Source organism: Canis lupus, chromosome 16 (assembly GCF_011100685.1).
Source record: "Canis lupus familiaris isolate Mischka breed German Shepherd chromosome 16, alternate assembly UU_Cfam_GSD_1.0, whole genome shotgun sequence".
In the NCBI taxonomy this organism is placed as follows: domain Eukaryota; kingdom Metazoa; phylum Chordata; class Mammalia; order Carnivora; family Canidae; genus Canis; species Canis lupus.
Window position 1 is genome coordinate 11,637,071 of NC_049237.1, and position 144,179 is coordinate 11,781,249.

Here is a 144,179-nt window from a genome sequence, read left to right on the forward strand (position 1 = left end):
CTAGTCTCTTCCTCCTCTTATAAGGAAGCCACCCGCCCAATGGGACTAGGGCCCTGCCCCTGTGCTCTCACTTAACATTTACCAACTCCTCACAGGCCCCATCTACAACCTATGGATGGAGACTGGGCAGCGGCAGGGGGAGGAAGGGACAAAATTCCTTCCAAAACAAGGGGTTGTGGTGGAATCTAGGCAAGCTATAAGTCAATGATGATTGCTAAAATCTGATTGTATCTCAAAGTACATAAAAACAATACTGATTACTTATCAAAGTCTACCAGGTGGCAGGGGTTGCACACCTAACACAAGACCCTTATTATAGCTTGTATCATTAAGTGAACAGATAGAGACAAGCAGAACAGTACAGAGAAAGCTTCTGGAAGCTCATAATAACTGAGAAAAGGGGTTTCCCATTCCCGGTAAGAGCTGCTTGTATCCAAATCAACTTACCACAGTATCAGCATCCCACACCCCCCATGTCCTGAACTCAGTTTCTCAGAAAGTCACCAGGTACCTGCAGCTGGATCTCAGATACTTCCTTGCAGCTATTGTTCAAACCCTAATAGTCTATTTGAAACCTAAGCTCATATTTGCACTATAAAAAGGTAGCCAAGGAGGCAGGATGTCTCCCCTGGAACAAGCCCATCTATATAGCCTGCAGCTTCTCCCAGCTGCCTGTAGGCATCTCTGTGATAGGGAACAGTTCCTCTTACTAAACTTTGGCTGGTCAGCTTCTCAAGAACAACATTTTCCATGTAAAGCCAGTTTCCTAACCCAGTGCTTCTCAAATTTGTATAGGCATACAGAACACTTGGAAGATTTTGTTAAAAGGCAGATACTGAGTCATTCGCATTGGGGAGGATCTGAGTTTCTACATTTCTACCAAGCTCCAGGTGATGACAATGCTGCTGAAAGAGGAACCATATTGGAGTGATGAGTTTGTTTTGAGCAACATACTTTGAGGTGTGGTGGTATTCCCATTTCCCATCTCTCCATGTTGATATTGCTGATCCTGACATCGATCTCCCTTCTGAAGTTTTCCTGTGTGTACTTGTGTTCATCATTTTGTGTATTAGAAAAGTAAGGCTCAAAGAAGCCATGGAATCACAGAGAAGGATCCTGGGGGCAGTTAAGGTTTAGGTTGGTTGTGCTTTTTTTTAAAAGTAACAATGTCTCTCTTCTCTCTTTACAAATTCTTTGATTTTATTCTGAAGGATTATAACTCTGTATGATCATGCAAGCTAACTCTGGGAAAATATTTAGAGGGATCCTGGATTTTGCTAAGAATCACAACTCACCAGTCAATACCCTGTGTTTCCTATACCCAAGTAGCTATAATTTAGGGGGGTGGCAACTAGTGCCAACTTCAGAAGCAGCTTGGAAGGCACCAGCCTGGCACTGTTCTAACTTGTAATGCTCTTCTTTCTTCTTATTTTCATAAATCCCTTGGCACCCAGTGTATAAAATAATGGATAGAAAGAAATTAATAAATAGACACATAATATATGAGATTGCCATATGTTAGATCTAAAGTTGAATAATAGTTTTCCTCTACGAAAACCAGGGGAAAGATGGATTGGATAGAGAGGGAGGTAGGTAGGCAGGCAGATAGATAGGTAAATAAATGGACAAATAGATAATACAAATATATATACATACATATGCATCTATATATACATAGATGCAAATATGTTTGCTTTTCAGTATTACATATATAGTTAAATATCAATTAACATAAAATGGACATTAAAAAGTATATGTGTATATATATCTATATATATATCTATATATACACATAGAGATATATACACATATTATACATATATATATATTTATATATCTCACAGGAAATAAGCATAAAGAAGCATTTTCATCCCTCATGCATGTCCTTAGAATGCACTAATCAGAAGCACTTCGGGATGCCTGGGTAGCTCAGCGGTAGAGCATCTGCCTTTGGCTCAGGGTATGATCCCGGGGTCCTGGGATCGAGTCTCACATCGGGCTCCCTGTGAGGAGTTTGCTTCTCCCTCTATGTCTCTGCCTCTTCTCCATGTCTCTCATGAATAAATAAATAAAATATTAAAAAAAAGAAGCTCTTCAAAATGATACCAAAATCACATGATTCCAAAAAAAAAAAAAAAAAAAAAAGAGAAACTCCTGAACTGGTCTGAATTCTACCCATTAAAATAATTTAACCTGGGTTTCCAAGTGATACTAGAACCAGGTTCACTTCACTGAACCTATTTGCATATTCATCTGAATGCAAAGCACAAGATTAAAGTGAATTACTGTTTAGCTTTCTTTCCTGGGTTCACTGCAGGACCCACCTCTCACTGACAAGCATGCTGAAGCCCCTGGGGAAGCATTTACAAAATGAGCTTACAAATTTGTTTATGTGTGGAAGCCTCGTCACCCAAACAATAAAAGTCACCATGATCATGCCACTAAAGCAACTCCTTCCATTAATCAGGCCCTTCCACTCATTTCCCCCACTACCATGTGTCGTACAGTTTTAATTTCAAACTGTATCATTATCCTATTTAACATTTTAGAAGTTATTTCACATGCAGAGCAAGATATCAAATATTCATTAAGTACCTCTTATCCGCCTAGCTCTATGTCAGGCACTGGATAGACATAGATAAAAGTTTCCATGGTTTGCTTTATTATTATAAGAATAAAACATTGCACATATTAAAATTTCAAATAATATAGAAGAATATTAAGTTGACTCAGTTCACTCCATTTTCAGTATCCCTTCTACTTTAACCACTTTTAATTATTTCTTCCGTTTTCTCCCAGAAAGTGTATGTTTGTATGTGTGTGGCTGAGCATATGCAGTACACGCTTAAGCTATATACACAGCTTTCTATATTTCCCGAGTAAATTTAATCCTTCCAAAACGAAAAATATAACTTCTCCTTTCGTGGTGTTATCCTCAAAATAGCATATAACATTGACTCTTGAGTATACTAAGTGTCTGGTACTGTACTTGGTAACTGGCCAGCCTGTGATATTATATTCCCACTAATCCACTCTAGCTTGGAAAGTTAACCTTGTGTATGACCCTTCTCCCCTACGCCTACTACATTACACAGCATCTGGTCAAGTTCCAATAAAAACATATTGAATCAACTTCTTTCTGAGACATTAGGCCCCTCTTGAAAAGGATCATTCTGTAATTTGTTTTATACTTTGTTGTTTTACTAGGTTTGTTTAAAGGAAAAGCAATTGTTCTTGCCATTTGCAATGACATGGATGGAACTAGAGGGCATTATGCTAACCAAATTTCATATGGAAAGACAGATTTCATATGATTTCACTGCAGAATTTAAGAAGCAAAGACAAATTTCATGTGATTTTACTCATATGCAGAATTTAAGAAGCAAAACAGATGGACATAGTGGAAGAGAAGGAAAAATAAGAGGAAATCAGAGAGGGAAACAAACCACAAGAGACTGAACTATAGGAAGCAAACTGAGGGTTGCAAGAGGGGAGAGGGGTAAGGGATGGGGTGACTGGGTGATGGGATGCCCTTAAGGAGGGAATGTGCTGTAATGAGCACTGGGTGTTACATGCAACTGATGAATCACTAAATTCTACCTCTGAAACTAATAATATGCTTTATGTTAATTAAATTGAATTTGAATTTTTTTAAAAAATTTTAGGAATTAAAGGAAAGCCTAATAATAAATAAATAAAATAAATAAAGGAAAGGCCATTGTTAGAACTAGACTAGGTCTAACCACTGATTTTAATATTGGACCTGAAATGCGAGTAATATTTCTAAAATCCCATTTATACCTCATATATTCCTCAATTTATTTATTGGAAAATAGCTGCAGAATATGCTCCATACCCAGAGAGCCATGATCATGGAATAATGCTTGCTTTAAGAAAGCAAACAAAGGAAAGGAGGGCCAGAGCTTGGAGCAGAGTTCTTGAAGCAGGGCTGGGCAGGAAGCAGACACACTTAGAAAACTTGGAAAGTGAGAGCATGGGCACAGAAAGCAAGGGGCGAGAAAACCCAGAGGCAGCCACTTGGGAATCAAGGGCCACCTGGCAGGTCACTTAAGTGCACCCAGGAGAGAGGCTGCTGCTTGAGTGGGATTCAGATGTGAAGAGAAAGAAGGCTATTTGGAAGTTACTTTAGAGAATGTGTATCTCTTTTCTATGGTTGATGGTATTAAAATTATTGCACCCTGACATTATCCCATAGTAGATGCAGAAGAGTTTTAAGATCATAACACTCATGTTATTGCTAACAATCAGAGGACAGAATAAACCTGGAAAATGTTTGTAACTAACTCTATTTGTCCCTAGTGTATATTGCACTAAATAGATGTTTCTAAAGCCACTTAAAATAATTCATTCTCTCTGTGGTTACCACCACCGACTTGCTATATATTTAACTGCATTCATTTTGGTTTTTTAATTTGTAGGGCTTACTCTAGTGTATGCTTTCGATTTGATTTAATTTTAAAAATGTAAATTATTTCTAAGTTTCAAAAGTCAACATTATTTAACAAGGTATTTTCAGAAAGATTTTGCTTTTATATCTGTTCCCCTTTTTGAGTGTAATGTTTTATTATATACATGCACAGATGCATATGCACATGGCTGTGTAGTAAATATAATCTTCTCAACCTTGGTTTTTTCACTTAAGAAGACATCATGGAGATCATTCCCTATCAGCTGATAGAAAGTGTCCTCATTCCTTTTTATGGTAGCACAATATTCCACTGCGTGACTGGACTATTTGATTTCAGCCAGAACTCTATTAATCTATATCTACAATGTCTCTAAATTTTTTGGTTAAATCATCATTTTTAGTGGGTAAATCATATGGATGTAACACAGGCAGTTTAGCTAACACTGTATTTTCAAACATTATTTCCAATATTTTGCCATTACAAAAAAAAAATACTCTGGCAATAGTCTGTTGGCACAATCTAGAAACAAGATCTTAATTATTTTCTTAGAACAAACTTCTAGAAGTGGAATTTCTGGGGAAAAATCTTGGCACTTATTTAATATTTTACCTCCATTGATTTGAGTCCTATTGACTAGCGACCACTATCGAAAAAACAGCACTGGGTTTTGTACCTGTAATATGGAGTTCAGTTCAGTCTATCAAACTTACTGAACAAATAAAAGCTTTGATTGAAGGTATCATATAAATGAATTTTATCCTCATAAATCCCTTCTATTTAAGTAGGTACTAGAGTATAAGCTGAATATTTACTTTGGGTTTTATGGATAAGTCTTTTTTTTATTTTATAAACTCCCTATTGCACATGGCACAAAGGTAGAAAACCTTGAAACTATTGCCAGGTTCCTTAGAAACCTGAAGTTTGACTTTGCTGAAAAAAAGGAACGTGTTCTACACTATTCTCATTAAGAAGCCACCAATAGGGATAAAGTTAAATGACTCTGAGTCAAGAATAAATTTAAGAAGATAAGAGAGCTGGGATTGCCTTCTTTCCTCTAAACAATTGTAGACCTTGAATAACTTCCTCTGGACTGGTATCTCCAGAAAACTACATAGCATAGAGGAATTAACTCTGGAGGATTCCATGGAAGGCCATTTGTACAGAAAGCCATGGAGAAAATAGAAATGACAAGCCAATGCTTTGATTCTGAACAGGGAAGCAAATAATGAACCTAGCATATATCTAGAGAGCTACATACCCAGTGACAGATTATGAACATATCAACCAGTGCCAGTAAGGACAGCTGGTAAAAAGATAAAAGAGCTACTCGTTACCGAAAACAGATTCAACAAAATAGTTTCCTGACCAACAGAAATGACTGGTCCTCGGGATCCCAGAAAATGACCTAAGGAACCATCATACAGAAGGTTAAGATAAGGAAACGATGGTACTAGGGATCCCATCTGAGCTTTATAGCATGTGGAATTTAAAAGATAAGAGATGGGAGGGGTCCAGAAGACAGACACCCTAAGAAAACAGGCTGTGTTGAGCTTCACTGAGTGGAGAGGGTAATTCTGGTAGATGGAGACTCTGGAGTTAAAGATTCTATGCAATAAGTACGTTCAGTTATGTTACAGGACCTGACGCATAATGTCAATGACTTGAGGCTAACTAGAGGATAGGGAGCAAGGGGTAAGACGGGCACAACAAAGTGCTCTCCCGCTTCCAGACAGCTGTGGCCACTCTGGCTCATCTATGGTTGCCACTAAGGAATCTGGGCCCAGTATCACCATATCGTCTGATTTTTCAAGAAAAGTTGGAAAAATTTTTGTGTGAAAAAGATCAGATTATTCTGTTGGCAACAATTTTTTTTTTAATTTTTAAAATTGTATATAGGCCAATCAAAACATGTCCGCAGGCTCCCGGTTTGTTATCTTTACAATTTGTCCTCAGGCTCCTGGGCCTGAGGAAGCTGCTTACTCCTACTGGGTCTTACCATCCCCTTCTCCCTAGAGGAATGAAAGATGTGACCATGAGAGAGCAGTGACCATCACAAGGCAAAGCAATCTATTTTTTAGGGGTAAAAAATTCATTTACCTTGAATTGCACAGGCCTTGCCACCTCCTAAGTTAATGATGTTAGCTCAAAATATACTTCAAGTTTCTTTTACTTTTTAAAAAATGTAAAGCTAAAATAGGACTATAATTTGCCAAATTTCAAACCGGTTCATAATGGCGCAATTCAAGCTTTTTGCATCATGCTAATGAAAATGGCATACTGACTGGGCATTTCACGCATTCAAAGATGCTGATGCAGCCGTCTAAAAATAAATGAAAAGGAAAGACCCAACCCCCCCCCAATAATCAGTTGATTAATCTTCCCACTGAGATGACCAGATATTTTGGTGCCTTGTAGATAGAGACAAGACACCACTTGCAAGGTCAGTCCAGTGAGTTTTGAGAGCGCAGATTGGAGTTGATATTTTATAGCTCCCAGTATAGTGTTAAATGCATTTCTATCTCTTTTCGGAGGCAATAGTTGCTTTTAATCTGAGAAAACTTTTTCTTCTATAGGAAAAATCACTCTGCCTCTTACCACCCTATTTCCACAAATGCAGTTGTTTGTTTTTTTCTTACAGTTAGGGAATTTCTAGCTGGAAAACACATTGGAGGTCGTCCTGGTCAAATCTCTCATTCGGTAGGAAATTCATGCTACAGAGCCCTCCAAAAAATGAGCAGCTGGTCTCTGCTGAAACAACTGGTGAATTCTAACCAGTGCCCAAGAATTGTGGCTAGGATGGAGAATGGTAAACACGTGACTTGGAATCCTTCCCTCATCCTTCCCCCATCTCAGGTCTGCACATAAGACAAGGAAAAATCTTTGCTGTTAAATCTCACTTATCGTGCTCTGCTCTCTCCTTAGTAATCCTCAGCACCAACAAACACCCAACAGGCTGGCGTCCCAAGCACCATTCGTGACTCACAAGTATCTGATTATTTAAAGCAGTGAAATATCACATTTGGCAGCTCTCCTGAGAGGCAGCTGCTGTGTTTAGCTAGTGTGTGAGCAGTTGGTGGGTCCTGCCCACTGGCAGGCCAAGTCAAAAATAGTTAGTGCCCACGTCAACAGTCAAAACTGCAAGGTTTAACTGAAATCCCAGAATTTGTGGGGCTAACTTGGCCAAAATTAGGAGTAGAAACCTGTATGAAATTCAGGCACATAACCTTCCTAGTTTGGTGGCCTTTCTGTCCTCTGAAGGAAGAACAAATCACTGTTTTTACAGAATTGGTCTGAATTGTTTGAATCTGTGACGATGATACAATCCCATAATAAATCAGGTGAATTTATTAGGGACAAATAGTTTCAAAGTCAAAGTCATAAATTATTTCAATATTTTCATAGAAAAAATAGATTTGCTGTGGAAATTAGGTGCATTTTTAAATATTTAATTAAATGTGGTATGGGATCTCAAATAGTAAGGGTGCCTGTGGCTTCTATAGCTCTTTAAGTAATGTTCTGGAAGCTAGCTATCCTTATTTTCCCTGTATGGGTCCATAACACAGCTCTTAATCCTTGGCCAGTTACATATTATTAAAATATCTGCCAATTAATGTCAACTTTTCACTTTCTTTCCTGGTAAATTTACATCAAAAAGAAGTGCTTAATTTGGGATGCCTGGGTGGCTCAGTGGTTGAGCATTTGTCATTGGCTCAGGGTGTGATCCTGGGGTCCTGGGATCGAGTCCTGCCTTGCACTCTCTGCAAGGGGCCTGCTTCTTCCTCCAACTATGTCTCTGCCTCTCTCTTTGTGTCTCTCATGAATAAATAAATAAAATCTTTTTTAAAAGTATTTAATTTGATGCAGTTTCATTAATCTTTCCTTGTACATTTTGCTTATATGTATTTTAAGAAATATTTCCCATCAAAAAGTTTTAAAAAATCATCTATATTTTTTCCTACAAGGTTTACAGGGTTTTTTTTTTTTTCCTTTGAGAAATAAGTCAAAATAGTTTTATGTGTATGGTGTGAGGTAAGATTCAAATTTTATCTTTTCTCAACATGATAAATTGTTAGCATTTATTTTCCACTGATTTAGAAAGCTACCTCTATTGCAAATCAAACTGTCACAAATGTAGGTTCTGTTTCTAGGATCTTGAGCCTTTATTCATGAGTCATATGTGTTACCAAGCATAAACACCACTGCAAACGCTGCAAATACAGAGTAAGTTAACACATACTGAGCAGATTTCCACACCAGGTTCTTCTTAGGAAAGTTCTGGCCATTGAACTTCCCCTTAAACATTTGGAAACAGTATGTCAAGTTTCTCAAAATTATCTGCTGGTATTTTTACTAAATTTGCATTGAATCTCTAGCTTAACTTGCAGAGAATAGGTATCTCATGATGTGAAATTTTCTGATTAATTAATTGGATTCATTCGTTTATTCATTTATTCAGTTCTTCCTTAATGTCTTTCAAAAAGTGTTATAGTTTTCTGTATAAAAGTCTTATGCAATATTTGTTAGATTTAATCTTATGCACCCATATAATTTTGTGCTATTATGAAGACGGCCATTTTCGGATTACATTTTTGTTTGTAGGTGGTGTACAGAAATTCAGTTAACTTTTGTATGGCATATAGCCAGACATGTTGTTAAAATCACTTATTAATTATAATAAATTTGAAGACATTTTGGATGTGTCTATCTGGGCAACTAGCTTCTGCATATAATGGCAATTTTTTCTTCCTTCTTTATATCTTTTATTATTTTTCTTTTGTATTATTTTGGTTATACTTAATACACATATAATAGAAAATAATATTGAATAGAGGCAGTTTTGTTGGTCATTCTTGTCTTCTTAATTTTAGAGAGAGTGCTTCTCTACTAATAATGATGTTTTAAAAAATTTTAATACATGGCTTTTTTCAGGTTAAGAAAGTTTTCTTCTATTCCTAATTTGAGAAATATTTATAATAAATGAGTGTTGAATTTTATCAATTTTTTCCAGCTTTTGAAAAAATCATATACTTGTTGAATTTTATCAATTTTTTCCAGTTTTTGGAAAAATCATATACTTGTTTCTCTTTTGATCTGTTGGTGTAGTGAATTTAATTTATAGAATGTATAAGAAAATAAAATACTCCTATTTCTGGGGAAATAACACTAGTTATTAAGGATATATGATCTTGCTATACATAGTTTGATTTAGTGTTCCAATGTTTTGCTGAAGATTTATATACACCCATATTCCTAAGTAAGAGGGCCTATTATTTTCTCTTCTCATGATGTTCTTGTGTGGTTTTAGAAACAAGATTATTTTAGCTTCCTAAAGTGTGTTGAGAGAATATTCTTTTATTTTTTCTATTATTTGGCAGGGTTTTTTTTTTTTTTTTTTTTTTTTTGTCAAGTATTAGAACTATCCCTTGAAAGTTTAGTAGAATTCTTTTGTGATATACTCTGCAACTAGTTTTTTTCTTTGTGGGAAAATTAAGATTACTCGGTTTATTTAATAGTTATAGAAATTTTCATGCTTTCTATTTCTTCTATAGTCAGTTTAGGTAAAATATATGTTTCTAAGAATTTGTATATTTCATTAGCTTTTAAACCTATTCACATAAGCCAAAACTTGGGATTTTCTTATTACTTTTTGATACAGATATTTTCTATATCTGTAATTATAACACTTTCCTATATTTAATATTAGATATTTTTGTCTTCTTTAATTTTGATTGGTCTCATAAGATATATCTTCCAGTAATTTTTTCAAAAAACAACTTTTGGTTTTGTCATTCTCACTTCTTTATCTTTGATTTCTTTTTTATTAATTATGTTTCTAATGTTTCTAATGTAATTTTAGTCTTTTTCATATATTCTCTTGAATATATTATGCTTTTATATTCTCTTCTTAAGATGAATAATTATCTCACTAATTTTAATTTCTTTCACAGTAGTAAAAAAAGCCAAAAGCATTTGCAACAAATATTTTCATATTATATTTCTATAGTTTCAGAATCTCAAAATTTATAAGTACTTTAAAAGGATAGTTATTAGGACCACCACTAGATATTATTATTTAACAAATGAATAAGGGAGCACATATATTACTAAATCACAGATTTTTAAAAAATACTTTGATAATTTTATTTTTAGGCAATTGGTTTTCTTCATACTTTTACGTGTTTTATTTTATGCATTACAAGTCACTATTATATGAAGAAAACTATGGGTCTGATCAGATTTCCATAAAGAAAAAAAAGTTAAAAAAAAATTTTTAAAGCTCTTTGGTAAAGCTTAATGCAGGATTCTCAGGTTTAGCTTCCTCACCTTGCCAGGGGCTGACTTCTAATGCCTTTATAGGTGTTTCCCTTCATGTAACCACACTTTACCTCCCTGCTTGCTTTCTTTTTTACAAATTACTTCCCTTTTCAGCTCACTGGATTTTATTTTTGTTAGTTTAATTTTTCTTTTAGATTTTTTTCTTAATTTGTAGCAAATTTCATAATGAATTAAATATTATACTTTGGGAAGTTTATCAAATATCTCACTATATTTTAGTAAACGGATCCCTCAGACTATGTAGCCCAGGATCCTACTAAAAATGGGAGTCTTATCCAAGATTTCCTAACTCTTACCTAACTTGGGAAAAAGATCTATCATCATTCATTAAAAATTCTGACCTTCACGTTTATGTTCAAGAAGGATTGTATCCCTTGAAGAACAGTTTTCCTCAGAGAGACATCATACCTCTTACACATATAGCCCTGAAGCATTCTTTCCTAATTGCAAAATTCAACATTTCATGTGGAAAACTAGTCCTTGGGTTTTAAACATCCACTGCTGCCACCTGTTTTGATAGGGACATACATTCTTCTCTTTGGTAATATGCAGTGTGCATGAGCATCACAGACAATTCTGGAGGGCTCCACCCTCCATCAGGGTTCAGGGGCCATCATCCTTCCATGCACCCCTCACAAAGCTTCCTAGTGTCAGCTCCCAGGCTGAAACTGCCATCTCTCAATCCCAATTTTCCCTTAGAATTCATCCAATGACCAGGAATCAGAATTCCCTCTTTTTTTTTCCCATAAATCCTATAGTAGTCATACTAATTAATTATGCTTACTGTATCTTTTAAGTTTCTGAATCTCAGTGTAATTTTGTTTAGACTCCTACCTAAAAGTGTAAACGCAAGAAAGCTAGGTACTAGTAGAGGCATAAGTCTCTTAAACTATATCATCTCATATATATTTGTGTGTGTGTGTGTGTATACACACATACATACACACATGGACAATGGATTCTACATACATATGTGAAGGCCACCACCTCTTTCATTGATTTATACCAAGGCTGTTCTCTGAATACTATTGAGGCTAATGAGGATGGCAATACTTGAGCCACTATTTTTCTTTGCTTCCAAGTAATTCTGCATTTGGCTGCTCTAACTTGTATTTCATCACTCACTAAACCTTTCTCAGCATTTGCTATTATGTGCTACTTAGGCTTTCCAAATCTCATAAGCAAAACATTTTCTTGTTTTAACTTACATTTCCATGACTGGTGATATTGAGTATTTTATCTTGACTGAGTTATTTTAATATGAACTTGTTCTCCTTTCAAAATATACCTTATTTTTCCAATTTAGGCCAGATTGTGCTCCTGCAATAATTATGTTTTCATAGTCTTTTTGGATTGAACTCTAGGAAGTGATAAATTTCCAAGGTGATCAGATCTAATTCCTTTTTTTTTTTAATTTATTTATGATAGAGAGAGAGAGAGAGAGGCAGAGACATAGGCAGAGGGAGAAGCAGGCTCCATGCACCGGGAGCCGGATGTGGGATTCGAATCCGGGTCCCCAGGATCGCGCCCTGGGCCAAAGGCAGGCGCCAAACCACTGCGCCACCCAGGGATCCCCAGATCTAATTCCTATTGCCTCACTGCTCAAATTCTTTTATTGTTTCTGACTCACTTGTTTTAATTATCTAGGGATTAAACTAAATAAACTGAATGATTTGAAGTACCTAAATAATGGCATCAGCTCTTTCAGGGGTTGACTGCAGCCTTAGGATATTTTTATAAGACTTCAAAACAATCATTTGATTTGGTTGTAGCTGCAAACATTTATAGATATTTGGAGGAAAGGTCCTTGAGGAGAGTCAATTTTAGCCCTATTATTTTGTAAATCTGGCAACTCATATCCAGAAATGTAGGCTGATTTACCAATATTACAGAGGAAGTTACTGGTAAATCTTGGTTTACAACCCAGATGTCCCAGATCTTTTTCTACTTTTAATGACCATTTTGCCACCGTACATATTTTTCCAAGTTGGAAAAAAAAATTATGACAAATAATACATTTCATATATTCAGATAGATATTGATATATTGACTCCAGGAAATATCAATTTTTCTCTGATCAAGGATATCAGCCTTTGAGGTGGGAAGAATCTATTTAATACACATTCAGGGATCCCTGGGTGGCGCAGCGGTTTGGCACCTGCCTTTGGCCCAGGGTGCGATCCTGGAGACCCGGAATCGAATCCCACGTCGGGCTCCCAGTGCATGGAGCCTGCTTCTCTCTCTCTCTGCCTGTGTCTCTGCCTCTCTCTCTCTCTGTGACTATCATAAATAAATAAAAATTTAAAAAAATACACATTCACCTTGGTTTTTGCTTGATAATTTTAAACTGTTAAAAACAAGTAGACTATCACCGGTTTAGGAAGTGTGTCAGATAGGCAGCTATGGATTGGGCTTGATATAATGATGTTTCTAGTATCTTTTTTAAATAAACACATTTCAGGGCTGGTTCAAGGAAAAAATAGCTTGACTGCAGTTAGTGACTTAATGAGTGAGTTTTTCCTGCACAGCATCACACTAAATATGGAACTTTGCTACTATATCACATGCCCCAAACCCAACCCACACAAATAATTTGGGAATATAGATCAAAAAACAAAAAAACAAAACAAAAAACCAAGTCTATTGCAGCTTCAAATTTCTACATAGGAGGAGATTATAAACAGCAATCCAGTTGGAAGAAGAGGTGGGTTGGCGACATAGTTTGAAGATGTTTTTGTGTACAAGTTCACTGTTTTGGCTTAGCTTGTGGGATTTTTTGTTTGTTTGTTTGCTTTTGCTTTTGTTTTGTTTTGTTTTGTTTTGTTTTGCAGGACCAGGAAGACATTTGAGTCTAAGAAATTTCTTTACCCAAAAGAACTTTCTGGTCAACCTGATAGCAAATGTGTCTGCTGGTCCTTTTTGAGACACAGCATCCAGTACACATCACACTATGCCTTTATTTCTCTTCCATCTTTCTCTTCTCTCTGCCCCCTCACCTTTCTTCTCACTGCATGAAGAGGAAAAAATATTTTCCACTCACATATATGGCCTTCTTTCTGATGCCTTGGCACCAAAATGCCCTCTGCAAAAATTTAAATAAAATTCCAGCCAAGGACAGTTCCCTCTATAAGAGTAGTTCTAATGCCAGCTGTTGAAGTAAATAATATCTCTTGACCATATTATACAATAAGCAAAGAGTCAGCTACGAGGGTTTAATGGAGATGTAGAGTTTACCATAGTACTTAACAACCACTAACCTCTGAATAGTCTCTAAACCAAAGCACTAAACAATCTTTAAACTCTGCTTATCTTTCTCTACTTGCCTAAATTCATTCCATTCCTGATCAAGTACTTCTCTCTCTATGAATAAAGTGAACATTCTCTTGCTAGTTCTACCAGATTCTTATCTTGTTCTCATTTTTGAAAATTTAAATTCTATTAGCCAACATACAGTGCATCCTTAGTTTCAGATGTAGTGTTCGATAATTTATCGGTTGCGTATAACATCCAGGGCTCATCACATCTTCATCTTGTTCTTAGGCAAAGTTTTTCTCAGCCTTCCTCTGCACTAAAGAGACTCTTTTTGCCAGTTTCCCATCTGGCCCCAAATGGCTGTCACCCCTTATCTAGTTTTCTATATAAAGGAATAATGAATAATCCCCAACTTTTACAGAATTCTGAAAACATATTCTTCTCTTCCTTTATTCGTTGTTTGCAATTTTCAACCCAAGCAAATATCCATTATTGTTCTGTTCTAGAGCCTTACAGTGAGAATGGTGGATGCCCATTCACATGCTTCCATTAGCACATACTGGCAATAATTTAAAACTCTTACACTGATAACACTCCTGGTGAAAGTTTTTTCACCAAAAAGATGCCAAGCAATGAGAATACAGAATTTTCCTCAAAAATGTCCATGTCTTTGTAATGGTTCTATACAGTTATTTCTAAAATCAAGGTAAAAGATTTCTTTACCCTTTCAGATCTATTTATTTATTTATTTATTTATTTATTTATTTATTTATTTTTTATTTCACAGAGAGCTAGATAATGTGCACAGAAAGAGAATGTGAGCAGGGGAAGGGAGAATCTCAAGCAGACTCTGCGATGAGTTCAGAGCCTGTGGGGAGAGGGGAGCCTCAATTCCACGACCCTGAGATCATGACCTGAGCTGAAATCAAGAATTGGATGCTTAACCAACAGAGCCACACAGGTGCTCCCAGATCATCTTTAAAAAGAAATATTTAATATTCATTTTACATATGACATCAGATTCAAATCTCATTCCCCCTGGCTTTCAGCCTCTGACAGAAGAATCCATATGTAAAACCATGTTGTGCCAAGAGAATTTAACATCACCAGGAGAATGATCTCTATTGGGTTCAGTTGCATAGCGTGGTAAGCAAGGCCACATCTGTATAGCTCTTACAGGGTTGAAGGGTTCCTGCTTCAGTATTCCCAAATAAATTGCTTCAGGACTCTTGAGATCCATAATTTGATTGTGACCCTCAGTTCCAAAATAAGTTTCAATAGCAGATATCTTAAAGCAGACAGTGTTCTCACAAAATATTCTTTCTCTGTTTTCTGTTTCTTCTCTCTGCCTTTTAATACAAACATTTGGCTAGCCAAAGAAGTAATTTAGTTCAAAGGAAAGGGGAAGGCAGGCAGCCAGGAGAGAGGATGGACAATAGATCAGAAGTGCATAGACTTAATTCTGCAAGCATCGTACAGGAGGCAACATTATGCTTGATAGATGGGCGTTTTCTAGGAAATACCACTTCGGTTTTGATAAGGCTTCAACTACCAGCTGGTGGAGACAGGCACAATATAGATGGTCAGTGACTCCTAAGGTATGGCTGGGTGCAAAAGAACTTTACGTATTGGCCATCTCATGGGATTCTCTAGGTAAGAGTTTTCTTTCTTCTCTAGGCCTCAAATTATTGAAAATAACATTGGCCCTCTCCTTCTAAAGAAAAGATGTGATTTCTTACTAAGAAAATACTGGGAAACACTTTTTGGCCATTTAATTATTTTTCATAGCTGACCTCAATTTCTTCAGAATAACCTATAACTTCAAACTTCAAATAAACACCTAATACCTCGTCCTTGCAAGCTGCAGTGTTTTAGCTCAATATAGGCTTAATATGACTAAGTTTGCCGCTACAGATAATTTTTGTTGTTTTTTAGTTTTAGGATCACTTATTAGCCAGCGGCTAAGAAGGAAAAAAACAGATGCATTATCTTGAAAAGACAAGAACATGATTGACAAGCAAGAAGTGGCCCCCAAGCTAGTTCCAGTCAATTTTCTGAACAAAAGATTCATTCTCAATCTCTCTTCCTGCATGAAACAGGCCTAACTGAGGGATTCTTACATAATCCAAAATCTGTAGGATAATTATAAACAGGAACTGAGTTTCACTCCATCAGGTAAGAGACGAGGCTAAAAGTTTTCCATTTGGGTTATAGAAGAAACTACTGATTTATTTTTTTTAAAGATTTTATTTATTTATTCATGAGAGACACAGAGAGAGAGAGAGGCAGAGGGAGAAGCAGGCTCCATGCAAGGAACCTGACGTGGGACTTGATCCCGGGTCTCCAGGATCACCCCGCAGGCTGCAGGTGGCGCTAAACCGCTGCGCCACCGGGGCTGCCCAAAACTACTGATTTAAAAGAAAATCTTGAAGGTACCAATTCTGACATTTTATCATTCTTAGTTAATTAGTGTGTTAACAGTTCCTAAGCTTCTTTAGGTCTTTAGGAATTCTTACTTTGGGGTGGGGGTGGGGCCTTTATTATCAATATTCCTTTTCCACCCTTTAGTGTATGTATAGATATATGTATGGTATACATGATAGATAGTATATGTAGCATGTGTGCATATGACCTTAAAATAAAATCTTTTTTATTAAGGATTTTATTTATTTATTCGTGAGAGACACACACAGAGAGAGGCAGAGACACAGGCAGAGGGAGAAGCAGATTCCAAGCAGGGAGCCTGATGCAGCACTCAATTCTGGGACCCCAGGATCATGCCCCGAGCTGAAGGAAGGCACTAAACCACTGAGCCACCCAGGCGTCCCCTTAAATTAAAATCTTAATGTGCATGATATTTCAATCTTATCAAGTAACTAGAAACAACCATATCAATCTTCAGACATTGAAAAAATCTGTAGGTTAAATAATCCCCATCCCAAAAGTCTTTTCACATAAAATATTACTTTCAAACTAAATCCTTGGTTAGTTTCTTAGAGAATCTTAAAAAATATCTATACATATCTAAGCTACTAGAATCCAAAATAAGATTCTAACCAGTCTCTGACTAATAGTGAATATTAATGTAAGTCATGCAACTTACTCTCCTAAACATTTGGATGTAGAATGTGCAGTTGGAAGAGTCTTCTCTCCAAGTGATTCCCTTAGTACACTACAAGTACAAAAGTAGGCTGGTAGCAACCCTACTGTGAATTTCAACCATGTGGGGAAGAAACCATAACCTCCCACAACTACCACCCTCCATCTCTGTGGGAACAAAGCTCACAAGCCCTTCCTGTTCCCCATTCCATGAGTTACCAAGGCAACTGTGTGTCACATAAATATACTTGGTATATGAGAGGTATTCCCTGAATACCTACTCTTCCATTTGTTTTTAACTATGTCTTTTTACTAACACACAGCTAAGGAACACAGAAAACTCTAATCAATGGTTCCCTGAATTTATATGATCCATTTAGTCCCAGAATGTACAATGTCAACAACATGGGAAAATCTGGTACAAACAGTGGTCTCTTCTAGCAGGTAACTTAGTGTTCAGAAATACCTGAGACTGTCCAGGAGTTAGGTCATGTCTATATGCAGAAAATCTTAGAAGGCTCCTAAGAGTTAAATCATCCTGAGAAAAATGGAGCCAGGGAAACAGTCATCCTCCAATAACAAATATTCTGTGTTCTCCTCTACCCTCATGGGCCTTCTCCCCTCCTCTCCTCACTCTCCTCTATTTCCTCTCATGCCAAAGTCCCAACTCCTTTGAAGCACATCCTTCTATATGGAGTATCCACCATTCATGCTTCCATTTGCTTCCACACTGTACAGAGGGAGGGGGAGTTTTAGATCCTGAAATCTGAGTAGAGAACAGATAGAAGAAAGTCTCATGGCTGTCTGCGCTTCAAGTTGGTTATCTGAAGACCAGTATGAGTTTATATACTGCAAAGGTGAATCTACTACCAATGCATCTCCTATATCTTACATTAAAACAGTATCTGTATCTTTCCTAGCTTAAATCTCATTTAAAAAACACCTCTACAGGCAAATGGTAGACAATGGAGGTAGAGGTGGGCATGGAGAAAACTGTTACAGCTTAAGTTAAAAAGTAAATTTATAATATTCATTTATCTATATCCAAAAACATTTTTATTTTATTGTAGTCAATTTTAACATATACAAAAGTTGAGAAAATAGTACAATAATCCCCACATACCAACATCAAGCTTCAACAATCATCAAGCTCAAATTGTTTTGAAGCAAATTCCAATTGTCATATCATTTTGTCCATAAATCTGTCAGTATGAACCTCTAAGAGCATCATCACCCTTTCTTTATAAAACATAGTGATAATGAGATCATCCAAAAAATTAGCAATAATTTTTCAGTACCATCAAATATCCAATTAGCCTTCAAATTTCCCCAATTGTCTCATAATTTGGTAATATATGCACTCAAATCAGGATCAAATGTACTGTACTTGGTTGATAAATCTCTTATGTCTTCTCTCCATCTTTTTTTTTCATGATAGTTTATTTCTTGAAAAAAATGAGACTATTTGTCCTGTGTACTTGAACCAGTCTAGATTTTGCTGATTTCAGCCTCGTCTGCTGTCCTATATATATATTGATAGTCTAGCTGGAGGCTTGATTAGATTTGGGGTCTTTTTTTTCTCCTTTGGCAAGATTACCACAGAGGTGGTCCGTGTTCCTTTATTAGAAGGAGCCTACAGACTGAATGTCTCTATTTTATGATTTATAACCCATTAAATAATTGCCTAAATTCATTTATCAGGAGAAATTCAAAAAGATTTTGGCAAGTCATGTGTATACACTAGAAATAAGAACTGAGGACTCAAAGATGAGTAAGAATAACACACGGTCTTGCTCAGAAACATCTTATAGCTTAAGATGTAGGAAACAAGAAACAGGCACAGAAACAACTGTCTTGATGCCAGGCTGACTGTCAATATCATGTAAGTCCATAGTGAGCTGTCTTATAGAACAAAAGAGATAAGCTAAGCAGCAAAAGAAGGCATTCCGGTAAAATAAACATCAGGAAGAAGCACTTGTATAGATTACTAGGTTTATATGGGGAAGCCCAGCAACTAAGACCACCAATTTTCTTTTTCAGCTATACAATAAGAAGGATGATCTGAACATTCTATAAATCCCTTTTGCTCCTAAAGTTCTAGATATCCATATACTTAGGCCTTATTATAAGACAGTCAAAATTCCTGCATATTCTTAAAAAATATTATTAGCAAATCAAATGATAACCAAATTCAATATGAAGTAGTTTCTTACTCCCTCTTGAATTCAGCTTCTTCAATAAAAGTTTTAATCTGGGAGGATAAATCAGCAGTTAAGATATTTGAGACACTTCCACAAAAGATTTCTGTCTCATTCAGAGGACTTCAGAGTGTGATCACTCCAGTTCTTCACTGAGTTAAGTTTAATGTCAAAACATGATTTTGCAGGCATTCAGTAGATTGTGGGCAGGAGTACAAATTAGAATAATAACTTTTTGAGGGGAAATTTGGAAATAACTGGTAACTGGTAAATTTAAATACCTTTTGACCTAGCAATATGCTTTAAGTAATAAATTCTATACAAATACATAAATATGCAAAAATGGTGATTATAGCCTTGCTTTTAATAGTGGTAAGCTGAAAACAATTATACCCATCAACAGAGGATTGATTTTACAAATAATAATTTGTCACCAAAAATAATGATTTGTCACCAAAAAGAATGAGCTATAGCTCTAAGAACTTATATGAACATCACCCCACAATTTCAGGTCAAATTAAATTAACATACTGAATGCTTGTTAAATAAAAGCTTGTCACCTGTATGTTTGTATGTGTATTCATAATCACAATAGAAAAATGTCTGAAGTATAAAAGCCAAACAAAAATGTTAACAGTATTCACTTCTAGAAAGCATAGTTCTAGATTTCCACATACTACATTATTATTGTATTATTTGAATGCTTTATCTACAAAGATTACTTTTCAAAGTAGGGCAATAACATTTTTTTTAAAGATTTTATTTATTTATTCATGAGAGACACAGAGAGAGAGAGAGGCAGAGACACAGGCAGAAGGAGAAGCAGGCTCTCTGTGGGGAGCCCAATGGGGGCTCAATCTCAGGATCCTGGGATCACACCCTGAGCTGAAGGCAGATCCTCAACCACTGAGCCACCCAGGGGTCCCAGGGCAATAACATTTTCAACAAAGGCTTTTCTTTTCTTTAATACATTTCCCTGTCCCTTCTCTCCCTCTCTTCTGATTGGATTCCCCTAACACATCAGCTTGCTCGGTCTTTGAGTAAATAATAAAATCTTTGCTTGATCTTTCATGGTCTCCTGGCCTCTCCCCTGTCTCCCCACTTCTCCTCACAAACACATCCAATTATTTTTAAGATTTTTATTTATTTATTCATGACAAACACACACACACACACACACACACACACACACACAGGCAGAGACACAGGCAGAAGGAGAAGCAGGCTTCATGCAGGGAGCCCGAAATGGGAGTCCAACCTGGATCCCAGGATCACACCCTGAACCGAAGGCAGGCGCTCAACCCCTGAGCCACCCAGGCATCCCCAAACACATCCAATTTTGAGGCCACACTCACTGCTCTACTGTTACTCCTCCCTTTCACTTTTCATCATGGGGTTTCTATCCCCAGCACGACACTACAACTTTCTTGATAAAAGTCAGCAATAGCCTTCTGGTCGTCAAATGGTGTGGGTTATGATGAATCTTCACTTTGGACCTCTCAGCAGCACTTAACACTTTTTGGCACTGTATTCCCAAGACTTTCAAGAGTTTCCTCCCTGAAATTCTGTGACACCTCCACCACCACCACAATTTCACATGTGTGAGAACACATTCAGAGTCTCATCTCCCTCCTTGAATCCTCTTAACAGGTCACTCCTAGAATGTTCTTCCTTCTGTCCTCTTGATTCCATCTTCTTATTCTCTTAAGTGTTCTGTCTACCTACTTTCATTCTCTCCTGTGTGTCTCTCACACCCTCTCCATCACCTCAACTGTCAGCAGCACGCCCATGTCACTCCATGAACACACACACACACACACTCCTCCTATGCCCTCTGTTCTCCACTTCCACACGTTATAATTTTCCAATTTTTCTTCTTTCCTTTAAAGCCAATGTTCTGGAAGAGAGAACTAACACTTGCTGTTTCATCATCACCTTCCCATTCTTCAGCCCAAAGATGAATTTGTTAAAAAGCAAATGAAGCTGTACGTCAGGACTCTTTATTGCAAGACCCCCTACAAGGCTCTGTACATGGGGTTTTTTTCCAAGCTTTTTTTTAAAAAAAAAAGGTTTTACTTATTTATTTATTTGAAAGAAAGAGTGAGCAAGAGATAGAGAGAGAGCACAGGGAGAGGGAGAAGAGGGAGAATTAGACTTCCCACTGAGCAGAGAGCCTGATGCAGGGCTCAATCCCAGGACCCTGGGATCATGACCTGAGCCAAAGGTAGACACTTGACTGACTGAGCCACCCGGGTGCCCCTCTGTACATGGTTTTAAGTTCATAATTGCATAACTTTTTTGCTATAAAGGAGTCCCCCAAATTGGACAGCTGAAGACCACCCATAATTTGGTTCCACTTATACCTCATTTCATTAAAAACTGGCTTCTAATGTATTAGAACTATTGTGACACAGATCACAACTTCATTCTTTTTTTTAAGATTTTATTTATTCATGAGACACACACACAAAGAGAGAGAGAGAGGGAGAGAGAGAGAGAGAGAGAGAGGCAGAGACACAGGCAGAGGGAGAAGCAGGCTCCATGCAGGGAGCCCGACGTGGGACTTGATCCTGGGACTCCAGGATCACTCCCTAGGCTGAAGGCAGTGCTAAGCCACTGAGTCATTGGGGCTGCCCCACAATTTCATTCTTAATCGATAAATCCATATGTAAATCTTAGTCCATTTGACTGCTTTGAGATTTTGTCACAGGGAGTTAATCATCTCTTCTTTCTTAAAGCGCCCATCATTTTAACTTCCATCCCTCTCTATATCTTTATATATCAGTTGCATCTCCTCATTATTCTCTCCTCACTTGCCCACCCCCTACACTTAATCAATCATCAGTCCTGTCCAGTGTACCTCTAAAAGCATACCTCTCCTGATTCACTCAACCATCATGCAGACTTGCTCTTGGTTTCTACTCTCATAAGATCCAATCCCTAGAATTATGTCATCTCTCTACTTTCATTTACACCCACTATTAAAATCCTTCAAGGTGGCCCATAGCTTGATGATGAAATCCAAACTTCTCACAATGACATACAAACCCTTCCATAGGATGTTTTCTCCTTTTCTAGCCTCATCTCAAAAAATGGCTCAATAAGTGCTCTAAGCTCCAGCCAGAATATTTGCTGTTCCCAGAAGGCACATCTGTGCTTTGGACCTACTTCTTCCTACATCTAGGAATCATTTCCCATTCTCTTCTGTCCCCCATCCATCATTCAGCTTAAGATGCACAATCTGGAAGGAAAGGAAAAATAAAATAAGATAAAAACAAAGGAGGCAAACCATAAGAGACTCTTAACTCTAGGGAACAAACTAAGGGTTACTAGACAGGAGGTGGGTGGGTGGGGCCAGGTAATTAGGTGATGGGCATTAAAGAGGGCCCATGATATAATGAGCAATGATGAATTATATGCAACTGATGAATCACTAAATTCTATCCTTGAAACTAATAATATACTATATGTTCACTAAATTGAATTTAAACAAAAAATTAAAATAAAAATGAATCATTCCCTGACTACTCTTTTAAATAGAGCTGGTACTACTTATGTATGCTGGAATAACATTCTATTGTCTCTATAACAGTATTTATCAAGGTACATTGTAATTGCTGATTTAGTTGCCTGCTTCCCCTACTAGGAACATTCCTTAAGAACAAGGAATATGCTTAACTTATCCTGTACACTTAGCACCAAATATAATGCTGGGGACTAAGTAGACTCAACAAGTGTTTGTGAAAGAAACAAGTAAATAAATTAATGAATGTTCAATACTCTTTGATGGAATTAGTTTGGGAGTCTTTCTCCTTCTATCTTTTTCTGCCTAAACCTTTTAAGCTTTAATAATAAGTTGAGTATCCCACTCTCTATCTGAAATGAAGTGACTAGTTCGATTCTTTTTGAATATTATATGTTCATGAAATATTTTTTTCATCAATCTCATCAATATTTATCAGTGCCACATGGTACATGTTTTTAGGGCCTTTGGAATTCCCAAACTATGAAGAACTAGCCAATGAAAAAATATACCTACCAATCAGGTTCATATCCTCTGTGGTAATCAGCCAAACATCCAAGTTTGAAGAGAATTTAGTCATATGAAAAGAATCAGAGATATCACAAGTGACTGAAATATCCATGGAGGTCTAATTTCAATACCAGTATAAAGATTGGCAATGACTGACAAAGTTAGGGTATTGAAATGAAAACTCTGAAAGCCTGAATTCATGCCCCCACCCTGTTGTTTTTTATCTAGAAATTGAAAAGATAATTCCTTATCCTCCTGCTGTTGACTTCATACCCTCCTACCTTCCACCTAAAGCCTGAAGACTTAAGGCACCCTTAAAAGCATCACATACAGGAGATGTCACAGGGTAAGAAGTGATGGAGGGATGGGGAAAAGAAAAGAAATGACACATTTGATCAGACCAGGATATCAACAAGCATATATATTGTAAATAGGAAAAAATATCTGGGGTAAGGTCTATTTGAATCATCCTCCAAAATGAAGCAGATAGTTGGTGGATATTCTCCTCCTTCTCTACCCCTATGAAGTGAAGTGATCATGACTATGAAGATTCATGGGAGAGAGGATTTAGGAGTTTTTTCCTCTCTAATGTTGACTTTCTCATTCTTTTTTCCTTCAGAGGGTGCCATTAGCTCATGAAGAAACTATTTCTAAAAAGCACATATTAGTCCATTTGAATCCAGAGAAAAAAGGAAAAGAAACAAGCAACAATGCACTAGGACTTACTCTACATTCTTCTAGGTCCTGGACTCAAAGGGTAAAATTAAGGGCACTTTAATTTTCTTCCAGCTTAACTCCTCTAATTAACTCGAATAGAAAAAGTAGCCAAGAATTCAGGAGTAGCCCTCTGATCTAGAGTAAATATTATGCATTTTGACAAAATTCTACTAAACAAATAGTTCTGCATATATTCATTCATTCCTTCAACAAATATTTACAGAATGCTTATCATAAACCCAGCTCTGTCCTAGGTACTGAAAATACAGAAATAGGCAAACCATACAAAAATAATGCAGAGAAGGGGATGGAGAGTGCTGAGCAGAGTTGTTGGTTATGGAAGGCCTCAGTGAAAAAATGACATTTGACTAAGACTGGAAGGAGATGTGGGGATGTGTCATGGGAATATTTGGGAAAAGAGGCAATGAGCCATGGTGGCATGTGGGAGATGAACTTGCCAGGGAAAGAGAACAATAAGTGTCAAGCTGAGAAAGAAAAATTTTAGAACAACTGGGGTTTTAGAGGAACAAGGATGTGAGTCAGTTGGCTAGATACCAATGAATGAAGGATGAAATAAGAGAAGTCCAGAGAGCTGAGTTAAGGGTAAATCGTGTAGGGCCTTGCAACCAGAGGCAGGCAGTAGCTCTTGGCTCTGGCAAGATGGAAAAAAGGGTTTCCAGCAGACAAGAGGCATGACTTTACCTGAGTATTAAAGAGTGTGGGTAGGTTTTATGTACACATGCTAAGAGTATATTTTCAGCAATATATGTGTTCCTCTAAGAAATCTGAAGTTACATTAATTAGAGGATAGCTATTTTAATTAAATCATTTCATTATGGAGAAATCATTGTAAAGCTCAGAAAATGGGATACTCCAAGAACAAATGTTCAGGTTTTTTTTTTTTTTAATGACAAATGGGGAATCTACATATTAACTTGAAAAATGTATGAGACAATTGAGATTACTTGAATATTGACTGGATACTGGTGATATTAAAGAATTATTCATTTTTGGCTTAACATTTTTTAAAAGTTTTTAAATGTCCACAGATTAAATGATGAAATAAATAACTGGGATTTTCCTTAAAATAATGAAGGTGGTACGAGTGGAAGATTGGGTAAGGGAATTAAATGAAATAAGATGAGCGACGGATTAATTGTAGAAGCTGAGTGACAGGTACACAGGGGTTAATTTTGTTATTGTCTTTGCTTTTATACTTGTTTAGAAATTTCCATAGTATAAATTTCAAAGACAGAATCAATTGGATCATTTTATATAAAGAAGAATGACCTAGTTCAAAAGAAATACATGTTGGACACTTGAAATTTGATGTAAAAAACAATGGTGTTTAAAGGAAATCTTCATCCATTCATATCCATGATTATCAAATCTTCTTATGTCTATTTTTTAAGATTTTATTTATTTTAGAGAGAGAGCGTGCGGTTGGGGGGAGGAGCAGAGGGAGAGGGACAAGCAGACTCCATGGTGAGCACAGAACCCAATGAGGGACTTGATCCCAGGACCCTGAGATCATGACCTGAACCAAAATCAAGAGTCATAAGATTAACCATCTGAGCCACGCAGGTGCCTCCTTATGCCTATTTTAAGGTGTTCAGTGTGGTATCGTGGACAGAGCATGGGTTGGGAGAAGAGAAGTAGGCGCAGCAGCTTCCTCTTTGCCATTAACTGACTTTGCAGCCCTGATCTAGTGACACAAGGACCATGGAGTTCCGTTTCTCTTCTAAAATAATAATAAAGGACTTAGATTAGATGCTGACAAGGTTTCTTCTGACTCTAAGACATAATCTTTGGGATGGTTGATTTGCATTAATTTCAATTTTAGTGACTGCCTTAGAGCAAACATATGTTACCAAAGAATGAAATCCAACAGAACTGTGCTAGAATCCTGAGAGATCCAAAGTCTGCCTGAGAATTAGGTGGTTCCATTATTTAAATTCCAGATTCTACTTACAACAAAGCCAACTAATTAAATGTAGAGAATAATTCTTTTTTAGTGGGGGAAGGGGGAGTTTCTGAATACTTTTTCTGTAAAGGGCCAGATAGAAAATTGCTTTGGCTTTGCTGCCCATAAGGTCTCTGTTGGAACTTCTCAACTTTGCTGTTATTATGCAAAAGCAGCCATATGGAATGCATAAATGAATCCAAGACACTTTATTTACCAAACAGGCAACAGGCAGCATTTGGGCCACAGGCTATAGTTTGCTGATCCTGGCTATTTAGTATAATCAGATATTAATATATCTTAATATAATCAGATAATAATAAGGAGATAGTAAGTCAGATTCATCTGTTTCATGCTTTCTTAATTCTCATTTTCTCTGTAACCCATTGGTAACGGTGAGTAACAATGTGATCCCGTGCTATCTATTTTTATATCCTAATTCTGGTCTCATCCCATCATCTCCACTGCTTCCACTCTAGTGCAAACCCCAACGTCTTGTGCTTAGATTACAGGCATAACTTCTTTTATTGTGCTTTATTTTATTGCACTTGGCAGATGTTGTGATTTTTACAAATTAAAGGTTTGTTGACAACCCTGCATCAAACAAGTCTACTGGTACTGTTTTTCCAATAGCATTTACTCACTTTGTGTCTTGGTCACATTTTGGTAATTCTTGCAATACTTCAAATGTTTCTATTATTATTACATTTGTCAGGGTGATCAGTAATCAGTGGTTGTGACTCACTGGAAGCTCAGATGACTGTTGGCCTTTTTTAGCAATGAGGTACTTTTAAATTAAGGCTGTACATTGTTTTTCAGACATAATGCTATTGTACACTTAAGAGACAACAGTATAGTATAAATATAACTTTTATATGCACCAGGAAGCCAAAACACTTATTTGACTTGCTCACTTTATGGTGGTGGGCTGGAACGGAGCCCACAATATCTCTGAATCCATGCTGTCTTTGCAATCTCTAGTTATGCCTGTACTACAATATTTTTCTTTCTTTCTTTTTTCTTTTTTTTTTTTTTGCCCTGTTGTAATCTGCTCTCTGCACACTAGCCTGATGGATCTTTCTTTCTTTCTTTTTTAAAGATTTTACTTATTTATTTTGAAAGAGGAGAGGCAGAGGCAGAGGGAAAGAGAATCTCCAGCAGATTCTACACTGAGTGGGGTTGATCTCATAACCCTGAGATCATGACCTGAGCCGGAATCGAGAGTCAGATGCTTTCTGGATTGAGGCACTTGGTGCCCCTACCAGAGAGATCTTTTAAAAAAGAAATTCAGATCTTATCAATGTCATGCTTAAAACTTTCCTCTGAAACCCTGAAACCTCTGTCCACCTTCAGTTGCCTCTGAAACCACTTCCCGTAGCTTCCAAAGCTCCCATGACTTTCAGAACTACATCCTCCATTACTCCTCCTCTGTGCTCAATGCTGCAAGCATTTTTTCTCTCTTGAGCATGCTAAGCTCATTCTTATCTCAGGATGTCTGTATTTACCATCCTCTCTGCCTGGAATGCCTATTTCACAGATTATCATGAGGCTGCTTCTAACTCAACATTTATGTCTCACTTTAAAGATTCCCTCCTCGGGGCCCCTGGGTAGCTCAGTTGGTTAAGTGTCTGACTTTGACTCAGGTCATGATCCTCAGGTCCTGGGATTGAGCCCCAAATTGGGTTCCCTGCTCAGTGAAGAGTCCGCTTCTCCCTGTCCCTCTGCTCCTCCTCCCACTCATGCTCTCTCTCTCTCTCTCTCTCAAATAAAGTCTTTTAAAAAAATTCCCTCCGCAAAGAGGCCTTCTCTGAGCACTATACCCTCCCCTTCATCATTTCACAAACTATCACACCTTTCTATTTCTTCCTAAAACTTACCACCATTACTTATGTATCTGCCTTCACACTATTAATCTCACTATATTGTGAGTTCTTTAAGCATGGCAATTATATTTTATGCACTCATGTCTCCCCAGCCCTTAAAAAAGTGCTTGTCATACAAGAGACACTCAATAAGTAACTGCTGAATAAATGAATAAATCATCTCTCAATATTTTGCATTTTTAAAGGACCATCTTATTCCTTAAAATGGAATCATTCTACACTTATATTAGTTAGAGTTACCAAACTATTGTAAAAAAAAAAAAATGATCCTCAATGGTATGAAGGTTCTCACACAGCAAGAGTATACGTTTGCTCTCATGGCAATACGAGGCAGATGGATAGGTTTGCAGCCCCTTTATCTAGTCATTCAGGAATCCAGGCTAGTAGAGGATCGGCCGTCTAAAGTAGGTGACTCCCTAGTTTGTCCCAAGGCATTTTTAAGTCTAGCCACATTGAAGATTAAAAAATTATGAAAAAAAATCCAGTTGCTATTTGGGATAATCAACTTTGAGGTACGTATCATCCCAGCTTGCATTTCATTGGCTTACCCTCAGTCACATTGACTGCACCTGGATGCAGGGATTCAGGGAAATACTGAGGTTGCCTGGGCTGACTCTTCTCAGTGACAACTACTCAATTGGACTACGAGATTGGACTAGATCAATTGCACTGGGAGCACATATTTTTGTTAGATAGCTTACCCTCTCTGCCAGAGCACCCATTCCTAAACTACAGCACCGCCACATTCAGCTGCCAGCCAGCTTTAAATGTGGGAGCTATAGAGCTAATGCCACAGAATAAATACACCCATATAAGTGATTTTCAGAAAGTCTACAGCAATTCACACTTAATAAAATCAAAATTGTCTGATATAAATCTTTATCTTAACTACTAAGACTTATATTTTTGCCCTTTTTGTACCTAAACCCAGGACTTCCTACATCGTATCAATCATGCCTCACCGGACTTTTGCCTAAAATCCCTTCACTATTATGTCCCAGACCCCCAATTTTTTTTGCCATGTTTCATTTTTTTCTCTGACCAGCTAAGAAGACATTCATATGATTCAAAAGGTTCCTTCCTCATCCCACTTCCCTGGTGTGCTTTCCTAAAACCTCCCCAAGATTTAATCTGGAAAAGTCACAATTTGTACTTGAGATATTCACAGAATAACTATTATATATGTATATAAATCACCAAGATATTTTTTGAAAGTCTACTTCTGAGTATTGGGAAAAATCTATAATTTCTATGTCATTCCTTTTACTATCTACATTTTTCATCCTCTGCATATATTTTTAAGCAAAAATAAAATAAAAGTAAACTTCCAATCAACTTAAAGTCCTGTGTACTTCCCCTTATGCAATTCCCAATGTCTCATTTGAGTTTGTCCTGTTTTTGCTATATTTTCAAAGAAACTTCATTTCTTGAAAGAGAGGCAAGTAGCTTCTGAAAAACCTGCATATTGCATCCTTTCCTTTAATGATGTAACATGTTTGCCTGGTAAAGAGTTTTAATATAAATATATAGATTTTTATAGCTACAAATCGAACATAGAATGGGATAGTGAACAAGATTATAGTTTGTCTCATTATGTCACTGCTAAAATTTTATCCACAAACAATTCAGCAACCCTCATGTTAAGTAGCAATTTCTACCTCCTTCCTTTAGTTTTTTCAGAACTGCAAAGAGAAGAAGCAAGACTGAAAAAGTTTAGTTATCTTTTTCCTTTCCCTTCAGTTAAGGGATCATGGCTATTCCCAAACATCAGACAACAGAGAGGAAGAAAAAGCCAAAGAATTAAAAAAAAAAAAAAAAATCCAACAAATGAACAATGGCCTTCAAATGATGGAAAATTCACATCACGTGGCACTTGATGTCACACAGATCTTCAAGCTGAACAACAAATTAGTGAACCACTAGAAGCTATTTCTCTCTGTCCCTTCCTGGGCCCTATAAACAGTAGGCAAGTGAGTCCCCTAATTCAAAACTGCGTTGATCTTCATTCATCCTCCAAATATAGGCCTTCGGGAGGAGGGGCCAGGTGGCGGAAGAGGAGGGTCCCCAAGTCACCTGTCCCCACCAAATTACCTAGAAATTCGGCCTGAGAATTAAAGAGAGAACACCTGGAATGCTACAGTGAGAAGAGTTTGCGCTTCTATCAAGGTAGGAAGACGGGGAAAAAGAAATAAAGACACAAAAGGCATCCAAGGGGGAGGGGCCCCGCGAGGAGCCGGGCTGAGGCCGGGGCGGGTGTCCCCAGGACAGGAGAGCTCCGTCCCGGAGGAGCAGGAGCTGCACCAACCTTCCCGGGCGGAAAGGGGCTCGCAGGGAGTTGGAGCAGGACCGAGGAGGGCGGGGATGCCCTCGGGCTCCCGGGGACCCTAACAGACACCTGCGCCCGGGAGAGTGCGCCGAGCTCCCTAAGGGCTGCAGCACGCAGGGCGGGACCCGGAGCAGCTCGGGGGGGCTCGGGGGCGGCTCCGCGGAGGGGGCTGCGGGGCGGGAGCGCGAATCCAACAGCGCAGGCCGGGGAGCCCAGGGCGCCGGGACACAGTCCAGGATCCAACCCCGCCCCCCCCCCCCCCCCGGGACAGGCAGATGCCGGGAGGGCCCAAGACAGCAAGGACGCTCCTGCCCCAGCTGAGCAGATCAGCGGCCCCGCCCCAGAGCCTCCAGGCCCTGCAGACCGAGAGCTCTGGAGTTACTGCGGGGGCTGAATCCAGGGCTCCAGAGCTGCCGCAGCCACTGGGGCTGTTGCTCCTGCGGCCTCACGGGGTAAACAACCCCCACTGAGCCCTGCACCAGGCAGGGGGCAGAGCAGCTCCCCCAAGTGCTAACACCTGGAAATCAGCACAACAGGCCCCACCCCCAGAAGACCAGCTAGAGGGACAGTTTCAGGGGAAGTCAAGGGACATAAAGTATACAGAATCAGAAGATACTCCCCCGTGGTTCTTTTTTGTTGTTGTTGTTGTTGTTGTTGTTTTGTTTTGCTTTTTTGATTGCTTTCCTTCCCCCACCCTTTTTTTCCTTTCTTTCTTTTTCTTTCTCTTTTTCTTCTTTTTTTCTTCCTTTTTTATTTCTCTTTCTCTTTTCTTTCCTTCTTTCTCTCCTCTCTTTTTCTCCTTTTCCCAATACAACTTGCTTTTGGCCACTCTGCACTGAGCAAAATGACTAGAAGGAAAACCTCACCTCAAAAGAAAGAATCAGAAACAGTCCTTTCTTCCACAGAGTTACAAAATCTGGATTACAATTCAATGTCAGAAAGCCAATTCAGAAGCACTATTATACAACTACTGGTGGCTCTAGAAAAAAGCATAAAGGACTCAAGAGACTTCATGACTGCAGAATTTAGAGCTAATCAGGCAGAAATTAAAAATCAATAGAATGAGATGCAATCCAAACTAGAAGTCCTAACAACGAGGGTTAACAAGGTGGAAGAAAGAGTGAGTGACATAGAAGACAAGTTGATGGCAAAGAGGGAAACTGAGGAAAAAAGACAAACAACTAAAAGACCATGAAGATAGATTAAGGGAAATAAACGACAGCCTGAGGAAGAAAAACCTACGTTTAATTGGGGTTCCCGAGGGTGCCAAAAGGGCCAGAGGGCCAGAATATGTATTTGAACAAATTCTAGCTGAAAAATTTCCTAATCTGGGAAGGGAAACAGGCATTCTGATCCAGTAAATAGAGAGATCCCCCCTAAAATCAATAAAAACCGTTCAACACCTCGACATTTAATAGTGAAGCTTGCAAATTCCAAAGATAAAGAGAAGATCCTTAAAGCAGCAAGAGACAAGAAATCCCTGACTTTTATGGGGAGGAGTATTAGGGTAACAGCAGACCTCTCCACAGAGACCTAGCAGGCCAGAAAGGGCTGGCAGGATATATTCAGGGTCCTCAATGAGAAGAACATGCAACCAAGAATACTTTATCCAGCAAGGCTCTCATTCAAAATGAAGGAGAGATAAAGAGCTTCCAAGACAGGCAGCAACTGAAAGAATATGTGACCTCCAAACCAGCTCTGCAAGAAATTTTAAGGGGGGACTCTTAAAATTCCCCTTTAAGAAGAAGTTCAGTGGAACAATCCACAAAAACAAGGACTGAATAGATATCATGATGACACTAAACTCATATCTCTCAATAGTAACTCTGAACATGAACGGGCTTAATGACCCCATCAAAAGCTGCAGGGTTTCAGACTGGATAAAAAAGCAGGACCCAAAAAAAAAAAAAAAAAAAAGCAGGACCCATCTATTTGCTGTCTACAAAAGACTCATTTTAGACAGAAGGACACCTACAGCCTGAAAATAAAAGGTTGGAGAACCATTTACCATTCGAATGGTCCTCAAAAGAAAGCAGGGGTAGCCATCCTTATATCAGATAAACTAAAATTTACCCCAAAGACTGTAGTGACAGATGAAGAGGGACACTATATCATACTTAAAGGATCTATCCAACAAGAGGACTTAACAATTCTCAATATATATGCCCCGAATGTGGGAGCTGCCAAATATATAAATCGATTAATAACCAAAGTGAAGAAATACTTAGATAATAATACACTTATACTTGGTGACTTCAATCTAGCTCTTTCTACCCTCAAATAGGTCTTCTATGCACAACATCTCCAAAGAAACGAGAGCTTTAAATGATACACTGGACCAGATGGATTTCACAGATATCTACACAACTTTACATCCAAACTCTACTGAATACACATTCTTCTCAAGTGCACATGGAACTTTCTCCAGAATAGACCACATATTGGGTCACAAATCGGGTCTGAACTGATACCAAAAGATTGGGATCGTCCCCTGCATATTCTCAGACCATAATGCCTTGAAATTAGAACTAAATCACAACAAGAAGTTTGGAAGGACCTCAAACACGTGGAGGTTAAGGACCATCCTGCTAAAAGATGAAAGGGTCAACCAGGAAATTAAGGAAGAATTAAAAAGATTCTTGGAAACTAATGAGAATGAAGATACAACCGTTCAAAATCTTTGGGATGCAGCAAAAGCAGTCCAAAGGGGGGAATCCATTCAAAAACTGGAAAGAACTCAAATACAAAAGCTAACCTTACACATTAAGGAGCTAGAGACAAAACAGCAAATAGATCCTACACCCAGGAGAAGAAGAGAGTTAATTAAGATTCGAGCAGAACTCAACGAAATCGAGACCTGTGGAACAGATCAACAGAACCAGGAGTTGGTTCTTTGAAAGAATTAATAAGATAGATAAACCATTAGCCAGCTTTATTAAAAAGAAGAGAGAGAACACTCAAATTAATAAAATCATGAATGAGAAAGGAGAGATCACTACCAACACCAAGGAAATACAAACGATTTTAAAAACATATTATGAGCAGCTATACGCCAATAAATTAGGCAATCTAGAATAAATGGATGCATTCCTGGAAAGCCACAAACTACCAAAACTGGAACTGGAAGAAATAGAAAACCTGAACAGGCCAATAACCAGGGAGGAAATTGAAGCAGTCATCAAAAACCTCCCAAGACACAAGAGTCCAGGGCCAGATGGCTACCCAGGTGAATTTTATCAAATGTTTAAAGAAGAAACCATACCTATTCTCCTAAAGCTGTTTGGAAAGATAGAAAGAGATGGAGTACTTCCAAATTCGTTCTATGAGGCCAGCCTCACCTTAATTCCAAAACCAGACAAAGACCCCACCAAAAAGGAGAATTACAGACCAATATCCCTGATGAACATGGATGCAAAAATTCTCAACAAGATACTGGCCAATAGGATCCAAGAGTACATTAAGAAAATTATTCACCATGACCAAGTAGGATTTATCCCCGGGACACAAGGCTGGTTCAACACCCGTAAAACAATCAATGTGATTCATCATATCAGCAAGAGAAAAACCAAGAACCAGATGATCCTCTCATTAGATGCAGAGAAAGCATTTGACAAAATACAGCATCCATTCCTGATCAAAACTCTGAAGAGTGTAGGGATAGAGGGAACATTCCTCAACATCTTAAAAGCCATCTATGAAAAGCCCACAGCAAATATCATTCTCAGTGGGGAAGCACTAGGAGCCTTTCCCCTAAGATCAGGAACAAGACAGGGATGTCCACTCTCACCACTGCTATTCAACATAGTACTGGAAGTCCTAGCCTCAGCAATCAGACAACAAAAAGACATTAAAGGCATTCAAATTGGCAAAGAAGAAGTCAAACTCTCCCTCTTCGCTGATGACATGATACTCTACATAGAAAACCCAAAAGTCTCCACCCCAAGATTGCTAGAACTCATACAGCAATTCGGTAGCGTGGCAGGATACAAAATCAATGCCCAGAAATCAGTGGCATTTCTATACACTAACAATGAGACTGAAGAAAGAGAAATTAAGGAGTCAATCCCATTTACAATTGCACCCAAATGCATAAGATACCTAGGAATAAACCTCACCAAAGAGGTAAAGGATCTAGACCCTAAAAACTATAGAACACTTCTGAAAGACATCGAGGAAGACACAAAGAGATGGAAAAATAGTCCATGCTCATGGATTGGCAGAATTAATATTGTGAAAATGTCAATGTTACCCAGGGCAATATACACGTTTAATGCAATCCCTATCAAAATACCATGGACTTTCTTCAGAGAGTTAGAACAAATTATTTTAAGATTTGTGTGGAATCAGAAAAGACCCCGAATAGCCAGGGGAATTTTAAAAAAGAAAACCATATTTGGGGGCATCACAATGCCAGATTTCAGGTTGTACTACAAAGCTGTGGTCATCAAGACAGTGTGGTACTGGCACAAAAACAGACACATAGATCAGTGGAACAGAATAGAGAACCCAGAAGTGGACCCTGAACTTTATGGTCAACTAATATTCGATAAAGGAGGAAAGACTATCCATTGGAAGAAAGACAGTCTCTTCAATAAATGGTGCTGGGAAAATTGGACATCCACATGCAGAAGAATGAAACTAGACCACTCTCTTGCACCATACACAAAGATAAACTCAAAATGGATGAAAGATCTAAATGCAAGACAAGATTCCATCAAAATCCTAGAGAAGAACACAGGCAACACCCTTTTTGAACTCGGCCACAGTAACTTCTTGCAAGATACATCCACGAAGGCAAAAGAAACAAAAGCAAAAATGAACTATTGGGACTTCATCAAGATAAGAAGCTTTTGCACAGCAAAGGATACAGTCAACAAAACTAAAAGACAACCTACAGAATGGGAGAAGATATTTGCAAATGACGTATCAGATAAAGGGCTAGTTTCCAAGATCTATAAAGAACGTATTAAACTCAACACCAAAGAAACCAACAATCCAATCATGAAATGGGCAAAAGACATGAACAGAAATCTCACAGAGGAAGACATAGACACGGCCAACATGCACATGAGAAAATGCTCTGCATCACTTGCCATCAGGGAAATACAAATCAAAACCACAATGTGATACCACCTCACACCAGTGAGAATGGGGCAAATTAACAAGGCAGGAAACAACAAATGTTGGAGAGGATGCGGAGAAAAGGGAACCCTCTTACACCGTTGGTGGGAATGGGCACTGGGGGTTATTCTGTATGTTGGTAAATTGAACACCAATTAAAAAAAAAGAAGAAGAAGAAAAAAAAACACAATGAGATACCACCTCACACCAGTGAGAATGGGGAAAATTAACAAGGCAGGAAACCACAAATGTTGGAGAGGATGCGGAGAAAAGGGAATCCTCTTACACCGTTGGTGGGAATGTGAAGTGGTGCAGCCACTCTGGAAAACTGTGTGGAGGTTCCTCAAACAGTTAAAAATAGACCTGCCCTACGACCCAGCAATTGCACTGTTGGGGATTTACCCCAAAGATACAGATGCAATGAAACGCCGGGACACCTGCACCCCGATGTTTATAGCAGCAATGTCCACAATAGCCACACTGTGGAAGGAGCCTCGGTGTCCATTGAAAGATGAATGGATAGAGAAGATGTGGTCTATGTATACAATGGAATATTCCTTAGCTATTAGAAATGACAAATACCCACCATTTGCTTCAACGTGGATGGAACTGGAGGGTATTATGCTGAGTGAAGTAAGTCAGTCGGAGAAGGACAAACATTATATGTTCTCATTCATTTGGGGAATATAAATAATAGTGAAAGGGAATAGAAGGGAAGGGAGAAGAAATGTGTGGGAAATATCAGAAAGGGAGACAGAACGTAAAGACTCCTAACTCTGGGAAACGAACTAGGGGTGGTAGAAGGGGAGGAGGGCGGGGGTTGGGAGTGAATGGGTGACGGGCACTAGGAGTTATTCTGTATGTTGGTAAATTGAACACCAATAAAAAATAAATTAAAAAAATATAGGCCTTCATTGACTTCCAAAAATGAAATCTCAATGTGTAAACAAAAGTGAAATGTCCTTCTGATGTTGCTATAATGACCCCACAGGGACTTTGATTCCTTTGAGCAATTCACACCCACATAGTATAGAACCCCTTCCACACTTAAGTGCCATGGAGGCAAAAGTGCTGCTATTGCCCACTCCTTAACTTCCTACAAACACAGCTCTCCAAACCAAGCCAAAATCCTTCCACCCAGAATTCTTACACACTCACGTGCGCGCACACACACATGCATGTCATTTGCGCATTCTATTATGAGCCTGATTTAAGAATTTGATATTTGTTTTTACATTGCAGCTTACGTCCCCAGAATTGTTCTACTCTGTATTCGTTCAATCAATTCTAATTTTTCCAGATCATTTAAATCCTTTCTATTGTCTTGCTCTTGATGAATAACAATTGTTCCATATGTACTGCCATAGTTTAGTAACCAAACGTAGAAGTTCTTTACTGTCAAAAACGTTTCAACTTTTTAGCCTTTGGGTGGTGGCATGGCATGGAATGCTCCATTGCACTGACTGCATTTGGAATTCCCAGTCATATTTAAACATGTCTACCTAAAAGTGACAGGGACAATAATATTTTCTAATGAAATCAGACTTCCTACACTGATTTCTTTGTTTTCTTTTCCCGGCAATGAAACATCATCACTGTGTGGTTACACGAGTGGAACTGTACTTTGAGAATTTCTAGGCAAATTAGAAGAGGTACTAGCTCGTGTGCACACATGGGCAGAAACACACCACACAGACTTATAATGAGGTAAGCATGTCATAGGAGCAGATAAGAGGGAGTTAAATGACTGTAGAGAGGAAATATTGATTACAGTTGACTAAGTCAATACAAAGTGTGGGCACTCACCTTAGAACCAAGTTAAACTTCGTTGTAAACAATCATGCCTTCCTGGAGTGCCTTCACTGATATTCCTATTTTCTTTCTCACTTATACCTTATTACATGTACCTACACGTACACATTTCCTTTCATCCATGATCTGCACATCTGTTTGCCCAGTGGTAATTGATTTGACTACTACTAAACTAGGATAGTCATACATCTAATTTTCAGGTGTTTATTGCAACCACACTATTAGATAGCTATTTTCCTAGTTTAGTGATGACGATAAAGACACAGGACTCCTGTGAATTGGGTGTGGCTCTACCTCTACCTAAGCCACAGCTCCTAGCAACCAGCCCCTCTTGTTTGGCTACAGCTCTCATCATGTTCTAGTGACCATTCCTTCTAGTTGCCCCTGCAAACCTAAAGGAGGTATGGGAGCTTCTGAGCTTTGGTAGTCCTAGAAACTTCCTCATTGCTTATCGAATCTCTTAACCCTGCCTGTTCCTCTTTGTTAATAAATAGCCCCTTCATTAAACTCTCTCATTAACCAAGTTAAAGAACCAAAGACTTATTCAACAGCATGAAGGTAAACACTAAGAAAGATGATACAATCAACTAAAAGCTGGGTAGAGAAGATAAGAGAGGAAGGAGGGGAAAAGAGCAAATACCCTAATTTTATCATCGATTCCTGTAAAGGGTTAATGGAGATCATCTAAAACCAAGCATTAAAGCTTTTTTATAAAGTTAGAGTTGCAATTAATGATAATTTCTCAAGCAAAACCAAAAACACACATATACAACACAGTCTGAACAAACAGGCCAGGCAGTGAAACAAGTTTTTAAAACAGAAAGAATAATTTCATAAGACAAAAATGAGACCAAATGTATTTGTCATATGACAATGTACTGAACTTGCCGGCATGAAAAATGTTTACACTGAAGCTCTCTGTTGGCCCCCCAAAATCACCAGCCTGGGTTCAGGGATGAGGAAGGGGACTTTAACCATTAATGAGAAGTGCAAAGTCCCATTGCAAATCAGGTAGAGACAGGGGAAGAGTTAGGACTGCTGCTCCATCAATCCACCACATAACTCATTCACCAAATCACTTTCCAAAAGAAGTAACAATCTACCCTTCCCTCAACAACGGGTCAGAATTGATTTCACTGCAGATGGTGTTTCGTTTTCTTTGGGTTTTGTTTGTTGTCTTTTGCAGGTTTGTTTTTGCAATCTTGTTCATTTTTGTTTTGCACTTTTATTGTAAGGCATATTTCAAAGAATTTTCTGTTTTCATTGATTTCTGAATAGTAATCTATGCCTATCTATACTATTAAGTTCTCTTATTGAGTAGTTTTTCAAAATTGATTTTCTGAGCATATGGTCTATTATCAAAGAATAATTTTACACCTCCTTTCTAATTTTTTAAAATCTCAAGTCCAGTGGTTTATGCTCTAGTCCAATTGTGTAAGTTAATATTCCCCAGAACATCATTATTAATAGTGATGTTAATGGAGATACTTGCTTTATTGCTGACTTTAATGAGAATGTTTCTAATGCATCTTAATTAAGAACTTGCTGGTTTGGGGACAAGAAGGATATATTTTATTATCTTAAGAGCTTTAACAACTTTTCGTACCTTGTAATCCAATTGTTCCTAAGGTATAGGGCTATAACATGTTTTAGAATCATTCATGGATAACTCTTAGGAAAAATAATCTGAAAATAATTCGCTTCTTGAAATCAACCCTCAGAAATTAATCTCAACTGTACAAAAAAATCATATACAAAGATTTTTAGCACTATGTAAGTTGTAGTATGACAACCTAGTGCCATAAGCTGAAAGTATGATTCAGGAAACCAGTGGTTAATGAAGCCACCAACTAGAGGTAATACGGCAGTCATTAAGACATATATTTAAGAAAAATGTAATAGCATTAATAAATTAAAAATATAAGCTACCTGTTAAGCCTAAGTATGCAAAAGTGCATACTTTAAAAAATATTCACAGAAAAATACAACACGAGCAATTTTGTAGTTTTAAACAATAGAACTGTGTTTAATCTTTTTTCTACTTTTCTGTATTTTGAAACTTCAGTGAGAATGTACTGTTTTTATAATAGAAAATAAATAGCAAAATTTATTGAACGGCAGGGAACTTGATATCAACAAGGAGGCCAAGGATGACCTCCACCCCAACATTCTGAAATCACATTGATTTTAAATTAAGCAAAAGAAGTGCAGCCAATTGTTTGACAAATGGTATATTCAGTCAATGCAGTCAGTTAATTAGTTGGACTGATTTTTTTTTTCAAAATTAGTCGGTACGAAGAGCTGCCATAGAATTAAGCCTACTGACTAGATATTTTGGCTTTTCACATGCTCAGCTGCAGGACAAGACTACAGAGGAGGTGATTCTTTTACATCAGAAACCAGAGCAACAGTTACAGCGAGTGCCTGGTCATGTCCATTTGGTCGTATGGGGAAGAGCGATGTCAGGTGTGTATGTTTACACTTTTCTTCCTCAAATGCATAAATATACTTCTATTTATTCAAATTCTTCTTCCTCTCCCACCCCTTACACTTTAAGTATCTAATGTAAGCTTTGTATTTTTGCCTTTTTACCTAGTTGTATTTATCCTTGATGGGCACTGTACTGTGGTAAGGGAAACTGAGACATCAAGAAGACTTATCTTGAAACTTACCTAAAGAGGATGCTCCAAGTCTCATCCATGGTTACTGTTGCTCTAACTTCAGAGTTCCAGGTAGAGGCAGTGGCAGGATTTTTGTCTGTATCCATCTCTTACATTGCATTTGAGTCCATTCCTTTTTCTTAAATTCTCTCTGGTTTTTATTCCCTTTATAACAGTTGCACCTATACAATGAAGATCATTCCATTTAAAAATGTTTAAAAATAGTTATTCAATCAAGATGGCTTGCTCAATGGTCTGTCACTTATCAGTTTTGTGTCTGTCATTCTTGTTCTTTATACCAAAATCTTCAAAGAATTCTCCTGATACAACTTCTAGGTCTCATGCTCCAATTTTCATTTTAACATTGGCAGCTTGTCTTCCCATTATCTTTCAACTGAATACTTTTATAAATTAGTCAGTGCTTTTTATATTAATAACCTGACAACTCTTTCTGTTTGTAATATCTTGCTGACAGGGATATAACTTTCATTTGATGTTGATGGACAAATCTGTACCATTGGTGGACTTTCAAAGGTACTTCTTTACAGAAACATCACTCAATGATAGCCGTGAAGCTATGGGTGTGATTGATTTTGTGTCAGTAAATCTCAACCATAGACCCAGGCATGACTTTAGGATACTCAATAATTATCAACTATTTAATGAGAATATATAACATTTGCATGCCATTTACAGCAAACTTTCACATTCATATCTTATTCTATCTTTCAAATGACCCTGAGAGTGAAGTATTATTGTTGCTAGTAGCAAAAGAACCCAATGTTGAAAGATGTTGAGTAGATGCTTTCCAAAGTCCATTAACAAATGGCAGAAAAGACATTACTGTTTAATCAAATTCTTATCATCATAGGTGGGCAGTAACACCTGCCCCCATAAAGTGAATCTATTAAATTTTAATAACAGCATGATCTTACTACTGTAAGCTTACACTGAAGCAAGGCTGCTGACTGGTCTACCATTAATATTTTTTATTCATTCTTTTAATCTCTCTTGCATATGTGTTGTGTTTGCATAGTTGAGATCAAACTATATGCATATATTATCTATTTCTTTTTCTTTAAAACTCTAATGTGCTCTTTACAAACAGCATTTTAAATGTCTCCATACTTGTTCATCTCATTTCATTTAACCATCTCCTTACCGTTAATCATTTAAGCCCCTTTCATATGCATGCATGGGTGTGTTTCCAGGATCATTTTTATGCATGAGGCATTTCATCTTATTTCCTTAGATAAATTTCTATCAGTGAATGGGAAACTACTAATAATTTTTTAGGTTCTCAATACACTGTGGAATATTCTGCTTCTCTCTCTGCCCCTCACCCACTCAGGTTCTCTCTCTCTCTCTCTCTCTCTCTCTCATAAATAAAATATTTAAAAATAAAATAAATAAATTGTAGCTATCATTTAATTTATACTTTCTCAGTTTTGTCATTGACTAATGAATGCTATACTTATAGCAATATTATTCTTTAGCTTAACTTTCTTTTTTAAAGTAGTATTACAGTTTCATTTTACTTTACCTAATATTATACCATTTCCCAGGTGAGAAGAATATGGTAATAATTCTGCTAAGGTCACATAGCTATGAGTGACAAAACCAGGGAGTGAATCCAGTTTGCTTGACACCTGAGTTTAATCAATAATATCTATTCATGGCCTAAGGCCAAATGTATTTAATTATTCTCACCTTATTACTCTTATTTTTTCTTTTAAAAAGATTTATTTATTTATTTTAGAGATGCAGACATCCCGCTGAGAGCAGAGCCCGACCCTGGGCACCATGTCGCAATCCCCAGATCAGGACCTGAGCAGAAACCAAGAGTCAGATATTCAACTGAGTGAGCCATCCATGGGTCCCACATTACTCTTCTTTTTAAAGAACTTTTCTGACTACTTTCTCAGGATTATTTTTTCAATGCACTTGGAAACAAACTGTCAAATTCCCTCCAACCCCCCACCACACTGCCTCTCTCCAAATTTTGCTATTCAGCATCATCACACTGGATGTATATGTTAATGTACAAGAACTTGAAATTTTTACAATACTCAGTTTTCCTATCTGAGAACATGCCTTTCCATTTATTTTTCTTTTTGGTCCCTCAGTAAAATTTTCTTTATATCACTCCTATAAATTTCTTCATAATTTCAACATGTATTTTTCCCTACTATCATGGAGATATTTGATTTCATTGTTTTCCAGTTGCTATTTATATACTAAAATGTATTCATCTTTAACATCAATTCTTTGTGATTTACCTTACTTCATCCTCTCACTGTTCAAAGTAGTATATCATTACAATCTCTCCACTTTTTCACATAAATTATCATATCATCTGCCAATAATAAGAGTGTTCTCTGTTCTGTTGCAGTGTTTGTATTTCTCATTTCAATCTCCTTTCTTTGGAATGTCCAAAAAATATTAAATATTACATGTTCTAGTGAGCATCATTTTCCTTTTCCTGACTTTATCGAGAATTCTTCAAGTGTTTTATTAACTTAGATTTTTAAGAGCAAGTTTTTCATAGAATCCTGTAAAATTGGGTTTTATTTTTATACATAGATAAACAGAGACACTTCCAAATGTCTTTCCCCAAGAGAGATGTATTTATATATTTCCCCAAGAAAGATAGAGCTATATAATTTTTAAAATATGCATTTAAAACTCAATGCTCTCTCACTTCTAGCAAAAGACTGTATTTTTAGATTGAGATTGTTATAGTTCTGTCATTTTTAATCTAAATTTACTCTAAATTATCATTTTGAGAAATTGATTTTTGTCCCATAGAGTTACTTAGAACTTTAATACTTTTGTGACATCCCTGTATTAAAAAAATTTTTTTAAAGATTTTGTTTATTTATTCTTTAGACACACAGAGTGAGAGAGGCAGAGACATAGGCAGAGGGAGGAAAAGTAGGCTCTGTACAGGGAGCCCGATGTGGGACTTGATTCCAGGACTCTGGGATCACACCCTGAGTTGAACGCAGACAACCACTGAACCACCCAGCATCCCCCCATATTAAAAACTAATGAAAGGTAGTTCTGAACAATTGAACTGTGTACTCACTTTGATCTTTTAGCTTATCACCTCTTTGAAAAAGTTTCAATGAAATATTTTTAGAGTAAATAATTAATTTCACACATCATGGACAAGAGTTCTCAAGTTATCCTGGATCTTTCTGTTTTTAAAAAGGGTGAAGTGTAAGAAGCCAGAAGTTATGAATACAGTCTTTGAAAGACACACACATCTGCGGGCAGTTTTTCTTAGTGTTAAAAAAACTTGGTCCTGGCCTTTCAATCACTGTAAGGAGACTGACGAACAAATGAAAGGTTCTTTCCTTCAAAGTTAAATGTTATTCCAGCCTCAGCATGTTATTATGATAGCTTGCATCCAGATACCCAGTGGGCAGGGAGGACACGCAGGCAGTAATAGAAAGGGTGGCTGCCTTCAGCAAAACACAGCAAACTAGTGACTTGTCTTTCTATGAAGTGTTTTCATTAACTTCAGTTTCCAGGGAGAGAAAGGGAAGAACACGGCTGGTTTGAGTTCAATAAGATGATTTCAAAAAGTTGTCTTAGGTGGTTTCAGTGTTTACTGCCTTAACTGGAGCTACCCAACAAAAAGCTGCAGACCACTTGGCATAAACAACGAAAGTTTATTTTCTCTTAGTTCTGAGAGCTAAAAGTCCAATATCAAAGTGCCAACATGATCAGTTTCCAGTAAGGGTTCTCTTCCTGGCTTGTAGACAGCCTGTTCTCTTTCTGGCCTCACATGAGGACAGAGGAAAGAGTGAGACAGTAAGCTCCATGAGGTCTCTTCTAATCAAGGCACTGGTTCTGTCACAAAGACCTTGCCTCACAACATCATCCAAACCTAATTATCTCCCGAAGTCTCCATCTCCAAAAACCATCATACAGATGGGTGGAGGGCACAATTCAGCATTAACATCCCACCCCTGGACGGTGAAAATTCATGTCTTTCTCATGTGTAAAATCTTCATTTCTTCTCAACAAGCCAAAAATCTTAACTTGTTTCTACATCAATTCTAATGTCCAAAATCTCCCCCCAAATCATCTAAATCAAATATGGGTGATGACGAAAGGTACAATTGATCATGAGGCAAAATTCCTGTCTAGCTCCGAACTTCTGAAAGCAGACAAATTAAGTGCTCCCAAAATACAGTCGTTAGACAAGTGTAGGATAGACATTCCCATTCCCCGAGGGAGAAATCAGAAGGAAGAAAGAGGTGACATATCTCAAGCAAGTTCAAAAGCTACCAAAACAAATTCTATTAGATGTTAAGTTTGGAGAATTATCCTCTTTGGCTCCATGTCCTGCCTTCCAGACCCAATAGGGTCTGGCTTCCATGGCTCCTTGCACCAAAATCCATATTAGTTGAGGTTCCCCAGAAAAACATATTATTTATATATATGTAATATATATACATATAAAATACATGTATACATAATATGTCTGTATATTATACATATACATAATATATATGTATTTATATAGTATATATATATAAACATATTTATGGTCTGGAAGCCAGACCTTAGAATGTATACATTTATGTATAATATATAAATATGTTTTATATAAAACACATATATATGTATTATTTATATGTATTTTATTTATATATATAAATATTTATATATTATAAATATTATTTAACTTATATATAAATTATATATTTTAATATTATTTATTTATATATTAGATTATATATTAGATTATATATATTAGATTATATATATTTTATATATATATATATATTAGATTTAGAGAGCTGAAGACCCAGGAGAGCTGATGGGGTCGGAGTCTAAGTCCAAAGAATTTACAACCTGGTGAACCAATGGTGTCCTGTCCAAAAATTACCAGGCTTGACACCCAAGAAGAGCCAATTTTTCAGTTCAATTCTGACGGCAGGACAAGACCATGGCCAGGATCCAAGAGTCACCAGCCTTTAGTCTTTTAGTTCTAATCAGGTCATCAACTGATGGCACAAGGCCCATCCATGTTGGGGAGAGCAATTTGCTTTACCCAGTCTACCCGTGCAGATGTTAATCTCATTCAGAAATACCCTACGACAAACCCAAAATAACGTGTGGCCAACTGTCTGGACCCCCCACGGCCCAGTCAAGTTAACACATAAAATCAACCATCTTCTTCCTGTGAGATTTTCCTTTGACCACGAAGAGGGAATGAAGACAAATATTCCCCACAGCCTTCTGTGTCTATCTACTCGTCTTAGAAATGTCTGTCTCTATCTCAGATTTTCTGTCTTCAAGAACAGCATAATATGCCTGCCAGGGCTAAGATGCTCAACATATGGATGTTTGAAAATCTCTAGATGAAAAGCAAAATGTTTCAATTTTATGTCATGGAGAAACAGCTGTAGTGTGTTAGTTTAGAGCAGTGTTATGGAAAAATGTTACATAAATTGCTATTTCAGGTAAACATTCCAATCTTTTTATTGACCTTTTAAGGGAAAATTTCTCCTCCACCCTTTTGGGGTCTCTGGCTGGGCCTAGGAATTAAACTGACATTGAGCAGAAGAAAACCATACACATTTTATTTAGTAATTTTGATATGTCCATGGGAGCCTTCACAAGAAAAGTGAACACCCTAAAGAAGTAATTAGAGCCAAAGGCTTACATACTGGACCAGGCAAAGAGTAGTAAATTGTAAAAATGTGACAAGACAAAGGGGTTTGGTCAGGGTAGTTAATTATGGGAAAGTAACTAGAAAGATAAGAGTTAAAGCCTGTGCCCACAGATTTCTTGGCCTTGACTCCCTGTCTTGGTGATAAGAATGTTTTCCTTCCCCCTGGTACAGGTTGGGCACCTTTCAGATGGGAGTTTTATCTCCTGCTTTCAGGAAGAAAAAGGAAGGTCAATGTGCCCTTCATGCATCTACTGTTTTTCAAGTGCCTTTAATTCAAAATAATCAATATGCCAGGATGGCATATTTTGGGGTGGCTTGCTCTGAACCCCTACAATCTCTACCAACACCTTCCCACAAAGGAAAATTCTACTATAAAACATCATTAAAATAAAATAATTGCCATTTTAACATTAAGTCAGCTTTTAAACTGAGAATATTATATTGTCTCATATTAGAAATGATAGCAATTTTATATTCTGGAAAGAGATCTGGCCTAGGAACAGATATTCTGGGTTTAAATTTTGTTATTGAAAAAGTCCCTTACCTTACATGACTCACCTTCCTGGTCTTGGAAATGGAAATAGGGCTGTTCTGAGTAGTAAGGGAGACAAGGTATGGAAAAGACTTTGGTGTATTCCGTTTTTAAGAATGCATTATTGGGTGCCTGGGTGGCTCAGTGGTTGCACATCTGCCTCTGGATCAGGTTGTGACCCCAGGGTCCTGAGATAGAGTCCTGCACCAGGCTCCTTGCAGCAAGCCTGCTTTTCCCTCTATGTCTCTGCCTCTCTCTTTGTGTCTCTCATGAGTAAATAAATAAAATCTTAAAAAAAAAAGAATGCATTATTATGTGGCTTTAAGGGTATTTTATTTTAGAGAAGTTTTGAAATTATCTTGCAAAGTTATAATCTGTGTTACAAATGTCCATATTTACTGTTGTTCTCCTCACAGGTACAGATTAGATAATTTCCCAATGCAATTGCAAATTTGTGTAATGAGTTTTCATCCATATTAAACACACACTCACACATGCACAGTAAGGGCTATTAGCAAGTATTCTGAATAAAAATAGCTGGAATGTTACTCATCCATTAGAAATGACAAAACCCACTATTTGCTTCGAAGTGGAGGGACCCGGAGGGTATTGTGCTGAGTGAAATAAGTCAATCGGAGGACAAACATTATATGGTCTCATTCATTTGGGGAATATAAAAATTAGTGAAAGGGAATAAAGGGAAAGGAGAGAAAATGAGTGAAAATATCAGTGAGGGTGACAAAACATGAGACACCTAACTCTGGGAAATGAACAAGGGGTAGTGGAAGGGGAAGAGGAGGGGGGGTTGGGGTGACTGGGTGATGGGCACTGAGGGGGGCACTTGGTGGGATGAACACTGGGTGTTATGCTATATGTTGGCAAATTGAACTCCAATAAAAATAAATAATAAATAAATAAATAAATAAATAAATAAACAAGCAAATAAATAAATAATTAGCTAGCTATTATTCTCCCCTCTTCCAACCTATGCACACATGTTCTCTCTCAAACAAATAAATAGAATCTTAAAAAAAAAAAAAGCGAAAAATAAACAGCTAAGCCTTGCCCTTGAGCCACTTATAGTCTAGTGGAGAAGGAAGATGTCAACCCAATAATCAACTAAATGTAAAATTGCAATGCAGTGATGGCATAAGAAGAGGGTTTCATCAAGTCAGGAAGAATAGGAAGAGCTTCTTTGGAAAAGGACACTTAAGCTAAGATTTGTCTAGCAGCTGAGTAGGAATCAATGGAGGAAAACCTGGAGACAAGAATTGTTTAGTCTCGGGTATAAGCCCAAAGAAGGAGCATGGCCAGTTCACAGGACAGAATGAGGGCCAGGAGGTTTATAATGTTTCAGGAAAGCTTGAATGGGGGATGAAACCAGGTGAGGGAGTCCTAAGGGGCCTGTTTTAAAACTCAAATTGAGAAGTGACAGGACGGGGAAGCGAGAATTCAGATAGTGAATTCACTTGATCATGCAAGCTTTGAAAAGTACTGAACTTATGGGGAAATTCAGGCTTATTTCCAAGAGAACACTGTGCAAAGATACACATTAGGGCTTCTGGGCATGGAAAAATGAGTAGGAGACAGTCCTGGGGGTCAAGAAGCCCTCAGAAATGCCGGTAAAGTAGTTATCCTAAGGGGCTCACCTGTGTGTTGTCTGGCCTGTTTGCATTGTCAGTGAATACGGGGCTCCCTCTGCCAAAGAGCATCTATTAGAGTCACAGGGAGGTCAGAGAACCACAGAGAAGCCCTGCTGCTGCCCCACTACTGTGCCTCACACCTTGAGCAAGCACATACTGCATCCTACATTTACAGAGCCCCAATCCCCAAGTTTGGGAAACGTCTCATAGGATTCTTAGGCATCTCACCTCCTCCTGAATTATGTTTCTTTCAAGCATCACACGTTTCCTGCTTAGACATTCAGACCACACATTAATTCATTTCTTCAACCTTTACTAGAACACTGTCTCTTAGTGAAGGACTGTTTTTTTTTTTTCAAAAAGAAACTAGGATTATATAACTTCTAAAAATGATTGCTTTTCCAAATAGCAAAAGCAAAAATCAACAAACAGAACTACATCAAACTCAAAAGCTTCTGCACAGCAAAAGAAACAACAAAATGAAAACGCAGCCTACAGAGCAGGAGAAAATATTTGCTAACCATATATCAGCTAAGGGGTTAATATAAAAAAAATACATAAAGGATGAATACAACCGACACCCAAAAAATCTGATTTAAAAATGGGTGGAAGAGCTACAGTTTTTTTCAAAAGAGGACATCAAATTGGCCAACAGGCACAGAAGATGCTCAACATCTCTCATCACCAGGGAAGAGCAAATCAAAACCAGCATGAGCTATCACCTTGCACCTGTGAGAATGGCCATTATCAAGGAAACAAGAGGCAGCAGGTGATGATGAGGATGTGGAGAAAAGGGAACCATTGTCACTGTTGATAGGAATGTAAATTAGTCCAACCACTATGGAAAACAATATGGAGGTTCCTCAGAAACATAAAAATAGACCTACCATATGACCCAGCAATTCAACATCTGGGAATAAACCAAAAAAAATTGAAAGCAGGAGTTCAACAAGATATCTGCACCCCCACATGGATTGCAGCACCATTCACAAGAGCCAGGATATGGAAACAACTCGAATCCCCACCAACAGATGAATGGATTAAAACTTTGTGCTACATATACACGATGGCCATGAGAAGGAAGGATCTCCTGCCACATACAAAAACATGGGTGGACCTTAGTACATTATGTTAAGCAAGATAAGCCAGACAGAGAAAGACAGGTACTGTGCAATATCACATATATGTGGAATCTAAAAAAAAAAAAAAAAAAAAAAAAAAAAAATTCAAACATACTTTTTTAAAAAAGCAAACAGAGTAAAACAGTGGTTATCAGGGGATAAGAGCCAAGGGGGATAAGACTGATGGTATTTAAGGGTACAAATTTGTAAAAATAAATAAATAAAAAAACAAACAAACAGATAAATGGGTACAAACTTGTAACAAGTACTAAGAGAGCCATAGATACTCAATGTGCACTTAATTGAACATAGACAATAATATTGTACAATAAGTAATGTGATAAATATTGTTACAACAACCACATTACAATATATAATCAGAGTAACACCATATAGACCTGACATTTATACAATGTTACATGTCAAATTATCCAACAAAAAAAAAATCACAAAAATAAATGAAATTGGTTGTTTTGGCAGGAAGAGAACAACAGAGCAGCCCTGAGAGGTAGTTGCTGAGCAATCAGCCATGCTCTCACTAGCTGAGTAGACAGTCTTGGAGCATGAACAAGCCAGACTCGTGTGTCAATCAAATGACTGGTGACTCCCTGATATGCATCTTTAGGGTGCTGAGCAAGGCCAAGGGTGCAGCTTTTGCCCCTTTATGAGAACATGCCAAGGCCAGGGATGCCTGCAAGACTGAGATGTTAATGTCCCTCTATTCTTTCTAGAAACTATCAGAAAAAATTTTAAAGTATCTGAATGTCCAAAAAAAGGTCTTTTTCTACCCATCAAAGAGGTAGTTTTAAATTGTTTACTATTGGTTCTGATTGACCTAGTCTTTAACCTAGAAAATCCTACCTCAGCCAAATGAAATCCTGCAGAATCAAGAAACAGAGCAAAGTAAAGAAGGGAAGGAAGAAAAAATCACACTCATACATGAGAAAAAAAAGAAAGGTTTTTGGATCAGCCTTTGGATCAAAGGCTCAGAGAGTGAGATTTATTTGGGGGCATAAAACGGCTATTTAGAAGATACCACTTCAAGTGGACAAATTAAACTATCTAATATCCAAGTGATGTCACAAGCCAAAATTAACGTCTAAATTAAAATTGCACGAATCAAACCATGTGCTCATTATGACCAATATAGTCATTCTAATCCAGGTAGACAATCTGTGGTTTTTACTTTTAAATTAAAATACAGTATAGCTGGACAGAAAACTCATCAGAAAATATAACATGATAATTATACAGTAACACACTTTCATTTGAAAATAGGATATTGATCACTGGGATGATGCACATTTGTTATGCTCTAATGCATTTCAACATACCAAAGTGAGATGATAGATCTGGGGTAATTATATAGAAATTGACAGCCCATTTATCACTGTTTGTGGTTATTTCACAGCATTGGCATTTCCATGAATTATGGCATGTCATCCCATGTGTATACAAATGTTAAATCATTTATGGCAACAATTGATCATTAACTACAGCATATGCTGAAAGGTGGCACCTATAAGACATTCAATTAAAGGAGTGAATTCGGTGTGTAGGTTTTGCGATTAATTTGACAGGCACGCTGAAAATTTTAAAGGTGACTCATATTTCATTCATTTTGTTGTTTCTATCTATAAAATGTTACTGAAACAAGATGAAGGAGCATGCTGAGAGTACGAAGTATTTTTCAAACCAGAAATAGCCTGTATTGATATACCTCTGTTAGGGAATACGAACTACCTGGTATCTGGGAGGGATAGCTCTATCACCCCAACTTCCAGGAGATTTTGTTATCCAAATTTCTGAGCAGAGAGTAAGATTGGTTACTAATTGTTCTAGAACTGAAGTGAGGAAAAACAGAAAACAGAAAGATGGAAAAAAAAAAAAAAACAGCAACCCAAGAGACAGAAATTGGAATAGGCAAAGAACAAAGAGAATGAAGAAAGACCTAAGACAGGGTAGGGGAAAAGAGAAAGAACAGAGAATTAAATTTGTGAACAAAAGTTTCATTCAAATTCAATTTAATTCAACACATATTTAAAGAGCATATACTAAGGGCCAATCACCCTGACCTTATTTGCCAAAATTAAGGTCTTAACTAAAAGGTTCTTTGGCTCATTTCTTTCCTTTTATTTATACCATGAGCACTCAACTTCAAGTACTTAATTCCTTGTTCCTGGATTATTTTAAGAGGCTCATAACTATTTACTGGCTACACAAGTCTCTCAATTTTTGCATTTCCTATATATTAATGCCAGATTAATTTCCATATCCATCATACTCTCTTGGAAAATATTATTCCTCTTTTCAAAAGCTCTCAGTTGCCTACAGGAAAAAAATCAACTTGATTCAACTCTTTCTGCTTTGTAATATTAGTTGAGGACAGTAGCATAAATGGGGACAATGTTGTTGGCGCTCCCCCCCCAAAGCCCTAATTTTTACATTCACTGATTTCCTTAAGTGTGACAACTTCCACTATAGTTGATTTCAAACTACCATCTGACATCATTGAACCACTTGATATTCTGGGGCCAAGTAGGGTACAGGGCAGGGCTGCCCACAGGGATAAATTATTCATTTTATCCACCAAACTGGTGTGGTGTCAAATGCTTCCCAAAAAGTTGTTAGGTTCTAAACAATTGCACATAGTAAACGTGGGTCATAAATGAAATGCAAATCATACACCAGAATAAAATAATGTAAAATCCCTTATTCAGAAAAAAAGAGGGTTTATATCTTTTACTTGCCAAGTGCTAATCTAATACTTAAAGAAACAAAAAGTTAGGAAGAACCACCTAGATGCCCAGATGTCTCTGTGGCATCCTAGGTCGCATTCACAGGCCCAAAGTATTTTTGCATAGGCAACCCCTCAGATCTCTCCCAGGTGATTCTGAAAATTGGGAATAGTCTCTGGTTTTCTGTGTGCATCAGCCCTCTTGCCTGCCACACAGTCTAGGCCATTTTATTCCTCCCTTGGGCCCTGCCATCGATGGATCCCCTGTCTCTACCAAGACCCACAGCAGGAAGTCTACCCCCGGCACCCTCCGAAAGCACAGCCACCACACCTGCCCTAGCAGGGCACTGCGAGAGTGCCGGTGCCTGCCAACATCCCCACCAGGCTGCCAGGGCCCCATGTCAAGGGCTGACATTTGAGCAGAGGGCAACTGTGCCTGATGTCATGAGTCTTGTTATCTGTGCTGGATTTCCTGTCTCTTGTTCTAACAAAAGCTGCTGGCATTGTCTTCTGTTGCAATGCGATTGTTTTGGCATGAGTGCTGCTGATGCTTTGCATTCTCAGTGCTCTAAGCCTGTTAACATGTTCTTGGTCTTCCAATGCTGCCCTCTGCGGAGAGGCTTTTGACACAAGTCCATGAAGCTAGCAGGAAGATGCCCAAACAAAGGAAACCATGTTTCCCCAAGTTACCCATACAGCCAAGGAACCTGACCATGACTTTTCATTTGCCCTTGGGTGGAGGTCTGTCCAACCAATGCAAACAGGGGTCAAGATTTTGGTTTGGTCTGAGGATGGGGACTGGCAAGGCTTTCTTATCTGCTAGAGAGCTGGAGGCTGAGATGTACCTGGCATGGAGCCTTTTTGGAAGGGAGGTGCATGCAGATAGGGCACCAGTAGAGCCAAATCATGGCCAGCTCTACCTTATGATTGTTAGTGCAAATTTCTTGGATCAGAAACATAGACTGAGTACAGAAGATTTGGCTGCTCGATGAATTCTGGTATGCTCTTTCCTACGCTAAACAAGTCATAGGCAACTATGTAGCCCAGAAGAGACTACAGATAAAGGAAATACTGAATAGAAATATACTGTCTTGACTCCTGCTTCCAACAGTATCATTGGCAAAACGAATCAGGAACCTACAGCATGTTGGCATGTGGTCTCTGCCCACCAGTCAGACCCATGGTCACTGAGATGAGATGCTTTCCAGAGGGAAAGCACCGGCTTCCCAGGCAGAGGTAGAACTGGGATCCAAGGGGCTGAGTTGGTGACTAGCCAGTGGGATAACCAACTGCAGGCCCCAAGCAGCCCCTCAGAGCTGCTGGCTCCATTGTACATACAACCTCCGTATTGGAAACTATCCTTTAAAATGCATGGCAGAGAGGTGTGCTGCTCACTAAATGCATGTTCCTCCATTCCCTTAGCCGTTGCAGACAGGGGCCATTGAAGTAATGCTGGCCAATGGACAATGATGGAAAAGACATTAATCCCAACAGAGCCAAAGTATTTAAGATCCGAGGAGCCGCCCTCCGGCCCTCCTTTCCTCTGCCACAGCAACTGCAGCCTGCACACACTGACATGTTCTTGCTCTCCTTGTCTTGGTAAAATTCAGCCTCCCACCAACCACTTGGACTCTACAGAATAAAACATAAACCTTTGTAACGTTAAGTCACAAGATTTGAGGACTCATTGTTTGCAGCGTTCTATCCCGACTAGCACACCTACTTTGTCTCAGCAGAACTTGCCAGTCTCTGCCTAATGAATCCATGTCCTTATCTTGTCTGTTCTTTACTTAGGATCCCATTCCTAGTTTCTAGCTCATCTTTAGGTCTTCCCTTATTTCTTGATCCACTGGTATTCAGAGTATGAACTTGAATGCGGGTGGAGTGTTCTCTGTCCTCACAGGTAGATTTGTGTAGCTGCCACAGCAGTGTAGATAAATGACCGTCCCACCACCACAAGGACCTCCCTCTGGGCACCCTGTTAGAACCACCCCCACCCCTCGGCCCCCATTCCTAATCCCTGGCAACCACTAATCTAAGATTTTGTCATTTCAAGAATGTTGTTAAGTGGGATCATACAGTACGTAACCATTCGGGATTGGCTTTTTTCACTCAGTGTTACACTCTGGAGATACATCCAGGTTGCAGCATGTGTCAATAGCTCATTCCTTTTGATTGCTGCGTAGTATTCCTTGATATACTCACTGTCCTGTTGAAGGACATCTGAGTGGTTTCCAGTTTTTGGCTATTCCAAATAAAGCTGCTATGAACATTAAAAAAAAAAGGGGGGTGGGGTGGGTAAAAAAAGGTGGACCAGGAGACATTGGGTGCAGAGGCAGAGAACATTTTTAGGGAGTGTGGCTCCTCTTGCATACCTGAACATGCCCAAGTGAACTCTAATCTCAAATCGGGATCTTCATTATATACCTGTGTTAAAACTGCAATCACAATGACCGCTTTTCAGAGGTAAAACCTCCAAGAGAGCATCATGCATTTCTTATCACCGTGTGACCAGCACTAGAATCAACATTATTATAATGTATAGGATCTAGTTGACATTGTTAATGCTACAGTGTTTAGAAACAGAAAGTGGAAATGTTCCCACTTCTACTTAAATGTCATGGACAAATTATACCACACTGAAACCTATGATGAGAAGAAAATAATTATAGATTGAAAAAAATACCCTGTACTATTCTCTCACCATTTGAAAAGCACATAAAATGTATTTATGAGATACATTAAAGAGCTTACTTTGCTAGTGTCCAACTCTAAATGACCATTTCCAGTCTCCTCTAGGGTATATTTTTATAACAATATCAATTTATTATAAAGGTCAATATTTTCTCTCTTTCAAACTCTTTCAAGTGGGTTTCTAAAGTCCATTTTCTAAAGTATTTAAAATTCTAATAAACCGCTGCAAAATTACCAGGAAAGTCCCATGGGATTTTCTCTTTTTTAAACATACTATTTGATGGAACATCAACCTGGGTAACAGTAAAATATCATTAAGTAAAGGTCAGCTCTGAAAAACAAAGAACAAAGGCAAAAAATAACATCAGGCATCTTGGAGACACTGGAGTCAATGGAGTTGTTCGATGAGGTCTTTCAGGGTTTGGAGCGTGAAGTTCTTAAGGGTTGGTTTTCCAAGGAAATCAGGATACCCATCCTGCAGGAAGGCTCAGTTGGCTTTCTCTCTTTCTCCCATTGTTTGGATCAAGTCAATCCATTGATACCTTACTCAGACACTGTGCCCCTTGGAGGTGAAAGGAGCTTTACACACTCAAGACTTTCTCTTAGTAATCTTTGCAACCACAAATGCTATTTTAGCAGGTGGTGCTCAATGCAGAGATTTGCTGGATGAAGAAATTAGTATTTTCTGTGTCCTAAGACATGTCTACAAGTAAAAAATTCAATCGGTTAAGTTACTTGTCTGCAGGGCAACTCTCTTTGGTTTGATACTTTCCCCGCTGAGTTTTCTGGACCCACCAGCTACTGTGTCAATCAGCAGGCATGAGCAGAGTTTTCACCTCACACCCCATCCTCAGCATTCTACCAAGAATGGGTCGGGGTGAAGGGAAAGAAGGTTTTCTTGGTCGGCTGTGCCTGAGTGTAGAGCTCTCACTGCAATGACCCTGGCTGAAAGGTGTTCTTCCTTCTTGGCAAGATTTCTTTGATGCCACACTTGCTAGATGGTTCCTTTAGAGGGGCAGCCTGCCCAAACCAGCAGAAGTCTGGATTTTGAGGTCATTGCTTTCTTACTTATTCCTCACTGGCTTGCTTGCTTTCCCACCAAGGGATGAGATTCCTGGGTGTCCATAGGGAGAAGGGGCCGTGCTCACATGTTTGGAGAACGAGATCTATTTCAAGCCTGGATTAAAGTTGCCTCACCTGCAATACAGCCAAGATCACCACTCATAGTGCAGTTTGGGCCCAAAGCCCAGCTAATAACCCACTAGTCCTTGTCCTTCATGCATATCTTCTTTTCTTCCCTCAGAAGCTTCACAGAAGCAGTAGATATTGCACCTCTGGGGTTCTGTTATCTATATAGAAAAGTCTCTTACCACAACACTTCCCTTGATATAGCTCAGGACTGTTTCACTTCTGATAGTTTAGCAGCATTGCTTCATATTGACACAAACCAATAAAAATGGACTCATAAAGAAGCACAATTAAAAATCACCATTTTGACTGAGGCCATCACATCCTGTTCTATCTCCTTGTTAGAAAGAAAGGGGAAGGGGCTCCTGGTGAAGCGTCTGCCTTTAGCTCATGATCTCAGGGTCCTGGGATTTAACCCTGTGTTGGGCTCCTTGCTCAATGGGGAGCCTGCTTCTCCCTCTGCTCCTCCCCTACTTGTGCTTTCTGTCAAATAATTAAATAAAATCTGAAAGAAAGGAAGAAAGAAAGAAAGAAAGAAAGAAAGAAAGAAAGAAAGAAAGAAAGAAAAAATAGAAATTTTAAAAAAATGATGACTTTAGTATTCATTCATTGTTAAGTCTTACAAATGAATGGATAGTAAGACAACCTTGAAATTGTCATCTGGTTTAAAACTATAAGAAATTCTGTTCTTCGTACTTTTTAAAAATACGTATGCAGGTCAACTCTGTCCATGTTGAAAGGTCAGCTTGTGAGAGGTGCCTGTCACCCTTATCTCTGAAAGAGGACATGGAGGGATTTTTTTTTCCCTCTGCTTAAGGTACCTTCTAAACAGGCATGGTAGGAATTCAATATACTGTTTCTGAATTGATACCACCTGGACATCTACCAATTAGGAGTACATAGAGGGCAATTACTAAGTCACCATGGCCATATAAACCTATGCAGAAAGGTCCTTTTGGGCTTTTTATGCTGCCAACACCCTCTCAGCAACGGAAAACAGATTTGCGTAGAAAGGCCCCTGAGCCCACTTTTGCCCGGTGTGAGGTCGTATGAAACACACCCAGGCAGCAGATGCAAAATCCTGTCTTTTCTCTCTATCTGCAGAAGACAACGGTAATTGTGCCTTCCATCTCTAGTCTACCCGGCTAGTCTAAAATCCATCTCTGTGCTGCCACTGTGTAGAAATACTATACATGGAACCATCCCAAACCTTTACAAGGAGAATTGGGATAGTGAAGTTGGTCTAGTACTTGGGGTTTTGATCAGAACACAGATTCTAATCCAGAGTCTGTCACTAACCATGGGCAAATTGTCTAATCCCCTAAACTTCAGTTCTTCCGTACATAAAATGGGTACATTATAAACTTCCTTGACAGGCCTCCATAGCTGCTATAAGGATGAAAGCAGTGATGCTCAACTTTAAGCATGCCGTAGAATCACCTGGAGGGCTTGTTAAACCACAGATGGTTAGGCTCCAGTGCCTAATTTTATAGGACTGGGTAAGGGTGGCTGAAATTAGCATCCCCAGGAAATTTCTAGATGTAGCTGATACTACTGGTCCAAAAACCACAGGCTGGAAACCACTGAATTAAAGGAGAAGAGATAGACCTCCTTCAACACAAGGGAAACCCCAGCATCTCTGGCTCAAACCTCACCTTGCCCTGTCTTCCCAAATTTCTATTACCCTCCCCCCAAAAAATCCTGTTTCTTTTCTGGCTACCCTCCCCACCATCATGATGAATGTGCGATTCATTTCTGTATCCTCAGAGCCTAGGGTAAGACTGACTCTACCTTAGCCATTTAATTTTTAAAAATCCGTAGAATTAATTAATATATTTAAAAGTGTTTAGAAAGAGTAAAACACTATATATATACAGGAGGGACTTACATTGATCATAGAATATTGTGCTATGTATAAAGATATCCCAAAATAGATTGAGCCATCTAGGGCTAGAGGGCAACTGTGTTCCACGATGCCATTCAGGAATCCACGTGTTGGGACACCTCAGTGGCTCAGTGGTTGAGTGTCTGCCTTTGGCTCAGGTCGTGATCCTGGGGTCCAGGGTTCGAGTCCCACATCGGGCTCCCTGCAGAGAGCCTACTTTTTCCTCTGCCTATGTCTCTGCCCCTCTCTCTGTGTCTCTCATGAATAAATAAATAAAATTTTTAAAAAAGCCACCTATCTTCCAATTTGTTGCTCCACATCTTCTGTGGTGTTGTCCTCATCTACACAGTCACCAGCATGGCCATAAAAACCATGTTTGCAGCCATAACCATATTCCAGCCCACTGGAAGGGAAGAAGAAATTCTGGACCAAGGAGAGGGATTCATCCTCCTGGGCATGGATTGGCTGACTCTTTGATACATCACTGCCACCAATAGCTGCAGGGGGAGCAGGGAAATGTAGTCTCCATGTGGCCATGCCTGTGTCCTGTTAAAATTTAAGGATTCTATCAAAAGATAAGAGAGGAAATGCATGCTAGGGTACAAACAGAAGCATCTGCCATGGGAGATACTTTTTGGCCACTAGAGTATCTAGGTGAACTCATCTCCCCACACATTTCCTCAACCCTGCTCCCCAGAGTTTAGACTCCAAAGACCTATCCTGTTCATGCCTCCAGCCCAAAGGTCAGGATCTCTGACCTGAAAGGGGAATTTGATAGAGAACAGCTCATATTTAATAGCACCTTCAAGTTCTACGTGCTTCTTTCCACATCCTATTGGCCCATATTCAGTCAACCTTGTGGCGAAGAAGGCTGAAAATACAGGTTCCAGCTTGGGGGTCATGCCTTCACCTAACCCCTAGGCTTTTGATTTAGTTCTTCTTATAAAGCGATTTGGAGAATCCCTTTACTTCTTGAAGGGAAACTGAATTGTAATTAATTTCTATTCAGGTATATGACATTCATCTTTTTTTCTCTGAGATTGCTTCCCTCATTATAGATGTTCAATGACTGCTGAATTGTTTTCTAAATAGAAAAATTAATAGCAGCACAAACAACTGGATGCTAGGTGTACAAATCAGAAGAGTTTCACCCTTTTAAAATAGCCCACCAATTAATTTAGTATACCAATATGCCATGTTATTTCTTGAGCATTACAGATTAAAGGAGTCACATTAGATTTATGTAACATGGTCAGATGTTTTTTAAACTTTTTTAAAAAGAATTTTATTTATTTATTCATGAGAGACACAAAGAGAGGCAGACACATAGGCAGAGGGAGAAGCAGGCTTCTTGTGGGGAAGCCTGATGAAGGACTCGGTCTCGGGATCCCGGGATCATGACCTTAGCCAAAGGCAGACGCTCAACCACTGAGCCACCCAGGTGCCCCAACATTGTCAGATTTTTAGTGAGCACTATTGCAAACAAAGCCTTTTATGATATACACAAGATGAAAAAAAGTTGTTATAATACCATTAACTATTACAGCCAGGGATGCCTGGGTGACTCAGTGGTTGAGTGTCTGCCTTTGGCTCAGGTTGTGATCCGGGTCCTGGGTTCAAGTCCCACATCGGTTTCCCCACAGGGATCCTGCTTCTTCCTCTGCCTGTGTCTCTGCCTCTCTCTGTGTGTGTCTCTCATGAATAAATAAATAAATAAATACTCTTTCTTTAAAAAAAAAACTATTACAGCCACTTTTCATAATTAAAATTCAAAAACAGAAGAACTAGAATGTATTGTCCCACTGATAATCTGCAACATAAATGCACACCGACACCATCTATCAATGGGCAGAAATGGTTATCATTTATTAAGCATTCATAAAACATACACTAGCTGATTTCAATTGTTATTTTCTATGTCCCCCAACAATTCCGCAAGGAGGGATCTTTGTTCTCACTCTTAAAATAACACATCAAAATTCAGAGAGGTTAGGTAACTTATATTTTGACACTGAAATCCCAGGTGTTTGGTAACATCAAGAATTTCTTTGTTGAGTGTTTAAAGAATGAGTGGATAGTGTGTAGGTACAGCCTGACCTAATCAAATGTTGGCACAATAAAGACTTGATGTATAAAATACGTTCTTCTCTCTTATTAAAGTGCATGATGCACAGGACTGACAACTCTGATTATTTTTGAGAAAGGGTTCTGTGGTAGTATTATGCTTTCCAGATTGATTCTAGTTGTCTTCCTAACTGAAGGCATTTACATAAAGACAAGACTTTGTTTCCAAAGACTGTAGCTGTTGCCTGAAGTCACGATGCTCCCTTTGGGTATGACAATTACTTCCATCATAACGAATTGAGAAATAACATATAGAAGCAAAATTGGTTCTAAATTAATGGCTTTTACAAGTTTCCCAGGGAGCTGTCTTAACATTTTTATGTTCCGTATCAATTTCCAGCATGAGAACATTGCAAAACTATACTAAAAGGAAAGTCAAGGTAACCGTGAGAAATAAGTTTTGCCATCTGGATTAGAGAAAAGTTAAAGTAGGATTCATGCTGATAAATGTAGTAGTGGTGGTTTGTTGTACCCAAGCAAGAGTCTCTCTCCAACTTGGTGAGCATCTCCACCTGGGACATCCTTGCACGTAATGTCATTATCCCAAGGACCCAAGTTCCATCACTAAGCCATATGAGGGAAAGATTTAGATACAAAGCCCTTTAGAAAGTACTAACTTGCACTTTCACACAGCATGCACGCCTCTCTCCATCTTCTACCTTGCAATTGTAGAGGACTAACTGTTCTCTGCGTTTTGTAAAATACCTAATGTTCAGAGTGGGCGGCATTTGAGAGTTCTCAATTGATATTATTTAGAGACTGGAATTGCTCTTGAACCATTTGCAATCATTATGGTTGAATGCATATGTATGTACGCATTGTACCCAAGCCCACATTCCAGACATCGCTTTGTCATGACTAGCCCAACCCCAATGTCTAAGTATGTGTGCACCTTCGAATTTTGTTGGTGTCATTACTGAAAATAATAATCCTATGTACGTTTAATTAAGGGAGTTAGTGGATGTTAATGCTATAAAGAGCCAGGTATTAACTAAAGAAAACAGATCAATCCACAGGGTATAAATACCACGTATGTGTTGAGCAAAAGAAACTAGAAGGGACCTGGGATAGTCAAGATTTGATGCATGACCTTGGGACTGCAGTTAATGCACTTTCCCAGACTCACAGGTCAGAAGGGTCTAGAAGAGCCTCACTATGAAGGCACAGAGCCTAAAGCAGCCAACATGAGAAGGCATAGAGTTAATAATAATTATTAAATCAATGGAGGTATAGGCGGTTAATATTTTATGTTTAATAATTATACTAGCAATTATAATCCTTATGAGTTAATGATTGCTACTAATGAGTTAATGAATGATTTACAGTGATAAATGAATCATACAAAAATTGGAACAGAATTCTGAAAGAATGACTGGCATGTATAAAACTAAAAGAAGGAATAAATTTCAAGCTCTGAGCCTCAGCCATAAACTATGACTGAGGAAGGATTTTGTGTCCTCAGTGCTTGGCACAGCCTCTGATACATCATAAATACCAAATAATCTTGGTGAAATACATGATAGTAGGATAAGTATGTGATCATTTGAATGACTGATGAGAAATCGGGTCACTTAGAGTTAAGACACCAGACTAACATCTCATATTCTTAAAAGTGGAGGCTGACAGACCTGGGATGAGGATGAGAAAGCAGTGGAAAGGAACCCTAAGGCTTTTAACTCCTCCATTGGCCCAGCTGAAAATTCTTAGTGGGGGATGAGCCCATCTGGCACATTTGGTATTGTCATGACTGGAGTAGAAGGGCGAGGTGCTACTGGCCTCAAATGAGTAGAGGGCATCTAAAGCTAAACATTCTACAATGCACAGGACAGGACCCCACAACAAAAATTATGAAGCCCAAAATGTTGGTAATTCTGGATTTATGAAATCTTGGCCTAATTGAATGGACTCCTCTGCTCTTTCTGGCAAAGTCCTATCCATCCTTCAAAGTCCAACTCAACCGTTGGCCTCTTCTGAAGAACCTCATTGAACTACCTCCTCCTTACCTCCTAATACAGTAATGCCATGAATTAAGCATTTACTATTTACAAGACTCTCTGCTAAAGGCTTCAGATAATCTCATTTAGTCCATGCCCAAGAAAATAGGAGGCATGTATTATGATCACCATTTTTCAAATGAGGAAAATGAATTGTAAACAGCATTAAGGAATAGATGCAAGTCCTCCTAAGTAGAAAGTAGTAGAGCCAAGACCCAAACTAGATGTCAATCCCACTGTGATATGTGTCTCACAAGTACAGAGGTAAGACATATTTGGTGGGGAATAGCCATTGTTGTACTTTTGAATAGGAGAAGATACAAAGATTCCTGGCCAGTCTGTAGATCCACCCATGAAAATGAGCAAGGATAAGGCAAACAAGTTTATGTGCTGAGGCTGACAGTGGGTGCCTTGGATGCACTCAAACAGAAGTGTGCAAAGGTATAGAAATCATTGGCCAAAAGCCAAACAAATCCGAATAGGTGAGTTTAAATGATGTACTCACTAAATACATAGATGAAATGAAAGGATGAATAAATACAAGCTATGGCCCAGTGTTTTGACATGTCACGAAAACCTCACAAAAGGCCACCAGAGGGCTGATGCTTAGTCTAAATGCAGAGAGATGTGATACATAGGGCTGGGAAGCCTGTCCAGAGTCTATAATTCAGGAACAGGCTCTAGGAGAGGGTCTGACAAGAAAGATGCAGAGCCCTGGACCAGGAGGAGGAAGAGTGTGTACGCTAACAAGAGCAGACCCAATTATGGGAGCCAAAGGCGGAGATAGGAGAGACAGGCAGGCGTGAACCCTGGGAAACAAGGGGAGCCCTGGTCCCAACTTAGAGTGTTATGTCAAGGAGGGAGTCATCAGGAAGAACTTGATAATTGGCTGACTGGATTCAGGTGAGGCCATGCAACAGGGATGGGAGCAGGACTGAGCATAGTTATTCAAGACAAAAGGCTAGTGAAACCTAGAGCCAGGTTGAGCTGATGACGATCTTGCCCCCAACCCCAACCGAAAATGATGAGATCCATCTACATAGATATAGTTTATATTATAAGTAGGAAAAAATAATTATAAGTCCTGAGAGGAAAAAAAATAAATTAAATATGGGCATATGTTAATATTTCTCTAAATGTAATAGAAATGTTTTATACTATTTGGGCAACTTTTCTCAAAATCTGAAATTACTTTGAAAACAAAGTCAAAGTCCTCACGTAGCTCTTCCCAAGTGGGGGAAGAGGACCCCTTTATGAATGGGAGTGGTGCTGTTCTTAGTCATTTTCAACCAGCTTGAGCACTTTCTGCGCATGTCATCATGCTGGGTTGACCAGGTTGATGACAGAGGCCTCAGATTTGGTCCCACCATCAGAGAGACCCCAAATTCTCTCCATCTGTCCACCTACCCAAGACAGTGTGGGAAACAGGCCCCTATTTCCTTTATAACAACACTGTTGGGACCATCGAATTGAGTGATGGATGCTGCATTAACTAGAAGGCTAGTTACCTGGGAAAAAACAAAACCCTCCAGTGGTCCTCACCAAATAATCCCTTCCCTAATCTCTCAGCAGCTATCTCCTTCAAAATCTTTTTAAAAATTTCCTACTGTGAATTAACTCTGTGTGCTTGAAAATATAAGAGAGTATACTCAAATTCCATTCCCTGTGACATTTGGGGGCACTTTTCGAGTTAAGAGCCTCTCTCTATCCACGCATTTGTAAGCAGGAACCAAAAAGCTGGCCTCCTACACAGAGGACTGAATATGCCTATTTTTCATGTGGCCTGGAAACCCCACTTGTATTTTGACATTAGAGGCAGTTATGGATGCTCTTAAACAATACATTTTCTAATTCTTCCATCCGATGCATTTCTAGCCAACTCTAAGTGGAAAGGAGGAAAAAGCTGATTACACATGGCCAGTAGCTAGAATCATTTAAGCTAAATTAATAGGGTCTATAAATAACTTTGTCCTTCCTTTAAAAAAAAAAAAAAAGATCGTGAGGTTAGCCGAACAATCAGAGGAATGGCCTATTTCCCCCTTCAGGTTGTCAGAACCTGAAGCAATCTCAAATTAGCTTCAGGGAAAATGTAATAACCCAGTGTAGTCTGCTGCATGCAGAGTGGGTGCAGTAAAGATCTGTTAACTAAAATTCCGACACAACCTTTACCAACACATTTTGTCCATCTTGCTTTCTGTAGCTACTCGCATGTTATTCTATTTCATTTTAATGTGATTTCTTTACCGGTGGATTACCAGTAGATTTTAGGCTTTGTGTGTTAAAGTAATGATTTTTTTTTTTACTTTTAATAATTTGTAAAAGCTAAAATTAGGAGGATTTCTCGTGGAACTTTTAGAAGAATGTATCAGATGTCTTTGACTTTGACACCATAGATTGATTTTAAGAGGCCCTATTATTTTATGTACCAAGCAGAAAAAAAAAAAAAAAAAACTACCAATTAAACAATGATACAATGTGTTCCTATTGTATTGAATTCTAGCATATGGAACCTGAGAAAGCTATCTTGGGTGTATTTAACACCGATTTTTATCATATATTACTGTTGTACATATATATAAACAAAGGATATCTAAAAATACATTAGTGAATGTGTATTCCTAAAAGTTCTTTGGGTTCAGAGTCTGACTCTTGGGATGACTTCTGAACTCAGAGTTGTTGATGTTCATGTTTTTCCATGTTACTGAGTTTTTCCATGTTGCTGAGTTTTTCCATGTTTTCCGTGTTGCTGAGGCAGTATATCTGAGAAAAAAATCTACAACAGAAAAAAATTGCTTTGGTGCTGAACTTCTAGCAATCAGGAAGAGCTAGAGCACCCCTTTCCCTGCAACCATGTGCCTCCTAAGGGTTAAAAGAGTGCTCCATCCACTATTTTCTTTGCAATTCCCTTCCAAGCAGCTGTCACAGTCATTCTGCGACTTATTTTTTAAAAGACTTTATTTATTTAATTGAGAGAGAAAGTACACGTGCCTACCCACACAGGAAGGGGTGGGAAGCAGCCAGAGAGGGACAAGCAGACTCTGACTGAGTGCTAAGCCCCACACAGGACTCTATCTCACCACCGTGAGCCAAAATCAAGAGTTGGAAGCTTAACCAATGGAACCACTCAGATGCCCTGCAGCTTATTATTTTATGGATGATTTTTTTTTTTTTGCTGTGTTCATAGTTCAGGTGATGACAAATATACCAACTGTGGCCTGGCCATCAGCAATTTCCAGCACTACTGATTGCAAAATACGACCTAACATAGAGACATTCAAATTTGCACCTGAGAACCAACCAAATACAATATACGGTTACTGAACTATCTCAATCAGAACTGGAGATCTGTTTCCTGAATTGAGAAGACTCTCTCTTTCCAATTGTCACCTCAACTGAGAATTGAAACCCAGAGTTTTGCTACCTTGATTTCTTGGCAGACATCTTGAATTGTTACTGGGTTCTTCCCAGGAAGCTTTTGCCCCCAAATTTTTCACCCAAAATGTGAAGAAGATACTCATTCACGAGCGAGTCTTTAGCTACCTTGATGGATAACTTGCACCATAATAGAATGTCATGTATTAAAACCACCACAGAGCTTGGTAAGGTGCAGAAGTGGAAAGAAGTTTCACAGTGTGAATGGAATGTGAAGCTTCCAGAACAAGTTTGGATCATGACCGCTTGGCCCTCCAACTTCCAAAAGATGAGGTACCTGAGAGAAGCGCTCTATGGAAATGCAGTGAACCACAATGCCATGAAGGCACAGGGGAAGGAGACATGGGAGAAATGGGACAGAGCACAATACAAAGTTCACTTCACTTATTCCTTCAGCCAGCCAATCAGGCAACACAAATTTATAGAACCTCTAATAAATGCAATATGCAAGCGTTGGTGCTTCTCCCACTTTTGACCCACACCCATGTTCCATCAAAGACACAGATGGCTCACCCATAATCCCTTAACTATTCTTTCTTCCAAATCTTACTCTTCTGATGTTTTAAGGGTAGAAAGACTAATACAATAGCATAGGATCAAATATTTCTCCCCATTTCTTACCTACATTAACAAAACATTTCTTAGGGAAAATCATTCTTCCAGAATGCACAGAGTACCCGTGTTTACTCAGCTCTAGCTTTAAAATTCTTTAAAATCAGGATTTTGAGAATTTTAGTGACATCTCAGGCTTTCCACCAAATTAAATTTGCATGACAATGTGTTTCAGATCCTCCAGTACCAGACAAATGCTGCTTATATTAATGGGAATTAAAGTTATTCATCCAAGCAGCTGAAAACTGCCCTGGTTTAACTCTGAAAGACTTTGATGGGTATCCTTTTATTTATTTCTTCTAGAAACGACCCAGCATTGAAAAAATTAGGCACTTTGTTACTTTTCCTTTGCCAGCCCAGAAACTAGGTTATTGCTTCCCATACTCCATATCAGAAATACCCAGTGATATTTTTTTTAAAGAAATGTTTCTTGCTTCCATTCACTGTAGTTGTATAAATCACTGATGCTGTGCTGGATATAGGCCACCTCTATAGCCTGCTGAACAAATGATTAGACACAGAGTAGGGTGTGTTGGGTTTGCTGTGAAGTGAGCCCCCTGCTCACAGTGCCAACTAAGAGACTGATTTGTCTGTTTGTTTTCCTGAGTTCTGGCCACTTGATATTAACTTGTTAAAGCCCATGTCCCTATCATGCATTGTTTTTGCTCCTGGCCAGACTGTCCTCACTCTGTGGCTGGCTTGCTGCTGGCTGACAAAAAGACCCTCCTTAGCCCCCAGTCACCTCTTTGAAGTTGTCTCCATATAACTTCTCAAGAAATCTTTTTTTTTCCCCCTTGGAAGTTTTCTCTGTTTTGTTCTCTGATGTTGAAGTCGCCTCAAATAGTTAAATTGGCTCTTGGTCTATTTATTTATCTTTGAAGCAATCTTAAAAAGCTCAATCTGCCCTTTCAATTTGAAACTTTAAAACACCCATGGGCAATCATGGCTTTTATTTATCCAGGTTTCTTATTTCAGCTATGTCAGTAGACACAGAAACTAGAGGATGGGATCTCTGATGAGCTGAGGAGGCTGAGACTGGAACAGGGACATGGATGGTACCACTGAGAGGCAGTCACTGGATGCACACTTGGTGACTTACATACCCAGCGCGTGTGCCAGCTTAGAGGGGACTCAGCTGCCCACATGTGCACACCACGGGCAAGCTAGGGTGACCTCTCCACAGGTTGGTGGAATCCCAACAAGGCAACTGATGCACACGTAGTCAATCATCCCAAACCATTTTTATGGCAAAGATAAAGACAGGCTGCGTTTCCCAAGCTGTTGAAAAACCAGCAAATCAACAAAGATGTGCTAACCTTTGATCAATATCCACATATACAAAGAAGTCTTGAGGTACATTAATTATGATCTCATCAACGTAGGAAATCTGCTAAACAAGATTATGGGGTTCTTGACAAGCATTCTTATCCAGCAGTTTCCTACAGCAATCATCCTGTTCATTTGCTACCAGAGAGATGGCTGGACAAAGGTACTTGAGACCACATCCTAAGGATTATTTGCCAACTGCTGGGTTCTGTGTGCAAAGGCTTATAGTCAAGAAATTAAATTCCTTGGACAAAAGAGAAGAAATTAAAAAAAAAACTCCTAGTGTAAATACACTGAGAACTCATATCTAAATCTTGCAAGGCTAGTTAAGTTCTAATTTTATCCTCTTCTTTTACCTCTTCTATTACCAACACTTTTTAAAGGGGGGTGGGCATTTATTATTTTAGTTTATGTGCAAACTGTAATCCCAGTAAGAAGTCAGTGAAGCCATTTAAAAATCAAAGTCAATGTTAACAAGACAATCTATTTCATCCCCCCCAATAGAAGCTAATGAATCATTGTGAATTTATTGTGGTAGAAAGACAGTGGCTGCTGGCAATTATACTGATGAGCAGAAATCCTCACAAGTGGGTACTTTAAAGCAATTATTTTCCATTTGGTTCTAAAAAAGCCTCTGAGTACAACTAAGCTTTGATTACCTGGCATCTGAAAATATACGTTCTCAGAGGGGTATTTGCAATGATTATTTCAGGGGAAAGAGAGTAAACAGCTACTGTTTGTGAAAGCTCAGTTGTGAGTCTCTTTAAAGTTTAAAATATGAATTGTACAAAAGATGGAGCTCTGACTTAGCTGCCTAGCACAGTATTACGTTATTATGTTGCCACATGGAAAGAGTCAAGAACTTACCGAGTTTCTGAGGATGGAAAAGGAGTTTAAACCGCATCCTCTCAAAAACAAACTTCTTCAAACTCAAAAGCCAGTGTCATTTTTGCTAACAGACTCTCCAGCCTCCAGCCTCAACTTTATTCCTCCATTTCTTCTCCTTGGCTCCTTCAGGGTCATGAAGAATGCCGTATCTGAGAATGACAGATAGTACAGAGCTCACTTGTACAAGCTGATTCCTTCAAGAAAGGGGAAGCCAAAGGTCATCCAAAGAGGAAATCAAGTGGAGAGAACATTTGATTTATTTTGCAAGTGCAGAAAGGTTGGGAGTTCTTATAAGGAGGTATTGTGCTCCTTCCTGTCTGATTCAAGTTTATTGGTACACAGTGAAAGTCAAAAGGCTATATTTAAGAAGGAGTGAGTGATGTGGATCAACCCAAGGCTAAAGGCTATAAGAAACAAGTGTTGAAATTTATAAACTCAGCTTGTAACTCCTGGTATGAAGATGGTGGGCACAAGTACAGATGGACAGACTCAACTTCTTCACTGGTCTTGGGAATAATTTTTCCCAAAATGGTGGAAATATTAAAGAAAATGCAAGAGAAGAGGAGGTATACTGGACTGTGCAACGGAAGTTACCACAACCCAAATCATCACTTTCATGACCATTTAGAACTGCCAGGCCTATTACAGTTCAGTGGATGGCCACCAAACTGTGTGGACCGTGACGTCAGACCCACAAATGGAATCATTTGTCCCATTTTCCATAATTAACAGATTGCAGAGCTGGGGATAGCTGCTGAGTGTTTGTCTGTGTTTTGTTCTCAATATGAAGACAATGCGTGTTCATTCTGAAGAAGGTCAAAAGTAGAAAAGATACTCTATTTCAAAATCATAACCTCACTTCCCAAAGATTGTTAAATGTTAATTTCTTGACTTTTTTACATATTGCTTTGCCTACTTGGTATCATTTTCTGTTCTGCTTTTAAAATGTCATCATAAACATTTTCCATAGCTTTAAAAACTACGTATGAATATCATGCTTAATGTCTGCACATTATTTCAAATGTACTATTTCTTCCTTTACAGTTCGTTATGACTGAGCATTTAGAAAGTCTTAATTTTTTGACTATTATAAATTATCCTACAAAAACATCAGTAATTGAATTTCTGGCCATAAAGATATGAACATCTTTAAAACTCTTTACTCATATTCCCAAATTACCTTCTTAAAAGTTTGAAACACTTTGCACTTTAGTGGCCGGAGTGCCTACTTCGTGACATGTCCCAACACTGGATATTCCCTTTAAAATATCTTTGTGTATTTAATTAGTACAATTTATATCTCATTTTTGTTTGTAAATTTTGATCATGATATGAGGCAAATAATTTTCTTTTTTTGGCAAATACTTTTCTAACATTTACTAATTATTTGCATTGTGTCTTCAGTAAAGTAAGCATGCATAGTTTTTGCCAATTTATTTATTGGAGTCTCAAGGGTTTTTTTCACTGATTTTTAAGATCATGTCTGTCATGCTTAGTGCTGGAACCCGACTACTGTCTGGAACAAAATAAAAATGAACTTAATTACTTCTTTATAAATCTATATTATTAGGCAGTTTCATTTGTTGTAATGATTTTTCTTTGCCATCTTTTATTTAAAGTCCAAAGTCTAAACTCTGCAAAATAAGTTGAATCTTTGCTTTTTCTTTTGCAAATTCTCCCATTGGGTTTAAGTAGGGAAGGTCCTGGTCAATGTAGAACCCAGATAAATAAATTAATTTTCCTTCTAGGCATTTGTTGGCTTAATATTTGTTAGATAAGAATGATCTGGAACTTATATTAATACAGGATAGGAGTTGAAGACACATTTTTGTTTAAAAGCAAATAACCTAAACCTACTTATTATATAACCCTTTCCTTCCCCAAGGACTTTTTTAATAGATCATTTTCACATATTTAATTCATATATATACTAAAAGGCCCCTTTTGATATTATTCTGTTTCTTTGATCTCTCTGAAGATGCTTATGGTTGTATCACATTAAGTAATAGGTTACATCTTTATACTGATTTAATATCCTGCAGCAATGATTTAACTCATTTTTAATCTTTTTCATATTAAATAATACATGTTATATATTTTTCCACATAACTTAAAAATATACTTTTAAAAATAAAGGTTAAAAAAATCTTGTTAGAAAAATACAAGTACTGTTTTTTTTTTTTAAAAAAAAGGTAAAGATAAGAAATATACACAATCAAGCCCAAATCACCCTCCCTACCACTATTCTTGGTCCTTGCAAGAACAGTTTATGCTTTTAATTTATGCTTTTAATTCATTTGATAATTACCTCTAAGACTCAAAATACTACACTTTGCTAATATATTTTACAATTTGTCTATTCAAACATTATCTACTTCCAGCTAAATGAGATGGCTTTCAACACTGTAAATCTCTCTCTGATTCCTCTATTGTGTTTAATCCACTATTACAATTCATTTCTGTTACCTTTGCAACTTTAAATAATATATTTTAATATTTATCTCTTGTTCAAACAAGTAGAGATTTTCTCTGGATTTCCTTCTTTGCACAATAAAGGGTTTAGTGTCCCTGTTTCAACGCCTATCTCCCTCCGTCTACTTCCCAACTTCTCTCATCTGAACATTTATGTTCTATCACCTCATTTGTGTTTTTGGTAATTCAAAAGGCCTAAGGAAGGCCTAAGGTCTAAGGAAGAAACAAGGATCCAACAAAAATAGAGCTACATTTCCCATTCTCTAGACGACGTGAGCTGAGTGATCCCCAGCAATGGAGTCTCTGAAAAACCTATAACAAGCATCCCTAAGAGGAAGAGGGAGCTCTCATCACCTTCTAAATCTAGAGAACATGGGAGCAACACCACACAACCAGCCAGAAGGTAACATTCTTTCCTCCCTCCCTTTTTCTGATCTTTGAGGGGTAGAAACCAGTCATCAAGGGAGGAAAAACTGTATTATAACAAGAAAGAAAGGAAGCCTTAAGATTAAAGCAAAAGGGAAGTTTGAATATTATATGAGATTGGACTTTTAAATACCAAGACCATGTCTTATGATTTCTAGCCATGGAAAACCTTTCCACATTGCATAAAAATGACCACAACCTGTTCAACTTTTCATCCAGGAAGGGGAAAGAACTAACACTAAAAAGACCAATTTCAGTGGAAAGAGAAAGAGGGAAAAAAGTTATTTTATGATTATCTTCTATAAGTTTGTTTATAGCAATGATTGCTTAAGGGTTAGAATTCAGGTGAGAGGTTGGAGTACATAACTTTTGGTTTTGGGGGGAAGGAAGAAGAGAAGGGTAGAGGGAGAGAATCTTAAGCAGGCTCCACCCTCAACACAGAACCCTATGCAGGGCTCACAAGAGTCAGACACTTACCCGACTGAGTTACCCAGGCATCCCAGTACAGCACTTTCCAACCCCATTTCAGCCCTACAGTTCTGTTTCTCACTTTTAAATTTACCTTTGATTGATATCTACATTATTTTAAATGTATAGATAGGACTGTATATAAAAAATAAAATGTAATTTTGAAAGGATGTATTTAAAATTTTTAAATTGAATCATTATTTCTTCCTAAGCTTCCATTAAAATTACTTTAGCTTCATGCCTAATATTTTTCAGATGATCAAGGATTCTAAGCTTTTTTGTCCTTTAAAAAAATTCTGATTCATATAAAAACTAATACCAAAAATTTATAGAGGAGCTAATTTTTTTAAGTCCTCACTGCATCTCCATTTTGATAAAAAATTTTAGCCCTGCTTATTCCTTTCATGATCTTTATAAAAGAATTCTGTATAAAGACTTTTAAATCCACATGTTGTCCACATGAATTATTTCAAACAATAGAATCTACGGGAAAGTATATTACACAGTATGACCACAACACGCTAAGGATTGCTAGTGAACAGATGATCATTTGGTGGTTGGAGTCACCATGGCTCCATCAAAAATACCATTTTCCTTTCAAGTTCCTATTATTTATAGAATCACTAACATCTGGCCCTCTGAAGAGCCTTTCCTATCCTACCCCTAACACTCTGCTTACATTTTCTGATCTTCAAAAGGGATTTAAGGCACCTTAAAATAAATTCCATGTACACAACAGAGTTTGGGGGAAAAATAATATATTGAAGATATATTATATATAAGATATATAAGAAAAAGAGAGAGCAAAATGCCAAGTGTGAGGTTTGACATAATTGTTGCGATTGCTGATTCAATTTTGCTCTGAGTTTCCTCAGAGGCAAAATCCCAACATGTTAAGTACTTCTACTTATTTGTTTAATGAAAGCAAACCAATTTTGAGAGAGAGAAAGGGACAGAGTCAGAGGTCATGCATTTCTTTCCTATCTATAAGTTCAAATGAAACTGTATACAGAAAATAATGGGTAATGTATCTTTGACCAAAATTATCTTTGACCAAAATACACACAAAACCAAAGATAAAACCTTTAGAATTAATTAATTTAGTGAAGGTGGTTGTTCTGGGGATAAGGTAATAATATGAAACAAGTATATCATTTTCTAGGGCTTTGCCCTGATTCAAGGATAGGGTGTGGATTACGGAGAGAAGTGAGTGGAAATCATGTTTTATAGACTGATAAGGTACGGATCTCATAGAGTTTTAAGTCTACTGATATTGTAGAGTTTTAAGAAGGAGTTGGTTAGCAGATGGTCTGAGATCAAGCATTTTGGCCAGAGTCCAGAGAAGTAGCATTATCTGTTATATGCAAGCCATATGTTCAATACCATATTGGTGGGTGGCAATGTTAATGTCCCTGGTTCACAAGCCATACCTTCAGAGACATGGCTGGGGCATGTCCACCATATTCATAAGTGGAAGTACTACTATCTTCCACATGTCTCTGAAAATATATTGATTTCTTTCTAAGCTTTAAGTCAATAAAGTTGCATTAGTCTGACAAGGACATAAGTTTCCAACACTCTTCTACGAAAAGGCTTATACTTCAAGCCCTTCAAAATGAAAAGCCTTCTTTCCAAAAGCAAGTTTATGTCTATTCAAACTTTGGAAGCATAAGTATAAATTATAAAATTTTTTCAGTGTGCTGTTCTTTCTCTAAGTTTAAAAAAAAATAATCTCCTTAGCCCCTTGGTATTTCAGTATTTCAAAGCTTTTAAGGCCAAACTCCCAACGTAACCTGCCTTATTAAAAAAAATGTTCATTTGTTTCAAAGTGTTGTGATCATACTAATGTATTTTAAAAATCAATTAAACTTAATCCAAACATCTCAAGAGAGAGGAAGGTTTACTCCTTTTTCATCTAGACTCAGACACAAAGCCCTTCAGTGAATGCGTTTTCAAGCTGTGCTGGGAATATGTAATGTCCAGGCAAACTGCTTAAATGTCATCCAGCAAGATGCAAATCCAGCATATAGTCTGGAGGAACAAATGTTTGAAAGTCTAATACACCCAGATTAATGGTGAGCCATAGTTATATACAATGATGTCATTATACCAAGAGAATGCTAGCCAGATGAATTTGCAGAACGACTTGGAAAACTTAATTGGAGTTTTCTTGGCTAAGTATGAAACATATAACTGTTCAGGACTCCCTTTAAAATAATTAACCAAATTGTAGAAAAGTGTTTTATACTAAACTCTGAAAGGAGGTCACAGTCATGTTTTGACAGCTGAATAAGAATCAAATAAAACCAAATTGTTTACTAACTCTAATACAACCTCAGCTGTCTAAATAGTTTTAATAGGGACAGGAAAGTAAAAAATGCAAGCTCACCAAACAGGGCCATCCTAACAGATGAAGACAATTGCACCAATTACATCGGTTAAGCACTTTATTCTCCTAAAATCATAATCTCTCCACAAGTGAAAAGTCATTTCCCCCAATAAATCTCTTTGCTGACCATCTTTGCTTCTATAGCCTGATTTAAATATCTGAGTGTCTTTTGCAAACCTACCTCCTACTTAATGAATTACCAAGCAGATCCTGACTCCTTATTCAATGCACTGTTATATATACTAAGGAAGAATCCAAATTTGTTACAAAATACATCTGTATAACAAATAGCAGCCAGGTGGACAACTGCAAACATCAGGAATATCATTATATAAAACAAAGTGCATAAGCATGAAGAAAAAAATAAGCGGGTTGAAAATAAATAGACAAAAAAGGGTTGTTTTAATTCAGGATTATAGATTATCTTTTTCTCCATTTTCCAAAATACCTATAATGAGATTTTATTAATTCTATATAAAAGAGAGTATCTTAAAGATTGCCTTACAATATAACTGGGGAAGAAAAACAAAAGTGCACAGAATGAGTCAAAAACATTCAAAAGTAGCATATCAACACTTGAAATAAATAAGTGTATCAACGTGTGAATAAAATAAATTCAAAACTGTTAAGTGAGAATCAACCAAAAGTTGGTTCCATGTGGCTTCCTGAAGAAAGTGACTTTCTGGGCTCTGGGAAATCAAGTTATCCTGCAGCAGAGCATGATAAATTCATGAGGCTACCAGAAAAGCTGGAGCAGATGTAATAGGAGTTTATAAGAATGCTGAGTCTGCAGAATGGAAGACAATTGCCTACACACTGCAAGGGTATGTAAGGAAAAAATGATAGTTTTTCAAGAGCAATTGGGTGGCAGGAAAAGCTTTGTGCCAGAAATTAAATGACCTAAATTTTTGTGTGAGTCCTGTCATTTTCATGACTTTGGATAATCCACATGACTTTTCAGAGTCTCAATTTCCTCATCTGAAAAATGATAACGGTAATTATACGTATCTCCCACCTTCCTTCATTATATCATATCAAATGATATGATATTTCCGACTACAAAAATATAAAGTGTTACTTGTATGAAAAGGGTTTTTATGAAGAATGTGTTAATATGCATCCACCAGAATATCCCCACGGCCCAGGTCTTACCTCTAGACTTTCCATACACTCTTCCAAATTAACCATATTCATACCTAGGGCTTCAACCACCATCTATCCATAAGGCTGATGGCTTTCAAATCAAAATTTCCTTTTTTTTTAAAGATTTTATTTATTTATTCATGACAGACACACACACACACACACAGAGGCAGAGACACAGACAGAGGGAGAAGCAGGCTCCATGCAGGGAGCCCGAAACGGGACTCAATCATGGGTCCCCCGGGGTCACTACCTGGGCCGAAGGTGGCGCCAAACCGCTGGGACACTGGGGCTGCCCTGAAATTAAAATTTCTAACTCAGATCTGACTACTTATTAGATATTTCCACATAACGATCCATGTGCCCTTAAAATCAACATGTCCAAAACTACTTACTGTTCCTCCTCTAAAATCTGCCCCATACCTAGTATGATCTGTCTGAGTAAAATGCAAGGTCAACACAATCCCTGTCTTGGATCAGGTTCTGCAGGAGATGAATGAATGTTCATGTGCAGTCGCACAGTAAGGAAGGGCTCCCAGGAGAAAATGCTAAGGGGGAAAAAGGGAAAGATGACTATGGAAAAAGAGGAAGCCAAACAACCGTGTGATTTCAGCAAAAGATCTAGCCTCAGCCTGATTCCCACATGGACAGTGTGTATGACATCTCTCCATTTGTGCCACCTCAAGAGAAGAGAGCTGAGCTTCCATATTCCTGTACAGTCTTTGGTTACAAAGCCATGTCAGAGTCGGCTAGGGAAACTTAAGCTCCTAGGCACTTCCAGTTCTGTACCTGTGAGTAAAGGGGCTCCAGAGGCTGTTGAGTAGTCTTTCAATGAGGCAAAACAAACAAACAAACAAACAAAAAACACAGACATTTGAGGAGGGACGTAGAGATCCCTGAGCATGTAAATAGGGTTGGTGTGGTTAACATCCCTTGAAATATCCAACCCAGAAGCCTATGAGTCACCCTGGAGTCTTCACTCTTATTAATCCTGCACATTGTACCAATCCTCAAGTCCTGTAGAAGTACATTATTTCTCTCAAATCAGTTCTGACCACTCTTTTGCTATACTTTGAGTCCTCATCATTTCTAGCTTAAACTACTAGAGAAGCATCCTACCTGACCACTATGCTTCTTTTTGAAGCCCCCACTGAACTGAACCACTAAATTGTCCTCAAAGGATAGGGAGACCAATATTTCAAACCATGTAAGTGGATTTGATTTGTTAGTCCCCTATTTAAAATCCTTAAAGATTTTACTTATTTGTTTGTTTGTTTGTTTGTTTAGAAAGAGCGAGCAAGAACAGAAGGAGGTGCAGAGGGAGATGGGGATAAAGAATCTCAACCAGGGGATCCCTGGGTTGCTCAGTGGTTTAGCGCTTGCCTTTGGCCCAGGGCGTGATCCTGGAGTCCCGGGATCCAGTCCCACATCAGGCTCCTGGCATGGAGCCTACTTATCCCTCTTCCTGTGTCTCTGCCTCTCTCTCTTTCTCTCTCTCTCTCTCTATCATAAATAAATAAATAAATAAATAAATAAATAAATAAATAAACAAATAAATCTTAAAAAAAAAAAAAAAAAGAATCTCAACCAGACGGGATCCCTGGGTGGCTCAGTGGTTTAGCACCTGCCTTCGGCCCAGGGCGTGATCCTGAAGTCCCGGGATCAAGTCCCACATCAGGCCCCTGCATGGAGCTTACTTCTCCCTCTACCTGTGTCTCTGCCTCTCTCTCTCATGAATAAAAAAAAAAGAAAAAAAAAAAAAGAATCTCAAGCAGACTCAACACTGAGCATGGAACCCAACACAGAGCTTGATCTCACCACTCTGAAATCATGACCCAAGCCGAAATCAAGAGTCAGACACTTAACCAACTAAGCCACACAGGTGCCTCTCTCCCCATAATTTTTAAGATGAAATTGAAACCTCTTAGCTTTTCGCACCCAGCCATTCATGCTTTGACCTCTATGTTGTCAGCTCAGCAGTTTTCAAACATTCTGTTCTCAGGACCACTTATACTCTCAAAATTTATTGGAGACTCCAAAGATCTTTGGATTATGTGGGTTACAACTACTAATAATTACCACATTCAAGATTAAAACATGTGCTTATTTAATTTTATATTACTGTTGAGGTAGAGGCCTCCCTTGGTGCAAAATTCACCAACAACCTGCTCACAACATATAGGAATCCAAGCCACCAAATCCAGCACCACTAAAATTAGGCTTCTCTCTCTTTTCTCTTAAGAGTTTATTTATTTATTTATTTATTTATTTATTTATTTATTTATTTATTTATTTATGCTACACACACACACACATACACACACACACAGAAGCAGGCTCCATGCAGAGAGCCCGATGTGGGGCTCTATCCCAGGATTCCAGGATCACTCCCTCAGTCGAAGGCAGGCGCCAAACAGCTGAGCCACCCAGGGATCCCCTAGAATTGGGCTTCTCAACCCCCATACCTCCTCCCAGAGCGGATTATGTGTCCTTCCTCCCTTCTACTCTCTCTTTCTAGGGCAGAAACATGTGCAGATCTGAGAGCTTTACATACCTCCAAAGGCACAAATTGTACCCAAGCCTCTCATACCAATGATAACTCCATAAGCCTCTCCATTTCATGACTCTTGAATTAGCACATTATACTCTTGGGTGTAATTATGCCTCTGTTCCTGGTGAAATCATTCCACCACCCCTAATCCCCTAGATTTCCAGTCTGATTTACAGCAGAGTCCTCCTCTGCACTCTAACCCAGAGAACGTTAACACCCCCATGCATGCTTCTTCCAAAGAATGAGAAACTCCTTACCCTAATAGTCAAGTATCTTGTTTATTCTTCCCTCAACTCTTCAGTTCTTTGAGGCCAGATGCCGTGGCTTAGTTGAATTTTTACCCAATGTGCCAACTCATCCCCATATATGGTAAATAGAAGGCAGTTGATAAATACTTGCTAAATGTCAATAAAACATCACATGGTAGTACACTGGACTAGAATCAGCATTGGGTACAAGGGTTAGGTTGTAAAAAATAAGTTGAGAATGGAAGTGGGAGGCACTTCAATAAAGAGTGTTTGCTTGTCTGTTGGAAAAGGGGATAAACCAGAAGAATGGAAACCAATTAAAAGACTAATGAAATAAGTAAACAGGAAATATTAGAGGCCTAAAGAAAGTAAAAATGGAGAAGAGGAGATATAATTGAGATGGATCTAGCAGGTGGATTAAATAGGACAATGTTCTCAAATGTGGTGGTAAAGAGAATGAAGAGAATGAAGACATTTGCAAGTTACTAAAACTGAAGTAATATCTGGTCATATGCTTTTTTGTTTATTAGAAAGAACATAAGCTTGAGAGCTTGACTTGAACTTTGGTTCTTCCATTTCAAAACTATGTAATATAGAAGAAATTTCTTAAATTTTTTCGTAAAAAAATGTAGGAGATCCCTGGGGGGCTCAGTGGTTGAGCTCTGTCTTTGACTCAGGGCATGATCCTGGGGTCCTGGGATTGAGTTCCACATCGGGCTCCCTGCAGGAAGCCTAGTTCTCCCTCTGACTATGTCTCTGCCTCTCTTTCTGTATCTCTCATGAATAAACAAATAAAATATTTTTTAAAAATGTAAAAGTTATAAGTAAACCTCATACATTATGGTGAAACTAGATATTATATAAATGGCAGCTATCCCAGTGCCTGACACCTGATAAATTATATTTCTTTGTCCCCTATTTGCTCTTTTGTCCTATTTTGGATTTTGCAATTTCTTTGATGTCTGCACGTTTTTGAGCTGAGGCTAAAGAGACATTAGAGAACATCCTTAGACACTGTACCTCTACCACAAATGGCAAATGATGAGTATCTTTCAGAAACACTTTATGGTGCACCAAGATGAGCACAAAATAAAATGAGGGGCTTTGCTAAATTTTGGGTGACTATATGACTCTAATTCCTCCTTATATATTCTTGTTTTCTCTTTTCTCCCCCTCATAAGACCTGCTTACAAACTGGACCATGAATTATTCATTTATTCATTGAAGACCCTAGCCACTACAGGCAAACAGCAGAATTGCACTTCCAGACACTAATGATGAAGAGAGCATTTATTTTTTTTTTTCACTAGTTTGTTGCTTTTTTCATCTAAGGCTAAGATGAATGCTCAAGTACTGAAAGGAATAGCCATGCCCCAACACAGTATCTCTCCATGATGACATTCTCTGGAGGCTCTATCTGGCCTCTGTGAGTCTTTTGCCCTTGGTCAACCTTCGCACACCTCATCAACAAAAAATAACCCATAGGCATTGTGCCCCATGACCTGTTCTTTTCCAAACCTCATTCTGTCTTCTTCCATCCCATCTTCTCCCATTCATACATTCATTCATTCAGTCTCCACACCGACCAAAGCAGCTCCCCAGCTATACTCAGGAAATTAAAATTCTGATATATACAAATGTACACAGGTCTTCATGTATTTCTGTATCTGAAAGTAAGATAAGTATCCTAAAAAAAGTGATTCAATTTTTCAAGTCTTTTTTATCAATAATAAACATGGAGATAGATGCCTTTCCTTGATCACATTTTGAACGGCTTTTTTCCTCATTACCAACCCCTTTTTGAAGTTCTGACTTTCTCAAGCACCATTTGTAATTTCAAGATCTAAAGAGAATATGGGCAGCCTGGGTGGCTCAGCAGCTTAGCGCCACCTTCAGCCCAGGGCGTGATCCTGGAGACCTGGAATCGAATCCCACTTCGGGCTCCCCGCATGGAGCCTGCTTCTCCCTCTGCCTGTGTCTGTGCCTGTCTCAATCTGCATCTCTCATAAATAAATATAAAAATCTTTAAAAAAATCTAAAGAGAATAAACACATCGTTTTTCTTGACGTGGAACACACAGATCCCCTTTTGTGTCCCCATAAGGAGTGCGTAGAGAATGATATTTTCCTGGATTATTTTTACCAAATATATTTAATGGCATTAACAATCTAGCTTTTGAAGGAAGCCATCTCTTTTCTGGACTGCTGGATGCTTAGCCAGAGGAATTGTGCCACCAACGCTGGTGTGTCCTTAAAAAAGACGTGACTTTGAACATCAGAACACTGTATATGTGCCATAGCCATAAGCAATGAAGCTATTACTGAATTCAAGAATAATCTTGTTTGTCAAAGGTAATGATATATGAAGGTAAGTAAGTCCCTAAGCTTTACTTAAAGAATATTCATTTTCTGAAATGTATCATGCTTGAAAGGCTATCACTTACAAAATTCAAGTACCGATATATAACACTAACTGAAAGAAATAAAGGTTGTAACAGCTAAGGAGACTTTAATTTAGTAAATTATTTTAGTTTCTAATAGAAGTTTAATTATGATTTTAGTAATTTGACCAGTATTCATTTCCTTTTACTTAGTATAAGTTACGTTTCTCTAGCACAGAATTAAATGCAAGAGTCAAGCATTCTCTATTATTTAAGTAATGTGAACTTACAGGAAAGGACAGAAAAAATATTTTGCATTTATTTTGCAAAAAAAAAAAAGAAAAGAATAGAAGAAGCAAGGACATCTTAGACTTTCAGGTATATAGATCTTTCTTTCTGACACTCAACTGGCCTAGGACTTAAGAATGAAAAGTAGGAAGCCTTCTATGTTCCTGAATTTATCTGACTTGTCAAATCAACTGCATCTCAAATTTCTTCCAGAGCAATTATACAACATCTAATTTGGAAGCATTCCTGGGAATAAAGAGACAAGATTTCACATAAAAAAATAACCTGATGGCTTAAATTTTTAATGTTCTAAGTTTAATCTACTCATTAAATTGAAAGCGATCAATAGGAAAGTTATCTTTCAGTAGAAGGAAAGCATGTATAAGATTCCATATTTTGGAACCTCCTTACTACTTTCCCAAAAGACTAAAGAAATAAAGAATGAAGACAATAGGAAAGTTATCTTTCAGTAGAAGGAAAGCATGTATAAGATTCCATATTTTGGAACCTCCTTACTACTTTCCCAAAAGACTAAAGAAATAAAGAATGAAGACACAGTTATTCCACACTTAGAAATGAGTTAGAGGGCTTTGGGGGGAACTGGATAGCTAAACAAAAGGAGATACTGTTAGCATGAAAAAGGAGAGGAAAGGGTGATAGCAAATATCAGTGCCTCTGAGTACACAATGATTGTTTCAAATACCTAGAGGACCAACACATGGATGAAAAATTAGAATTGTTTAGGAAATTATAAGCCACTAAGCTAAGCCCAATGAAACCTAGGGAAAGTTAAGAATTATTGCCACTTACTATGAAGAAGACAAATGTTTTAAAGTATTTTTATTTAAGAAGATATGTTGAATTAGTAAAAAAAAAAAACTTTTTAAAAATCACCCATGATCCTACAACTCCAAGATAACCATTCTTAATGCTGACTCATCTCCATTCAGGGATCTCACTGCACATTTGTTTTAGTATCTGAATTTTTGCTTAAAACCACAATGAACATCTTTACTTGTAAATAAATATATTTGTCTGTTACATCTTCCATAATGGCTATAGAGTATTTCTTTGTACAAAACCACCACTGTTCATTCACTAATATTTTTGGGCATTGCAATTTTTTTCAAATTTTATACTATTAAAAATAAGAATGAAATTATAGGGTGTCTGGGTGGCTCAGTTGGTTAAAATTTGCCTTGGCTCAGGTCATGGTCTGGGGGTCCTGGGGTGGAGTCCTGGGTCAGGCTCCCTGCTCAGTAGGGAGTCTTCTTCTCCCTCTCCCCACCCCACTCCACTGAGCAATCTCTCCACTCACTTTTCCACCTCTTACTAATATTAGGTATTAGCATTCTTTTATTCTTTGTCAATTTGACAGATGAAAAATAGCATCTCGTTAAGAGTGGATCTTTGAGTATCAGCAAGAACATACGTATGTATAATTATCACCCATACCATTTTCCTTTTAATTTTACATGCAATGCTTTTTACCTAAAGATTGTTTGCTCATCTCTTTTAGCCACAAACCTTTATCCTGCTCCCTCTTTCTCTCTCTCTCTCTTTCCCTCTCTTCCTCTCTCTTTTTTAACTTAAGGATTTTGCATATTTAGAAAGATGAGACAATATCATTTACAGAAAACCCTAATGCAGAACTTACCTTAAAAAATGATAAATTGCTCATCAAGGAAATTGCTTAAGATTAGGCTGCATGATTTCCAGCAGGTATTTTGTTGCTGTTGCAGAAGCCTATACAAGACCTCTAAGATTTTATAATTATGGATATAAAGATATTAAAAGTGATTTGGGAATGTCATTAAGAGAAAAAGTAAACAGGAGGATCAAAACCAGAATTGAGACAGAGGAATACTACCGAATAGGAGCTGGGTGGGAGACTTTCACTGTTCATTATCATCCCTCTGGGGTACCACCTGCACTTGAGTAATTAGGCAGAAATCTGGACAAATTCAAAGACCTTGTTTAGAAATAATTCTAACAAGGGGAGACTGAGTCTGTAACCCTAACCCAGAGTTTCTATAGGTCTAGAGAACTGGAATGCTCTGGACCAGAGAGAACACCTGAAGACTCAGGCAAGAAGAAACTGAAAGCCTGAGTTAAGGCACCAAAAGAGAGGCCAACTCTCTTACCTCCCTCCTTTAACAGTGCGAGGGCTTGCTTGGATAGAGACAACCTCTCTCAAGTTTGAATTAGAGCTGGAAAGCCTGGAGAAACTGGAGCAGGTGTTTGACTTCATGCATCACTGAAAGATCTGTAGTCCTCTCACCTATTTGGCAAGGTTATAGAGCAAATAGGACAAACCCTACTTCACCTGCAGATTTCTTTCTTTACAATATATGACCTTGCCGTGGGGGACAATGCATCGCTCTACAGACAAAATGCAATGTGGTAGAAATAAGAGGGAACCAGGTCATCAAGCATTTTCTGTAAATGGTCAGTAATAAGTAGTTTTAGGCCTTTTGGGATACATACACTCTCTTTTGCATATTTTTCTGTTTGCATGCCTATTTACAACTTTTTAAAAATGTAAAAACCATTCTTAGCTAATGGAAAATATAAAAACAGACCCCATGCCACAGCTTACCAACCCTTGGTCTAAGCACATCAGTTAAAAGACTAAGATTGTCAGATAGGACAGGAAAAAAAAAAAAAAAAGACCCAATATATCATGACTATAAGAAACCCATTTTACTTTTTCTTTTTTTTTTTAAGATTTTATTTATTTATTCTTGAGAGACACAGAGAGAGAGAGAGAGAGAGAGAGAGGCAGAGACACAGGCAGAGGGAGAAGCAGGCTCCATGCAGGGAGCCCAATGTGGGACTCCATCCCAGGACTCTAGGATCATACCCTGGGCTGAAGGTGGCACTAAACCACTGAGCCACCAGGGCTGCCCAAGAAATCCATTTTTAATGTCATGATATAGATGGAATAAATGTAAGTAAGATGATTTTAAAATATATGCTGTGTAAATGCAAAGCAAATGAAAGCTTGAGTCTATATAATAATAGAAAGACTAGATTTAAAAATCATGGGAGCACCTGGGTGGCTCAGTTGGTTGAGTGTCTGCCCTCAGCTCAGGTCATGATCCCATGGTCCTTGGATGGAGCCCCAAGTTGGGCTCTCTGCTCAGTGTGGGAGCCTGCTTCTCCCTCTCCCTTTGCCCTTCCACCTGTTCATGCTCTCTCAATCAAATAAAATCTTTTGAAAAATAATGGCAATAAGCAGGGTTAAATGAATATTACAAAATTATCAGAGGATCAATTCACCAAGAATGCATAATAATTTTAAGTGTGAATGAATCTAACAACAGAGCAGTTAAATATATGAAGCAGAAACTGATAGTACTGAGAGGAGAAAATGATCCACGATTACAGCTGGAGACATCAAAACTGCTCTCTCAGTAATCAATAGGGTGAGCAAAGAGAAAATCATCAAGGATCAGGAAGGCACAAACAGCAGCAAAAACAACTTCACCTAATTGACATTTATAGAAAATTCTCCCTCCGCACACACCTGCCATGAAAAGAAAATACACATTTTGTTAAAGTGCACATGAAATATTCACCAATATTCACCAAGACAGACCACATCTTAGGTCATAAAACAAATTTGAACAAGGTCACCTGGGTGGCTCAGTTGGTTAAGCATCTGCCTTTGGCTCAGGTCACAATCCCGGGATCTTGGAATCAAGCCCCATGGTGGGCCCCCCGCTCAGCGGGGAGTCTGCTGAGCAGGGAGCCCTCTCCCTCTGCTGCTCCCCCTGCTTGTGCTCTCTTGCCCTCTCAAATAAATAAACAAAATCTTTACCCAAAAAACCTGAGCAAATTTAAAAGAATTGAAATTATATAAAGTATATCTCTCACCACAATGGAATTAATCACAGAAAGATATCAAGAAAGTCTTCAAATACTTAGAAATGAAACATTACACTTTTAAATAACCCATGAGCCAAAGAGGAATTCTTGAGAAGTATATTAATCTGCTCAGGCTGTTCTAACAAAATACCACAGACTGGGTAGCTTAAACAACAGACTTTTGTTTCTCAGAGTTCTAAAGGCTGAGAAGTTCAAGATCAAGGTGGGAGCAGATTTGATTCCTGGCAACAGCCCTCTTTCTGGATGGCAGGTGGGTGCCTTCTTGCTGTATCTTCACATGGTGGAGAGAGAGAGTGCACTCTGGTTTCTCTTCTACCCCTCATAAGGACACTGATCCCATCTTGGAGGTCCCATCCTCATGACCTCATTTAACCCTTCCCAAAGGCTCCATCTCTACACATTAGCATATTGGGGGTTAGGATTTCAACCTGTAAATTGGGGGAACTACAAACATTCAGTTTTTAAGAGGAAGTTACAAAACATAGAACTAAATGAAAAGTGAAATTTAATACATTAAAATTTGTGAAAGTAGCCAAAACAACGTCTGGAAGAGTATTTATAAAGTTACATGTATATACTAGTTAAGAAGGAATTTCCGGAATTGATAAAAGAAGTTTCTACACTAAGAAATTAGAAAAATTAGAAAAAGTAAAACCAAAGCAAGCAGAAGAAAAGAAATATAAAGAGCAGAAATAAATGAAGTTGAAATGAGAAAAACAAAAGAGAAACCAATAAAACCCAAAGTAGGTTATTTGAAAAGATCCATCAATCTGATAGACCTCTTCAGACTAATCATTCACATGTAAATTCCTCCAATTTTCTGACTATGGAAGGATCCTTAGGTCCAGACTTTGTGACCTTAGATCTTTGGACTTAATGTCTATAACTCTCTACTTCCATCTAATGTTAGAGTATAGACAATGCAGAAAGCTTCTTTTAAAAAAGAGAAATTTCACCCCTAGGATGCTCAGATTTCAATACAGCTTTATGGATGCTTATAACGAACAAGCAACAAAGCCATGTCTTCAGTAATGTTCCTTTTTAAGGCAAAAGGCCAAATCACAAGTTAATCACATGCACACGAAGGGCAATCTATTGATAAGCCCCTTCTTAAATCTAGTTGGTATCTATAGTGAAGGTTTCTCCAGCTTCTGATTCTCTCTGGCTTCCTTCCAGGATTTACAGCTTTCCTTCCCAAAACATGATCTCAACAACTGCACTGTAATCAGGTCGACCTGAAAAAAGAAGTGATTTGGCCAAGACTATTTTACTTTAGAAGAAGCTTTCCAACTTCCCTTGATATGTTTTTAAACTTGTCCTTTTTTACAGCTATTTCAAACCCAAGACATTTCTATCTGATGTAACATCTTCAGTCTTTCAGTAGTTATGCAGATGTATGTCCTCAAGGAATTTGCAATTAAGTGAGGGACACGCAATAAATATATATAAAAGAGGGACACAAAATAATACATTTAAAGGAGCAGGCAACCTAGAGCCATAGGTGATTCTAAGACTACTGTGGTTCCAGCTGGGACTACAGAATATTAGAGAAAGGAGAGATCAATGAGAATCAGAATGTTCTTCATGTGTCAGGTTGGACCTGAGGAAAATACAAGGTGCTAGGAATATGGGGACCACATGAATGGAAGCCCAGAAATAAAAATATCCAAGAAGCAGGGAAGAGACTAGCATAATGAGAGTATGGAAATTGTTTTTGAAACAAAATGTGGTTTGAGAGACATGAAACCAAGCAGAGGAATTCAGACAGGAAGGCATGGGAAACAGGTCCAATGAAATGATAGAGACATAGGGAAAGTGGTCTTTGAGGAAGGCACATGGAGCATAATGCTTGAGAAGGAGAAAATATGATGCCAGGCAGCACACCAGGAGTTATCCCTGATGACCAAAATAGAAAGAGAAAGTAAAAGAGACCAAATATTTTCAAAGATGGAACTGACTGTACTTGGTGAGTGGGGACAGGAGGTAAAGAAGCATTTGAGTTTCTGGGAGAATATGACAAGATAAATTAAGAAAGCTGAAAAACAGACAAAATAGAGAAATGAGTTCTGGAAGAGATAATACGATGAAATCCTTGAAAACTTTAAGAATGAAGCGATGGTGTCACTCTTTTTTTTTTTTTTAATGGTGTTACTCTTGATTGGAAATGTATACACCTGAGATCAGAGTGCCAACATGGAACCAGACATAAATTTCAGAATTGTCTCAATCAACATGATAAAGTCATACGCACACAGCTGACGTCTGTGGGACAAGTGCTGGTGAGAGAAGTGAGCTAAGGATCATGACTGAAATAGCCTTAGTATCCACTTAACCATTTGGTGCAGGAAGCAGAGGAGCAGGTTGGAGAAAACAGAGTGAGGTTAAGAGAACCTTCAAAAACCTGAAGTTGGTCAATGGCATCCACTGCTACAAAGAGGTAAGGGAATGAGGATGGAATTAAGGTAATTGAGCTTGAGATTTAGTAACTGAGCTTGAGATTTAGATGTTGTAGTGGGCGGCTACCAGGGCCTGCAGGGCGGGGGAGTAGGGAGTTCGTTGTTCAATGCGGACCGAGTTTTGGTTTTGCAAGATGAGAAGAGCCAGGAGATGGTTGGTGGTGCACAGTGATGTGAATGGGCTTCGTGTCACTGGACTGTACACACACAAATGCTCTTCGCCTCATGTTCTCCCAAAGCACTGTTTTCCTCATGAATAATTCAGCAAATTCATGTAGGACCATCATGTAGGACATGCGTTGGAAAAAAATCCCTTTTGGGAAGGAAATTTCTTGTTCCAGAAAGAGGACACAGGCTATGACATTTTAAATTAATTGTTGCATTAGAGTATTATTCATACCAATTAGTTTATCAGTCTGTAAATGACTCTAAGGCACAGTCAGAATGTTGTGCTCAGAAGATACTCATAAATAGAACTAATCACTTAATTAGATATTGTTAATAGAATTATTTACCATGCAAGCTACAGTATTCCTAAACCTGGAAAAAAATAGAGGACTTACAATCCACCAACTGGTTTTGTCCAAAAATCATTGATAAGACTGGAGAAGAAAAGAGAAATATGAAAGAAGTGAGGGTCACACTAACCATTATTTACCCATTTGTACCTGTTGTTCTCTCACTGACCTATTTCCTGATAATTATAAAACAACCGATTTATTGAGAGTTGTTCAGCATTGTAACAGTACTGTTTTCCCCTTTGATGCACAAATTACTATGTCTTTTATAAAGAGAAAATGTACCTGTGTTTTTCTTCGATCTCTTGGATATAACCAACAACACATAAATGCTTGAGAAATGCAGAGTGACATTTCTCTGAGCAGAGAACCCCCCCAATGCCCGAATATGGACCAAACATTGTCCTCATAGCCTGATGCTTTGTGTCTATTTACATAGCACCCACATCTGAGGCCACTGTAGCAAATGAATGGCTTTGGTGTGTGTGGAGGGGAGCATGCATCTACAATGGAACTAAGGTCCTTTGAGAAGTCCAACTTCATCTCTCAGCCAAGTCATTGTCTTAACCAAAACAATTATACTTGGCAATATAGGGAGGAGGAGGGGAATTGATGAATTACAGGGTGCAAAAAGCAATCTAAATCATGAGAAAAGTATTTATCACATTAAGAAAGGGTATAGAGAAGGCTCTACTTGCCCTCCAAAGTGGGTATTTTTCATCAAGGAGTATAAGAAAGACTGGATTTGTGAACCCGTCAAATATGGCAGGAAACACCAATTACTAGTTTGCAATAAGTAACAGAATTACCTTCAGTGTTGATGGCATGGAGATGTATAATTTCTCTGTATGGCACTCTCATTGTTATTGGTGAGATCGCTGTCCACATTTTCTAAATGCTAGTAATTTCCTTGGGAGTTTGTATAATTCTGGTAGCTGGTAATAACATGGCTGGTTTAAGGTAGGGTCGTGAAAGATTTCTTCAGGCACCACCAGGTGAGCCTCAGCAAAGAGCACTATTTCCACATGAAATGTGCTTTTTATTTTTTCTAAAACACTTCCACTGTCAAAATAATAATAATGTCAATTAGCCTATAAATAGGAAGTCAAACTATATTTGATATACATATCAAACTATATTTTAGTAGCCAAAGCATAATAAAAAGACTATCTTCTTGAAGGATAAAAAAACAACTGTTTAAAAAAGAAAGAATCAGAGGCATCTGGGTGGCTCAGTGTTTGAGCATCTGCCTTTGGCTCATGGCATGATCCTGGGGTCCTGGGTTCAAGTCTCGCATCAAGCTTCCCAAAGGGAGCCTACTTTTCCCTCTGCCTATGTCTCTGCCTCTCTCTGTGTGTCTCTCATGTATAAATAAATAAAATCTTTTTTAAGAAAAAAGAATCAAAACTGAAATTTTAGAATATTTTAGAAATTATTTGACAATAAGGCTACAATATACAAACATTTTTGTAAAAGAAACCAGAGGCAGCCCGAGTGGTTCAGTGGTTTAGCGCCGCCTTCAGCCCGGGGTGTGATCCTGGAGACTCTGGATCGAGTCCCATGTCAGGCTCCTTGCATGCAGGGAGCCTGCTTTTCCCTCTGTCTGTGTCTCTGCCTCTCTTTCTCTCTCTCTGTGTCTCTCATTAATAAATAAAATAAAAATCTTAAAAAAAAAAACCAGAGGCAAATTCATAGTCAGAAATGCCTTTATTTTTGAAGAAGAAAAATAAGACAAGGGTTTAACTAAAAGCTCTAGTAGAGCAAAACAAACCCCCAGATATTAAAATATACCAGTTATATTTGTGGAATAATCAAAGGCATGTCCATATAATAGATGTTCTAGGCATTGTGTTTAATGAGATATTTCTAAACGTACTGAAATGGCACATGTCCAAAAGGATGTAAAGGAAGAAACAAGGTTTTAAATAACTAATGTGGTATTGCAACCATTTATGTTTATTTTTTCTTTTTTGAGTTAAAAAAATGTCTTTCTCCATCCCCTCTAATTAGAAATAAGAAATGGGACAGGGGAAGTAAGGAATTAAAGTTCAAAGAATGAAGAGTGGAGGGTGACTTACATTTTACACTTTCTACCTTTCAAGTACCTTTCAACATGTTTTGGCCATAAGAATTATTATGTACTCAAATAAATAAATTTAAAATAAAAGTGGTCAGGGAAATAACTTTACCCAGCAGCTCATTCTTTATTCTCTTTGAAGGTAGAAAAGTTTCTTTCTGATGGTCCACAATGCCTTTCCACCTCTCTTGATCCCACTCCACCTGAAAGATGAGCTCTCTACCCTGTAACCTACCCAAAGTAGGAAGGCCCTCCAGGCCATTGACTCCGGCTGACACCATTTTCTTTCATGGTCTCACTTTACCACCCAGAAGTCATGTCGTGGTTAAGTAAGCCTCGATGTCATTTCTATTATCTTTTTCCTTTGACTTCCATCCCCCACTCTCTACACTTAAAATCAATATTGCTTAACTATACAAGAATGTTCTTCAGTGAAATGGTTATCACGGGGCTTTCAGAGACACTGAATTTTTCTTATTAATATTGACATTTTTTCCCTTCTAAAGTTCTTATTTTATCTTATCTTTGAGAGAAAGAGCTTGAGCAGGGATGGAAAGGGGCAGAGGAAGAGGGAGAGAGAGAATCCCAAGCAGGCTCTATGCTCAGCACAGAGCCCAACTTGGGGCTCAATCTCCCAACCCTGAGATCACGACCCAAGACAAAAATCAAGAGTCAGATGCTTAACTGACTGAGCTACCCAGGCACCCATCCCTCCCAAAGCTTTCAAATATTTTCTAAATTAGAGTTTTATAGCCGATTGCTTACATTCACACATTTCCAAGACTCTATCCTAACTTTTTAATGCCTATGAAAGTAATGCGTTAACAATCTATTTCTATGTGAAATTATTTTTTGAAAATGTTATTTTGAAATTTATCTCTGGTGGGTATGTATAACCCGTTAAGATGGCTAAAAATTGAGTCTACTGAAAGAGACAGATTCAGTGATACTGCAACTGGGAAAAAGCAATGTTTCCTAGGGTTTGAGCTTTGAGTCTTCTTGCATACTTCTTCAGTTCACACTTTCTAGTCACACTTCTCATTTCACATTCGAGACATGAAAAACTCAGAAGCTGAGCTTCTGTTAGCTTCAGGAGAGGCCATCTTCCCAAGCACTCGGCTCCCCAAAATTCCACCCAGCTTTAATTCCAATGGGAAATGGTTCTGAAGTCGACACCTTGAAGCTACTGCTAGGTTTCTAAGAGCAGTCACCCTAAGAAATGAGACAGCAGAGGCTAAGTGCCTTCTGCTCCTGTGAAAATGTAGATGCAATCTCCTCTCCTCGCACAGATGTCAAGGGAAAACTGCCTCTCTGTGCACAGTTGAGCTGAGTTCCCACTTGCTGGATAAAGAATCAAATTCTTTTCTGTTCGGAGCTAAAATAATTATGGCTCGCCTTTCCCACAAGGTCTTCAACTGAATCCATTCTAAAGGAGCCTTTCTCTGCCTAGGAATTTCCTTTGCATTTCTGGATACTTCCTGAACCCAAATGGCCTGCCTATGCACTGCATTTTTAGGGAATCCATCACCCTGAGGATCAAAGGGGATAAAAACCAGAGCTTGCAAAGTTAGCCACCCCAAGACACATTGGATCTGCTGAGAAACAGGAAATGAATGGCCCTGGGATAACACTGATGTCAATCTGGCATAACTATTTGCTTCCTGGAATGGCTGAACAGAATTTATACCTGGACTTCCTAGTTCCAGAGTCCCACAGGACAGCTCTTCCACTCCCTTGTCATCAGCTGTCTATCATTCCTCCCAGCCAACCACTCTTGATGCTACCTTCCTTTCACAGACTGTGCCTGGCACTCCTTTCTTTCCAGTCCAGCTTGTATCAGCTGCAACTGTTAATCAACTATTAATCAAAGATCCCCATTGATTGTTAGTGCTAGAGAACAAAGATAGTGTTTATTCCCAAGGAACACCCAGAGTTGTGAGAATGCAAACAAATAAGTAATGATAATTTGTGCATGAATCACAAAAATGCTAAAATACCTTTCTTTTTTTTTTTAGGACTTTATTTATTCATGAGAGACACACAGAGAGAGGCAGAGACATAGGCAGAGGGAGATAGGCAGAGACATGGGCAGAAAATGCTGAAATACCTTTTTTTTTTTTAGGATTTTATTTATTTATTCATGAGAGACACAGAGAGAGAGGCAGAGACATAAGCATAGGCATGCGGGGAGCCCGATGTGGGACTCGATTCCAAGACCCCAGGATCACGACCTGAGCTGAAGGCATCTGCTCTTTTGTCAACTGCTGAGCCAGGCATCCCCTAAAATACCTTTCTGGAATGAAGACCAAACTCAATAAAGATTCATGAAAGAATGGATGAAGCATATTTTTCTTCAGCATTGCTCTTAATATCTTAATACAATGCTTGGTAGAGAATAAGCATTTCTTTAAATATCAGAGGCATTCTGTGATAAATAATTTAATCAACTTATTTATAGTTACTGTATTAGTTTGCTAAGGCTGCCCTAACAAAATATCACAGCCTGGGTGGCTTAAACAGCATATTTATTTTCTTTCAGTCCTGGAGGCTGGTAAGTCCAAGATCAAGGCGTCAGCAGGTTTGGCTTCTTCTGAGGTCTCTCTGCTTGCCTTGCAGATGGTCACCTTCACCCTATATATTCAAATGGTCTTTCCTCTGGGCACACTCATGCCTGTGTCCTAATCTCCCTTTTTTATAAAGGACACCAGTCATATTGGATTAGGGGCTGCCCATATGACCTCATTTTACCTTAATTACCTCATTAAAGGACCTATTTCCATATATAGGTACTGGGAATTTGTTTTTAGGTACTAGAAATTAGGACTCCAACATATGAATTTGGGAAGACACAATTCAGCCCATAAAATTTACTAAATTTACTAAAACCTATTATAGAGTCTCACTATAATTTGATCTCTAGAATTATGTCAGGGGATAACTATATAAAATTTTAAAATAAAGCTCCTGTCACACTTTAGTAACTAAACCTCTTTGGTTTAATTACAAAATAAAAAAAATTGAATTCTACATATAAAGTATAATTATGGCAGTGTTTCAGTGTATAATCCTTTGATAAATTTTATATATATATATATATATATATATATATATATATATATATAAATCCACAATAATTCTGCTGCTTATACCCATGCTCTCTGTGGTGACCTCTCAAACTGACTCTGATCTCAGCCACATGTCTTACTTTGGCCAATTAGACATTAATAAATGTGACATAATCAGATGCTTGAAAATCACTTGTGCACTAGGCATGCCCTTTTAATGTTCTTGGAACCCCTTCAACCCCTTCAACCTTGTGAAGAGTCCATAGGAGCCTGTTAGATGAAGAGAAACACATGGCCCATTTTCCCATCAACTCCAGCCAACTGCAAACCAGTCTTCAGAAGCAGAACCAGCTCATGTGATTGCATTTACCTTGGTGAGCCCAGCCAAGATCAACACAAGAACCTCCTAGATGAATTCAGGTCAAACTACCAATCCACTGGATCATGAGCTAAACTAAAGGTTATTGTTTTAAGCAATTAAGTTTTGAGATAGTTTGTAAACTAACACTATGAAAAGTATAGAACCATAGAACGAACTTATTTAATATTTTTTTGAAGATTTTTATTTATTTATTCATGATAGACATAGAGAGAGAGAGAGAGGTAGAAACCCAGGCAGAGGGAGAAGCTGGCTCCATGCTGGGAGCCCAACACAGGACTCAATCCCGGGACTCCAGGATCACGCCCTGGGCCAAAGGCAGGCACCGAACCACTGAGCCACCCAGGGATCCCCAGAACAAACTTATTTAAACACAAATGAATAAAATTAATATTTGCCTGCTAAAACACCAAAAACAGAGTTGGTAAAAATTTTCAGAGACTGGAGCATCTGGGTGGCTCAGTCGGTTAAGCATCCAACTCTTGGTTTTGGCTCAGGTCATGTTCTTAAGGTCATTAGATCAAGCATGCATCAGGCTTGTGCTCAGCATGGAGTCTGTTTGAGGTTCTCCCTCTCCCTCTGCCCCTCCTCACTCCACATGTGCTCTCTCTCACTCTCTCTCTCAAATAAATAAATAAATCTTCAAAGAAATTTTTTCAGAGAGTAAAAAAGCCTCCCAAAGTAAACTGATACCACATTAAATAGGCTACATGATGGCAAAGATATATTAGGGTATGCCACAAGAAGAGAATATTATTATGAAAATGATGTCAGAATAACCAAAAAGAGAGTATTTAGGCAAACAGGGTCAAATCACAGTTGTAGCAGTGAAACGTCAGCTATGTGGGAGGATCCCCTTGTGAAACAAGGTAAATTAAAACTAATTTGGGGGGTTCCTGAGTGGTCGGATCTGTTAAGCTTTGGGCTCTTGATTTCAACTCAGGTCATGATCTCAAGGTTGTGAGATCAAGCTCCATGTTGGGCTCTGTGCTTGGTGTGGAGTCTTCTTGGGATTCTCTCTCTCCCTCTCACTCTGCCCTCCCATGCCCTCTGCTCATGCACTCTTGTCCTCTTAAGAAACAAGAACAACAACAAAATGCTAAATTTGGGTGGAGGCTAACATAGTTCAGTGGTAGAAATCTGAATTAATTGACTATTTAAAAGCAGTATACTGCAGCATTTTAAGTCCTACAAATCAATAGCTAATAAATTGTGGCTATCAAGAAATTTTTGCTAAACCAGATACAATCAATAAGTAATATGATTTGCTGATTCATGAAGGTTATACCAGTGAGGCACAAGCAGGCTAAAGAAGAAAAAAAAAAAAAAGACAAAAAAAATGGAAAGAATCAAAGATAAAAGAGAAAGAAAGAAATTTCATTTCATTCTCAACTAGCAGGTCTGTTAACAAACAACAAGCAATTAATCTGGCAGAAGAGGAAGAGGAGAAGATGAGAAGTTTTCAAATCTTAAAGGCTCTGGGCTCTTGGCTGATGACTCAGCTTTCTAAGGCAGGCAATTCCCTGTGCCAAGCCCAGCTCAGCAGCTCTAAGGAGGCTAATTGTTAATTGCTAATTCATCTCACCTAGATAAATTAGTCTGTCTGCCCTGGTATGAGGAGACGGCGGCCTCAAAGCCCACGCTGGAGTCCAATAGCCAGATGTGACAGTTGGCAATGAGAGCTCCCCAGGGAACCACTGAATATAATGCCACCTGAGACCCCTCACCAGGAGGGATGAAAGCTGAGAACAGAGCCTCATGACAAAAGAGCAGGAATAATTGCACACAGGCTTATCAGTAACAGCCACCACGTAACATCCAAACTGAGACAATTCTGAGAACCAAAGGGGGGTGCCATTCATAATTATGCTGAGACCACAGTGTGAACCACAACTGGCCCATTTGGAGTCGAGAGCTCACAGACTCTTTATCATATGGAAGTAGGCATCATAACCAAAGAAAATCCAAAAGGAAAACACTCAGAAAAAGTACAAGAGGATCAAGAGGAAGTTGGTAGAAGATTGTGAGTTCACAAGAAAAGAATCTAGAGTGACCCTCTTGGGAAGAACCAGCCCCTTCCCTCAGGATCCAGGAGTACATAGCCTAGAAAGATCCAGAAACCAACCAACTGCCACAGGAAGAATGGATGCATTGTGGGAGTTGGTGACTTACTGTGGGGAGGTCTGACTGCTTGTGAAACAGCCCTCCTGGTATAGATATTTAGGAAAGAAAAGCTCTCTGAGGTATACCATGCATTCATTTTCAGCAAGTGCCGACTGAGAGGCAACACAGCTAAGCACTGCTCTAGATGATACAGAAGGAAACTAGATGGAAAAGGTCCCTACTGTCAGGTGCCTACTTTCTAATGGCAGACATGCAATAAGCCCATAATGCACTCCCTTATACTCATGGTAAGAGTTACGAGGAAAATAAAGACAATGGTGTCCTCACCACTGTCACTGGGTGGTGACCAAAGTGATGAATGATTGCTTAAAAAAAGACCTGAGAAGCTGACTTTTGAGCTGAGGCACAAAATGGAACTGCTCATGCAAAGATCTTGGGGGGAAGAACACTTCAGACAGAAGAAACAGCCTTTACAGTAAGTTCTACAACCAGAACAAGGTATGTAGCCAGAACAAAGGGGAGTGGAGAAAGAGGGGGTGAGCGGAGAGTCTGGGAGGGGCCAAATAGCATAAGAACTGTGTGTTTTTGCTGGGTGTGCGGAGATGTCGCAAAATGTTCTCTGCAGACAGAGACATAATCCAATTTACCTTTTAAACATAGCATCCTGGTTGTTCCCGGGAGAACAGGTGGTAACGAGAGGAGTTGAGAATTTGGAGGAGTACAGCAGAGAGATGACTTGGATTGGCAGAGATGGACAGAAGCTGTTTGCTTTGGGCTGTTTTGCTTATGGTTCAGAAGTGGAGCTTGTGAGAAAGACAAGGAATGAGGTGGGTTCCTACTTGGTCAGCTAGAAGGATAATGCCATAAAACTGAGATTATGGAAGTTAGGGGAAATGGAGGTTTCCTTCTACCTTACAAATATTAAAGTTGAGATAATTATCAAACACCCAAACAGAAACATTAAAAAAGCAATTGTATATAAGGCTCCAATTCTGAAGGAAGATGCCAGAGCTGCAGTGAACATTTTGGAGTCATTGAGTATAAATGTTATTTAAACCAAAGTATTTAATGAGATTAGCTATGGAGAAAGAGCAAATAGAGAAAAGCATGTACCCAACATCCACCTCGTGTGGCACTCTGACATTTAGATGATGCGCTAGGAGCCAACACAGACAACCAGGGAAGAGTAGCCAATGAAGCAGAACGATTATACAGAAAATGCTGTGTCATGGAAGCCAAGAGAAGACACCGTAGGAGAGACAAAGCAGTCAGCTGCATATACACTGAATCAGTAGACAACAGAGAAGAGATCTTTGGATTTTGTAACACACAAACTAATAATAGTCCTGACAAACAGTTTCAAACAGTTTCAAAAGCCCGACAGGGAGACGTGACTTACTGGATTGATGGAGAAGGTGAATTGGAGGCTGTGACTCCAGACAAACCTTTCTAGAAAGTTTGCTGTGACTCCTATCTACTCCCATCGAGTCTTGTGAAATAAATAGCAGTACTCACAGAGTCTGGTCCTAGAAGGTCATCCCATGTCCCTTTTGGCAGCTTATCAGAGAGCTGACTCCGCAGGTCTGAGTTAGGTGGATTGAACAGGCTGACACACCGGGTGTAGACCAAAGAGCTCTCTTTCTATCAAGACCACTCTTGAATAGGAAGTGCTCCCTCTTACATTGCTACCTAGGTAAGGGGTTGGCCAACTGGCCTCATGAGTCAAATGTAGCCCACCGCCTGTGTTCTAAATCAAGTTTCAGTGATGTGGGGCCATTCCCAGTAAGGCACACAGTGCTTACGGCTGCCTTCACACTACAATGTCAGAGCTGAATAGCTGTGAACCTGTGGCCCACAGAATTAAAAATATTTACTTTTTAGCCTTTTATAGAGAAATGTTTGCCAATCCTGTTCTAAATAACAATTCCCTGTAAATACACAGTCCCTGTGAGTATACATATATAGCTCCTATCAATATGGAGAGCATCACAGGGGCAAGGTCCTCACCACTGGATCATTGGCCACAATTACATCCTGTCCAGCTATGCCCAGCTTGAGTCAACAACCCTCTCGCAAAAGAAGTGCTTGAGGCATTATGTGTGCTCTGCTACTTCTCTGCTTGTGCCTTTTCCCTATTACATCCTATGGTTTATCTTTATCACTCTAACTGTGGTGCCTCTGTCTAGGACCACTTTGCCATATTCCAAGAAATGATGGAATCATTTCTTTCACATTGTGTTGGGGGCTTATAAGGAATATGAGAAGTACATTTTAAATTATTGGGGAGAGAGGCCTGGGTGGCTCATTGGTTGAGCATCTGCCTTTGGCTTGAGTCATGATCCCGGGGTCCTAGGGTCAAGTCCAGCATTGGGCTTCCCACAGGGAGCCTGCTTCTCCCTCTGCCTCTGTCTCTGCCTCTCTCTGTGTGTCTCTCATGAATAAATAAATAAAATTAATTAATTAATGGGGAATAGAGAATAATATATGTATGCTTTGGTTTTCTAGACCAAAACTCTAAGTTCTAAGACAACAGAAACATTTTGGCTTGGGATGTTGATTAGAGCTGATGAAAAGGGATATTTGACTGGGATCTCAAGTCCTTGAATCCTTGACTGGCTGACACTGTAACAGCTCACATTGTGTGGAGAGGGAACCACGTGCACAGAATATATTCCAGGAAAATGTAAAATGTAAAACTTACCACTTAGTCAAATTTTTAGTATCTAAAGCTCAGTGGGATCTAATTCTCTGGTGAGCTGAGTGAATGTTCAGACTCTGATTTCATATTACCACTTTTCCCTGGACAAGGGTACAAACACAACTAACTAGCTACAATGGCATCAAACCATCAGCTTAATTGACAGTAAATCAGAATCAGAGATCATTGCAAAGCCTCCTTTATCACTTCCCAAACCTAGAGTTTGGTTAAGCATGCAACCTGATATACTCATGCAATTACAGTCTTAAAGAAGCTAAAATTAGGAGAGAACTGCAAATCCCTGCCAACCCCAAAAGCATGTAGATGAGAGAGATGTCGCACGTCTTTTGAATCACAGTACAGTGGCCATGCCACCATCAAGGAGACTCAAAGGCTTCCAAGGGCTCCCCAGTCTCACAGTTGAATTAGTCTCGCCTTCCTTCTTGAAAAAATAATTCGAATAAAAGGGCACACATCTTGAGAATGGAACAGAAGTCCCCATGTGTAAATATAAGGATAGGTTTATCATATTCTCCCTAATACTGGTCTGGATGAGCTACAGGCATTATTCTACCTTTAGGTTTTGGCTTTTTAAAAGATTTTATTTATTTATCCATGAGAGACACAGAGAGAGAGAGAGAGAGAGAGAGAGAGAGAGAGGCAGAGACACAGGCAGTGAGAGAAGCAGGCTCCATCCAGGGAGACCGATGTGGGACTCGATCCCGGGTCTCCAGGATCATGCCCTGGGCCGAAGGCAGGCACTAAACCACTGAGCCATCCAGGGATCTCCTAGGTTTTGGTTTTAACTCGAATGCAGCTGAAGAGTTTTCTTCTTGGCTTTCTAGATCTCACTACTCTCCTTGGGATAGCAGCAAAGATGTCCCACTTTCCAGAGTTCCAGAGTCAAATATACCCAAGCTGTCCTTGCCAAGCTTCCTCTTCTGCCTTCTACTTAGCTCTTCTAGGTCTTCCATGATCAAGGACTACTTCCAAATAGAAGTCTGCCCAGCTTATCTTTTAAAGAAGAAAAATAGTGGAAAAGAGGCTCCAGTGATGTCATCTAGGCTCAAGAGAGAGATTTTTCCTGTATTAGTGGATACTAATAGCCACTAATTCTATAGTGAAGACTATATATATATATATATATATATATATATATATATATACACACACACACACACATACATACATGTCTACTACATACATATATATATACACATATATATATAAATACACATATACACATGCACACACACATACACACTTCTTCCTTGACCTTGGAAAGAGGGAGTAGTACAGCATGTATCCTTGAGTTCCACCTAGAGGTTATGGAATGCTTCTGACAAAAAGTATATCGTGATGACTGGGAAGAAAATAATTTGCTACTCTGATTTAGAAGACTTTAGCTTGAAATTGGAAGCAAAGATGAAAAACTCTCAGTTAAAATGGGAAAAATATTAAGACAGTCAACATCACTTCTGACATTAAAAAAATTAACAGTGGATGAGGTGCGTGGTAATTCAAAGGAGAACATAGCCAAAAGTACAAGGGCCTACATCTATTTCAGTAGACATACCAGCGCATCCAATAGAGGTTGGGTAAAAAGTCGGGGTGAACTGGAGGCTCAGTGAAGATCAGTTTTACCTCCAAAATATCCCTGAGATTGGTGGCATAGAATTCATTATGAAGACAGTGATCAAATGTGTATCTTGTTCAAATGAAATCAATCAGAAGTGGAAGCAGCTTAAAGAATTTGTCACTGACTGTAAATCTACAAACGTGAAGATGTCAGTGCCTAGCACCCATGGTGGGTGAAGAGAAAAGAGGGACCTGAAGGCCAACCATCATAGTGGGAGTGTTGTATGAAGGATGCTACCACGTGAGAATATATTTAATATCTTTTTGAAATAGATAACAGAACTGCACTTGAGCTACGATAGAGATATAAAGGATATTACAAGGGACTCTACTCCCTGCCTTCACGTATCCATAAAATAACTCTCACTCCAGTAAGGGATGGCATGCCAGTGAAACTGATCTCTATTCTCTCCACCCTTTCTATACTCCACATGATTGGAAGGGGGGGGTGGGGAGCTATCCAACTGGTGTAAATAAATTCTGACATCAGTTGATTTACTTTTGGAATAGGAACAAGATAATGACATGTGGTGTCATATGTTGTCTATCTCATTGAACCTCTCTCTCAGGGCTTGGTACAGGTGAGACAGTGATGCCTCTTTTGGATGGAGAACTGTCTGGATAGGATTCCACCTAAGTGTTACAGAATACATCTGAGGACAAGAATATCATGCTGACTGCCATAGAGACTCCTCTCCCCAAGATCCAATGAAGGAGCGGGTTTTAGAAAGCACGATTGTGGTTACAGGTCTAAGCCACCTGCTCCAATCCAGATCTACTAATAATAGTGATAGAGATAGATCTAGATGCATGGGTCTCATATGTCTGTCTTTTGTGTCTACTTCTTGCTTGGGCCCCTAAAATTCTAAAAATGGGTACTTGAGTTATATAGATTCTAGAAATACTTAGAAATTTGAAAAAAAAAAAAAAAGAACGGTTTCATTAAAAAAATGTTTTCAGAGCTCAAGGCACAGAGCTTCCCTTTGGTCTTATGTTTCCCTTTGTCTTTCTGGGGATCTAAATCCTACATCTTTTATGCTCCAGCTGAGATGCCACTGCTGTGCTCAATGACTATAACCAACAAAGGTTGAGTTTTCCTAGATTGTAAACTCCTTGGAGCGGAAACCAACAAACCATAAACTTCTTTGTACAACATCATCTTCACTTTCAAACCTGTTCCTGTCTGCCAGCTGACTCAGGAGTCTCAGAGTCAGGCCAGGCTCCTGGCTCCAACTCGTGCCCCTTCATATCTCACATGGCCATGGGCTCCATTTGCCCTGGAATTTTTCAGCTAATGTCCCTTGCCCTGGCATAACTATCAAATATGGTCAGTTATACAAATATGGACACCTTAAACCCATATTGTCTTCTTCCTATGTCTTTCACCAAGTCCCCTTTCCTCAGTCATCAAGTCTCATTCCTATAACAGCCCAAGTGTTCTTCCAGAGACGCATTTCAATTCTATCTTCCACAGCTGCCAGAGCAGTCTGTCGAAAAGTCAAATATGTTCATGATATGTCCTTATCTAAAACTAGTTCCCTCATAGACAAGCCCAGACTGAGACATCTGACCTCTGATTATATCTAACATTCTACCAATTTCTTTTTGTAAATCAATCTTTAGTCAAACCATAATGCATAGTACCACACCATACCCTAATGCAAACCAAATCATACTCAACACCTCGTGCTGTCCTTCCTCTTTACGTCTTTGCTCATGCTGCCTCCTTTACCTGGAAACAATCCCCCCTCTGCCTTTGTTCCCCACATTACATGGCGAACTGTTCATCCCTTACAAGCCAGCACAAACTTCACCTCATGCCAGACACCTTCCCTCACCATCTCCGACCACCCCAGGTTTAGATTATGAGATCATTCTCTATGTTGATGCAATGATTTGTTTTCATTTCTACTTAGTTTATAATACAGTATTTTTGTGGTTTATATGTTTGTTTCTCTCGCTAGACTGGGACATCCTTGAGAATAAAGAGCGACTTTTTTCTTGAGTTGGGGGACCATGGTTAGAAATACCAGTCTAAGTGGCAGTTCATAAATATTTTTTGCAATATTCATCACAAAACATTTTAAACATAAAGAGAAAATAATACTATTAGCGCACTTGTATTACTATCACTTGAAATCTATGGTTATTATTTTACTAAACTGTTTTGTCACATTTCTATTCATCCCTCTACCCGTGCATCACTCCATCTTGTTTTTAATACATTTCAAAGTAAATTAAAGACAGTGATGCATCCCCCCATCTGTCAATACACGTATCATTAACTAAAGTTCATTATTTTGTGTGTATTTTCCTTTTAAGATGTACATACAACGAAATGCATAAATCTTCAGTGCACATTTGTTGAATTTTGACAAATACACATATATTTGGGTAACTTACCCTTTCTCCATTGAATTGCGTTTGTACCTTTGTCAAAAATCAGTTGGCTACATTTGGATGGATCTATTTCTGAGCTCTCTATTCTACTGCATTGATTTGTGGGTCTCTTCTTTCACCTGTACCATGCCGTCTTGATTGCTTTATGTTTATGGTAACTCTTGAAATTGGTCATTTCTATCTGCTATCCTTTCCTTTCAGATTGAAAAACTCCTGTCAACACTACTTCTAATTCAGGTCTGTTGGTAACAGAGTCTCCTGGTTTGATCTAAAACTGTCTTCAGGAGGGAGGGGCAAGATGGTGGAAGAGTAGGGTCCCCAAGTCACCTGTCTCCACCAAATTACCTAGAAAACCTTCCAATCATCCTGAAAATCTACGAAATCGGCCTGAGAATTAAAGAGAGAACAGCTGGAACGCTACAGTGAGAAGAGTTCGCGCTTCTATCAAGGTAGGAAGACGGGGAAAAAGAAATAAAGAAACAAAGGCCTCCAAGGGGGAGGGGCCCCACGAGGAGCCGGGCTGAGGCCGGGGCGGGTGTCCCCAGGACAGGAGAGCCCCGTCCCGGAGAAGCAGGAGCTGCACCAATTCCCCACCTCCCCCCCAAAGGCGCCCGCAGGGACTTAGAGCAGGACCCCAGGAGGGCAGGGATGCCCTCAGGCTCCCTGGGACACTAACAGACACCTGTGCCCCAGGAGAGTGCGCCGAGCTCCCTAAGGGCTGCAGCGCCCACGGCGGGACCCGGAGCAGCTCGCGGAGGCTCGGGGGCGGCTCCGCGGAGGGGGCTGCAGGGCGGGAGCGAATCCAACAGCGCAGGCCCGGGAGCCCAGGGCGCCGGGACACAGCCCAGGATCCGGCCTCCCCCGGGACAGGCAGAGGCCGGGAGGGCCCAGGACAGGGAGGACGCTCCTGCCCCAGCTGAGCACATCAGCGGCCCCGCCCGGAGCCTCCAGGCCCTGCAGACGGAGAGCTCTGGAGTTACTGCGGGGGCTGACTCCAGGGCTCCAGAGCTGCCGCAGCCACTGGGGCTGTTGCTCCTGCGGCCTTGCGGGGTAAACAACCCCCACTGAGCCCTGCACCAGGCAGGGGCAGAGCAGCTCCCCCAACTGCTAACACCTGAAAATCAGCACAGCAGGCCCCTCCCCCAGAAGACCAGCTAGACTGACTGACAACTTCCAGGGGAAGCCAAGGGACTTAAAGTACACAGAATCAGAAGATTCTCCCCCGTGGTTCTTTTTTTTTTTTTTTTTCTTTTTCTTTTTTTTTTTTTGTTTTGCTTTTTGATTTGTTTCCTTCCCCACCCCCCTTTTTTCTCCTTTCTTTCTTTTTCTTTCTCTTTTTCTTTTTTTTTCTTCCTTTTTTTCTCTTTCTCTTTTCTTTCCTTCTTTCTCTCCTCTTTTTCTCCTTTTCCCAGTACAACTTGCTTTTGGCCACTCTGCACTGAGCAAAATGACTAGAAGGAAAACCTCACCTCAAAAGAAAGAATCAGAAACAGTCCTCTCTCCCACAGAGTTACAAAATCTGGATTACAATTCAATGTCGGAAAGCCAATTCAGAAGCACTATTATACAGCTACTGGTGGCTCTAGAAAAAAGCATAAAGGACTCAAGAGACTTCATGACTGCAGAATTTAGAGCTAATCAGGCAGAAATTAAAAATCAATTGAATGAGATGCAATCCAAACTAGAAGTCCTAACGATGAGGGTTAACGAGGTGGAAGAACGAGTGAGTGACATAGAAGACAAGTTGATAGCAAAGAGGGAAACTGAGGAAAAAAGAGACAAACAATTAAAAGACCATGAAGATAGAATAAGAGAAATAAACGACAGCCTGAGGAAGAAAAACCTACGTTTAATTGGTGTTCCCGAGGGTGTCGAAAGGGACTCTGCATCCATATTACAGACCAATATCCCTGATGAACATGGATGCAAATATGTATTTGAACAAATTCTAGCTGAAAACTTTCCTAATCTGGGAAGGGAAACAGGCATTCAGATCCAGGAAATAGATCCCCCCCTAAAATCAATAAAAACCGTTCAACACCTCGACATTTAATAGTGAAGCTTGCAAATTCCAAAGATAAAGAGAAGATCCTTAAAGCAGCAAGAGACAAGAAATCCCTGACTTTTATGGGGAGGAGTATTAGGGTAACAGCAGACCTCTCCACAGAGACCTGGCAGGCCAGAAAGGGCTGGCAGGATATATTCAGGGTCCTGAATGAAAAGAACATGCAACCAAGAATACTTTATCCAGCAAGGCTCTCATTCAAAATGAAGGAGAGATAAAGAGCTTCCAAGACAGGCAGCAACTAAAAGAATATGTGACCTCCAAACCAGCTCTGCAAGAAATTTTAAGGGGGACTCTTAAAATTCCCCTTTAAGAAGAAGTTCAGTGGAACATTCCACAAAAACAAGGACTGAATAGTTATCATGATGACACTAAATTCATATCTCTCAATAGTAACTCTGAATGTGAACGGGCTTAATGACCCCATCAAAGGCGCACGGTTTCAGACTGGATAAAAAAGCAGGACCCATCTATTTGCTGTCTACAAGAGACTCATTTTAGACAGAAGGACACCTACAGCCTGAAAATAAAAGGTTGGAGAACCATTTACCATTCGAATGGTCCTCAAAAGAAAGCAGGGGTAGCCATCCTTATATCAGATAAACTAAAATTTACCCCAAAGACTGTAGTGAGAGATGAAGAGGGACACTATCTCATACTTAAAGGATCTATCCAACAAGAGGACTTAACAATCCTCAATATATATGCTCCGAATGTGGGAGCTGCCAAATATATAAATCAATTATTAACCAAAGTGAAGAAATACTTAGATAATAATACACTTATACTTGGTGACTTCAATCTAGCTCTTTCTATACTCGATAGGTCTTCTAAGCACAACATCTCCAAAGAAACGAGAGCTTTAAATGATACACTGGACCAGATGGATTTCACTGATATCTACAGAACTTTACATCCAAACTCAACTGAATACACATTCTTCTCAAATGCACATGGAACTTTCTCCAGAATAGACCACATATTGGGTCACAAATCGGGTCTGAACCGATACCAAAAGATTGGGATCGTCCCCTGCATATTCTCAGACCATAATGCCTTGAAATTAGAACTAAATCACAAGAAGTTTGGAAGGACCTCAAACACGTGGAGGTTAAGGACCATCCTGCTAAAAGATGAAAGGGTCAACCAGGAAATTAAGGAAGAATTAAAAACACTCATGGAAACTAATGAGAATGAAGATACAACCATCCAAAATCTTTGGGATGCAGCAAAAGCAGTCCTAAGGGGGAAATACATCGCAATACAAGCATCCATTCAAAAACTGGAAAGAACTCAAATACAAAAGCTAACCTTACACATAAAGGAGCTAGAGAAAAAACAGCAAATAGATCCTACACCCAAGAGAAGAAGGGAGTTAATAAAGATTTGAGCAGAACTCAACGAAATCGAGACCAGAAGAACTGTGGAACAGATCAACAGAACCAGGAGTTGGTTCTTTGAAAGAATTAATAAGATAGATAAACCATTAGCCAGCCTTATTAAAGAGAAGAGAGAGAAGACTCAAATTAATAAAATCACGAATGAGAAAGGAGAGATCACTACCAACACCAAGGAAATACAAACGATTTTAAAAACATATTATGAACAGCTATACGCCAATAAATTAGGCAATCTAGAAGAAATGGATGCATTCCTGGAAAGCCACAAACTACCAAAACTGGAACAGGAAGAAATAGAAAACCTGAACAGGCCAATAACCAGGGAGGAAATTGAAGCAGTCATCAAAAACCTCCCAAGACACAAGAGTCCAGGGCCAGATGGCTTCCCAGGGGAATTTTATCAAACGTTTAAAGAAGAAACCATACCTATTCTCCTAAAGCTGTTTGGAAAGATAGAAAGAGATGGAGTACTTCCAAATTCGTTCTATGAGGCCAGCCTCACCTTAATTCCAAAACCAAAGACCCCACCAAAAAGGAGAATTACAGACCAATATCCCTGATGAACATGGATGCAAAAATTCTCAACAAGATACTGGCCAATAGGATCCAAGAGTACATTAAGAAAATTATTCACCATGACCAAGTAGGATTTATCCCTGGGACACAAGGCTGGTTCAACACCCGTAAAACAATCAATGTGATTCATCATATCAGCAAGAGAAAAACCAAGAACCAGATGATCCTCTCATTAGATGCAGAGAAAGCATTTGACAAAATACAGCATCCATTCCTGATCAAAACTCTTCAGAGTGTAGGGATAAAGGGAACATTCCTCGACATCTTAAAAGCCATCTATGAAAAGCCCACAGCAAATATCATTCTCAATGGGGAAGCACTGGGAGCCTTTCCCCTAAGATCAGGAACGAGACAGGGATGTCCACTCTCACCACTGCTGTTCAACATAGTACTGGAAGTCCTAGCCTCAGCAATCAGACAACAAAAGGACATTAAAGGCATTCAAATTGGCAAAGAAAAGTCAAACTCTCCCTCTTCGCCGATGACATGATACTCTACATAGAAAACCCAAAAGTCTCCACCCCAAGATTGCTAGAACTCATACAGCAATTCGGTAGCGTGGCAGGATACAAAATCAATGCCCAGAAATCAATGGCATTTCTATACACTAACAATGAGACTGAAGAAAGAGAAATTAGGGAGTCAATCCCATTTACAATTGCACCCAAAAGCATAAGATACCTAGGAATAAACCTAACCAAAGATGTAAAGGATCTATACCCTCAAAACTATAGAACACTTCTGAAAGAAATTGAGGAAGACACAAAGAGATGGAAAAATATTCCATGCTCATGGATTGGCAGAATTAATATTGTGAAAATGTCAATGTTACCCAGGGCAATATACACGTTTAATGCAATCCCTATCAAAATACCATGGACTTTCTTCAGAGAGTTAGAACAAATTATTTTAAGATTTGTGTGGAATCAGAAAAGACCCCGAATAGCCAGGGGAATTTTAAAAAAGAAAACCATATCTGGGAGCATCACAATGCCAGATTTCAGGTTGTACTACAAAGCTGTGGTCATCAAGACAGTGTGGTACTGGCACAAAAACAGACACATAGATCAATGGAACAGAATAGAGAATAATGAAGTGGATGGTCAACTAATGAACTTTAAGGTCAACTAATATTCGATAAAGGAGGAAAGACTATCCATTGGAAGAAAGACAGTCTCTTCAATAAATGGTGCTGGGAAAATTGGACATCCACATGCAGAAGAATGAAACTAGACCACTCTCTTGCACCATACACAAAGATAAACTCAAAATGGATGAAAGATCTAAATGTGAGACAAGATTCCATCAAAATCCTAGAGAAGAACACAGGCAACACCCTTTTTGAACTCGGCCATAGTAACTTCTTGCAAGATACATCCATGAAGGCAAAAGAAACAAAAGCAAAAATGAACTATTGGGACTTAATCAAGATAAGAAGCTTTTGCACAGCAAAGGATACAGTCAACAAAACTCAAAGACAACCTACAGAATGGGAGAAGATATTTGCAAATGACATATCAGATAAAGGGCTAGTTTCCAAGATCTATAAAGAACGTATTAAACTGAACACCAAAGAAACAAACAATCCAATCATGAAATGGGCAAAAGACATGAAGAGAAATCTCACAGAGGAAGACATAGACATGGCCAACAAGCACATAAGACAATGCTCTGCATCACTTGCCATCAGAGAAATACAAATCAAAACCACAATGAGATACCACCTCACACCAGTGAGAATGGGGAAAATTAACAAGGCAGGAAACCACAAATGTTGGAGAGGATGCGGAGAAAAAGGAACCCTCTTACACTGTTGGTGGGAATGTGAACTGGTGCAGCCACTCTGCAAAACTGTGTGGAGGTTCCTCAAACAGTTAAAAATATACCTGCCCTACGACCCAGCAATTGCACTGCTGGGGGTTTACCCCAAAGATACAGATGCAATGAAACGCCGGGACACCAGCACCCCGATGTTTATAGCAGCAATGGCCACAATAGCCAAACTGTGGAAGGAGCCTCGGTGTCCAACGAAAGATGAATGGATAAAGAAGATGTGGTTTATGTATACAATGGAATATTACTCAGCTATTAGAAATGACAAATACCCACCATTTGCTTCAACGTGGATGGAACTGGAGGGTATTATGCTGAGTGAAGTAAGTCAGTCGGAGAAGGACAAACATTATATGTTCTCATTCATTTGGGGAATATAAATAATAGTGAAAGGGAATATAAGGGAAGGGAGAAGAAATGTGTGGGAAATATCAGAAAGGGAGACAGAACGTAAAGACTCCTAACTCTGGGAAACGAACTAGGGGTGGTGGAAGGGGAGGAGGGCGGGGGGTGGGAGTGAATGGGTGACGGGCACGGGGGGTTATTCTGTATGTTAGTAAATCGAACACCAATAAAAAATAAATTAAAAAAAAATAAAACTGTCTTCATTTCACATTCATTCTTGAAGGATATTTTTTTTTTCTCGATAGAGAATTCTGGGTTTAGTTTGCCATTTTAAACTCTAAAGATTTTGTTCCAATGTATTCTTCCCCCCATTTCTTTCTAACAAGAGATCAGTAATAACTCAAATTGTCATTCCATTCATAAAATGTGTTGATTTTCTCTAGCTACATTCAAGATTTTTTCCTAATCTTTTGTTTTCCAGTTTATATTTTGCCAAGGCATTGTTTTCTATGTGTATAACCTGCTTAAGTTTTTCTAAGCTTCTCAAGTTTGTAAATGTCTTTCAACAAAGTAGGGAAGAAAAGGCCATTATTTCTGCCCCATTCCCTCTCTCTCTTTCTCCTGGGACTTGAGTTATACTTATGGTAAGTGTTTTTATATTTTGCCACATGTCTCTGAGGCTCTGTACTTTTTTAAAATACTTTTTCTCTAGTCTTCAAATTCACTAATTTCTGTTGATCATTCTTCAAGTTCACAGCCTCTCCTGCCATTTCTTCCTTTTACTTAAGGTGATCCAGTGAATTTTTAAAATTTCACATATTGTACTTCTCAATTGTAGAATTTCCATTCATTCTTTGCTATTCTTTTTGCTTGTCTAAGATTTACTTTAAAAATTCACGATGAGGGATCCCTGGGTGGCGCAGTGGTTTAGCGCCTGCCTTTGGCCCAGGGCGCGATCCTGGAGACCCGGGATCGAATCCCACGTCAGGCTCCCGGTGCATGGAGCCTGCTTCTCCCTCTGCCTGTGTCTCTGCCTCTCTCTCTCTCTCTGTGACTATCATAAATAAATAAAAAAATTAAAAAAAAATTTTAAAAATTCACGATGAGCATATTTCCTCCATGACCTTGAGTACCATTCTAATAGCTACTTTAAAATCCTTGCTTGCTGATCCCAACATCTGGCTCATCTCAGGGTTGGCCTCTATTTATTTTTTTCCTCTTAATAATGAATCACATTTTCCTAATTCTTTGTATGTTAAATAATTTTAGATTGTGGATTTCCAGATTCTGTTTTATTCTCCTAAAGATATTTTTGTTGTTAAGTTTGTATATGGTAGCAGGCAATGGACATGAGAGGCCTCAAACTTCAAACTCTTTCTTGGATGACAGTTTCAATCTAATCCTTAACTAGGCTGCCTGGAATCTGCTCCAAACATTCATGTTTCAGAAGTCAGTCCTTTAGGATGTATTTATAGACAAACCTTTAGTTTCCTTCTCTCTGGTTCTATCACTTCCCAGAGGCTGTATGGTCCAGAACTTTGTCCTCTAATGCCATAGACCAAAAAGACTTCGGGTTTTCTATCACAGTTTTGGCATCCTACATCTATAGGGCAATCTGAGCCTTCACTCAGTTCATGAGCCTTGAAAATGGGAACTTAGCCAGTGTCTTCCCCTTTATCAAAGTGTTGGTTCCTCTGCAGAAACAACCTCCATTTGGTTGTTCTCAAACATCTTCTGGCCATTGGTTCTGCTTTTTTGGTTTGTTTTGTTTTTGTCTAGACTTTATACTTGTTATCTGAAGAAGGGTCAGTAAGATAGAAGCTTACTCAGATATTATTAGAACCAAACCTCAAAAATTCATATTTATTGAACTAAATCTGAGTCTGGCAAGTCAAGGACAGAGGTTTTTACTTATTTACTGGTATATCACAAGTGCCAAGAATCATGAATGATATATTTTAAGTACTTAATAAACACTTGTTGAATAAATGAATAGATGACTATACAATTAACACTGACATTTTCCTTGTACCTTAACTGACTTTCTCAGAAATTGAACACTTAAACAAATGGAGCATAAACTATAATCTTTTTTCAAAACTAACAGTATTTTGTCATATTTGCTTTTTGCATTTTCTTAAAGGTTTGTGAAATAAGATATAAAGTGGAAGACTTTGTAACCTATTAATTTCTTTTACCCTAACTTTGATTCCAGAATGTATATCTTTTGATCTAAATTATAGAAAATTCATTAATCTTTCCAATTTCCCAAAAGGAGGAAAGGAATATAAAACTCAGGGCATAAGAAGTGGTTCTTCCAAAAGAGTTCAGTAGACAAATGGATTGGAAAAATTCTATATTCAACAAAATACAACTTTACGGAAAATCTTCTCAGAGCTAAATACATGCTGTAAACCATTAAGGATAGTGTGTGGTACATAGCACTTCCCAACCATCTCTGACCTTATAACACTGTCTGTCCTAGATCACCTCATTGGGGACTACCATTCCCAGCAACTCACTTTAGGGAAGGCTAATATGGAATCGTCCCATATTTCTGAGGCAAAAACTTAAGCATGGAAAGTCATCCTTTGATAGAGTGGATCAACATCCTATCTCTCTCGTTCCCCAATTGGCATATTCTCTCTTTCCCCCATTGAGCCTGGATTTCATTTCTACCTTTCCATTACATTTGCCTTAAGTAAAGTCAGTCATCATCCTTGGCTATTTACATGTTGATCCACACATAAAAGAGAATAAAATAGCAGAGCAGACTGGAAGAATGATTAAGAACCTGGAGATATAAAAGGCAATTGCTTTCAAGAGGATTCACCCAGCACACAGAGCTTTCTTTCATCATTAAGTTCTTTTTGAAATCCTAAATCAAAGGCTCGGCCTATCAGAGAGCTAGGAAATCTATAATGGAAAAAAAATGTCATTGATGAGAGCCGTTTTGTTATTATACTGAGTGCTTTTGACAGCATTCGCTGCCTAAGCACATGAAGGAAACTGCAAACCATGCTGAATGTTTTCTGAATGTTTTCTTTCTATACAGAATGCTACAATGAAGTGCCCACTGAGTGAGAAAAAGAGAAATAAAACACAGTTGGCAAAGTCAAAGCAAGCAGAATTAATGCCTCCGCACCACAGCCCCGGCATCTCTAGCTCCCCAAGGGGATTGGTGGGAAACTATAGCTTCTGTTCAGTCCTTTCAGAACTCTATTAATTTTTTTCTGCTCGGCTGACTCAGGACTATATAAGGGACAGGCAAGTGGCAGGACAAATCCATTTTTGAAACTCTTCAATCAAATCCTGAATAGGCACTAGTAATATTCAAGAAGTAACAACCAGGAATAATAAGTGTCCTTGGGGACCCAGAAATATTTCCTAAGCAAGGACCACAGAGTCCCAAACTGGGCCCAGCACATTTAAACTGAGTTCATCAGTTATGTAGGTTACACTGACAAATATGGCTTCCGTTGTGTGGTGTTTCCACTTCTTGCCTTCATTTGGGAGAAATCGATGTCAATGACTTTGAGGGGACGCTCTGGTGGCTCAGTCAATTGAGCATATGACTCTGGATTTCAGTTCAGGTCATGAATCTGAGGGCTGTGAGATAGAGCCCTGCACTGGACTCCATGCTCAGCAGGGATTCTGCTTGAGATTCTCTATTTCCCTCTGCCCCTTCCCCCTGCTCACACTCTTTATTTTTTTTTAATAAAATAATTTTTATTGGTGTTCAATTTACCAACATACAGAATAACACCCAGTGCTCATCCCGTCAAGTGTCCCCCTCAATGCCCGTCACCCATTCACCCCCACCCCCCGCCCTCCTCCCCTTCCACCACCCCTAGTTCGTTTCCCAGAGTTAGGAGTCTTTATGTTCTGCCTCCCTTTCTGATATTTCCCACACATTTCTTCTCCCTTCCCTTCTATTCCCTTTCACTATTATTCATATTCCCCAAATGAATGAGAACATATAATGTTTGTCCTTCTCCGATTGACTTACTTCACTCAGCATAATACCCTCCAGTTCCATCCACGTTGAAGCAAATGGTGGGTATTTGTCGTTTCTAATGGCTGAGGAATATTCCATTGTATACATAAACCACATCTTCTTCATCCATTCATCTTTCGATGGACACCGAGGCTCCTTCACACTCTTTATAAATAAGTAAGTTGGGCAGCCCCGGTGGCTCAGCGGTTTAGCGCCGCCTGCAGCCCAGGGTGTGATCCTGGAGACCCGGGATTGAGTCCCACATCCAGCTCCCTGCATGGAGCCTGCTTCTCTCTCTGCCTGTGTCTCTGCCTCTCTTTCACTCTCTCTGAATAAATAAAAAAATAAATCTTTAATAATAATAATTATTATTATTAATTGAATGAGACTCTCTGGGGTGAGACTCAGGCATTGGGATTGTAAAAAGTTTCCAGGTGAGCCTGATATACAGACATGCTACTGTCATGAAACATTTTTCTTTTTTTTTTTTACATATGCTCAGACTGGAGGCCAGTTGTTTTTCGTATCCACAACTATTTGGCACAGCAGAGAAAAAATGATGATAAATTACACAATAATAATAATAATTATTATTATTATTATTAATCTTTTTTTTTCTTTTTAAAAACTGGAAATAATCATTTTCTGATTCCCATGGAAAAGTTTTCCCTTTATTTAACCAGACCAAAGAGAGAGGTATAATGAAGAAAGGAAAAACATCCCAGGTTCAATTTTGCAGATATTAGCACTGCTAACACTTTGGTTCATGATCGTTGAGATTTCCATGATATCTAAATCACAGACCTTTAATATGTTATAAAAATGCATTCATCTTTTGCCTGCTGTTTTATAACTTTATTCCACTTAACTGTAAATCAGATCATCTTTCTGTATCAATATCTACATCGTCATTTTGAATAAATGTAAAGTATGTCCTTAGTTGGATATATCACAATTCGTTTACCTAAGGTCATTTGTTACATATTTAATTTCCTACTGTTATAAATAATGCATTATAAATATACTGTCTTATATATATCTTTGCATGATTCTTTATTTACTTGGTAAAAAAAAAAAGATATGCAACTGTTGGGTCAAAGAGCAAATTTCAAATTTATATACATTCACCAGACTGAATTATGTTGAGGGGGCAGGGGGACAGTACATTGGTTTACTTTCATCAACAGTATATGAGAGTCAGCACTTAGCTTCAATACTTGGGATCTGAGAGTCTGCCCATCCAAACTGGGGCTGTGCCCATTTTACAGAGTCTAAACTCATTGAGGATGGTCTGAGCCAGATTCATCTTTGTATCCTCCAAAGCCCTGAAAATGGTATTGGTTCTACAGTGGATGCCCAATAAAGGTTCTGATAAATAAGAGTTCTCTTAATGACCTCTGGGACCCATTGCCTCTGTTCACTGCCATCACCTCTCTGGTTCCCTCCCCCAAGACTCTTCCACTTTGCCTGCTCCAACCCCACTGATAACCTCACTGTCCTCCTTTCATTACATCATTTTTCTCCAATGTCTTTATTACTACGTGACATTATACGTGAAACTTGTTTACGGTGTTTACTTCGTACTTCTACCGACTAGTGCAGGACTTTTAGTAGATGTTATTCTCTTCCATATTCCTAGCACCTAAAAGAGGTACTCAGCAATACATATAAAGGAAGAGATTAGTTTATTAAAATAGAGGATGAATGAAGACATTTGCAAGCAGAAAGTTAATTGCTTGGACCACAATTGACCACAATGAGAGAAAGCATACATCCAGATGAACAGAAAAGGCTAAAATATAGACCTGTGTTACAGCCATTCAATCTCTATTTGAAGTTAGAAGTGAGAGCATATAGGTCATCGTGAAAAGTTTGCCAGCTGGGAATACAAAACTCACATATTTGTGTATTCTCCCATCGCTAGTGATTCATAGGATGTTTATCTGATCAAAATTGACTTTCATTTAATAAAGAACTGAATCTATGACAAACTACAAAAGCCTTCCTACATTGTGTTATTTATCATCATTTTTTCTCTGCTGCGCCAAATAGTTGTGGATACGAAAAACAACTGGCCTCCAAGTCTGAGCATATGTACAAAAAAAAAAAAATGTTTCATGACAGTAGCATTTCTGTATATCAGGCTCACCTGGAAATTTTTTACAATCCCAATGCCTGAGTCTCACCCCAGAGAGTCTCATTCAATGGGTTGGGGGTACCTGGGATGCAGTGATTATAAGCTATCTATTAAAGTTCTAAGAAATCCAATTATAAACATCAAGTTTGACAGTGTATCATTTAGAACCTCCTCCATTTATTTCACTGTGGGACCAACAAGTTTTGGCAGAGCTCTTACCAACATCTAACAAAACACTAATTGTCAGCAAAATATAATTTGAGAAGCACTAGTCTTTCCTTTTAAAGAATAAGTGCCTGGGACTAATGGTGTGCATTTATGGCTTTATATTTACCATCACTCATAGCATCGATCAATGAAAGACTCCTGGGCTTTCATTAATCCTCCTCATTTAGGTATAATTATTTTAAAACAAATGATAAACAAATAAGTAAGCATGAAGATTTCCTTCTTCTGCTGGAAACTACCTCCCAACAGAATAAGAAGCCCACTATCCCATGACTATCTTTTGCTCAGCTGAACTTCAGTAAACCCTGCTCCAGGATAGCAATAGTATTACCTCAAAGCAAATGTCTTAATAATTTACAACTCCCCACCATTTTTCTTATGACCTGTGGGCACAGGTTGGTGATACACAAAATATCTAGTCCATGTGAGTAACTTAATAAATATGAAATAAAGCCTCTGGAAGCAGGCAGCACAAAGCAGTGAGAAGAGCACACCCGCTTGAAACAGCCAGACCCGTTTAAATTACATCTCCACTACTTATTAGCTTTGTGTCCTGGGGCGATTACCTCTGTAATCCCAAGTTTGACTAATAAAGTGAAGATGACTGACATATCTAATTTCCAGGACTCAGAGGTTAAAAATTACATATGTGACCTGGCTGACTTAAGCATGATGCCCAACAAATATTTGTGGATTCCTCAAGTGATTTCTCAAGTAATGATATAGCTATTTTTTTCATCAGAAATTGCTTTAAAATTTCTTCAGGGTATAATGTGAGGCAAGGTTTAAAATAAAGGTATTTCCTCTGTTCACAGGTCATTTTGGAAAGAGTGTGCATTCTGCTGGAAATCGAAACATCTCTAGCCCTCTGCTGTAGTTGAGGTCACAGCCGTACTCATAAATCCTTGATTTTCTGTTCCTGAGCAGATATTAACAATGAGTTCCTTTATATTTCTGTCTGCACAAGCATATTAATGTCGAAGGACAAGTGTATGCAAAGAGATTTGGGCAGCCAAATTTGAAGTTTTTGATAAAACAAAATATTTTATGGCTGCTTTGGGAACACATTTTCAACAAGGATATTGAAAAACCAAAGAAACCAGGGGATGGTGGGGGACCTACAAATATCTGTTTCAATGCAGAACTAATACTCAAAACTGTCCAATCCCAGATGTTCACTTCCTTGGGTTTAGATGGCAATGTTGTTTTAGTCGTGTTCTTAGAGACCAAATGTAAAGTTACCTGAGGTGTAAATCTAAAGGAGTTCTATCTCACATTGTAATTTACTATTTATTAAATATTTAATACTAATTATTTACTCCTTATTGAAGATTTCTTCAACTGTGTCCACCCACATCTCTCAAAATGGAATTGACAAGAAATGATTGTCTACTGCTCTTATTCAACCTCCCAAACATTGGAGAATCCTTTAATTGCTTCCCTTTGGGTTAGAGGTTAAAGTTGAAAAGAATATTTTTCATAATTCTTTTTTGTAACCTCTTCTTTGAGACATAATCGATACATAAGAAGCTATAGATATTTAATTATACAGCTTAATGACTGGAGATGAGTACACACCCATGAAACTATCATGATTATTAATGCCATAAACTTATATATCACCTCCAAAAGTTTCCACCTGCCCTCCTTTGTGTCTTGGGGCTCAGGGTTTTTTTCTTCTATAGTAAAAAGCACATAACATAAGATCTACCCTCTTAGCAAATATGTAAGTCTACAGTACAGACCTGTTAAACATCATCCAGTGTTAAACAGATCTCCAGAAATAATTTATTTTGCAAAACAGAAACTTCATATGCTTTGATCAACATTTCCTCACTTCTCCCCTTCCCCAGCCCCTGGCAGCCATTATCCTACTCTCTGCTTCTATGTGTTTGACTATTTTAGATTTCACCTATAAGTGAAATCATGCTATATTTGTCTTTCTGTGTCTGACCTATTTCACTTAGCATAACATCCTCCAGGTCTATCCATGTTGTTGCAGAGAGAAGGATTTCCTTTTTTAAGGCTGAATAACAGTCCACTCCGTGTATATATTACATTTTCTTTATCCATTCATCTGGACACTTAGGTTGCTTCCCAGTCTTGGCTATTGTCAAGAATGCTACAATAAACATGGGAGTGAAGGTATCTCTTTGATATTCAGATTCCAGTTCCTTCGGATACATACCAAGAAGTGGGATTGCTGAAAAATCTTCACACACTCTTGAGGGCCACCTCGTCTGTCTTAGGGACTTCAACTCTTCTGCTCTCCCTCCAATGCCCCTGAGTCTCTGTATTCCAGTCATATGACACAGCAATGTGATGGTTTCTCAAATTCTCCTGTTCACCTTAGGCTCTGGCAAAGACCTGGAATATTCCACCTACCACTCCCAACTCCCACTCAGCACTTATTCAGCCTCCCTTGATGTTCTCTTTCCCACACCCAGCTGGGTTTTATTCTCCTGTTAGCAATCCCCATGATACCCTGTAGGACACTCACCATAACTTACTCCTAATCTACTTTCCTTTGCTTTTTTAAAGATTTTTTTTATTTATTTGAGAGAAAGAGAAAGAGAAGGCATGAGAGAGGGAGTGAGCATGAGCAGGGGGAAGGGCAGAAGTGGTCTCCCTGCAGGGCTCCATCCCAGGATCCCAGAATCATGACCTGAGACGAAAGCAGATACTTAAAGGGCTGAGCCACCCAGGTGCCCCTCTTCTTTCCTTTATAAACTGTTTATTTCCTGGAGGTCTGAGACTTTTCTTGTCTTGTTCAATATGATATATTTTTAACAAATGTGATTTATTTTTAATAATGATATATATTTTAAGAAATATGATATATTTTAATAAGTAAATGGACATGGTGAGTAAAGAATAAGTTAAGGGAAAAGTTGAGCTTTTAACCTGCTTTCAGTTTTTTTATGATCTTGCTATTTACCTCACAGAAGAGAAAGTAAAAGAAAGAATGAGCTATTGGTCACATTTTTTAAAGATTTCATTTATTTATTTGAGAGAATAAATGTGTGAGCCAGCAGAGGAGCATAGTGAAAGGGAGAGAGAGAATCTCAAGCAAGCTCTGTGCTGAGCACAGAGCTCAACTCAGGGCTTGATATCACAACCCTGAGATCATGACCTGAGCCGAAATCAAGAGCCAGACACTTAACCAGCTGAGCCACTGAGGCATCCCATTTGTCGCAGTTTCTTCTGAGTTGTATCTTAATGTATGAGTAATTTCACAGATGTCAGTGAAAGTATATTACTCCAAGTGGCTACTTCAAAAAAGGCTTTAATTTTCAATATTTTATCTTCAATTAGCAGTAGAAAGTATGTGATACATACTTATTAACCATAGAGACTGGAAATGTAAACAAAGTAACTCACTGTGCATAGTTTTTCATTAAAGAATCTTATTTTATAAACCAGCTATCAATTATTACTTTTGCTAATTTTCTTCTGCAAATCTGATTTATCTACTTTTCATTTTATTCTCTTGATTTTTCTGCTTTTTAAATTAAATGAATCCAGTGTATTAAATAAAATAAACTTCATTATATTTCTGCTCATCCTTTACCTCTGTGTAATGGTAAGAACCTGGTGGTGAGGATGGATCCAAGCCAGTAGTCATCCTTAGTTACAATCATAAAAACCCACAATTCAAAATTATTATAAAAGAATAACCTAGTTTCCTATGAAAAGATAGTCAACTTGGACCATTCACCTTAATTTTTATGGGCATCTCTGTTTTTTTTTTTTTTTCTTAGTAGACATATGAAAAGGAAAGAAGTCAGATTTGACTACTACTAAATCAAAGCTGTAAAGTCTAACCTTGGTGGCACCAACTAACACTTAGCTAGTTCATACAGAAAGAAAGCTATGTGCATGTTATGGAGACAAATTCTATCCCATTAAACTAAACGCAAACCACTTACTATCATGGGTATAGAATTGAACTATAAGACTGCACACCTAGACAGAAGTTAATCATTTGTTACAACCCCCTTGAAGCACTGATCCTAGCATTCTTAAAAGGGCCTTATCACTTCTGACTCTCCATGTCAGTCATGTAGTTCACTCTTTTACTCTTTCCTTTTTTTCTTTCCTTTCCTTCTCCTCATCCCCTTCTTCCTCCTCTTTTTCTTTTTCTCCTCCTCCTCTTCCTCCTCCTTCTTCTACTTCCTCTTCTTCTTCTTCCTCTTTTTTGTTTGAAAACTTAATTACCTATGCTCTTTCATGCCTGTTTGTTTCAATGAAGAGATTTTTTTTAAAAAGATTTTTTATTCATGAAAGACACAGAGAGAGAGGCAGAGACACAGGCAGAGGGAGAAGCAGGCTCCATGCAGAGAGCCTGATGTGGGACTCCATCCTGGGACTCCAGGATCATGCCCTGGGCTGAAGGTGGCATTAAACCGCTGAGCCACCCGGGCTGCCCTCAATGAAGAGAATTTTAATCATGTTAGACCCCAGGTTGACAATAAAGGGTAGAACAAAGTTTCACAGACTCCACCATGCAGAAATAATTTTAAATCTGCTAACGATATATATGTGCAGTGTGGTATGATGGAGAATGCCCAACTCATGGTCACAAGAAAACTGTGACATAAATGTCAGGTTTATTATTAAGTGACTCTGTTCTGTGACTTTAAATGATTAATTTTAACCTGCAGGTCTATTTCTTCTTCTCAGAGCATTCTTGTGAGGATTACAGGAGATAATGCTTATCACATGATTATTGTGATACCAGCAAATAGTAAACACTCTCAGTGTTTTAGTTATAACTTCTTATCTATAAAGTAATAAAATTATCTGCTAGGATATTTAAGACTCTTTGTTTTCATATATATAAAATCTATAAGTACTGTTTATAAATGAATAGTTAAAGCTATTGATATACCCAAAACATACTTAAAGTGATGACCATAGACATTAACAGTGAAAAAAAAATATATTTTCCATTTTTATGTTAAACATTTGACAGATAATGTGTGATGTTTTGTTATCTAATAAATAATTATAATGGCTTTTATCATAAAGTTGATAACTTAATCCTTGATGTTTTAAGGACCATCATAATCCAGTTTCAATTTAATAATCTGAGTGAATTCCTAGAAGGAATGTAGTCTGATAGTTCAATTCTATATCGATTATTTGGGGCTCAGAATTTTAAAAATTCATCTAATAAACAGTAATTGAACTATAAGCACTGTGATAGTTGGAAGTAAACAATGTTAATAGTGTTTATTATATTTTTGACAATTATGTTTTCCGGGATGACCACAAAACCCTATGTAGTAGAAATGGAAATTTGCAATAAAATGTAGTACTTTCATAATGCTAGTAATGAAGCAAAGATGAAAGATGCGATTGATACAAGATTGTTTTTCTCCTAAATGTCTCTCGATGAAAAGCAAGTTTAATACAAAGGGTAAGTAATACCAGACAGAGAGCACCTAGAACATATGACCTTTGGGATTGATGATACTTTTTCCCATCTTATTTCATCTCAAAACTTAAGATTTGCTTTCTCTTTGATGTGCGTATGCAATCCAGACATTCTTACCTCCATCAAATATAAGTGTCATTTATTAGCTCTTCAATGGAATAAGGATAAGGTGATAACAGAGTAAAAAGATTAAAGTAATCTCTGAAACAAACTATGAAGAAAGGCATAATGTAAATGTGTGTGTGTGTGTGTGTGTGTGTGTAAGGAATTATCCAATTTGGAAACAACTGAGCTGTGAGTGACAACCAAGAGGATAAACAAAACCACATGTGTACAACCCCACTGAAGAATAAAGAAGACTTCAAGGATGCAATATTTCATCAAAGAGCTCTCAACCCCATCCACTAAGTAGACTTATTGACTCAGGACTGGCTGGTTGCTTTTGGGGGAAAAACAAACAAACAGTTGTCACAGAGGTAAGTGAGAGACCAACTTATATGCCTTTTTTTCCTATTCATTCTGCCTTCAGTCCAGGCAGAATTTAGGATTAGCTCATTCATTATGTGTTCAGGAAAAGAAACATCCTCCAAATTAAGAACAAATCTTCCTTGGTCCATCTCTTTCTTAGGACTGGAATCAATGCAAAACACTGGCAAATTATCTCTTTTGCCACGACCAGCCCTTTAGCTGAGGTTTTTGTCAGAATTTGCATTTCTTAATTACAGCTTATTCTTAAACTGAATCTTACATAAACACCAACTGCTCCATGAACCATGGAAAAATCTCCTACCCTATGACACAAGGTATCATTTATCTTAGGCAATGGGATGTAACACTCTTGTTATGGACACTGATTAGTTCTCCTTCTGAACTTTTAAGCCATTTGGGCTGGAGAGCTGTTCATTACTCCAGCGAAAGAAAGAAAGGAAGGGACAGAGGGAAGGAGGGAAGGAGGGAGGGAGGAACAGCTGAACTCCAGGCAATACTATTGAAAGTGGAGTCTTCCTGTATGTACACAGACAAGACATCTATTACCAGGATGTACCAATTTTTTTTCTATCCCCAAGGTTATGGAATGATCATGCTTTATTCCAAATCTTCAACATGACCACAGGAAAACTAGAGTCAATCTGAAGAGACTCTGTGTCAGCTGTGTAGCTAGAAGTCAGGAACTTCAAAGAATGGGGCTCTTTCTGAATTTTCTCAGTCTGTTGCTTGAATAAAGAAACTTAAAGGTGCTTACAAGAGGCTAATGAGTTCCATAATCAAGACTTCTCAATGAAATATAAAGCATAGTATTGGTAGAACAGGGAAGTTCATTCTAACAGGAAATCTGACTACTTGGTGAGCTACAAGGATGAATCCTTGATGAATCCTTAGGGAAAATTTAGAGAGCAGCCACTTGGTCTCATGCATCCACGTTTAAGAATAAGTGTGTATAAAGGTTCACACAGCAACTAAATGTGTCTCAAGGGAAAAATCCTTGAAGTTGGAGCTCTTGGTATATCTCTCTGTTAATTATGCTGGTATGTTAAGCAGAGGTTGGGACAAGAAAAGAAAATCACTATTACTTCAGGTGTGAAGACCACTGAATATCAAGTACAAAGTTGTAGAATTGAGTTCTAAGTGGGTGTGAATCCCACTACATCAGAGTCCACAAACCAAGGCTCTTAGAAAAACTAGTAAATCATTTCAAACACTAGAAAAAGATAATGGATTTATTTCCTTTGATCTAAAGCTGTATTAATTTATATACAAGATGGAGTACATACTTAATGTAGTCTTCTAAACACATGACTCAAGATGCCAGAATATATATGAGGTGAGACAAAGCTTCTCCAAAAAAAAGAAAATATTGGAAAAGGCCACTTCATCATGTTAAGGAATCTTATTGGCATTTAGAAGCATCCCTATAATGACCACTTGTTGGGTTTACTCAGAATCCCTTTCTCCTCTCTTGCTAAGAATACTCTATTTTTCCTTATTGCATGACCCTGTTCTACTCCACATGCTGTCTATTGGACAGGCAATCTTGGTCTTCCACCTGCTAAAGGAGTGAGGTGTCACTCAGGTTCACCAATCAGAGGGCATTATTTTCTTAACTAAAGTAAAGTGTTTTAGGATGGGCGTATGACCCCAGCATGGCCAAGTAAAGTATCTTGAGCCTGAAGGCAGAGAGAGACAATATCTCTTTTTGTTATGGGCGGGGAGTGGGGAGTCACAAGCAATGAGTACATACTTTGTGCTACCACTGTCCATTTTTCCTAATATGTTTCCTTTTTATGAAACAAAAAAAAACACACATAAAAAAGAACCATGAAATAGAGATTCAGATAGAATGGTGATGACAATATTCAAGCCCCTACGTCCATTATTCAAGAATAATAACACACTGAGAATAACATATGCAAGGATAACCCAACATCACATTGTGTCTTGAGACCTTCTTTAAGATTTAGTATTATGGCATTGCTAACACAGGTTAGCCAACAGCACATCCCATAACCTAATAACCATGATGACATCTTCTGGAGATAGTTTTGTTTTGCTTTCCCATAGCTGCAGATGGCATCTCCAACCCTAAGTAGGCTTCTCCCTCAAAAGAAGCTTAATGTCCTTTGTCACTGGGAGTAAAGAAATAACACAGATAAATGGAGCTATTTATTGGAAAACAAGGATTTCAAAGCATGAGTTCACTTAGGTTAGGTCAACAGATAGGACAACAACACCACCTTCCTATGTGAAGAACACATCCCACATAAGAATGATGGGAATTATAATGCCTGCTTTTTTTCTCTTCAATTATCACGGGAGACAAATATCTCAGCCACTTTAGTTACTGACTTCCTCCATGCAATGAAAAGGCTATGAAAGAAGCCCAGACATGACCTAAAGGGTTGTGAAGACAATTCCAAAATGGCACACATCTCAATGAGGCCATGTTCTATCCTAAAGTCCACTTCACACTTTTCATCCATAGCCTTCGTGTGTCTTGACTTTCAGTTGCAGTCTATATTTGGGGGTTCTATCTATTGTTTCTTGACAACCTGTGACTCTACACATGATCTTGAACCCAAGAAAATGGGTATCAGTACTTTGCTCCCCTGACTTAAAGTAATTTCATGAAGTAATTGTGCAAATTCCATGATAACCAACCCAGCCTTCTTAAACAAAGTTTACCTTTTCCTATCCAATTCTGAAGGATTTAAACTGAATCTTGCTCTGTGTCCTACCTAGTAAAGACTTAACTCAGGACCCATTAGAGCTTTCTATCCAGTTGTACAAAGCCAAGAATGCTAGAAAAGCAGAGGCAAGAACTGAACTGTAGCTTCCAGGCTGTAAGAAAGTTGGGGAGCACTGTGACAACCAATCCATTGCAATGTATTTCATCTGTTTTTCCCTCTCTTCTTAAGCTATGCTTCCAGTGACATACACATCGCAGAAAATGGAGAAGACAAGTATTCCAAAGTGGCTAAAACATTCCCCTGTCCTACAGAAGCTTCAAGGAGAAATTGCCACTGAAATTTTATTATAGCCTTTTTTATGGCAATTTATACCAAGGCTATAAAAATGTATCATTCTCTTCAACCCAAAAATTCCACTCCTGGGAATGTTTCCTAAGGAAATAACTCAACAGAAGGAAAAACCAAGTGCACAGTAATGTTATTTGCAGCTCTATCTAAAATTGCAAAGTACCAAAATCAATCTAAATGTATAACAGTAAGGAATTTTTAAGTAAATTACTGTGTATAATTCAATGGAATATTACACAGCCATAAAATTATAACTATACTGTCTTGATATAATATTCAGGGGAAATGTATAAAATGTTACATTCATTATTATTATTACAACTATGAAAACTAAAAAGGTACATATATATGGACATCAGGATGGAATATAAAAAATAAAAGTAATCATAGAAGTGTGAGGTCATTGGTGATATTTCTTTCATCAAAATTAATTTATGTTGTGTTATGAATCAATATGAAAAGACTCTTCCTTCTCCTTCAGGGGAGAAAAATCAAACTTAGTTAGCCATTCATTTCTTAAAAGGGCTTTCATTGAGCAGTTACTAAGAGCCACAGTTCATTCAGAATTAGAGGTATATTCACCTAAAGTCAAATATGCTGCAGCCAAGATTTCTTCAGCTTCATTCCATGGGAGTAGAAAGTGTTTACAGCGCTTTATCACCTCCTAATTCTGTATCTGCCACATTTCATTAAAAACTCAATGTCCGGGATCCCTGGGTGGCGCAGCGGTTTGGCGCCTGCCTTTGGCCCGGGGCTGATCCTGGAGACCCGGGATCGAATCCCACATCGGGCTCCCGGTGCATGGAGCCTGCTTCTCCCTCTGCCTGTGTCTCTGCCTCTCTGTCTCTCTCTGTGTGACTATCATGAATAAATAAATAAAATCTTTAAAAAAAAAAAAAAAAAAAAAAACTCAATGTCCATTTCCCCTCACATGCTCACTATCTCTGACATTGAGCTGTGTTTTCTCATTGATGGCATCTTAAAATCACCGTCACCAGTCATGATGAAGTCGCAAATACCTGCACATATGCAAACTTGGTCACAGATCTTCATGTAGTTGTCATTTTAGTTGAGCTATTTGCACTGCTGGTGACACAAATGAGAAGTTTCACTGAGTCATTTAAAACTTGTACGATTATTCAGCATTCAGTAAAAAGTGTACATGCAGAAAGGCATAGATACTGAGCAACGGTGTAAATCTAGTAGCAGTGGAGCAAATCTCTTTGTTAGAGAAATGACTGCATTTCCACATCTTCCTGCAATAACAACCAGATTATTTTGTCTTCTCTCTATTATACATGCACAAAGATGGTAAATGACAAAAGAAAAATCTAAGTCTAAATAAGCCTAAAATCATCTCTTGAGAATGTAAAGTAAAAATTTCAAGATGTAAGAAACTTGGTATCATAGTTTAATTGAGAAGCATTGTTTTAAGGGTTCCATAAAATGATGATACCACTTAGAGATCAATTGCTATCAAAGATGCAATCGATATCATCATTGACAACACAATCCCCTGATGACCTGCCTTCCTTTTATCTTTAACCACCTCTCTTCTCTCTAGCTGATATAAGGATTTCCATAATTTGCCAAACTTGTGACCCAGGCTGGCAAACTCATGTGCTAAAGCAAAAATACACCCAACAAACTTAATATTCTGCAGCCTGGACATCAATCCCTTAGATGGGAAATTCTCTAAGCAATTCTATGGAAAACCACAATCCGTAGGAAAAATTTTCTAGAAGCAGCATGTTTTTCTCATCGTTCATCTAATAAAATCAGGTAATAATGCTACAATCCCCTAATAGAGAGTATCCTGGAGAAATCAGTCACATCTAGCACTGCAACAACAATCTAGAAGATCTGATTGTGTTTGCTAAAATGACAATCTATCCTGTTTCAAGCAGATAAGTAGTTTCCCCATACTGACTGTAACCAGGAGAGCAAGGCTTGAATACAGACCATTGTGTTGCCAAAAGTGGTCTCCTAATGCTATTCCTTGGACCTGGAATTCCATTCATTCCCTCTACCTCATTCTTAATTCTAGCTAGAAACCCCTGTTGAAATCTTCACCAGAGTACAGGCATTTTTTAGTACCTTTTTTCCTTCTTTCTTCACCTTTCAGTGGGCAGAAGCAGAGATTCAGAAGCCTTATGTCAAGCACCGGCCAGACCAAACAAGGAGAGACTCTTACTGGAAAGAAATGACACTAAGAAAGGAGAGAAAAAGTGAGTTACAATTATGGCTGACGGTAGACAAGTAAGCATATACTGTACCTCATGCTGTGGCTTGTTTGCAGATGATGAGGCTTAGATCACGCAAAAAGGACACTGGTTTAAATCCTCAATAACTGTTGGCCTTAAATCTTGACTTGCAGAGCAATCCCAATGAGAAGCTTAGCAGTTACTAGGACACATTATATGCTGCGTGCATGTTATGTGCTGCAATACTAGGGCACTGCTTTCCTCTACCTCCACCCGTCACCTGGCCCACACTATACATCCTCATCACCAGAGCCTTGGTCAACTTTTACCTCCCCTCCTTTTTCTCTTCCCACTATTCACACATTCTGGCTTTTCTCCAAAGAGCTTGTGTGGATAGATGTTCATAGCATAATTGTACCTGCATTTGGGGGAGATATTTCTGGCAGCAGTAGGAGAATATACTGGAATGAGATGCTTAAGGCAGAGGTTGCAAGTTGCAAGAGAAGAGGGAGTTTTAATGCAAAGCAGGGCTGCAATGGATCAATGGCAGTGGAAGCAGGTGGACTCTGTGCCCTGGGAAGAAGTAGCAGTGCAGGGGAACACATGCACACTGCCTCCAGTTACGTGACTGGTCGGCAGCACGACTCTCATGGCGTTCATTATTACTAACCTCGACATGGTCAGGAGTGGATGTCCTCTCATTCATCACGCTTCTGTCTACCACCCCCTTCCATTCTCAGACATGTGTGCTGACTCTCACCCCCCTTAACTCAGCTCCCATCTCCCTGTTAAATCACCTTCACACCCCTCTTGGGCATCTGGAGCACAGAAGGGACAAACATCCAAGATTTCTGGAAGGGTTCATAATCCACAACTGAGATGAATCAGAAAGATGATGATTTTGAGTATTGAGTTGCTTGAATTTATTCAAACCTTGCTCTGAATTATATTTACCTACATAAATGTTAGTAATCACAGATTCATGAATAATTATGATTTTATTAGGAATAGGTTTTTATTGAAAAGTGTATAGCCGTTGAACAATATAGGTTTATTTTATATGCATGCTCAGTTGGTTCAAGAAGGAATGTCAGTCTCAACTCCTCACCTGGTGGTGGCTGATGGAAAATGGAAATATAGCAATAGGTTTTTCTGCTCGTTCCACAGGAGACCCTGTGGATTTGGGGGGGGGGAAGGATTCTTGATCACATACATTTAGGAAATGCTGCATCTTCTCATTCCTTCTTGAAGCACCTTTGATGTTCACATTAACATAACATCTCAAAAGCTCTGGGAAGTCCTATATTAAATAAAACTACTTAACAGAGCATTTCCCAAACACTGCAGCCATTAAAGCCCCATCTAAACTTGGAAAATCTATTTAGCCTGACTGTGCTTCACTGCTTCTCCATGGTGGAAGTATTGGACCTTACTTCCTACAGAAAATGCTAGAAAGAGCTGACAAGCACAATTAAAAGTCACTTCGCAAATGGGAACTTGCTGGCCCTTAAAATCCTGGAAGCGCCAAGTCTATGCCACATATAGACTGTTGTTCCATTGTCTTATGGCCTTCCTTTCCCAAAATAAGCCAGGGTCATGTCTCACATTGAAAGGAGGAAATCACCCCCTGGCCATTGCAAAGTGAACTTAAGAGGGAAAAAAGAAAGAGACAGAGAAAGATCTGCCCCAGAATGAAGTTTACTGGGAGGCTAATGGGGCTTACACCATACAGGCCTCTTTGGGAAGACCTAACCACATATGATATTATCATGTTTTTTCATCAAATTTGCAAATAAGAAATCCTTAAACTGCAATAGTTTAGATTACTACTTCTTTCCACTCTGATTTGCCATCTGTTACATTTTCCCCCGTGTCGGGTAATGTTGGTGTAATCATGAATCATTTGGGTTTTTGGCTAAGAAGTTGAGTCAAAGACACACTGAGTTTGGGTTTAATAGGACATGTTTACACAGCTTCCAGTCCTTCCTGTTAAGTTGTGATCACCCATCCCAGTGAAAAATGACTTCCAAAAATACTTCTACAGCCCATGGTGCCACCCCACCCTGGCATCATGATCTAAAGCATGGTGAGAAGGAAGCATGTCCTATCACTGACCCAACACCACAACTATGTGATTTGTGAAAACAAAACAAGGTTTGAAATGTAGGAAGTCAAATGCTAATTTATGTGAGAGTTTACACAGAAGATTCCACTCTCATTAGTATGTGATCAGAACTGAAGTTTTCTTTGGTGAAATTTCTGCTCATGTCTTCTGCCCATCTCATGATTGGATTTTTTGTTTCTTGGGTGTTGAGTTTAATAAGTTCTTTATAGATCTTGGATCCTAGGCCTTTATCTGTCATTTGCAAATGTCTTCTCCCATTCTGTAGGTTGTCTTTTAGTTTTATTAACTGTTTCTTTTGCTGTGCAGAAGGTTTTTAACCTGATTAAGTCCCAATAATTCATTTTTGCTTTTGTTTCCTTTGCCTTCATAGATGTATCCTGGAAGAAATTACTGTGGCCAAGTTCAAAAAGGGTGTTGCCTGTGTTCTCTAGGATTTTGATGGATTCTTGTCTCACAATTAGATGTTTCATCCATTTTGAGTTTATCTTTGTGTATGGTGAAAGAGAATGGTCTAGTTTCATTCTTCAGCATGTGGCTGCCCAATTTTCCCAACACCATTTATTGAAAGGACTGTCCTTTTTCCTGTGGATAGTCTTTCCTGCTTTGTCGAATATTAGTTGATCATAGAGTTAAGGGTCTATTTCTGGGTTCTCTGTTCAGTTCCATTGGTCTATGTGTCTGTTTTTGTGCCAGAACTTTATGATCACAGCTTTGTAATACAGCTTGAAATTCGGCATTGTGATGCCCCTGGCTCTGGTTTTCTTTTTCAATATTCCCCTAGCTATTCAGGGTCTTTTCTGATTCCATACAAATCTTAAGATTATTTGTTCCAGCTTTCTGAAGAGAGTGTTCAAAGAGTTAAAAATAGGACTACCCTACAACCCAGCAATTGCACTACTGGGGATTTACCCCAAAGATACAAATGTAGTGAAATGCGGGGACACCTGCACCCCGATGTTTCTAGCAGCAATGTCCACAATAGCCAAACTGTGGAAGGAGCCTTGGTGTCCATCGAAAGATGAATGAATAAAGAAGATGTGGTCTATATATACAATGGAATATTACTCAGCCATTAGAAACGACAAATACCCACCATTTGCTTCAACGTGGTTGGAACTGGAGGGTTTATGCTGAGTGAAGTAAGTCAATCAGAGAAGGACAATCATCATGGTTTCCCTCATACAGGGAATATAAGAAATAGTGAAAGGGATTAAAGGGAAAGGAGGGAAAATGAGTGGGAAAAATTAGAGAGGGAAACAAACCATGAGAGAATCCTAACTTGGAAATGAACAAAGGGTTGTGGAAGGGGTGGTGGGTGGGGGGATGGGGTACCTGGGTGATGGGCACTGAGAAGGGCATTTGATGGAATGAGCACTGGGTGTTATACTATATGTTGGCAAATTGAACTTCAATAAAAAAAAATGTGAAAATTACCAAAAAATTATTAAAAAAAAAAACTGAAGTTTTCTCCTGTCAAAGATGTACTTGAAAATGCCATACCCACAAATAAACACGCACCATATATTTTCCCTTTTTTGATAAGAATCCTTTTTTAAATGAAATTTACCAGGATTTCTGTTTGTAAGGCACAAACCTACGTCTGTTACATGTTTTACACATCCCAAGATATTAGATTATATCTTAGAATATCCCTCATATACTATCTGGATAAAATCTGGTCTAGGTGAAATAGTGCATAATATTGTCACTGACTTAGTGACACAAGATGAAGAAAACCGTGAAAATACTCACTGCATGTGACATAAGATTCATTATCTCAATACAATATAGCAGCAATTGGGATGTCTAGGTGGCTCAACGGTGAAGCACCTGCCTTCGGCCCAGGGTATGATCCTGGAGTCCCAGGATTGAGTCCCACATCAGGCTCACTGTATGGAGCCTGCTTCTCTCTCTCTCTCTCTCTCTCTCTCTCTCTCTGTCTGTCTCCCATGAATAAATAAATAAAACCTTAAAAAATACAATATAGCAGCAATTTAAAAGGAATTGGAACAACTCTCATTTATTCTCTAATTTCGGATTTATTTTACATTATTTCAGAATTACAGATAATACCAAAATTCAAATATGAGTAAAAGGAGCCAAAAGGTAAACTAAAAGAGAATACTAGCAGAAGTTTCAGTATTACCAAAAGTCTCATTATATCATGGTGGAAACTAAAACTTGCAGATCTGTATCATGACCATGAGGACAAGAATTATAATCAGATAGTCCCAAACCAGAAGCAGAAAAGCAAGAGGCAAATGAATGTTGCAGGAAACACAATTTGCAGTGTGTAACACACATTGTCAGATTAAATAATATTCCTGATTAGATATCTAATCTAATGTCTAAACTTCAAATGTCTAAAACTATAAAGTTTATATACAAAGCAAAGTTTAAAGAGATTTTTCCTAACTTGACAAAAATCCCAAGCATTTATTTGCATACCATTACCAATAAAGGATTGCTAAACTGAAATAAATGTTTCTAAACTGTCAGTAACACAAATCAGTTTTGAGTCAATCATGCTAAAAGGGAAAACTATTATCTACCCATTTTCTCTACAGAAAATGATATTTAAAAATTTATTGTCATTTGAAGAGACAAAGAAAATGCAACCAAAAAATATAGCAATCATAAAAGTGCATTGGGAAGTTAATTAATAAAATTGTATTATTTTTCAGGATTTTGTGATGATTTGGGCATGTGTATGCTTTTTAAAGTGTCTAACTTATGATTTCCCATCTTAAATAAATATTTATTTTCATACCTAATTTAAAGTTACATTTATACTTTTGTATTCTTTTTATTATAGAAAGCTCCCCAGATCATAAAAGCCTCAGACCCGGGATCCCTGGGTGGCGCAGTGGTTTGGCGCCTGCCTTTGGCCCAGGGCGCGATCCTGGAGACCCGGGATCGAATCCCACGTCAGGCTCCCGGTGCATGGAGCCTGCTTCTCCCTCTGCCTATGTCTCTGCCTCTCTCTCTCTCTCTGTGACTATCATAAATAAAAAAAAATAAAAATAAAAATAAATAAATAAATAAATAAAAGCCTCAGACCCAAACAATCTGGACCCATTTCTCATCCATCCTTTCCTAGACTTTGGCAAGGGAATTCATTCAAACAGATTGACTATTTGGTTATTTGGTAACAATTACATATTGATTCAACTACCAGTGAATTTAATGAAAAATGTGTCCCATACCTACTTAGACCTCCTACCATAAGCTTCTAAGCTTTGCTGAGTTCAAATCATATGCTGATATTGAAATAATTCTCTAAAATTAAGAAAGCTGGTAGCAGTAAATATTGCTCTTTATTCCACAAGTTTCAAGTTCTGTCCATTGGAAATGATTCCATGGCATGATTTAGACATAAGATTTTTGAAGATGAATTACAAAGTTATGTGCAATGGGCTATATAACCCATTGGTTACAGAAGCCAATTTGATGAAGAAGAGCTTCTATCATTTACTCATGATCATGTTCATAAGCAAGATGATGTAAAATTAATATTTGCCTCGTGGCCTGCTGCTTGGATGCCACCAACAGATTAATAGAGGGGGTTGAAGATACTGCAAATAATCATTTGTCTTTTTCTGCTTAGAACAACTCTGCAGAGAGACCCTCCCTCCTGCCCACCACTACACACAGAGATCAATAACCTACTCTCCGTGCAGCATTAAATACATAAATAAAACATGTTGGAGTTGGGAGTTATGGAAAATCTTTTCTAGGAACTTCACTAAATTCCAAACAGCCTGGGCTGTGACTCTTGGAAAATTTCAGCTGCTTGCTTCTTTTGCTATTTATCCCCAATCTCTTCCCCACCACAACAGAAAGACTAAAGAAAATGAAAGGAAATGGGGGCCGGGGGGGGGAGGAGGAAGTAAACTAAATATCCAACAGTTCAATAGGGACAAGAGAGTAAATGGGATAAAATACATTAAACTGAGATTAAGATTCTTATGTTTTCAACCTGGCATCCTCTTTATAAAGCATTTACAAAGCATCAAAAATAGGTACACTGTGCATCCCATCTACAATGCTTAGTCTTTGTAATTAGCTGGTAGTACATGCTACTTTCACAGAAAGCTATTAAATAAGATGACGAAGACTTGGCAATGGTGCAGCAACTCTTCCATTTTTCATTGTTATGTTGATGAGCAACTGAAATGGCCGTAATTAAAACAATTCTGTGATTCTATTTTTAGCAATCTGTTGACTGTCAAAATTAAAAATATATATAGCAAGAAAAAGTAACCTGGCATGGCCAATCCCATAAAAAGGATCAAATGATGTTCTCATGATGGCATTCTACAGTCACACAGGGAAAGAGCCACTGAAAATTATATAACATGGTCCATTTTTCAGCAGTGGTTTGCATTTCCTACTCCATATAATATAAATTATGTTTGAACTGTTCTGAATTCCTCTGATGACAAGTGCATCATTAGCCTTGCAAGTGCTTGTCTTTGACTTTGCAGCAACATCAGGTTAGCCATGTGCTAGCAGGCCGACTTGAACCTCTGTGACAGTATAAGCTGTGAGCCCTATGACTCAAAGGGATGGTAGCAGGAACAGTGAAGACTGGTGCCATTTTGAGGATACTGAGCAAGAAATCCACTCTCTTCAATTAGATAAAAGATACTGACAGCCCAGCAGTGCCACAGCTGCTGTCCAAAATATGCAGAAATAATGACCCTTGGCATGCCACAGCTTATCAGTCATTCCAGGCAGAGATCCTAGGCTTTGGGCCCAAGAATCATCATTTATTCCAGACTCCCTTGCTCCCACCAGGCAAATCACTAGGCCATCCACTACCCATGGCTGTCTTTCTTGCCTCTGTCTACAGGGGAGCCAGGGGACAGCTGGAGACAGCTGAAACAGAGTCACATAACAAGACAGGCATCAAGAAGAAGAAAAGATTCCCCCAGCAGAAGGTAATGTTCCTCTTGCAGGAAAGATTATACAAGAACACATCCTGATCATAGCAATGATCACTATTATACTGTGCCAACTCATGTCACAACACATATCTATCAATGTCAGCTTGGGCTTCCTATTCTGCTTCCAATGGAGCAAGGAACAATCACAGCTCTGACATCCATCTATCATGTCTGTTATTTTCCTGTTTCAGCAAGACAGGGAGAAATGATGACCTTCAAGGCTTGGTGAAGTAGAATCTTTCCCTCCTTTATTTTCCCTCTGAAGAAAGGATACTCCACATTATTTATCACTTCTTAAATCTATTTTGTCAAGTCCAAAGATTTATATAAATGTATGATATTATTATAATCATGATCATTAATGTTACCATGTAAATTTTTAGTTTTTCTTTAGATGGGTTCATATTATTCTAAGAGAAAACATGGTAAAATTCTTGAGGTATATATCCTAACCTATTTCCATTGACTTAATCTTAAGACATCCCAGTTTTTACTCTTTTTATCTGTACTCAGTTGTATGGAAAGCAAACACACAAGACCGTACAGTTTGTCTAGATTCTGTCTTTAAAGAACTTGAAAGCCAGGAAATTTATGATAGCTATGAACATATGCCCAGGATGCCATGGCAGTCAAGAAAAGGGAGTTTCTTCCTTCCTCAGGGTCTTCATATATATTGTTCCCTTGGTCTGGGGGCACATTTTTCCTACTCTTTGCCTGGAGAACTCCTGGATATCCTTTACATCTCCACTTAGATGGCACTTCTCCAGAGAAGTTTTCTCACGTCCATCATTTCAGGCAAATGCTTCCCTTCACAATACTTACAACACAAAAATAAAATAATTTATGATTACTTGTTTGATGTATGTATCCCCCCACTAGACTGTAATTATCTGCCTCACTGTTATATGCCTTGCATATAGAAAAAGGGACATGATATATCTGGGATGTCTTAAAGGAAAAGTAGACTTCAGCAAACGAGCCTGGAACCTAAAGAAGGAATGGCTTTCCAGAAAGAGTAAAAAAAGGGGATAGATGATAAAACTGGAAAAATAGGCGAGAACTAGGTAACGAAGAGGTGACATGTCAAGAAATCAAACATAATCCTACATGTATTGATCAGCCACTGAAGATATAAGCAAAAAGGCAATATGATACAAATTTTACAAATATGGCTTTGGCAGTAGTGAGGACAAGAAGAGATTTTAGGCAAGGAACTCTGAGAACGTTACTGAGAAATGTTGAGGGTCTAAATCATGGTAGGATCTAAAAATGTAGAGGAAAGGATGGATTTGAAGGACATGAGGAAAGGAACATTAGTAATTATTTGCAATTACTTAGATGCAACTGAGAAGGGAATGGAGGGGTTACAGAGGACACATGGGATCTGGGTTGGACGACTTGTTACATGAGTATAGCGTGCTAACCACTAATTAATATTGCAAATAGTTTAGGTTTGGGTTGAAGACAATAGTCGCAATTTTTGCATCTACTGAGTCTGAGGGGCCTGTGGGTCTTCCAGGAAGGAAGTCAATAATCCAGTTGAATAAATGGATTGAAGGCTCAGGAGAGAGGAGTGGGCCGGAGCTGGATGCTTGGGGTCTCAACCAATGAGTGCAGATTGATGCCATGATAGCAGAAAAATGCTACAAGGAACAAGGGTAGAATGAAAAGAAAAAGGGGCTGGGTGCGGAGCCCTAAGGAGCACTAGCTCTTAAATTCTCTTGCCCCTTCTATCTAGCACACCATTTGCCATCATCTTCTGGCTGGCTTGTCACTCTACCCCAGCAAGACCTCTCATTCCCACCCCCTGGCCCAGGCCTTTACTATCCTTACCAACAACCCAGAACTCATACCTTCTACAGAGAAATAAAATTTCAACTCTGTATGCCTCCAGGAAAGTGAGAAAAAGCAAAGTTGTAACTCTCAAGATGGTGACATGATCACAAAAAAACATGGCTGTGCTACTAACTGCTGTGCCGGTTTGCTGGGGTTGCTGTAACAAAACACCAACTGAGTGCCTTACTCAACAGAACTCTATGGTCTCACAGTTCTGGAGGCTAGATGTCCAAGATCAAGGTGTTGGCAGGGTTGATTCCTTCTGAGGGCTGTGAGAAAGAATCCATTCCTTGCTTCTCCCCTCATCTGGTGTTTTCTGGCAATCTTCAGTGTTCCTTGGCTTTGACACATCACTCTGGTCTCTGCTTTCATGCTCCCATGGTGTTCTCCCTGCATACATGTGCTTGTATCCAAATCTCCCCCTTTTCATTTTTATAATTCATTCAATCACATTGAATTAGGTCCTACCCTGATGACACCATCTTAAACTAACTAGTTACCTCTGCAACAACTTTATTTCCAAATAAGGTCACACTCTAAGGTACTAGAGGTTAAGACTTCAAAATAGGAATTTTAAGGGAACGCAGTTTAAGTCATAACAACTGCTGGACACGATGCATTTATTTTTTTGGATGGCAGAGAAGCTATTTCTTTCATAAAGTGATATATGAGAAAGTGCTCTGTGAACTGGAAAATGTTAAAGGTACTATAGTTATTACTTTTGATAAAACATTAGTAATTTACATAAATACCATTGCAAAATTGTAAAAAGGGTGAAGCTAAGGGCTCTCACTAATCCAAATGCTGAGTGTGTGGACACAATGATATGGTATGATTACCACGCCAAGTTTTTAGTCCTTTCTGTGCAACAAAAACATGGGATCAAATTTTTGGTAGCTGGTCTATCACTATTTTTAATTTTTATGACTGTCTACATTGTCACCACACTGGGTTTTGGAATGGCTTTGTGTAAAATGAGCTTATTTATCTCTGAGAATTTAAAATGTAACTGTTAGGACGTGGCCATCAGTCCCAGACTCATCACTGAGGCATCAGATTGGGCCAGTGCTCCCAGAATCATGAGGTCATTGCCTGCCACCCCCAGCAACTGACTTTCAGTGGCAGTCACTTCAGACCTCATGGTGTGATGGATGTAGGAGCATCCAGGGTGCATGCACAACCCTATGCTCCATCACCAGCCCAACTGTTCCATGTTTCTGAATTGCTGTTTTTAATGAAATCCTGCCTTATGCTTTTTATTGGCTTCAAAGCTTTTTCCTAGCATCTTAGGACTGAACCTGTAGATACTGACATGCCTCTAAATCCCATTCCCCATCTGAAAAAAGGGATCAAAAGCTTAGACTTCCTTTTGATCCATGTGGCACAATGCTATACGCAGAACCCTCAAACTGGTACTTTGCTCCAGTTTCTTTGAGGATATTTTCATTCCAAAGAAGTTTGGCAAACAAAATCACAGAAAGCCTTTTACTCATCTGCATCTTTGCACTTGCTCCTGCTCCAAAACCCATACCCACCCATCTAACGTCTCCCTCACAATATATTTATAAACAGCTGCATAGCACTTTGCGTAACCCGATGTGAGATTATAATCGCTCTCAGTCCCGTGAGGTAGCTACAGCCCCGTGAGCCTCCACCCAGCTGATAGAGAGCCACAGAGAAGGCTTTTGATATCAGCATTTTTTTATTTATTGTTTATTATATTGTTTGACAGACTCAAATCGGTTAATTTGTCAGCCTCAATCTGAGTGGGTGGGAACCAGAAGTCTTTCTTGCCTAATTTAAATTCATTCCCCTTCTTCCTTCTCAAGCTAATTCTGAAGTTCATTCAGACACTCCCAATAGTCTGTCTAAAATGACCCTGTATCTGAATTCCCACCTTGCTAGTCACAAAATAGGGACAGTAAGTACTTTGGCATAATACCTACTCCTCAACTTGGAGCCAATGACTCTATATGAAATTTTAAGTGCAGAATTCTTAAAATTAAGTTGCTGCCAAACCAGAGAGGACATATATTGTGAATCACTGAAGAGAAAAATTACAAAGGGTTTGGGTTGGCTGCGTTCAGCTGGGTTGATAGCTATGGGGCAGAGGGAGAAAAGCAAGGAAGTCGTGTTATAGAAAATGAAAATCCACTTTTAGAGAAAATTAGGTGGTCAGGGACATGGGTAAAGGATTGCAGAAAACCCCACAGTGTCCAGGACGACCTAATGGGGTGAGTCAAGTCTTAGGGGCATAAAGAGAGAAGATAGGGAGAGGAATAAAAGCATTCCTAGGAGCGCAGTGGCTGATTTGTGAGGACCATCTGTGAGGTCACCAGTCCCTCCAACCAAAGCCAACCGAAATAACTAAATTCAAAAGGCTGACCGGAGGCAACGAGGCCATTGCCACAAAAAAGGGCTCAGAGAAAGACAGCAATAATGAGAGGGAGATATTGAGAGGGACTCCAGGGTTTCAAAACTAGCCAAGATCTGTAGAAATTGGGAGAATTGTCTCTCTCCCCTGGGAGGCACCTCACTCCCACGGCCTCTATCTCTTCCTACGAATATGGCCACTGGGCCCCAGCCTCCAGCACCTGAAGGGACATCCAGGGTCACTCTTGTTAAGGAGCACCTTTCTGCCTGGGTCTGTTGCCAGCTTTTATATCATCTTAATAGAAAATCAGCTTTTTCTAAGGATGAGGCAAGATGTCAATAATAGGCTTTTATTCCCCAAGACTCTTGCAATGGGCTATTTACCAGCTCCATTCCCACTCCTGCAATGTTTTCATCCCTTCTTCATTCAGGCTTGAACCATGTGAAATCCCTCTTCAACCACCATGTGAGAGGAATCAGCAGTGTTAGGTGCTCTCCACTTAAGCCTTCTCAGAAGGTGAATCACACCAGAAGATGAGGAGAAACACTTCATAATGTAAACATTTGCTTATTACTCACCTTGACTCTGTACAGGACTTACCCTCCATCAGGCAGTGAGAGCCTGAACTTCAGACTCTAAAGCAATGTCTAGGTTTGCACATGGGCTCCTTTCAATGTGCTCATTGTAGAGGAGGGGGTCAGGTGGGGCTGTTTCCAAAAGCAATGAGAATCCAGAGGTAAGATCTGTGACACTGGAAGTCCCTCTCACAGCCTCCATTTACTCCTTTTGTATTCGCAGGTTAATGGCTGCAAAGCATCAATCCAGGATCTGCCAAAAATGGGACAAGAGTGTTGCATTTTATTTGGTCTTGGATAGATTAAATAAAGTGAAAATGAATCAAAAAGTAGCAGACAGTAAAAGCATCCCCACAGAGTTTTCCTTTTTTCTAAATAAAAAAGTGTGGAAGGATTGAAAGCTTGAGCTCTGGGATGCAATATAAATGTTCTTGACCAATAAATCAAAAAGGTAAAGGATGTCCAAAAAATGCAACATAAGCAATTTGACCATCCAGATGAAATGCTGCCAAAAAAGTGCCGTCAGGCACCACCTGGCTCCCTGCTCAGGCTGCTTGTTCTCCTCTCTTCTCTGTCCCTGGACTCAATATTGCCTCCATACTGGCCACATCCTGGGCCACTGCAGAGAACATACGAGTGAGTCCTTATCAAGCTCACAATATGTGTTAGCAAAGTCTTTTTTTTTTTTTATTCCCTCTTTTTGCTCTGTATGTTCTAATTCCATCTGCTGCCTGGCACTGATTTCTTCTATCTGACCCTCTGAGTCAGTATTCTGGCCTTTGTCATTCAACTTGTCTATGTTATATTTCCCAGGTTCCAACATTCCGTGACTGCTTCTCCAGACTCCAACAGCTGAACTCCTTTGGCCTTTATTTCTTTTGTGCTCCTCCATGTCCTTGCTAAGGTCTTAAGCCTGGTGTGCTGCCCCAGTACATGGACTTCTTGACTTCTTTAGACTTCAGTATCTGTCACATAATTTTCAGGCCCTACACTGATGCTACCCTGATCTGTGCACTGATACACATAAGGGATTTAGGGGTCACAAGAGAACTGTGTATTACAATGGGTTTATGGATATTTGCTAAGAGCTAGAAATAGATGTAAGTGCAAATCACTATGGATATTATCTGCTATATTAAGGGCGAAGATGGCTTCCATTAGGAAAGTCTGAATAACTACCAGAGTGAGTTAAGATATGAAATAGGAAATGGATAGTAAGCAGTCTAAGGACAATAATTAATGAGTATTAAACAGGACCCAGGGTCATTTTTTTTTTAAAGTTTACTCCACACAATGAAATATTTCACAACATAGACAGAGATTTTAATACTGCTTTATAAAATAGTAATAATACTACTAATAATTGAGTAAATAAATAAATTCAAGATATAAACCTTTAGGGCAATGACTCTAGAGTAAAATCTAAAGGATACACAAAAACTCCCCTGTGACAGTATGGCCAGGGTCATTGTAAGTCTGTTGTTTCTTCTCCAAAGTGTCATCCAATGCCACCGCCATAAGGCAAGGGATGGTTCGGAGGTTCCATTGTCTTGCATCTCATCACTGACCTTATGCCTCTCTCTTCCCACTCATTGGCCTCTGCTGAGTCTTCCTGGGAACTCAGGGCATAGAGGAAAAGGCCGCATCACCCACTGCTGAATAAACTTCTGACCTACCAGCTCAGAAGTTTTTTTCCAGACTGATGGAAATTCTGTTTCTGTCACAGACTGATAAATTAGCATAGGAGAGAGATTATGTAGCTATGCTCAGGGAGCTATCAGGGGACCTGAAAGCTGCATCAGAATATGCTTCCTGTCATCAGTAAAACTCTTCCAGGCAGGAAACTATAAACATTATCAAAAGTCCTAATGAAAACCATGATCATCTAGAGGTGAGTACTCACTAAAAGCTATATTCTTAAACTTAACCCCAGGAAAACATTGATATCCAAGGAGTTATGAAATACTTTGCAAACCAACTAATGCAACAGATTTTTTAAAAAGGTAAAAAATGCAAATGCAAACATACTTGCCAGAAAGAGATACCCCAAATACAAGTGACTTATGCCTGTAAATTCAGACCTGAAAAGAGTCTCTGATGTCAACTGTCCATGTTTAAAAAAAAAAAAAGTCACTGGTATTTTTGTCAACAAAAAAGCAGAAAAAGGAAGACAACATACAGAAGGAAACACTGAGGATTGATCAAATAATTCATTAATGGTAATTGCAAGGGGAGGTGTCAGTTCCAGGCATCAGGCTCACTCACAGAGCTCTGTTCACTCTTATCCAGAAAATATTTTACACAGTGATAGGTTTTTATGCCTGGGGTCCACTACTAGCTCATCTAAAATTTCAATTAAGAGAAAAACAAGTATTTTCTGATCAGTGACCCCTTTGGACATCTGATAAATTTCTGGATTTCTGGATTTCCCTGAAGGGAAAAAATGCAGCTCAAGTACAATTCTACAAATTCTAGAGGATCCAGGGACCAATGCCATACTCATGAATCCACACGTCATATATTAAAAACCCCTGCATTCAACTAGTTGAAAAAAGAGAGAGATGGATGTAGAGGAAATCATCTGAGAATGAACATTGCCAAGGACATAAAGAAGAGAGAGGACCATCTGGATGGCTCAGTGGTTGAGCATCTGCCTTCGGCTCAGGTCATGATCCCGGGGTCCTGGGATCGAGTCTCATATCTGGCTCCCCACGGGGAGCCTGCTTATCCCTCTGCCTATGTCTCTGCCTCCCTCTGTGTCTCTCATGAATAAGTTAAAAAGAAGGACAACAACAACAACAACAACAGAGAATGATATACTGAAAGCCATAGTGCAAATTTGTAGAAGGCCAACAGACCCGGGTGCTGTCATCATGGATCAGATATAATCTTTGAGATGATCTTAGGGAATTATCTCATTACAACAAAACTTACTAAGTGAAACACTCCAGGTTCCCACACATTCCTACTATTCTTAAAACCTCTCCATCTCATGTATTCCTCTCTCCGCTCTGTTACTGCCCTAGGGCTACAGGCACTATAATACACAAAGCTCCCGGCAAGGTAAGCTTCTGAAAAGTTTCCTCAGTGTCACAAACAAAGCTTGTTGAACTTCAAATTGCAAAACAGGGTCACTCACAAAAAATATGGGAGGGAGACTTAACTATTCAATGTGGAAGCAAGTCATTCATTCAACTGTCAACCACAGAGCCTTCTGTCACAGTGTCAGGAGATTGGCCACGTACTGAGAATGGATGACCACTCTCTGTTGATCTGGAAAAGGGCAATTGTAAAGAGAAGTGACCAGAAGGCCAAACAGTGGAGAGAGTAATCAGAGATAGGGCAGCTTTCTGGAACAAATACATCATTTAGATTATGTTTAAAGCCCCAGCAGATTGAAAATAGCAGTAGCCAAGATCTGAAGGACAGTGTTTTGATGTACACAATATGGAACAGACATTTGTCACACATCGGTCTTCCCAGCCGTATCCAGTCCTCCAAGCTGGTGACAGAGCCAACAGGGTCATCATCTTCTATCACAAAGGACTAATACAAATTTTAAAAAGCACTATCAGATTTTTCAAGTACTTTTGAAAGGGCAATAAAAAGTCTTAGCCATTTGCTTATGCTTATGCACAATAAAACCAAAAAGAATGCATCTGAATTGGGTTTTGTTGGGTATTTGGTGAAGCATGTAAAGGACAAAAATGAGGGGAAAAATGAAATAAGCAGGCTAGACTCAGAGTATGTCACTCTCCTGAGTGATTTGGGATTCAAAATAAAGAAACATTTTCCTTACTCAGCGGGGAGTCTGCTTCTCCCTCTCCCTCTGCCCCTTCCTTTGCTTGTTCTCTCTCTCTCTCTCAAATAAAGAAAATCTTTTTAAAAAAATAAGAAATGTCTCAAGCACTTACTAAATGCAAGGCAGTGTTCCATGCTATAGTCCAGTAATTTTCAAATCTGTCCATAAAAATTATCTGGATGAGCTTTTTAAAAACCAGATTCTTGGGACTCTCCTTAAAGTTTCTAAATCAGAATCTCTGATCTGGGGCCTGAGACTCTACATTTTTAAAGGGCACTTCAGATAGTCCTGATGCGGCTATAGGACACAGAATTATTAAGACATATGGTTTCACTTATACGTGGAATATAAGAAATAGCGAAAGGGATTATAAGGGAAAGGAGTGAAACTGAGTGGGAAAAATTAGAGAGGGAGACAAACCATGAAAGACTCCTAACTCTGGGAAACAAAGGGTTGCGGAAGCAGAGATGGGAGGGGGGGATAGGGTAACTGGGTGCCGAGTACTAAGGAGGGCACTTGATGGGATGAGCGCTGGGTGTTATACTATTTGTTGGCAAACTGAATTTTAATTAAATTTTAAAAAAAGACATAGTCCCTGCCCTCATGTATTTGACAGCATGATTTTTGAGAAAATGCATAAGCATAGATAAAATACAAGTGTACCGAGTTATATAACAGTATAGCAGCACAAGGGATATCATGATGCAATAAATAATAATGTCACCGTTTCTCTATCTTTTGACCAAGTACTGAGAAGTGAAGGTAATGATACACAGATTGAGCAGGATGAAAAAATCTCCCTATTTTACTAAATTATTTCAAATTGAATTTTATGTGACTATAAAAGATAAAAAGGAACAAATAAATCATGTGTGAGGAAAGAAAATGCAAGTAAATAAAGACATTTAGTTGTAGCCAAAATGATTTCTCCCATGGTTTTAAACATGTAAATCATTCCTCAAACTAACAATTAGCACAGAGCTAATAATTAAGCAACATTTGTAATAATAATTAAAGTGCATTAGAAGAACGTGTTAACATCCTTCAAATTTTAACAGCCCCTAAAAAATAATTTTCGTTTTAATTTGCCTAACTAATTAAATTGACTACATTTGTCTGGCAGTAATCTAAAAATCTGGCTGCAAATTATAAACACATCATTGTACGAAAATAAGAGGAAAGAAGAAATACAAGAGCATACAGTTTACAACAAATTAACCAAGTTCTAGGTGAATTATATAGGTTTCATGTTCAAATCCCTAGTTCACACATCGGTCCCTAGAAGGTCATTGGCCTTCTGTCTTTGCCCTGAACCTGCTCAAGCAGCTTCCCTACCCAAGTGTTGCGCTGCCCTGGTTATCAGCCCACAGAGTTCCCAGAAGTCATCTACCAGAAGGACTTGACTTTTGAGTCACCTAGCTGCCCTAGAATTCCCCAGAGCCTTGTTCTAACACCTCACCTCTTTATCTTGAATCTCCAAGAGTAACTCTCTGGACTTTGATATGCTGATTCTGTACCCTTCTTATGCCCCACAGCCAATGTTCATCTTTAATTAACATGAATTTCATAACATAGACAACATTTCTAACAAGAATTTCATCTGCACTTGGAACGTTGTATCTAAAAGCATCTTAACAGGATGCCTGGGTGACTCAGTCAGTTAAACATCTGACTCTTGATTTCAGCTCAGGTCATGATCTCACGGTGATGGTATTGAATCCAGAGTTGGGCTCCATGCTGAGTGTGGAGCCTGCCTGGGGTCCTCTCCTCCACCGTCTGCCCCTCACTGCCCTGCTCAAGCTCACTCTCACTCTGTCTCTCTAAAAATAAACAAATAAATAAAAAATAAAAGCAACTTACCATACCAAGCGGATTATTTTGAGATATTAATAAAATAATCATTAATTATTTTGCCTTAATATTAGTTCATAATTGAGCCACCTACCTCCAGAAATATAAAAAAATTTAAAGATATGTTATCTGTTCTTTTTAAATTTAAAAAGTAAGAAAATACCATATCTATGCATAAGAAACCATGAGAAGCAATGCAAAAAATGTGGAACAAATGTAAAAGTTACATATGCTGGGGTGTCTGGGTGGCTCAGTCAGTTAAGCATCTGCCTTTGGCTTAGGTCATGGTCCTAGGGTCCTGGGATTGAGCCCAACATTAGGCTTCCTGCTCAGCTAGGCATATGCTTCTCCCTCTCCACCTCCCCACTGCTCATACTCTCTCCTGCTCTCTATCTCTCTCAAATAAAAAATTTTTAAAAGTTACATGTGCCCTCCAAATACTAGAGAGTTTAAGAATGTTTTAAAAGGAAGCCAGATCTAAACTTCCTACCCGTAAGCTAATAGAAAGAACACTACACTAAGGTTTTAAAGAATGGAGTTCCAGCCCTGATGCTTTTGCCCAGCTAAATAGGATCCCCAACAGCCCAAAGTCTCAGAGCCCCTGTTTGCTAAAAGAGAGATTGAATTAAACCCGTGCTCATGACTGGAGGAGGAAGAAATTTCCAAATTCACACCATCCATTTCATTGCCTAGAAGATTCACACATTACCTGCCTTTATCCTTTCCCATGAAAACAGCAGAATATGGGATGTGGCAATTGTAGCTCAAAAAAGCATTCCACGTAACTGTTATACTTCCTCATCTTCCATTTGAAAGCCACTCACTGATGGTCTCGAGGACTTTCTATTTCTCACATTCTCTGTTCTCAGAAAAATCAGCACCACATTAGGAAAATCTTGATCCATAGTCTTGAAATATAAAAAGACATTGAATAGGCAAGGCAGTGACACTCAAGTCTTTATGTGCATAAAAATTCCATTTAGTGAGTATTAAGCACCTACTTCGCACCAAGGCAGTCTTGGGGAATCAGTGGTAAGCAAATAAATACAAACACAAAGCCAAAGTCCCTGACCCCATGAAGTTTGCCTTCTGTATCCTGTCCCAAGAGCTTCTGATACAGTAGAGCTTGGGTATAGACCAGAAAGCTGCATTTGAAGATGTAGACTGATGCAGATGATCCAAAGACCACAGTGAGAAATACACAATTAAGAAATCAGGTTGTCAGGTCACTGGTACTGGAAGCTTGTAGAAATCTAGTGAGCCCTCTATAGGAATATTATGAGTCCACAGACGATGACTTAGCTGTACACAACAGTAACTATGAAGTATATTAATATATCCCATTAAACTCGTTAAATGTATCCTCCTTTCAACTCCCCCTAAGCTGAGTCCCCAAAATGCCCACTTGAGCACTGCTCACCACCAAAGAAAGCATAACAGAGGGAAGTCATAATGGAAAGAGACAATGGTCCTAACTGCAGTTAAAATGTCTTACTTTTACCAATTTTAAACAAACACATGTGACCATGTTACCCACTGCTGGACTTGGAAGGACCCAATCAAGTGAGAGGCCTTGAGACCACTGGCCTCACTGTAAATC

General features: G+C 38.7%; 1 long non-coding RNA gene across 1 annotated transcript; it reads right to left on the minus strand.

The window, feature by feature from the left end:
* Positions 1-21,897: 21,897 nt before the first annotated feature.
* LOC111090156 lies at positions 21,898-67,844 on the minus strand. The gene is made up of 4 exons (XR_005371051.1): positions 67,678-67,844; positions 39,843-40,012; positions 23,355-23,372; positions 21,898-22,556 (listed from the first exon to the last, which is right to left on the minus strand). It is a non-coding gene; the product is annotated as an uncharacterized LOC111090156 (long non-coding RNA).
* Between the last annotated feature and the right edge of the window lie 76,335 nt (positions 67,845-144,179).